This window comes from Macrosteles quadrilineatus, unplaced genomic scaffold, assembly GCF_028750875.1.
Source record: "Macrosteles quadrilineatus isolate MER2022 unplaced genomic scaffold, UCM_ALF_1.0 Scaffold_8__2_contigs__length_117827958, whole genome shotgun sequence".
NCBI classification, from domain to species: Eukaryota; Metazoa; Arthropoda; class Insecta; order Hemiptera; family Cicadellidae; genus Macrosteles; species Macrosteles quadrilineatus.
Genome location: NW_026542601.1, coordinates 77,424,736 through 77,568,914, shown reverse-complemented (window position 1 = coordinate 77,568,914; position 144,179 = coordinate 77,424,736). Strand labels below are relative to the sequence as shown.

Here is a 144,179-nt window from a genome sequence, read left to right as displayed (position 1 = left end):
AAATAATTTAATAAAAGTGCAGCAGCTTGTTTTATTGCCTTCTGGGGGTTTTTACGAGGATTTTTAAGACCGGTAAAGGAGTTTTGCGGAAGGCCAACCTGTGATTAGAGGCCATAGTCAGGTATTAAGTCATCAGCATCGGTGAACTACCAGTGCTATTGTACCCAGATGGCAAGTAAGGCTAAACTTGTCATTGCTTAACTCTCGCCTTCCGCAGAAAGAATAAAAGGTTGATTACATCTGGAATTAACAGTCATACAGTGATGCTTCATGGCTACTAGTCAGCTGTTCTGGAGAAGTCTAAAATGCGGAACTATATTGTAACAAGATTCGATTCGAGAATAAACTTAAGATTTCCGTTATGTTAAACTCTGTAGTTTGAGATAATTGTTATGTTACTCCGTTACGCAACAGGACGGCTGTTTCGTGACGTGTTTTGTAACGTTCGTAATAGGAATTGTGAGTTGATTGTATGTTTTTTAGTAATCAGGATTGTGAGTTGATTGTATGTTTCTTAGTAATCATAATTGTGAGTTGATTGCATGTTTCTTAGTAATCAGAATTGTGAGTCGATTGTATGTTTCTTAGTAATCAGAATTTTGAGTTGATTGTATGTTTCTTAGTTATCAGAATTAATTGTGAGTTGATGTTTCTTAGTTATAAGGATTGCGAGTTGGTAGTATGTTTCATAGAGATCAGAATTGTGAGTTGATTGTATGTTTATTAGTAATCAGAAATGTGAGTTGATTGTATGTTTATTAGTTATAAAAAATGTGAGATCGGTGTATGTTTCTCAGTAATCAGAAATATGAGTTAATGCATGTTTCTTAGTAAACAGAAATGTGACTTGATTGTATGTTTCTTAGTAATCAGAATTGTGAATTGATTGTATGTTTCTTAGTAATCAGAATTGTGAATTGATTGTATGTTTCTTAGTAATCAGAAATGTGAATTGATTGTTTGTTTCTTAGTTATCAGGATTATGTGTTGATTGTATGTTTCTTTATAATCAGAATTGTATGTCAGAATTGTGAGTTAGTTGATTGTATGTATCTTAGTAATCAGAATTGTGAGTTGATTGTATGTTTGTTAGGTATGTTTAGCAAGTGAGTGATTTTACTATCTTCCACAAAAAACTTGCTATGGTTATTGTTCAAAAGTTCAAGTGTTGGTGAAAGTGATTTCGTAGTAAGTTATAACTTTGGCCATTGTATCAAAAGCTAAAGGTTATTTTAAATATTTAAATAAACGTAAGCTTACCTTTAGCTGGATTAAATACAATTTATCAATTAATTCGATCCCTTAGTTCCAGATATTCGCTATACAGTGATTGTGTAGCTTAATCAGAAAGTCAGTGCGTGTGTTGAATATTTCTTAGGAAATACTTTGGTTGATAGGTTGGACTAAAAAGGTCTACCAGTGCAACTGCTATATATAGCCTTGTCATCATAATTCATGTGGAAAAAGTGAAAAGTTTATTTGATCAAGAAAAAGTAACTAGCTAACCAAAGTTGAGCTGCAGTGAATACAATGTAAGAAAATGTAAAAGGTGCTCTTGCGTAGGGTTCAGAGGTTTCACTTTCATAAGTCTTACATGTAAACGTAATCTCAAACTCCAATACTTTGATCAAGTATGGCCGCGCCCATTATCATATCTTTAACATTTCCCTTAACATTGAAGTGGATTTACATCTAGTGATTTATACACATCGGCTGCTAAACAAATTTCCCGAGCTGCCTAATTGGTCAAATTGCGGTTGACACACACACTAGTGTTCATACACACACACACACACACTCAACACTGAGCGGCAAGTATAATTACAGACTTACCTGGTCTACCGTAATCGTCCACACTTTACATTATGGAAATGACTCTTACAGATTTATGTGTTCTGGAATCGTTGAGAAATTATCCCCGTCTGTGTTCATTAACTAATTAATCTCTGGCTGTCAACCAGCCGCTGGCGATGCGGTGTTGCAGTGAGTGTGCGGCGTTGCTCGTTCGTGCACTTTTTGCTCACCATTCCAGTTTTTCACTCGTCCCAACCATAATCATATTGTCAACTGGTCCTCGCGTCGGCTTTATAAATTCATACTCCGGTTTTATTCATGCGGTAAATGTTTGTTAATGAATTTCTTTCGCAATGAATTATTTATGTCTTATTCTGTGATTTCGCAAGGGTAAAATGAGGTAGGAGGGGGTCGAGAGGGTTTGTGAAGAAAACATAAACGCTTGTAAGAGAACGTGTATTGGGTTTTGTTAGGAAATGGAACTGTGGGTTTGCATCAATGGTATAATTTTGTGGAGCTAGCTGGTCTAGTGGTTAGAGCGCGGGACGTCGGTTCCAGAGGTCCCGGGTTCAAATCCCGTCACACCACCAATGGATTTTATCTATGTGATAATGCCGCAACCCCTAGGTCTAGCCTGAAGTAATGTGAAAAACAATTCCGGGCTCGTGCCTAACGTCCTAGGAAAAAATGGTAACATTTTGAGATGGTCGATTAAAATGAGTTAAATTTAAATAGTTTTCAAGACACTTCTCGGTTCCTGATTATTTTGTTTCAAAATTTTCTTCAAACAATGAATGTTTGAGCTATCTTTTTTATTAATTAGTATATTGGAGGATTTCGTTATATTTCGTCGTGTTTAGCCTATACATTGCGTACCTAATTTTTCTAAACTAATGTAAAAATACATTTCTCAAAAACAAATTGTGAAATATAAAATGTAGGGCTTGAAGGCCTAACGAAATTGAAAATAAAAACTTACATCATTTCCTTACACCTTAACTATTTTCCATATATTAGCCTGTTTGTAAAAACTTCATACCCAACCATCCATAAGTCTTAGTACTTACCAACACATCTTTAGATATATTTCAAATCAATTTTACTCAACTGTAAAATAAACATTTACACCTCTACCCCTCCAACTATTTCAATCACTCTCCAAATAAAATACATCGGAAAATCCTAAACCTGGCTATAACTCACCAAGAGGAGGTTAACCAGTAACCCCCCCCCCTCCCCTCCCAGTAACAAGTGTAAGGTAAGCCAGGGTGTCGAGTCGAGCCAGCAAAGCCGGGTTTGATCCGGTGTAACAATTAACTTCTTAAAGTGTCGCAACAAAGTAGATCCAATTTTGCGAAAAGTCCGCCTCGGAGGCTGCCACCTGGGCGCTCGGCGGATAAGGCGGTCGCCTGATGGAGGGATTACAGGCTTAGGAGTTTTCTCGGAGCGGCAAATTGAAGATGAAACTTGTCTGTGGAAAATTAATGTCACCACAGAGTCTTTTACCTGAGTTTTAAACTGCAAGCTGTGTGGCTTACCATTGTAAGTTTGCTGAAGATTTCTGTATTTAGATAATTTGACTCGCCGGTAGAGTGTGTGGTAAGATACATAGAGAACAGATACTTGTTTTTAAGGATGAATTAGATTTGTATTCGAAGAGTGGTAATTTTAGATGTGCAAGACACCAAGATGAGTTGAAAATCCACATTTTATCTCGTCACACTATAGAAAGATTCCTGCAACAGAGTTTAAAATAAATACCAACACCATAATTTATGACGGAAAACATTAAATTATAACTGAAGGTGAAAATATGGCTACACTCCTAGGGGAAACTCCTCTACTAACGCCAAGATATTTATTTATCTTCCTTTACTTTACACAACCAAGAACTTGGCAAATTTTAAAGGAATCGTACATCCCTAGAGTATGATTTCATATACTTGCCTAGTATGGTTGTTATTAGAGTTAAAATAGACGAATAAAAACAATTAAAAGTTTTTTGTGAACACCATTTCTTACAGTTCCAACTCCAGTTTACCTTTGAAAGTAGTATGCTTAATATGTTTCATTTTAAGTTCAGTGCAATCTAATGAATAAGGAAAAAGTCTAATACAGAGTACTGTAAATAGATAAGCTAATAATATAATAGATGTAAATAGATAGATGTAAGCTAAATAGACAGACTTATTTTCGCACGTAATTGTTCTTATTAGGTATAAAATTGAAAAAATATATATTTTCAGTAATAGCACAGACAAGGGAAACAAACTTTTGTTTCCTTAGTCAATGGTAATAGTATATTACATTACTATAACATTACTATACATTACTATATACGGTAAACACATTTTGGACGAGTGACGTACGACATTTTCCCCCATTCTACTCTTAACTATTATAATATTACTACAGACCAAAGGACTTCTCACTTCTCATAACCAATTAGAGAGGTTATGTTTTTGTTTATAACCACTCATCGCCAAATATAATCAGCTGGTGTCCGGTAAAAACTTATTAACGTACACTAGTGGCAGTACGTAATGAAACCTCATTTGATTAGGCGGATGACAAACAGCTGTTTTCCTGACTACTTGCTTGAAAGGTAAGTTAAAACAGTGTAGTGTGACGAAAACACTTATAGAGTACAATTCCAGCTGTAACGTACAGTATCGTACAAGTTCACGTATAATACTTCATTAGATAAATCACTCATTCGAACCCTCCCTGCAAACTCTAAAAGAAGGAATAAAGCTAATGCCTTCCCCGACGGACACCTTATAGGACGTTTATGTCTGGAGATAACGCCTACTAAATTATTGCCACAGTAATGGCTGCCATTCTTTTCACAGAGGGGTATTTGGAGGGTGGTTAAGAAGTCCCTTCATCGGTTCTAAGGGTCGTTTGGATGTACTTAGCTTTGCGAAGGAATACATCGAGGGAGGTAATCCCGATTTAATTCCCGCAATAACCCTGCGCCTAAAACATTGATATTTGTATTGTGCAGGGGTGGACGATGGTGCGACACATGGGGTTTTTATTCCCGCGCAGGGGCGCTAAAACGAGGGAATAAAATTGAAAGAATCTTTGCCGCAGAGTCTTCACGATAATTACCTAAACCCTCCAAATGTCTTATCAACCGTGTTAGACCCTCTTGATGATTCTTCCCCAACAATTTGTAGCTAGTAATTTAGCTCGGTCGTTCTGTCGTGTAGGGTAACAACGCTTTTAGGCAGATTTCTTTCCCCCAGCTGGGAGGAAAAAGTAATCATTGAGATTAAAAATTTTATAGGTTGACGTTAAGTGCGTTTGCACCAGTGTTCATGTTTATCGGGGGGGGGGGGGGGGTTAATTAGAAAAAGTCAAATTTTTGGTAACAATTATCAGTTAAATAACTTCTTTCAAATTTTCCATGATGATTAAACAAATTATACCTTGCTGAAATCAAATAAGTTTTAGTTTATTTGAAATTGTTTACAATTATGTCAAGTAAATAATTATAATATTTAACATTAAGAGTACTTAAATAAAAAATAATCTGAAAGAGCTAGTGCAGACTCACATAGAAAAAAAAAACTCAAAAGAAAAATCAATTGTTCAACAAATTTTAACTGTGGGCCTATACAATCACATTTTTGATAACTATTGCCATTGACAATTGGATACTGAATACTGGCTATTACTTATATGGGTTATGTTTGAAAATCTATAAAATACTTGTATAGAACGGTTTAGGGTTAAAGATGAAAAAAGCTTAGTCTACTCTTGAAAAAAAAGAGTAGACTTCCCATCCGATGTAAAAATGTGAAGCCAAAAAACGTGGAGCAATCTGTTGAGTAGGTCTACCAACTAGTAACAATATTCTGTGTCAAGTCATTAACCAATCAGCTGATTCAACTCAAGACACTAGTACCCTCTGGTGAGATGGTCCTGAACTTAATTTATTTTCTTGGCTTCAAATGTTTACGTTGGATGTTAAGTCTAAAACTTAATCAATCCACTTCATCGACGCCACAGGTTGTCTTGGCAACAAAAGAACATTTATTTTCATCACTGTCACAAGTGTTTGGGTCGGTTTTCCCATTTTTCTGATGACCTGCAAAACCATAACACAATTTGGAGCATCGTCCTACTACGGCTGTCGTCTCAAGGGATGCAATCCCCTGAGCACTGAACTAGGTCCATGGCAAACTAATATTGATGGAACTTTTTACTTTGTCATGTTTACAACAAATATTCCAACACTTGAAGACAAATTGTAGACGACTTCTTGGAACTGTTGGACTTATTGTTGCTTAAAGAATTGCTCGAGGAACGCAAAAGATGATATATTGTTAGGGATTTCAAAAAATTCTTTCACCGTGTTTTTAGAGGTTGGACGGTTGGATAGTGTTTTTTTTTGTGATTGGTACAAAACTATGATTTGTTAGCTCTTAAGTGTCAAGGGATCGAATGTGGATTCAGTAGTATACACAGACGGCTTTCAATATTAATGTATATCAAAGGTCGTAATTACAACGACTTACATATAAACATAAATACTGTTTCAACTAATTAAACTGATAACGTGCAATTATGTTGTATGTACATAATGTAGTTGTGTATTTTGTGAAGTTTTCACGTCTAAATCACACTACTGAAGCAATAACAGAATAAAAGTAGTTAAAACTAAAACTTTAAACAGTAGCAGTAGCATTTTCAACCTCTTTACATATCAGTACACCTTTTAACACATTATGTTGTTTCTATATCGATATCGCTTTAAAATGTCCAAGCCCTATTTGACTTTGAACATACACACGCTACCTAAAAACTGCAATGAACTTTTCCAAATGCAATACAATGAAAAGTGTATAATACTGAGTTAAATTTAATTTGAAAGTAATTGTTACCACCGTTTGCCTTACTTTATGAAGAACGTAAAACTTAAAAGGAAAGTTGGCATAAAACATTCATTTCGTCTCAATTATTTATTTTTGTTCATAATAAAATTCGTATTTACTTATTTCCTCTAATTCATCTACAGATATTTCAGATATTTTTATTTATCTACTAGTAAATTCACATCGACATGGATATTCAGAAACGTTAATAGGAAAAATGAAACTCAATGGTACATCGACTAAAGTGCATAAATCTTCTAAAACTTCCCATCGTGAAATACCCGCAGTACTGCCAGGTTAACGACTTGTCCTATAACCGGGAAAACAATAACAGCTGTTAAACCAATCAGCTGACATATAAAATGGCCACATGAGCGTGAGGTAGCGAAAAAATAATTACTTCCTAATGAATGGCCGCGGTGTAAATTATATTTTATTGGCGTTGCACGGTCCAGCGCTGGGTTGATTACCTACAATATGTGTTCGTGATGTAGGTAGAGGGGCAGATATTTTCCTGAGGGTGGGAAAAGTCAGGGTATGGGAAATGTGAACGTGGAGTTTGCTCGGGATGTGGAGAGTGCAAGGTGTAGGGAGAACGTTTTTGAGTGACACTGGTGAATATTATTTTATTTTGGGTTTTTCAACGTATGCAAAAAGTAAAATGTTTTTTACTTTTTGACACAATGGAACGGTCCACTATCCGGTTTTTCAAACTATAGTAGACCTTTTTTTATAAATTTGTATACAATAACAGCTAGTCGTTTGGATTTATAACGAGCGCTATAAGCGGGCTTTTTGACTTTTTAAGATGGGTAATCGGTCAGTTATACCATAGACTAACCAGCACAAGAAGACTAATAACTACATTGTGTATACCGTATAAGGGAGTATGTTTTATCCATGGTTATGCAATACATGTAGAAATATTTAAAATTTGTATACTCATATGGTTTTTGGTTTGGATTAAAAGGAGGAATAACTAGCTGTAGAGAAATATTAAATCCCTGAAAACTCTTTATGCTATAACATATTTTATATCCTACTGTCAAAAGCTATCACACATGATAGTTAATACCACAAATACTTGAAAAGAACCGGTATGGATCATAAACATATACGTTTTTGGCCCGAAAATAAACATAATTTAACATTGCTTAAATGGTACTGCCAAAACGTATGTTAATGCTATTAGTACAGAATTCGGGCCAACAACGTCATTTGTTTATGTTTATGATCCATACCTGGTGGTTAATACATAGTTGTAAGAAGTATTTTATTATTTGTATTGTTTAAAACATTATCAATCGAACAATACAGATATTTACATTATAACATAAATAGTAAAATAGTCAACAGTTTGTCCAATGCCTTTCGTTATATTCTTACTTTTTACTCACAAATTTGGAGGTGTACTGATCGTAAATCTTCAAATACTTGTAAATTATTAACTCAAGACAATTCATAGATTCAATTTAGTGAGAGTCAAATGTTTCATCAGCTTGAATAGGCAAAACAAGCTTTATTTTTTAATTTAAGATTTTAAAATGGTATTTTCACTAAGCAGTTATAAGTTATGAAATTTTTTTAAAACTCAATTAATGTAAGAAATAAAATATTTTTTACGATGATTGACTCTATACTAGTCGTGCGGATATAAAACTAATTTAACATTTTTAAACAAATTCCTTTCCAGAGAATCAATTTTAACAATTCCCCCCACAACTCACTCCCCAGACACAAGAAGACATCTAAATAACCCGTTACAATTATCTTGTAAGATAATACAACCACGTCCGGCGCAAGACGTTGTAATCTACATTAACTGCAAGACAAAATGGCGACAAATCAAGTCGGAAATGACCGGTGGGATCTGCAAGTTGCAAGAACTTGGACACAAGGGGCAGTAATTACAGGAGCTGAGATAAGACTGGGGAGATAAGCTTGGGTCAGCAGTAGTCCGCAATATGCTGCAGGATGCTGAGGCACAGATGTACAACATCATGATGTTGAATCAGCACCGCACTGTATTACAATATTTGGCTACTTTATGGCACCGATTTGGATGGTAATATTTTCTGGATCGTAAAAGGAATTGGTTTTTGCGCATTTTTGTGGTACTGTATAGGGATCGTTATACAATGTATATCGACGAGTAATAAAATATAATTCGGAAATAGCATGTATAGTTTAAGAATATATGAAAACAAAACATAATGATTCACAAATGAATGTGTTTAGTTTTGTAATCGAGTGCAAGTATATAAAATCTCTTACAAAATGACACCCCTAAGAGTATAAATTACGTTACTCATTTGTAAATTTTTGCAATTTTCTATGTAAAAACGTGAGCTCAGTCTTATGGTTGTAAATTAAACTATCCTATAAATTTACTGGTATCCGGTACTAACAGATATATAGTTTTTTTCGTAATACTGTATATTTATAATATAATACTTTCCAATATAGTTGGAACCAGGGACCGACCTAAAAGGGTCATTACATAAAAAAATGATAAATTGCCATTGTTCTTTGGAGAGATTTAACCCTGGTTTCATGTACAAAACTCCTATGTTTTAACACTGTACCATTACAAGTTTACCATGAAAAATCAATTAAATGTATTTTGCTTAGGAATCAATAATTATCTTATGTCACTACATCAGTCGCACTCTATGATTGTATACGTACACCGTGTTAAATTTTAGTTACGTATGCAATAAATTAGTGCATATTCCTTCTTGCCGCATTGCTGAATATCTGTAGCAGATAGTTAAAGTAGTTTACGCTACCATTTTACGCGTGTTGCGTACACTACTTCCTACAACGGTGTTTTAATTACTAAAAATCACTTCTCATAACTTCTAGAGAGGTTATGTTTTTATTTTATAACCTCTCATTGCCACCGACACAGTGATGCAACGAAACATTGTACCAAACACTAATTGCACCACTCAACAATTAAATTGGCATGAACGGATGATTAGTTGAAGTTCTAATCATTACAATTGTACTTCTTCTCTCTCAATCCTTGAACTTCATTGGTCCGTTACCTATGTTGTTATGAGTAAAACTATGCTGTTATGAGTTATGAGAGTAAACAATGTTGTTATGAGAAACCTTTCTATTCTAAGAACTGAACTGAAACTGCTACTTTAAAATACCCCCGCCGCAGCAAACCTGCAGACTAAGCGAATTTCCATTTGACTGGTTGGATTTACACTGAAATGTCTACTTAAAAATATAACATTTATTCTTGATTTAAATAGAATTAGTTTAAAAAGTACTTAGGTTTGCTGCATCAGGGAGGGTAAAACTGTTTTTTTTTGTAAAATGTGAATAGTTAGTAAGAAATAAAAACATTTTCCAAATTTGATCAAAATATGTTCACAAACAAGCAAACTACAACAGTTTACTTATTCTCCATAAGAATAACATGGGAATTTTAAATTTACAATTTTTTTGGAATTTCCTCCGTAACCATTAGGCGCATAATAACGCTTCAATATACTAAATTATTTGTTTTTTTAAGCTCTACAAAATGGTTTGGAAAGAAATTGCTAAATTTTATGTTTTTTTGGTCAAAAATGGGAAAAACCTATTTTCACCCCATAAAACCCCCCGTAAACCCCCGTTCCCATGGTCCGATCATGCTGGATCGCGAACTCGTTCGAATAAACGTACGTTTACACGTTTGTACCAAATTTCAGCAAAATCGGATCATTTTTGCTCGAGTTATCATGCTGACGGACACACACACACACACACATATATATATATATATATATATATATATATATATATATATATATATATAAATATACATATATATAAATATATATATATATATGAATTTGAACGGATGGTGTTTTTGACCTCTAGGGACCTCAAAACGAAAAAAAAAATTGGTCCCGGGTCCAGGTCTTACCGTGAGTACTACGGTAATAGCTTATTCCCTATATGGGAAATTCGCTAAAACGGTAATCATAACCTACAAAGCCGAAAAATACATATTCGTTGTACACTTGCCTAAAACCATATCAGGTTTTAACCCTTCCTAGCAAGATGGGAAATGTGACTACCAATTTCAAATATAAAATAACTTTTACTTGCTAAAATACTTATCCTACCTTACTGATACTACATTAACATTTACCAATGAAACAGACTATGCATTTTAAAAAAATGCTTGTCAGCGAAACAAAGTTACTCATGAGGATTACACCGAACCGAACATTAATATTTCCAGCAGTTTTCAAAACTCGAAAAGAACAAGGGGAAAAGATCATCACAAACAGTTTAGAGTTTGGCTTCATTGGCATTCTAGCGGCAAGGAGCGCACGAGACGCCCGGCCATTGCAAACATATGGGACAACCGAGACGATTCCCGCCATTATATTCCCGCCACGTCGCAGCGCCCCTGGCGGATAATTGGCAAAACAGTTGCTATCAGCTGGTCAGTGTATCAGTTGTTTTGCGATGGCCGTTGTTTCAGATCGGCTATCAGCTGATGCGAGTTACTTCCGGCCAGTACCACTTCCGGAATCTTAATCTCTTGGGAATATTTTTTTGTTAATGATTATAGTGGATGTTGCAAAACTATATATTATTATTTTAAATTACAGTTGCTATTACAAATTCAAACATGGAATAGGCCTCTGATAAAAAAGCAAGTTAAATTAGGAGAATGCGAGTCTTTAATTATACATGGGATAATATCTAATTTCAAATATCGGGCCTACATTATAAAACATTTTCACGCTATTAAGAACTGGACAAAAGACGAGGGGCCAACAGGTGGTACGCTGCTAAAAACTCATAAAAAGCTGAGTTAAACCTCAGGAAATATAGTTTTCCAAATTTTAGTTCCTAAATAAATAATTGGTTCTTTTAGCAACAATGAATAAAAGATAAACTACGATAGGCAAATAATTTATCAATTTCACTCTACGTTCATGTGTACAACTACAAGGCTACGCTACTAATACACATTGCAGATTTGAAATTCTGTTGATGTGCTTAATCAGCATTACCTTTGATAATTAGTTATCTGTTACCAAATGATTCAAGTCAAGGTTTCGATTGCACATCAAAATGAAATAAAAATATATTCTGCTTTTTGTACCTAGGGTTAACATATTTTATTTGAGGGAAAACTGGTCACTCCTCACGATTAGAGAGGTAAGCGTGGTTTTTATAGATTGTGTTGACTTATTGTTATTCATATTTCAAAACGAAAAGTAAATGTTTACAGGTATTGAATAGTGTATTCCATTACCTCGGCGCGCCTCAGATGTGAAACTTAAACTCGGTCGAAAAGAGACATTTTACCAGTGTGATAGACTACACTTCGTCATAATGCAACATCATAAAAAAATAAAGTTAGAAAAGGAAACAAACATTTCATGTGAAGATTCCATGAATTTTCACGAAAAGATAACCACTCAAATCAAATTCCCCTTGTTTTCAATTTATTTTGTCTATTACGATTGTGTTGGTGGACATTTTACCGATGTGTCCAACTACAAGAATACAACAATACTGATGTAATCAATCACATAATTTCGATACATGTGATTGCTTACAATCGAAGTTTGCAATTATACAACAGCTGACTTTTACTTCCTAGGGACTAAAAAGGCTTTATACTCCCTGTGAAGTAAAAGAACTACTTTAGACAAACAACGCATTAAAATAGTATATTTCATCACTAGGTGATTGTTTCAGCCGAGGTAGAGAAATGAGCGAGGGTAAAAAGTCACTTTTGGCTCGTGTGTTGAACTATATTTTTCGTCATATTGCATCATTATTAACAAACTAAGCTAGAAAACGAATTAATTTGTATGTAAAGATAACCTTTCAAAACAACTTCTAGCTCGTTTTCAATTCTGCTAATGCAAATAAGCAGCCGTTTAGTAAGTGATTCGATAATTTCGTCTATTATAATTGTGTTACAGTACATTATACAATCGATATGTCGAGCAACCGACAACAATAGGCTAAACCTTACCTAATAAATAAATCGATAAATAATTTCGACCGATGCGATTGCCACAATCGAAATTGACAACTGTTTACAACAGCTGACTTTGACTCCCTAGGGACTAAAAAGGTGTTCTATTCCCAGTGAAGTAAAATAACTACTTTTGACCCGCAACGTATTAAAAACAGTTTTTTGCTACAGTATGACAAAAAGTAATTTAATATTTTTCATATTCCATACATGTAATCGAGAACTATTATATCGATATCAAGACATTGTACCAAAATCGGTGACAACCCTTAAACCCTTTCACTACATTCATCCCCTCAAACCTCAGAAGAAAACATTCCGCAAAAACACGATAACTCACCAAAGCCTTATCCGACTTTATTGGCCAAGATTCGCTGGGGGAGCAATAAGATTGCCCTGCGGTATTTTCAATAAGGGCGGATCGGAGATGATTTATTTTTATTCAACCCCGCGTCCGGACAATTATGAGCGTCGCGAAGGGCGCAGCTTGCTCACAAATTGCCCGGGCGGAGCATATTGACTACGTAATCCCGGGGTGACGCAGTTTATGCATACAAAGCATCCGAGGTCTGAGACCCACCTGTCTAAATGTCCGTTTTTTACATTTTTCTCGCGAGGGACGTGAGCGGATCTGTACGCTCCCTTCACGTCCGAAATGACATCCGGATTTATATTTGCCGTGCCCGGTTTTGAGACGGCTAATGATCAGTAATGCCTCCGTGGTCGTTGGAATACTGATTTGTTTTTTGGAATGATTGGTTTTGGATTAAATTTTACTCAGGTGATCGGTGATCCCTTAGGAACGTTTGGGTTTACCTAATGTTTTGGCGATCTTGGATGATTGATTTACAAGTTGGATTCACTACGGAGATTAGTTTGATTAGAGTTATTATTTATTGTAGTTTTGAGTCTTTTAACTGAAAATTTTTGGAAATCTGGATAATTATAATGTAAATTTGATTCCGTTTCTTCCACAAAAATACTTGATATAAATGGTAAAAACGTTTGGTGAAAAATATAATTCCTAAAAACATAAGGTAATTTTGAAAAGGCCTGTACTATATATGTATGTCATTTTCTTCGCTCATCTAATGCCAAAGTAATTTACGTCAAATAGAAAACAAACTCGAAAACATTTGTTCGAAAAAGAGTTATTTTAAAAACATTTTACACCATTTACAGAATTTGATTGGTTAGACTTTTGCAATGTTTTTCCCCGTTCAGAGTATTTTTTTGTTTAATTGACCAATAATTACAATCTATAAATCTAAGATAAATAACATTAACCATTCTTACAACGTGATATATTTGACTACAAAGATTAGGTAGGTATTTCTCCAAATTAGTTTATTTCCTCCAATTAAAATTTAATGTACTTAGGCTTTTATAGGACATTAAAGTTTGGTTGTTTTCAATAATTTACAAATTTGGTGTACACTAAACAATCACTTGTATATTTAAAAAATAAGTTAATTTGGCAAAAAATTAACAAGGAATATTATATTTATATTGTGTTTTTTCTCAGGTCAATATTGTACCTAAACTAAATTTAAATAGTTCAATCAAGTTATTCACAATTAATTAATTACAGATACTAGTACGATATTGTAGAGCCAGCGAGTGCTGCTACCAACGGAGAAGCGTAGAACTAAACAGTTACTAATCCGTTACAGTTGTGATATAAAGAGACGTTAAATAGCAATAAGCATTCAAGTTGGTTGCTTTTACATTTTAAAAGTAATAAATAGTTCACACCTATGTAATACTTAAACTGAATATAAAATTATTCTTAGCAATTTTTTACTTTTTCATTGTGTTTTTAACCTAGTAATAGATTAAAATATTATTTTACTAAACTACTATGAAGATAAACGATTTAGGTATTAAATATATGGGTGTTAAATTATTCGTATAATTTTAACAGAACATGACAATTCTGTAAGATAAATAATTAATTGCTCGATAGTTTTGATTAATTTATACAACATAGAATTTTCTGATAAAACAAACTTAAAAATTTTTCTAAACAATAAACATTATAATATTCGTTAGGACAAAATATAGCAGATAACTTCATTCATTATCAAATGGAAAATACCCCTCTAAAGAGGGGTTGGATTTTATATGGTCAATGGTATAGGCTATACTTGAAGAAACTATAACTATTAGTGTAAACACTCACAACAATAGATCACAATCAATAGATCAATAGATCACGATCAATAGATGACAATAGCGAATAAATATCAATGAAAATTAAAAAAAAAAACATTGGCAATTATTTTAATATCTACAACACCAAAAACGAATTAAAATAAATCCATGACAACAACAAAGTCTGAACAGAGTTGCTACTGCATGAGTAAATGTTACAATCATTTATATTTACATTGCAGTTGACTTACACCGGTCCAAATTTGCAAGAAGTAAACAAACATCCTTTTACTTTTGGTGTCCTACTATTTGCCACCAGTGTCGTTTGCCACCAGTGTCATTTGCCACCAGTAGGGTCAGTTCCTGGAATTCCCGCCGTGGCCGTTCCTATGAGTCATAACCATGTAGATGTACTTATAATTTTTTTGGATATTAAATAAATGTTTATAACTCCAGTTACAACTGTGAATTGTGAAAATTAATTTTACCATCTTGTTCGGCAAAAGAAAACGCATATTTTGAGTCCAAAATCACATAATTGCAAGTTAAACAGTATAGGCCTATCTATGTTTAGGTATTTTAAGCTATTTGAATATTCCTTACATGGCCTAAGATTAGATAAATAATACAAAAATAACATTTGGCACAGTATACAACGCATCAATGAGATTAAATCCCATTAAAATACTTGAAAAGACGCAGTTTCAGTGTTAAGTATTCTGCGAATATACAGAGTGAAGAACTTAAATGTACCACCTTTGCTATCTCAGAAACTATTTGATTTAGAGAAATCATTATATGGGGAATTTCAACTACTATCTTAAGGCATTTAAAAATATGAATTCTCTTCCTTTAAAGTCTGATATTTTCAATATTTAACTTAAAAATTTCTTATCGGACACCTTGTATTTTATGACGATTTTAGACTGTCATTTTAAAAATGTTTTCAGTTTAATTTTTTCTATAAAGCCACGTAAAGGAGTTACAGCGTGTAAAATTTAGATTGAAGTAGCTTTTGGTTACATTCAGCATGATATAGCTCCTAAACGAGTAAGTTTGAAGAAAAAGTGCAAAGAATAAATTATAAATGTTTTAAAATTAACACTGCAATTTATAGGTTTGGAGGGGGTGGGGGGGAAAGCTCAAGGGGTAGAAGTGGGGACTTATGGGAAAATACACCTCTCATGTGGTTCTATCACATATAAAAAATCCAGCTTTCCACCATTTAGTTGCGAAAAAGGGTGTTTTATTGCGTTCATTGACTGGGCTATGATGTTCTTTGGAAAGAATCCTGCATATGTCGGTATTATGTTGTGTAAAATTCTGCCTGATAACTTAATAAGCAACTAAAAACATTTATGTTAACCAAGTCCGTCTATCGTCTAAATTAATTTGTTGATTGAATGTGGTTTTATTTAGTACGTTATTAGTTTACATTTTTATTTAGCCGCTTTAGATATAGTTTGTATTAAAGATTCATTTAACTGTGATGTCACTCTTGTGCAATATGCATCTACTTATATATAATTCAACTTTGAAAATCTTTGTAGAGGTAAATCTAGAGTTCTACTGGACCGATTTATTAATTAGTGGGTCATTGGAAAGCTTAATTCATGTAGATTTGATAATAATTATAAACGTTTTTAGCGAATTAATAAATAAATAAATTAGACTAACACTTTGTAAAACTTGGTGAGAACAGCACTAACTAACACTACAAAACCACAGATAGGAATGAGCGTTTCCGTCATGTATTTCCCTACTCCTGGAGAGAGTGTTGGAATTTTTACCATAAAAATTTTGCAAGAGAGGGTGATAGTGTGAATTATAGGTATTCCTTGGTCCATCGGCCGGTGCCTCGAGGGGTGATGACCCACGGACTAGGGTTGGGGCTGATGACTCACCCAGCCAGGTATAAAGTGGTGGCAAATGACACAAATCCTAGAGTGGTGGCAAATGACACTGGTGGCAAATAACACATATTCTTTACTTTTAGGTAAAAGAGGTATTAACCCTAGATCTGGCGGTCATTTTATTCGCCAGTGGCGGGTATATTTTGGCGCTTTTGTAGTGGTATCATATATTTTGCCACAGAACATTTATTTGTGAATATAAGTACACACATATATATATTTTCTATTTCAGTGATGAATTTAGAATATAATAATATAAAAATATTCTTTTCCTAGCAATGCGTTTAGGCGTAGTAGCAAAAGGTTTGCAAATTTTTGGATTATGAAAATTAGAAATTTCAAAAGCAACCCACAAGAAAACCACAAAATAATTTGTTTACACATTTTATCTAAATGTAAAGTTTGTGTGAAATATGATTCCCTACGTAGAAATATCAATGTTTTTTTAAATACTCATAAAAATAAAATTATAAAAAAATAAATTCTTCATACATATTTTCTTTTTTGAAAAACTACCAAATTTCTTTTTGTCACGTAGGAAATAATAGAATGCATCAACAAAAAATGAAATGATACTGTACAATAGGTAATAAAAAGATCTTTCTGAAAATATATAGTTATATTTAGTTGAATTCTAAAATGTCGAAAAAATTTACGTCGGAATGTAAAATTTTGAAGATTTTTTTTACAAAAACATAATATTTATGAAATTTTAAAAAACAAATAAAATTTTTACAATCAACCTTATAGATTCACAGGGAATTAACTAAAGCGTTAATACAACGACTATTACAAAATATTTAAAATTTTACACACTGTAAATTGGAATCCTTATGTTATGGCGTTTTCGAAAGGGTGGAGGAAGACATTGGCGAAAAGTACAACGGCGCTATAGGCAACCTGCAGAGCGCGGCTGTACCTAAATTGCATCTAGCCTAGAGACATAGGCCGAGGAGGGCTTGAGTCAAATTATTTAATTTGTAGTTTAAAATAATTTCAATTTGTTTATCCATGACTTCCAGATTGACGGCATTTAAATCTTCCCAGGAAAAATGAAAAGAGTTTTGCAAAGTATTTGTGTTTTCGTCACTGTTTTATTACTGTTAATCTCTTGAAAGTTTTTATTTTTTTGGCCGTGACCAATGCATAGGTGTTACCTCAGTCAAATAAATGTATTGAGTGCTCTAGAGTAGTTTTATTGGGTGAGAGAATACTGAAACTGCACGATACCTAACTAGTGTAAATGACAAATATAAGATGATTTTAATAAATTATTTTACAGTACAAGTTGTTATTAGGGAGAAGAAGCTATGAGGTTGGATTTTTTTTATTTTAGTGGTTTATATATATATATTTTTTTTTTAAATTTAAACATGTAATTTCCATAGTTTTCTATCGTTACAAGTAATTTATTTGGCCAGAAGTAACATTCACATACATTGGTTATGCTTACAAAACATATAATGTAAACATGTAAAATATACATTGATTTCCATACTGCTAAAACTGTATGAATCGTGGTTACCTGTAAGTATACTAAATTTATTTAATCTTTAAAAATACCGAGGATTGAGTTTATTTTGCTACGTATTGTAATTTATTCATTTTTTCTTTTTTAAAGGTTTACTATACCGTACATATTCTAGATGTATATGCTAGATTATATTTTCTAGCATAAAAAGACAATAGTTTTCTCTGTACAGTTATATGGTGTTATGTTATTAACTAAATAAAATAGTTTGTAATATTTTTCCAATTAGCAATTTTTCTTTCATTAGTTCGTTCATCTTTTTGTTGTTGTTACGTTATGAGAAACATAATTCAGTTGGTAGGAACGAACACGCTACCTGCCTCTGAAAGCTAATAATTAATGAACTCATAAAAAATCATTATAAATAACTGCAAGAAAAGTTAAGTAGTAGCCATGATAATGTCTAGCTTCAAATATTTTGACACGTAAAATTATGGTTTTAATCAGTATTTCGAAAAAAGGGTTGAGCTGTTTTCCACCCTAGCCATACCGTAAGCTCTGTACAGCGACGCCTATTGCCTCCACTAACCATAATTCCCAACCACAAATTTATGGAACCTTTCCCACCACGGTAGGGAATCCACACAATTGTTTTGTCACTCGACAACAACTGCCTCCATGATCGACCGACGAAAGTGGCCAGACAATGCCACGGAAGACGATGAGTGCTGGTAACGATGTTGATTGTGGAGGCAGTGGGCCCCACAAGTAGTGCTGTTGTATGTTGGGCGATGATGCGAGAAATACAGGTGGCAGTGGTGCCAATCATAGTCGATTGTTGGGGGCCACGCCCCTTCCGCCATCTTGTAGTCGACACTACGTTATAACTTAGCAGCTATTCCTGGAAGTGATGTAAGACGGGCAATTTTATATTGAATGATAGGTGTTTTATGTAAAATCTGTACAAATTTATATATAGTTTATTTCCAAAAAATACACACTGTTTTTATTTGGTCTCCATAGGTAATCTGAGAATACATACAGGTATATAACAAGCTATAGGATTTTTTTTTTCAGTCAAAAAACTGCACAAGGCTGCAAAGGACAAATACGCCAATGCTTTTTTATCACTTTGTTTCGAATAATCAATGATTTAACTTAAAATGTTAGTTTGGTTTCATGACTCGATTTCCCTTTTGTAAAGAGTAGTGTTTGACATTTTATTGCCATTTCTAACCATGAGGTCAATAACGTTTGATTATTATTTACAGACAGAGCATTTTTAGAATGTGTCAAACTCAAAATGACCCCCTTATTGTAGACTATCTATACAGGGTGAATAAAAAGTCAAGTTCCTCCCCCCCCTCTAATATCTTTCTAAGTACATAAACAGGAATATCCTTTTGGTGGTCGTGCAATCTCAGCAGGAAGTTTAATTTTATGATTTTGAAATTTTTTAGGGTCCCCCAAAGGATTTTGGGGGCAACTTAAGATTTTTAAAAGTAAACCCCAATCAAGTGACACCTCATTCTGAAGTGGCTACAAAAACTTATAGAATGGTGAAAACCAAAGTTCGCTATCTCTTCTCTATCCAAAATGGTAGTCCGTCAAATGTTATGGAAATCAGTGGTAATATTGGCTACCATTTTGGAAAGAGAAGAGATAGCAAACTCTGGTTTTCACCATTCTTTAATTTTTGTAAACACTTCAAAATGAGATGTCACTTGAAGGGGATTTACGTTGAAGTATTTTGAGTTGTCCCCGGAATCCCCGCTTTTGGGGGATACTCAAAATTTTAAAATCATAACATGAAACTTCCTGCTAAGATTGCACGACCATTAATAGGATATCTCTATTTATTTACTTAGAAAAATTTTAGAGAGGGGGGGGGTCTTGACTTTTTATTCACCCCCGATTCACAGATTGTGTTCTTCTTAAGGATAGATCAAGATATTCAGCTGAATGCAGGTCCTCTGATCTAAAAGTGATCCATCTCGTATGAACCAGGGGTCATATTGTGGATATTTTTTTTGAGATTTTGAATCTTTACCATACAACTTACATATATCTAAGAACCTTTTTAAAAATTGCAGAAAACCACAATTACAAGTCAAGCTGCTAATCTAATTACATTTTTAATTTCGGAATGTTCCGTTTAATGATTCACACACTAAAGCAGAAGTAGGCTGGGAGAAGTCGTATAAACCTACGTTTCAATAGCTGAGACTTTTCCTCGTTTTAACGATCTTAAGACCTCCAGATGAAGTGAGATTTTCCCTCGTCCACGAGTCGTTTGGTCGTTTCGTCGTTTCCGCTCTAAGTACGTTTACGGTCCTCGAAATAGCTGTTTAATTGTTTAATAAATTATGTCATTAGCCCGTTTCCAAAAAGCTTGACGATTTGGCGTTTCCGGAGAGCAATTCAATCCAGTTGTAAAGTTTGATTTGTGTCTTCTCCTGGTGTCTGGGTTATTTGTGGGCTTTGTGATTTGTGGAAATATAATTTTTAAGTTGACCTTCCTATTTTTGAAAAGCTCGCTCTATTATTAAAATTAATAAACCACTATTTTAGTTTTTCTAGCCTCTTTATGGTCCTTAAAATAATGTTGAATAGTATGTTATTATAGGTTTACACGAAATGGAGGGATGACTATTTACCCAATAGAAAGTTTGAAAAATTTATGAATTAATGTCAACCTCCTTATATTTACGTAGTTATAAGCTTTGATAAGCTATCATAGATTTACGTGACAAGATAATATTGAGATAAATACAAAATTTACTATTCTATAACAAAACGATTTTTCATGAAGAAACGCTTCTCTAAAAACCTTGCTCATTAATAGTAAAATTGAGTATAAGTGAAATTCAAACGTTCTTAAATTTTGTGAACACCAATTTTTATTTATCTGTATACTCTGAGTGTACGGATAAATAAAAGTCAGGTGTTCTAAGTCCAATATTTACCTGTGTACTTTTCAAACCATAACGTGAAACGCAACAATTTGTCCAATTACCAAATACAACGTGAATTTCGCTTGATAATTTTCTAAAGAAAGATCGCATCGGAATTAAGCACTCTTTAAGACTAACAGAAGCAGACAAGCTGTTACGAGCAAAGTTAAATTGGACAAGTGCACGTCGAAAAGTAAATTAAATTTGCATAGATCCAGCCAAAGAGGGGTGGGGTGGGCTAATGAGTTTGAGCTAATTTCTTTTCACACCATTTGGCCCGGAGTCGTTAGCTGAGCTCATTAATGCTGGCGTTCCCCGGTTTGCATTCAGAAGGGCGACTTCTCCAGACTGAAACTTTAAGTTGAGAGGATTCCTTAAGCAGATAAATGTGTTGTTACATCAGTTTTGTCTACATAGACAAAAATAATTAAATATAGACTGTCAGCTGTGCTGCGATTACCATGGTTACTATGGGTTCTGGCGCACACCGCTGGGAGCGCCATGTAGTTATCGCGTACGAGCTACGTAACTACACGGTGCTCCTAGCGGTGGACGCCAGAACCTTTGGTAACTGCAGCACGGCTGGCAGTCTGTATTTGATTATTTTTGTCTATGGTAAACACAGCCTTTCAATCCATTGATTCTTAAATGTTACCATTGGTTAATGAATAGTGTATACTCTTTAATCTATAATGTTACCTATAAAATCATATCACACAGGGATGATTCATGGCAGTAACCAGGTAATTTAAATCTCTGTTAAAAGAGAGCCATGTGGCCCTAACTTTGCCTGTATAAATAAACCATTTTCATTTCATTTCATTTAAGGCCTGGATCTCATAAAATTTATTTCTGTTCACTGGATAGATTGTAAATAGCCTATATAGACACATTGTAAAAAAAAGTTTTTTAGAGTTTTTTTCTCTTAAAATTTAGTGATTGAGTTGAATGTTGTTACAGTTAATTAATTCAGTTCAGTTTTCCGCGAATAAATTCTGCCTAGGGATTATCCTAATCTTAAAAAAATATTGAAACTTCATATTTCTGCGTTAAAGGAACACTATCCCAAAATATTACAGACATTTGCTCAGATGTAGTTACACGTTCACTTTCCTTCAACCAACCTTGATAAAAACAAGTCACTAACTTCATACACACTAACCACACCTAATCCACTACAAAAGCCAACACTCTAAGCCCCCATTGAGTTACCTGGTGTAAGCCACCCCTAATCCCCCTCTCGACTGGCACATCGCGCCAGACCTCCCAGCGAGCCAGTCTATTCAGCACAGTATGGATTTCAGGATACAACCGGGATAATGGAGGGCATTATGGTCCATGAATGGATCCAGGTGAAAAATGAAGGTGGGCCAGCATCTGGCGTGATAAATACCTTGTTTACACTTGGAGCAGATTAATCTTGCGTTGAAAGGCGCGACGGACCTCCGAGTTGGCCTAACCGCATTAGTTAGCGTATTGTGCCACTCTTTCACTCAACATAATTAATAACCGTCATTATTAATCGTTACTCTCGATTCTGATTCAACCGGATCATCGGGGATCGATTAGGCTGAAAGACTTGGTGATTTGGGCTTTCGTGATGAATGTGACAATTGAGAGAATGCGTACTCAGGCATAAAAGATCGGAATGTGAAGATTCGTGGATGATTTGATGTACGTCATGTCAAAGATCCTTATATTCGTTACCATGGACTCAACTTGTAAGTTTCATGGTTACACCACCAAACGTTCTTCGTACGTCATTCATTACGAAAAGCGAACATAAGGAATCTTCACTTAGAAGTAGGTAGGCGGACTAATGTCAATTGGAAATATATGAATTACCAGAATAACCGAAACTGTGGTTACCGATATGGTGCTATAAGAGTTGTTGCCATTGAGGTGCGTAAACATTTTAACGCACAATTCTTGAATAGTCATAACACAAATTAACTATGACGACTTAAAAGATCACTTTACCCAGGACTTTCTTCTTAACTGTTTATTAATAGAAAATCTCCGTTGATAAAATCTATATAGGTAATACACCCCCATTTTTTATATTTTAAAATCATATTGAACCAAGGGCTGCTTATACTTAAGAAGTCCTTAAATAACAACCTTCACGTGCAACGCCAAGTTCAATTAGCAATGGATTAACAATAATCAACGCATCAACCATTCCTAAACTGTTGACATGGATATAACTTCATCGTTTCACTCATTTAAATGAATATTGCTTTAAGCAGATATTCTACCGTCTATCATCAGGTATTTTGATATTATACCAACCACACCTAATGATAACCTAACCTAACCTAAGGGTGGACTTATGTTTAGCATTTACTACACACATAGTCAATGGTTTTCGGTTAGTTTAGGTTAGAAAGTTTTTGTCTTTTAAACTGGTTAAACAATTAACCAATTAGCAATTAACAATTAGACTTGGACGGGTGGCGTCGTCCTGTAATCCAGCTACTAGGAGGTCACGAATTGTAGTTTTTAGGCATGCACTGTGGATGCGATGCTCCCTGGTGTAAATTAACGTCCGCACTAGTAAGTACTACGACTATCCGCAGTACTATCTATCTATATATTAATAGGCAAGCATGTTTCTTTAAAACCTTTTTTCTCAGCTTGTGTGCATCGTGGGGTAAATCTGCGCATACCGTTAGAAAGCAATTTTCCTGTAGGTGTGCAGAATCCCTTTATAAATTTAAATAGGCTCAAAGATAAGCACAAAAAATGAATTAAAAAATTTGAAAAAATTAACATGGATCTTATGCGTTGCCATGCTGGTGACGAAATAACAACGAAATATAAACAGAAAATCAAAACAAATGGAAGAAACTCCAATCACATGTTTTATTTACAGTGTGGGGTGAAAATAGAGAAGTGAGTACATTACATATTTTTGGTCGAGTTTCGACCACTGGACGACCTCTCGTCCTGATAATTAGACCAATTCGTTAATTAAAAGGAACAATTTGGTTCGAATTCCACTATAAACTGTAGGTCCCCTAGTTGCCATTAGCTGTATGGGCTATTAACATTGACTATAACGATTAATAAACAGCTGTGTCTAAGGAAGATGTCGGCCTTAGTCACTAACAAAACTACAAGATCGCGTCACTCATCCTTCACTCATACTTGGGTTAAAATACGCACATAGTGGCGTCCCCATCTTAAATAATTGATTGATTGGAAATCTTATTTGGAAGACGATTTATTGGTGTGGTCGTTATAATCGCATAATAAAGTACCTTATTAAGCTCGAACCGAATTTCATGACACATTGAAATACGAATCCAAAATTAAAATAACGTTCCAAAATGTTCAACAGTACATCATTCGCCATATGTATCAACACGTCAGTATATTCTAGCGAAACCCCAGGACCTCCAGGATGTCAAGAAGCGCAGTAGGCGGAGGATAACAGAACACAGAGCGTTAACGCGCCTACAGACTACGATATGGGGAATGGCGGCACGACACTGTCACTGCTACTTGTTTGGTAACAAACAGAAGGTGTGTGAGTGTGAGAGAGATGGAGACACAATGGCGACCACACGTGAGTACGACCGCCCGTGTAGACACTAGACAGCCACGACCACGACCAGTGACACTCCGGAGTTGTCTTACAGTACCTTCAGAGTCAACTATGGATACAGCATCATACTGCAAAGTCTGAGCGTACCGTACATACTGTTTAGCCGCGTTTAAACCAAAGTATTCCTCTTAATTGTTTCTCTGGTTGCGACAATTAGTTGCTATTCCTACAAAATACAACGACTCTCTGTCTTCCACTGGTGGAGAGACAAGTTTTTCGCGCAGTGTCAGCAAAGATCAAAGAAAGTTGACAACATAAAGTGGAAGACTAGTTGCTACGCTCATTGCCCAAGCAACTTCTAGAAAACTAGTGGAGAACTATGGCCCCTCAAACCCAACGCACGGTTTTAAACAAATAACCGAGACTTGTATACGAATCACCAGTAGCCAAAACACGTAGTGTAACCATCGAAGTATATAAATACTTCGATGAGTGTAACAAGCTAGCTTTTCTTGGAGTTTGTGTCACGTTTCTTGACTTTATGTCCGATCATTGAAATCAAATATTCAAAATCACAACTGGTCATTCTCAGACAGAGTTTCAACATCCTTGACACTACTGACTATTTTGCGTTAATTCTTTGCCACAAGTTTTCCACTAGTTTCCCTAAATTATAGAGGAGCATTTTTTGGATTCCACCAAAATCTTCCACTATCTACTCAAATTTGTTAAGAACAAACATTTAGTTGTAAAGTTTTGGTTTTAAACTTATTTGTCAACTTTGGTGTAAACGCGATTTTTGACTTGTTGTCAAAGCTAGAAATGTTTTGTGATACAATATTTATATTCTTGAACAATTATGTACCTTGGAGGAAACGGTGGCTCTGCCAAGTGATTTTTTGCCATGAATGAAAGATGGATACTTACTGACTAAATAGGGATGAAGTTTCAATGATTGAGGACAAGTACGTTAGAGCAAACTATTTGCTATCACTTTGTTTAAGTCCTGGTCAGTTTTTATAAACATGAAGGACGCAAGCTTTGCCACCTTGAAATACATAGTATACGTAGCTCAACAATTCAAACATTATGGAACCAAACCAAATGGGAAATATAATGGCAACGGGAAAAAATGGTAAGTTTCCAAATTGCACTGGAGAAAGAGATTAATATAATCTTCAGACGAATAACTACTTTCGTATTAACCTGGAATCTGTTTACTCCTGATATCAAAGGTCAATTTGAAACCAAGGACATGCTTTAGAAAATAAATTAGTAACAGATTTATTTAGTATAATTTTGCGAAAAAGCATAAAAATACACTTGGGTTTACCATTACTATTAATTATATTATCACCTACAACAATTCTTTTAAAAGTGCAAACAAATGAGCTCTTATAGTTTCACGTTTTACCAAACAGTGACGAATATCACAAAAAAGTCTTTCATGAAAATTCCACTATTTGAGGCTATCAAAAGACACATAAATGTGAAACAAGTTTGTTTTTAAAAGCCGACTGACGAGGACGAGGGGCTAAAGTCAAGTCTTGGGTTGAGGGGCGCCAAACAAGCGTAGCCCTGTTTGTGTTGGGCCAGGTGGGCTTATAATGGGCTACCACATAAATTGGCCGCGGATGTCGTGAAATGCGCCCTTTTGTTGTGACAGGCGCTTCTAAGCCCTCCGCGAGGCAGCGACTCACAACCTACATACAACCCTTCAGCCTTGATCCGACTGTACGGTGCAGATTATGTAAATAAAATGAATGAAATTCAACATACAAATTAACAATACCTTGAAGAAAAAAAGCAAAACAACTCTAGTACGTAAAAAGGAACCTCGTCTGACTAAAATATGTGGTTTACATGTTTCCAGGCTTAAATGGTCAAGTTTAAGTATGGTTTATCAACGCAAAGTTATCAATACCGTACATGTTTGCAAGCATTTCTTGAACTATTTCTACAACTTTTTTGTCAACGTCATTGGCGTTTAAAGAAAACCTCCTCGGGAACATTACCTTCCATTTCTTCAACAGTTTCTCGGGAAAATATGACTGAACACCTCAAAATGTTTGGCGATGAAGGTTTGATCTCGTTCATATTGCACCGAAGTCCAAGACACCAAGCAACATACAAGGATTTTGGGGCGAAACTTTCAAGACTCAAATGCACAGACAGACATTTTGCACGGCCTTAATAAAGTCCTATAATTGTTCAGTGGTTATTGCCATTTTTGGTGAAATGGATTTTTCTATCATTTGGTCTAGTTATCAGGTCAATCGATATTGACTACCTATTTAGCTTCCATAATGCGGAGAAATTTCTTGTGGTGTGAGTGATCCAGCTCCTGGAATCAAGCAAAATCTATTAGAATACACTCACTCTTTTTCAGTTGATTATACTGATAACGAAGATAGTATGGACGTTTTTGTAATATTGTTGATTCATAAAAACTCCTCACTCAAAAGCTATAAGCTTAAAAACTTTTAAAAAGTTATAAAATCTTATTTTTGGTCTAAACACTGTCCAGTAAATGTATTAGCACCATTATGAATCTAGTTGTAAAATATAGGGTAATAACTTAACTATCATAAAATCCGCAATACAATATTACTTAAATTCTTCCCATTAGATACAGCATCACCTTTTTTCCACGCCAGAGGCATTTTAATTTTAGAAAACGTTAGGCTGATCGCTTTTATGGAAAAGCTGTACAAGCCCATAGTTTTGAGGATGTGCCCACGCAAGTCCGAGACGCTAAGGCTAGCAACACACCTACACAGATTGCTGGTAAATGGAAAATAATGTGTAGAATAGTACATTCTAAATCTGAAACACTAGCTACAAAAGTATGTAAATTCATTATTTCCACAACCATAAAACAATATTATTTACACTTCCAAGCTCTCCAGTCTTGACGCATATTTCATCTGCTTATCCGCTGATCTCCCAACATCCGGTAGTATTCAATTGCGTGTCCGGTAGTTAGGGATGGACCATGGGCAGTCTGGCAGCACCCCAGGAGCCCGACGGGTCGACACCTAGCAGTAATAACCGAGGAGATATACCGAGGACGCACACACTCGCACGCGCGCTGCGGGGCGCCCGTCTCTAGTTAGGGCCATTGTCATCGCATTCCTCCCATAGCGGGATAAACTGGAGGTAACTTATAGCTTGAGGACGGTCCTGGTCTACAGTCTGACGGGACATCAGGGAGTGTTCGTAATGGTTGGCTAAAGTGATTATTGGAACCGAATTGGACGATCTAGGGTTCTTAAATGAATGGTAAGATATCCAAAAGAAATATTCCCATCGATTAAGTAGAATCCTCGGTTGAGGAATAACTTGACCGGATGAAATTAAAATCCTTCAGTTCAAAACGCAAAGTTATCATTATTATCAATTGAGAAGGGAACGTTACCTAGGTACGTATTTTAACCCAAATATAAGTGTAGAATGGTCTGTAGCTTTGGTACTGACTAAGATCAGCTGTTTCATTAGTCAGTATCATTTTATGATCAGGAACAGCTGGGTCCAGTTTTGAATAAAAAAGCTATCGAGTTTTCTCAGGATCGAACCGACGACCTTTCGATTGTTAGATCACATGGCTCTTTACACTTAACATACATGTGTTACAATAATTTCAATAAAGTAAACTTTTGTATTAGGCAAGCTCACGTATTTCAAGTCGGCGCGGCTCAAACTGCAAATATGATTGAAATTAAATATTGTGTGTGTATTTTAAAAATCAATAAATTGTAGCTGGATAACATAAATATATAAAAAAACATACTGAACTGTTTTGTTTATATATTAAAGGAAATATTTTCTTGTATTTTATGTTTACTTCAGAATAAATGCATTATGAAAATAACACACACAAATGTTCTATATGAATAGGAAAATAATTTAGTTTGATATTATGATAGGGAAAAGAAGCTAGTTTAGTATTAAAACGTTACTTTTCCAAGTTAGAAACATTTAAATGCGTTATAATATTTTTAAAGATACTCGTTAATACCACTATAATGCCGATCTCTGATTACGGTAATAAAATAACACTACCGCATAACTATGAAAAAGACAGATTAACACCATTAGTTATAGATAGTCACCTGCAATATGGACACCCTCTTTACATTTTGTATCAACAATCATCATAGAGCCGAGCCGACTTTAAATACGTGAGCTTGCCTAATACAAAAGTTTACTTTATTGAAATTATTTCATTCTTTTTAGAGCGTTTGAAGTCGGTTGTATTTTTTTACAAAAATAAATTATTTGATGATTTTTAGTGACTGTATAATTTTTTATATATTATTTACTTGAGGATTTTTGATAAGCAAAACTGTTTGACACAATCAAAAGTTCTACAGAACAATCATTATTTTAAAACTGCTTGAGTCACCTGTTCAGGTTACATAATCAATGGGTATGAAAATAAACATTTTTAGATATTCCTTAAGAAGGAAAGAGTTGTCCATTACATTAGGCCTAGTGAAAAACTAATTGTCTTTTCTAGATACATTGACATGTCAGACATCATCGTTTCCTGCAATCGGTGTACTTCTACATTATAAAAAGAAATACAGTAACGTCTCAAGCCTTTTGGAATGAAAGTTATTCCTCAGCTACCAGCACTAAAAAATCTCTCAAAAGTGGAAAATTGGTCGTTAACACGTATAGTACCTTTGTAAAATATTATATAAATGATTGGTTCAGCTTAAAGTGGTGTAAGTCATGTAGGGGGTTTTGTTTGCTCAAGATATAGCCTAGTCGAAATTGCAAATCATCTTCCTCTAGGACTTTCCGAAGCAGGCATAATAGTATTGATATGATATAGTAACTGGGTAGAGAATACCAATAAACATTCCACATCTGCAAATGCATGTTTAGTAATTAAAATATTTATCACTTTTAAGACAATTGACGATATTGCACTGTCACACTTCTTCGGTCGTGTAAGGAATAATTGCATTTAATTTATATTTAGACCTGTTTTACGAATGCTTTGGTTTTCACAATACACCTTTATTTGTCAATATCATACAGCTATTCACTGAAACATATATGTTTTTGTAAGTCAGAATATTCAATACTAATAACAGAATTACTGTATACACAAATCAGGTCAAACGTAAAGATACATTTTTTATAGTAACCAAAACAAAATGCATTTTTCTCAATGTAATTCAAAGGCTCCATGGCAAGAAATAGTTTACTGATCAGTATGAAGCAACTGTTTTATGAAGAATTGTCTGTAGCTTCATTTAAATGGTTTCAACTAACAGCTGTAGGAATGTTATTATTATTTATTGCCTTCTCTGCACAAATGTAAACAATCTGCAAAAATGTAAACAAAACAAATGTTGAATATTTAAGTTTTCAGAATATTTCACCGAAACAAATATTATACTTAAACATAATATATAAGGTACCAAATAGAAATTCTCCTGGTTATTTTGGTGGTGGAACCACACTGATCGGTAAAAGAATCACAGAGAAATTAGTGAACATACATAGAAAAAAAAAAACATCGCCACAAACAAATTGAGAACCTCCTCCTTTGTTGGTAGTGGGGAAGTCGGTTAAAAATAGTATTTAGACTATTATATTAAAAGAAATAAAACGTACAAAGTAACCTATGAACCCAGACAGCAATGCAAGCGTAAAACAGGCCTAGAACATACCAGCCAATATTGTAAAATCTCTGTAAATTTCCTTATCTTTTATACTTTACCCTACGATAGTAGTTGTTAAGCTCAAACAATCACTAAAAATTTGGTCCAACCCATCAACAGCGACGGGGAAAACGTTGGATGAATAGTAGCTCATGGTAAGAATCAATCAAAACCAATTAACTGAAACATCTTACTCTTAACAACGTTCATGTAACCTAATACTGTAATTAAAAGAAGTCGTGGTGTAATTATACCCTTAATATGTGGTTCTGGAGAGACAGGTCCAAACTACTGCAATCACAAAAATTTTAGGTTTTAAAATTAAATTGGGAGTGGTAACCCATACAAGATGTTTGCGATTCTTTCACAAGTAATGGCACATTCATGCACTATATGACTAAAGGAAGAAAGATGGCATCAAAAGAAATGTATACATTGTAAATAGTATATATACATTTGTAACTCAGATAAGTTCCAATAAGTTTTATTGCGAAAAGTGGACAAATGTTATACATGCATTTTTTACCATAAAACAAAAACGTTTTCAAATTCTGTCAGTTGGTATCCCTGAACGCGGTCTCGTTTTCCGTTTCCGACGTGTAAATAAATCATACGCGACTGTTACTGTTGCGTGTAGGACACACTGTTTGGAAACATTAAAATGAGCTTTCACCTCTGTGTATCTACCATCAAAAAGATAAATGTTTGTTCGTCACACAAACGGGTATTTCCAGTCTTCATTTAACTTGCATGCTAAACCGAACAGTTCTACTCGTTTGTGGACTAAATAATTTTACCTAAAAACAATAAAAAAATAAGGTATGTATGTAATGTTTGGTCGGATCGTGTAAAAAGTTATTTGAAAGCGCAAAAATACGTCAAATAACACTTATGATGATATATTTACACTTATACTGTTTACTCACAAGACGGCAAATACATATAAAAGATGGTAAGTGGTTATCGATTTCGATTGGAAACTCCTATCATCATCAGACCCAATAGACAAATGATGATGTAGGGTCTGATGAAAATTGGAGTGTCCAGTCGAAATCGATCACCACTTACCATCTTTTATATGTATTTACTCTCTTGTGAGTAAACAGTATAAGTGTAAACTAGTGTCCCTGTTGCTCGAATTCGAGCAATTGCTAAGTATTGCAGGCGTTATTTTAAAACGAATTTCAACCAAGTCATCAAATGTTTGTGGCAAACTGTTAAATTAACTTAAACTTATTGACTGTTTACAATTAATATGCTCTTCTTCTCACTTTTGATTTCTGACAACAGCTGGAGTTTCATAAAAATTTTTGTTTCCAATGTTAATCTTATGGAGGAATACGAAACTTTAAAGGGCTCCAAAGCTTCACTCTCTAATTATTTCCCTAAAAAGAAAGTTTCCTGCACAACTTCACGTTATGTTCTTTCCAATGACACCAAAAACATGACAATCGGTTCAGTAGTTTAGGAGGAGTAATTGTCACAAAAAATCTGCTTGCGTATTAAATAAGTATAGATATAGTATTTTAATTGTTTTTGACGTTTTTTGTGCTTTCAGGTAAATTAATAACACGTACTATGCTGATCAAGAAGTTATTTAAAAAGTTGGCTTTTGTAGAACGGTTTTGAACATAATGTTGGGTTTTTGTACAATCTGAGATCATTTTTGGTATACAGTATGTTATTTTTTCCAATTCGTTGGCAAATGTGTATACAGTAGTAGCAACTAGAGTAAACTGAAATTTCCCAAGTAGATTTTTGCAAGACATTTTTTTATTGAATTTGCAAATTATGCGCAGGCACCCTTGGTAATAAAAAAATTCACTTAGTTGTTAATCATACTTCCTGAACTATTTGTTCTTCACAAGAAAATTTATAAGAGCCATAAGTAAGCATTTTATTAAAACACTTTGTATGCTGTTAGTAATTAAACACAAATGTTTCTTAAAGAAATTATTAACATTTTTCATAAACATGTATTTTTATCTATTTTATTCTAATACAATGCAAATTTAAATATATTTATTCAAGGCATGCATGGCCTCGCCAAGTTTACAGAACTTGCTGGCGAGGACCAATGGATTAAAAACAAACACGATTACTGTATTTTTCTAGTATTCGTAAAAACAAAGTTTACAGTATTTTTCGTTTTGTTTTTTTCTAATAACAAAAAAATATTATATTAGTTCTAATGCAGTTTATGGCAAGCACTAATTGTATAGTACCAAGATTCGTGTAAACAATTAACGAAGTACATTTCATTAAATGGAATTTTATGTTTTAAACATTTCCGAATTATCTTTATGATAATAAACTTTTACTTGTTATTTGGCCATTTGACATATTTAGGTTATGTTTCAGTTTAATACGTTTAAAACAGCTGAACAACCGAAATATAAGGTGACATCCTTTTACATGGACCATCTTCAACTTTGGTTGTAGAACAGTGGTGGTGCAATTTCAACCTGATGAACTAAGGGAATATAGAGGTGCTACAGATTTAACGCTCGGACACTAAACTTCGGTTTTATGAAAAATAAACTAGAGAATGTTGTCGTTAAGGGCTGAATGTGGGTGTAACAAAGAAACTGTTACTTTGACTTCCCTGGTTGACGACTCTCTGTAAATATGTAACACTTTGTCGTCGGGCGTAACTTCGAAATGTGCAGGTTTGTGGTCACTCAACCTTCTAACTTTTGTCCTTTTTCTAGTTCAATCTTACAACCAACCCAACAGTAAAAGCTACGCTCTTAGTTAAAGTTATAGTATTTTGACACACTCTCTATTGAATGAAAAAATGGAAAGTCAATTTAATTGTCCTACAGTCACCTGCCAAAGAGAGCTTCCTTAATTGATTATAGTAAAGAAAGTTGCTAATATCTGCATTTACTTACTTTTGTCCTAGGAGGATTAACATTATTATTATTAATATTCTGTGACTGGTTCACACAACTAAGTTACAAACGAAAGCTAAGCTACTAAGCTAAGCTACGACTAAGCTTTTTTATAAAAAAAATAGCAACAGCTGGTCCATATAGATGACTTCAGTATCCAATATTCAATGGTTATTATATATTCATAGACTTATCTGTCCCTTTCATTTATGTTTTGTCGATCTTCGTAACAGATTTATTCACAAACTCTGTAATTTTGTTTGTCTTTATTGTCAAAAGAAAACAAACCAAACCACGCAAACCTAACGAGGAACATTCACATCCAAAACGTCTAGTTAGCACCCGCACCTCACTGCAAAACACATAAGCTGAACATCTCGGCGTCAAGAACCCAAATCCGAAACGGAAAACAGGATTAGCGTAGGCGACAAGGCGAGAAGGCGACATTCCAGTACAATGAGAGGTGTTACGCGTTATATACGACGGTGAGGACGGGACCAATTCCCCAACCAAATGACAAACGCTGGGGAACCGTAAAGTCAGGGTGTTATGACAGCGCGAAGCGGGCCTCATAAAACTGGGATTTTGACACGGACTCCTGAATGGGGCCCGTTCATTCATTTCGACCCCACAAGAAGCCTGTTTGCATACGTAGTAGGCCGTTGTGATTCAAAACACCTCAGAGCCCCAGACGCCTAATCCGCCAGATCGTGGTGGGAAATTATGACGTAAATAACAGTTCGGATTATCCAAAGTCGGAGTTCGGATTAGTTCTCGAAGGGACTTATTTAAGATATGTGTATAGCCTGAGTGGGAAGTGGGGTCGGATAAATGTGCATATGTAAGTATATATTTTGTTATAAGTTTGTATAAAAGAAAAATTGAAGAGTTGTTCAAACTTGTAAAAATTGTTTAGTAAATGAATATTATAAGTCAGTTAGTAGACCAATTTACTAAAAAAGTTTGTCTTTCAACGCAAACATGGTCGTAAACACGTTTTAAATCTATTTTAAAATATTAACCTTTTACAAATAAAATAATAAATATATATTTTCATTCTTGAGATTCTATATTGTGCAATTTTACTCAGTGACACCTGAAGATTATGCTATTTTGTGAATGTTGACAAAAGTAATATTGCAAGATTGGCCAGAATCATCAGACGATTCCCCAGGGGCTTCATAAACGTACCCGGGCTCCTGCTCAGGTGGGGCGAAACTCAAAATTGGAAAAGCCGGCGCCACCTCGGGAAATAATATGAAGATGGAGTCTTACTGATAGCATTGAATTTCTCGCTTCTTCACCTCCCCCCCACACTCCCTTGAACATCCCCCTTAAGTCGCAAGGCGGTACACTTGCTGCCAAAACTGTCGTCGCCTTAGTGGTGAAAGTTTTGAAGGGATGGTAACAAAATGGTGTTGATAAGGTTATTTGGTTGTCGGTGGACAATTAAACACTGTTCGTTGTTAAGATTATCGAGGATGTTAAATGAATTTCTGTTTCAATTTATTTTATTTTATTTTTTTAAAAGCTAATGAAATAGTGTTTTTTCAACAAATATTTATAATCATTCCCATGTTTCCCCGTATAAAGGATAATTTAATCCGAACCCCTACAATTGTTGTGATTTTGTAAATGGTTGGACGAGTGTTTAGAGCTCTACACTACATTCATACTACCAGATTTCGCCCGCTTGAACAAGTCTCTGACAATTCCCATATAACGAAATAAACGTTTAGTACTGTAGTTAATTTTCTCCAACAAAATAAACACAATTATGTGCATTATACGTATAACAATTATATCAATTATTTAAGATGGGGACGCCACTATGTGCGTATTTCAACCATAATATGAGTGACGGATGAGTGTAGGATGAGTGGCGCAATCTTGTAGTCTTGTTAGTGACTAAGGCCGACTATTCCTTAGACACAGCTGCTGTTAATTAATAGAACAAACAGCTAATGGCAGCTAAGGGACCTACAGTTTATAGTGGAATCAAATAACATTTGATATTACAAATTAGTTTGTTTAGAAATATTCCTAAAATATATCTAGGACTAAATTTACTACAGTTTTTAGTTAAAATGCGAATAAACTGTGCAGGTTCACAGGTCTCAACATGTTTATACCTAAAGAATATGTACCAAATACCTATACCAGTTTGCCAGTAAACATCTAAACCTGGTAGGTCATATTTTCGGTGATTTGTATGGTTTTTAAGAGTGATAATACCATCCCATAAACATCACAATGAAGTTAGGATTCGTCTATATAGAATTTACTAATATTCTCGTAAAATTAACAAGCGTCGTACGATTAAGTAAATAATTTTCCGTATCGATAAATGCTTACTGTTCGATTAAGTTTTCTTGTGTATAGGGACTTAAATGCAGATAAAATTGGATGTCTCTAAGTAAGTTCCGATTGAAAACATTTATTTTATTGAAATTTTCATACATTATAAATAGACACGTATAAATGTAGAAGCACATTCTTTGTTTTTGTTTGGTACTCAAAAACAAGAAAAATTATACAAACAGTAAAAACTTGCTCTAAATAAACACCAAAAGTAACCCTATATTACAATTTTACTTCACAATCGTCAGCTGTTTAGCATATGCAGATTGGCAGTTGGCGGGTGTTGTTTTGACTTGACTGTACGCGAGCAATATCGAAAAGGCTGCTGCTCTCAAGGGAAATAAAGACACCTTTCCAGTAGCTGCGCTCCCTCCATAGCACAATATGTGCGCCTGACATAGAGTAAGAAGTCTCTGCTTACTCCCAAGTGTTTTACACAGAGTATAAAGTTCTGCTTGGCGACAACACTTCTGTATTCTCTCTTGAGAAAACAATTTGTGATTGATTAAAATGATTTATATTGGATATAAAGCTAAATATGTTTGAAAGATTTAAGGATATTAAAATAGTATAATTCCTGTCACCAGCATTAACTATCCACGAATTGTTGCAGATTTGTAAATTTAAGTTTCGATAACTGGTCTCTTGTCTTTTCTAACACCATTGATCATAAAACTAGGGGGTGTATAATCTATGATAACATGTAATTTTCACTGTCTTAAAAAAAATAATTATTTTTTCAAATGAGACCTGATGATGGAAGATTATATTTATCAATATTTTAATAGTCCTGTAGATATTATAAAGCTGAAGATGAATGTAAAACCTATAATAATATACTTTCGAATATTATTTGGAGGCAGAAAAGCTATGGATAAACTAAAAGTATTGATAGTAAACATACTTCAATATAATATTATTATTCTGTATTGATTATTCATAAAAATAAAGTATAAATAAATAAAGTAAAAATTAAATGTTGTGTTTATAGAGAATCTAACCTACTATTAGTTTCAAACATAGTAAACAGTTTTAATAAAATAATAATTAAAATTTCTAACCCAACCTTTTCTCAGTACACTGTTTGATGTTCATATAAAAATATGAATCTTCTACAGAACATATCCATACCCTTTAATTTTAACACAGCTTTCCTTTTTTTTAATAAACGTATCACAATGAAAGAACAGAATAAGAAAAACTTGTTGATCTGTGATAGCACGATTTTTTCTTGCTATAACTCGTTACTCGTCAAATTTCATTTAAAATATACAATTGACAAATCATTTTATACTTAAGTGAAGTAAAATCACCGAGACTATTATCATTTTTGAGAGCTCAATATTTATTTATTTACTAACGGAAAAACCACTACATACATAATAAATTTTTTGTGATTCATCTAGAAGTGAATAGCCTGAATGTGATACTTGTATGATACAGTATTTTCAAACATAGTGTTATGTACACTCAAACGTTATTAGTTGTCAAACATTTTACTAAGATGTTTTAATTTAATCCATGCATTGAGACCAATGTGACAGTTTGCTTACAACATATCAATAAAAGATCCTTTTTACAGGTTCATCTAAATGCATGCCTTTTGCATGATTTAGCAAACACTAATCAGCTGTTTTGTTAGCTGAATGGTTTGTGCAATTATAGGTAAGGCTTTTCTCCATGTACTGTACTCCCATCGTGCTTTAGCTCAAAATACATTTTTGTTCGCTGATTTAGTGTAATTTTGAGTCAAAATAGCAACCATTTACATGTATTTCGAGAAGAGATTCTTTCGCAGTCCGCAAGTAGAGCATGGTCTTACAACAGATTACAGTAGTTAGCAATGATTAGATTAGAAAGCTACTAGTAGTCAGAACCCGGTGTGGGCAGCACAGAAAATTGTCCCGCCCTCGTTAAATTTTAAAGTGCACAGAGCTCGCGGCCAATACGTAACCGAATTTGCACCCGGCAGAAAACATTCCATGAAACCGAAACAAGAATGTTATCATTGATAACCCCTGGCATTAGCAGTTCCTTTACATTATATTATAATCAGATTCTTCAGTCGTTTATTTAAATCAATTAGATCTGTTTCAAAATCTGTTATTTTTGTTTTTCTGAATCGGTTCGTTATTTGCATATTAGTATATCTCACTCTTTATATCCGTCTCTTTATTCTGCAACTATATGAAATAAAGGCCAGATTAGGTATATTTTGAAAGTAATCTTAAGATAAAATATAAGATAATTTGCGCGATATGAATGAGATCTTTGTTCAATACAATTAATTGAGTAAACCACTTTTTCGTGTATTTTTTTATCGTTGTTATGCTGTAATGATTATTAATTTTTTTTAAATAAAAATAAATGACGAATGTACTATTTTTATATTGTTGTCATTGCTTGTTAACTGTATTATGGAAATTTAATATTAATATTAGGATGTTTTCTCCCGTTCTTCTGCATTTACAGGTCGCATACAAATTAATTATACTCAAATTATATTTGCAGTCATGATACAAATTATATTATTACGTAATGGTTTAGAACCGTGGTAAAATAAATGGTGATAATAACTATACATTAAAAGGCTAAAAAAACTCATGTGTTTCTTTATAATACATTTATTTTGCATTGTTCTAGGAGAGGGGTTCTATTTGCGGCGAACGGCTGCAAACAAAGCGTAAGTAGACCTTAATCGTTTCCGACGAGAAACAAAGTCACCGCCAGTCGTACAAGGGGTAGCGGTGTGCCGGGCAAATTGACAAGGTATTATCTACAGTGCGTTAGGCAATTTGAAAAGTAAACAGTCTGAACCGCAGCACCGGGCATAACTCGCATTAGTCTCGTCTTGCACGTGCAAAGGAAATCACTTTCCGAAAACAAACGCGGCCGTGAGGTTCCGGTGTCGCCGTCGATTACCGAATATACTCTATAAACCGCTAATGTATAATTAAATAGAGCGAGAAACGCTCAACACCCGGCGATCGGCTGCGGAACAAAAGGGAGAAGCTGGCGACACGGACCACACAAAGAGGTTCGAGGTTATGTGCGACAGGGGGCGTGGTTACCCCCACCACCGCGGCCACGCCCACCGATGGGCGGGGCGAACAGAGGACTCTAGCGGCCGCCGCGCGCAACTCCCTCCCGCTGCCAGTCGGTGCGTGTGTCCAGGACTGTAGACATCCGATATATCATTTTCGTAGGTATTTGGTAAAATGTGTTGATTACCGGTCGCGATGCTACTGGGTACCATGCAGGAAGACGGGCTCGCTCCCAAACCAAGAGCCACTGACTTCTCCATCGCCGCGATCATGGCCAGGGAACCTCCCAGGCCTGTGGTGCGTTCTCAGCCACTCATCGGTAAGTCCGGTTGTATTTACTTCGAGTAGAAGTAATTAGGTTGGGGTTAAATGTTGTTATAAGTGTAATTTATAATTATATCTGTATACAAGTATGCAAAGGCAGTTAAGGAAGACACGTAAACATGTTTGTTCATATAAGCACAACCTGGGTTCATTGGGGGGGTCGATAAAATTTCTAAATATAAACGTATTAAGTGCAATATTATTACATAGTAACGATATCCCTACGAAGTAATTATTTTCAATTTATTTAGGTTTGCGATTGAAAAAATTCTGTTTAGATGTTAAAATATGGTACGTCGTGTTAGTGGTACAATTGTTAACAATAATATATTTAAAACTAAGAAAAACTAGAAAACAATTTTGTATAACAGGTAAACAAATAGGTTAATGTGTAAATACAATGTGTATAGCCCCTTTTTACATAATTTATACCTTGATATCAATTCGTTATACCTAATACTTAATATCTAATATATTAATTTAAACAGGAAAATGACCGTAAATGAAAAAAGTTATACCATAACGTACCCTTTTAGTATAATTTGATAACCAGTCTTTAACTAACATGCCCATTTAATGTAAGCGATCAACGGCGAATAAACTATTTCATTTTAAAAAAAATCAGTAAATTGTAAGTAGGTATTTAGTAAACAGATAAAACAATGGAATTACAAAATTCGTTTACATTTTATTAAAACACACTCAGATTAGATACTTGTATACATTTAGTGTTTAAATGTTAGTTCCTAACGGATAAATTATTATAATACCGTACGCCAAGAGTTAATTTTGTAAATGTGTTAATTTATGGTGTACCATGTAATAGAAATAGTTTATAAACAAATAGGTAACAATATTAACAAAGTCCGATTTTCCTTTTGGACATTCTTTGGTTGATGTTGTGTATAATTATTGGTTATTTATTTTTCTTAGAAACGTTTATGAGATTATTTTGACCAATTGGGGTGTTTTTTTTCAATTTTTAATACTAAATTATAGAATATATGAAGCAGTTGGTTAAAAATTATAACCGCATTATAACACTGCATAAAATCCAATTGTTTTGCATTTTAAAAAATATTTGTAAATTTGTTTTAAAACTTATGGCATATGTTGAATATTTTACTAATTTACTTATAATATTTTTATGGATCAAATTAAGAAATTTTCTGACCTGAGTTTTCGTGAAATGAAAAAGTTTCATGAACTAAGGGTTGTTACACTGTGAATTACTTTAAATTGAAATTATCCATGATAAAGAATCAAAACTACAATACGGTACTTTTAATTACAGGTTATTAAAAGGTACTATTAAAATGGGTTGATAAAAACAATTTATGTAAGATAATATAAGGGTTGTTTCACTCATATTAGTTTGTGCGTAAACTAGAAAATACATACATTAAGAACTGTATACCATTACACAGGGATAGTGCATAGTGTAATAAAACCGTTGATCAAAGGAATTTATTATTATTTTCGGGAACTCATAATACAAACAAACAATTTAATCTGTTTATGAGACCAATAGTAATTAAAAATATATCTTTTGTATTTTTTACAAGTAGTATAGTAATTATAGTAGTTAAGTAGGTAGTTATTACCTTTATTGTATTTTTATAGCATGGACATTTATTGTATAGTATTAACATAACTGTGCATAAGTAAGTTTATTGTGTCCGATTCTCGTGTCTTCATTGGAAGCGATTGGGCACAACGAAACATGGAAACTCTAATTTCTAAACGATAATAATACGAATTTTACTACAGGATACTTTTAGTAAAACGACCACTACAATATTTATCTACTGTTCGAAATAAGAAGTTTTAATAATATAAATTTGGTTGACAAACTTAGATAGATATTGTTTAGGTAGATTTTTATTTTACGGTCGCGTAACTTGCGGCACTTTTCAATTACAGTTAAATTACAGTTAAATTACATCAATTACAGTTGTAAAAATAGTTTCCAAATTAAAGCGATAATATGTTTAAAGTAAACCACTAAATTAAGTTAATTTTCACACTTGTCGAACAAATAATTACCTCAAGCGACACATATGCACGTTTAATTGAAACAGCAAACTTATTTTAGTATTATTTTTTTATTTGCCAATATAGATGACTCTCTTCTTGTAGATACACTTTAGCTTCATATTTTAGAGAAGACAATACGCCCAATATGTAATAGATTGTAATGCAAAACATGTTAATGCTTTTTAAATTATATATTATATTCATGTATGAAAATAAAATACATATGAATAAGCATAACTCACTCGTCATTCTTTCTTTTCCCTTTATTGCTAGAAATTTACAAAAATAATAGAATTGTTAATAACTAAATCACTGTTAACAACTGCGTAACTTTCTGAACAAAAAACATACTGTAAGCTTTATGAATTGTGATTTTCAAATACACAACCTCGATTATAAAAATAATTATTATCTCTTTAAATAAACCACGGATGTAAATACATAATCTACGGATTTGAATTGATAATTTTGACAGAAAACCTTTTCTATTTAAAGTAAAATATTGTGTAATGTAATTTATATGACGGCTGTTGAAGGCAAATGAAAGGCATGAATGGCAAATGAAGTAATTTGCTTCTAAAGTATACTGTACGAGTAAGTACTTAATGTAAAAATTTCCTACCACAGAATTGGAGTCGCATAACCATTCTTTCAGGTATTGGCGTTTGCGATGAACATTTCGACCAGCACTTGAAGCATTTACAAGCAACTCCATACACCCAGCTATACTCAGGGTTCTAGTCAGTCTGCTGCCCCAGAAACTACAAAATATACTTTACCCTATGGGCATTTAAATGGCTGCATCCAAAGAAGAAGTTTCCTGCCATTAACTGACAGTTCGTGGCCGCTCCCACAAAGGAGGCCGATGGTAATTGCAGGTTGTAGGCCCGCATAAAGCAGCTGCCCTGCTAGTGCATCTCGCTATTTTCTGCACTTATGCGATAATTGTTACTACCAAATGGCGTTGCCCGAACAACATACGGGAATTAAAGAAGGCTTGCAACAAAGCGCCGCACGGAACAATTTTCAAAGAGTGGTTTTGTCGCATTCATAAGCTGTATTAGGTAGACTTGCAATTTCCATTACAAGGGGCAAGTTTTAATAGACTACGCTAAGGAAAGTTTGTAAGCAATATTTTTACTTAATAAATTTAAATGAATTAAAAAGGAATACGAATAAAAATTCAATTATAAATTTAACTTCGTTGAAAATAAAACCAATAGAATAATATATTTTACTTTCTTTAAAACATTTTATTTATTTGTTTGGTAAAACATTTTCGCTTTTGTTTTGGTGGACATTTTCGCTGCTTTGGCATTGAGCATCCAATCCCGTTGCTAGGTTGCAAAGAGGAACTGAATAACATGATACATACCGGGCTTTGCCGAGGAACGCAATAGCTGAAACATGAACAACATACATTTAGAGCAGTCAAAATATAACAGCAAAGATTACAAAAAAATGTTGAACTTTTTTTAATATTGCACTACTAAAACTACGGTAACTAACTACGTTTGTGAACGTGCAGTTTGGAAAAGTGTTGTTGCATATCATTACACATATCAGCAACATTGCAGAAGTGTCTACGAGTAAATCCATGTCGCGCAACACAGGTCTGCAATTCGCAGTCAATAACACATAGGCCAATGTTGCAATTATTCACACGCAAAGCAACAATCATTTCCTCGTCAAGTTCTGTTTCATCAGTTAAAATGAAACAGTGTGCTTAATTGATTATGTACAGTTATTACTAAAGAGCAATTAAAGCCACGTGAAAAATTGTACGTAGTTTTTCAATATACAATGTGGGTGGATTTTAAATCCCAGTGGTATTTACGTTCTAGCATGTTTTGGAATATATAAAACAGTTATTGCATGTTATTTTTTAATTTTCAAAACCGTTGTGTGACTTTAAAACTGTACAAAGCTCACTTACTAAACAGTATACGAGGTGGAAGCTTATGGTGTATTTCGGTCTAGAAATTCTCGATATTTATCACATGCGGGCACTAAAAATAACGTTTAACTTGAATTTGTGAACTAAAAAAACTTGTTAGGCTAATACAAAGAGTAATTTTACTCGATTTTGAGTCAACAATTTGATTTTCAGTTTAAAAAAATATAGTTCCAACTATTAAAAGTTTCAAATATATTTTATATCACGATTTAAATTTTCTTTAACTGAGTAAAAACAATCAATCGCCATAGGACACGCGGGTGTTTCCATTAAAACAAGACTATTTTACAACGCAGACAATTTGGAGTGGAATCGAAATTTAGTTATGGAGTTTTTGTTTTGGGTAAATAACATTTTTTTCTCTACCCTAACGCCAATCGTGTGGGATATATTCTGACAATCCAAAATTCTAACTCTCTCCATATAACTAGATTCTTGAAACCAATATCTTAGTCAGACAAAATCTACCTCCATTCAATAATAAATAAAACCTCCGCTTTTGCCCATACTCATTTCGAAATTCCTATAATATGCCAATCCCAAACATGTTACACTTTTCTAAAAAAAACCATCATCTTTACAACGACATCCAACTTTTTAATAGCATTCCCCTTATTTGAAATTGGAATCAGATGACTCAACATTTAAAATATGCATGTCCTAAATAGCATCTCCTGTTTTAGCATCCAAGAGTTCTTGGACCATAGGAACTGGGCTATTGTAAACCCTGGCGTGTAAATAGTATAAAGTAGTAATTGTTGTAAATTTGTCTATGTGTCCTTTAGCCTAAGAACAAGAAGTAAAACTGTAATATTTTTTATGACCAGCTAAATGTAATTTATTGTCAAATTTAGCTCAATAAATTGTTTTTATTTGATTTCGACAAATTATACTGAAAACAACGTTCAAATTGAATATTGTTTTCGTTATCGTGTGTTTTTTATGGTAACGATTTTTGGTTTTGTTTAGTAAAAATATTTTTTACTACACTATGACGTTTTTAGCTGTTTTACATAGGTTAATTGGTGGCTGAAAGTTACGTTTTGCTGGCTATGCCAGCTGTCATCGTAATTTGGGGACCAAGAAGGTTTTTACATCCCTAGGGCCGCAAAATCAGCTGCCCGCTTACTTTCTTAAAACATGAATGCATAAAATCCACAATCATTATCCATAGCATTGCAATAGAATTGTTTTAACGACACCGCTGCCTAGCGACTATTTACGATTATTATTTTTGCTGATTCCTCAAACTATTTCAACACATAACCTTAAAGTTGTGTTGACTGTCAGTGTGCATTGTTACAGTATTGTGACGAATAGTGGTAAAAGGGTATAGTGTGATGAAAAATACTGTTCGTACGACGGACCGAAATTGTTTTGCAGCTCTCGATAATTTTAAGTTCTCGACTTCGTCTCGAACTTAAAAACTATCTCGAGCCAACAAAACCTCATTTTTGGCCCTATATTTTACTGTACAATTCTTCCCTACGAACCTAATTCATACATTGCAAGAGCGATCTCATATTGTCACAAAGCAGTGAGTAACCCAACCCTCTCACTTCTCTCTCTCTCTCTCTCTCTCTCTCACTCACAGACGTGTATCATAACCACCAGATCGTCCAGATAGTGGTACTAAACATTATTTACTGTAAAGGCGGTGACACACTATCGATCTTTTCCCCGATCAAGACCCCGAACCGAGCAGGGAGAAGGGAGAAGGGAGATAAATATCAGCAAAATTTTACTCCGAACATTTCCCCGAACATGACCAAGACCAGACGAATTCTACCGAGCGCGGCAACAGGAAGTTTGAGAGAGATAGAGAGTGTGTGCGAGTGAGAGCGCGGAACTATCAATGCTAGCACAGGCGGCCGCTCGGTGCGGCGCTCGCGACGATGTACGGGGCAAAAATGTACCGTGACACACTATCGTACATCGGACCGTACATCGGACCGATCTTTTCTTTGATCTTTCGCCAAAAAACCGCCTCCAGAGCGCTCGTCTCCCTGCTCGGCCTGATGTCTTGTTCGGCGTCTTGATCGGTGTACGGACCCGTGACACACTATCGAACATCCTCCCTTCGACCTCCCTTCTCCCTTCTCCCTGCTCGGTTCGGGGTCTTGTTCGGGGAAAAGATCGATAGTGTGTCACCGTCTTTAGTCTCAGGTTCTATTATTTACGCCACTGTCCCTGAGCGCGGGCGGGCCGAGTTGACTCACATTTATAACAGCTGTAGACTAGTATTTTGTCTCTTGTTACCACTGTTAATAAATCATCATTGAAACGACGTCGTTTTGAAACATTTAAACGCCTTTGAGATTTAGTGTTCGACGATTTGGCACAACTGTGTACTGTCGCAACAATGCGAGTGTTTTACTTCAACCAATAATGAGTCACAAAATAAGTTGTTTTCTTTGTAGTAAACCAAACAAGGTAGTCTCTCTGGAAAAGCAATATTCTCCTAGACAGTCTCTAGCAAAATTTTCATGTGCACCTCTTTATCTGAGGAGCTAACTTGCGCCTTGTTTATCAGTCAGTTGCATTACAGTAAACGCTTTGGATTCATCCTCAGTTCAGACACAATGTTTTAACAATTAAACTATAATCATATTCTAGCATACACACGCGCACTCACACACCTGCCTTGTGCCTACCTACAGCGCGCTTAACATACAATTACTAACCTCCACCACATATTTCCACTTCTGCATGCAAGATTTATAACCTTTTAATTCTAAACTCTTGTCTCATGTGGGCATCACCTGCCATAACAGTTTACATAATGCGCCACCTGTTCTTACAGTATATACGAAAACGATCTATGCGCATCGCGGTTAGATCGAAGCTTCTTGTCAATCATTAGTTCGGATAGGTCAGATACTGTAGCTTAAGTCATCCGAACCTTCTACATCGATATATATAAACTAACATTAGTAGGTAACGATGACCTTCTCCTCATCCAAATGCCAACTTCCAAAGCAATATTTGTGAGAGACGAGAATGTTGGTTCTCAAAATGGAAAGGGTTTGGCAAACATATAACTAATAATGAATATAAGTGAATTTAAAATAGATTTTTGAGTCCTATAAACGTTTACACCAGTACTCAGTACACCCAGCAAAAAATGTTCAGGACTACGCCGAATCTAATGACTGCAATATATATTTTGGAAGCAAATGAGGCTGACACAGTCAGATTTTAGAACTTTTAATTTAGATGGTCTAAAATTAGTTTTCATTCACGTCTGCATGACCTTTGACATACAAGCTGAAATAAAATAGGAATATTCAGTGTAGTGAGTATTAGAGCTGTAGTGAAATGTTCTAGAGATGTGTCAAGTTTAATGTTTGCAACGCACAATATTACGTTCATTCGGCAGAACGCTCTGAAAATCTGAATTTGTACATTTCTGACCTAACTTCGGTAAACTATCTATATTATTAGAAGAATCGGATTTTTATATTCAGCAAATCGACTTCTAAATATTTGTACAGGCATATTGGTTATCAATAAGCCCTCATCCTCTAGATGTGCTTTTGCAATTTTGAATGGCATTCCGTAAAAGACCTTCGCCCTATAGGCTTTTAAAATTTCAGAGTTTCTGTTCAATCATCTGGTCTTTTTAGAGTTAACATTTGTTTACATAAAAACAGATGGCCATGATACAATTTTGTTTACATTCTTGAGAAAATCGTGTTATCGTTACAGTTAGTTGGTGATGTTTTAGTGAATTAAAGTATTTGGTATAAAATATAAAGAAGAAAACTACTTACGTTAGATTTTGTGTTTCGATAGGATTTGCAGTAGCAAATTGGAAACTAATTCAAATACATCACTGATTTTGAAGTTACGAAGTGACGCTGGCTGCTAGTCTACACTCATCATTATGTTTTTCATATTTCATCACAGAATGTCTCTTTCCAGGCCGACTCTCCATCGCCCGCCGAGTGGTGCCTGGGGACAGGAGCGGCAGCGACTACGACGAGGAGGAGGAAGACGTGGAGGTAGACGTGGAAGAGTGTTCGGAGAGTGAGGGAGAGGCGAGGACACGGAAGCGGAGAGTCTCTGAGTGTGTGAGTGAGGAGGAGGACAGAGAAAGAGAGAGAGAATCGCCCGGAGTGAGGCTGAAGGTGAAGAGACGTTGCAACTGTCAGGAGCTGCTGACTGCAGAATGTCACCTGGAGACGAAGGAGTTGTGGGACAAGTTCCACGACCTAGGCACTGAGATGATCATCACCAAGACTGGCAGGTGAGGGAATTAGAGATAAACCACCAAATAGGTCATTCCACTCAATTCTGTACCAAAAAGGCTTCCAGTTGTTCATGAGCCCCAAGTTCTTGAACGTTTGTTACCTTGACAAAGCCAAAAAAACTCTGGATCAGCGTTTCCAAGAGGGGGGGGGGGGGGGTTGCGGGAGCTATTGATGTGGGTTCCAGAAAGTGATTGAAACTGAAGATCTTCTAAATTTACCAAAGAGTCATGAAACTGAAGATCTTCTAAATTTACCAAAGAGTCATTAGATTATTTTGTTTCACAAAGACCCAACTTAATACATAGAATATACAGTATTTATTGTTCCCTAAGCTAGAGAACCTTTTTGAATTCGGTTATTTCTCGTTAAAGTGTAATATCTTATAGTGTACATTAGATAAATTATTTGCCTAAACACTGAAACCATATTACCCAAGGATCCAAGGATTGTAGTCTGCGACCGACATTCTTTCATATACATAGTTTTGATTCAGAACGACAATAATAGAAAAGCTATGCACAACTACAAAAATAACTTTTGCCTCGACGGTATGACCAACATACAAATCCACTTAGGCTCCGACCTCGAGGAATGTGTGAGGCATAAATCAAATCGGAAATTGAATACCGCGGCGGTATATTATAACAAACAAGGTTTTAATGAGGTCACAACAGATATTGAAAGTGTATAAGCCGAGTTGATTAAGCAAGACATTAATCAACCGGTTACGGCGAGGATTTATTTACGATGGCCACCACGAGATCTGGGACTGCTGGAAAATTATTGCCGTTTGAATTATTCGCTTCGCCAACAGCCGAGGCAAAGAAACGCACAATTTATAGCGAGAACCAACAAGCCACCGCGACCGCGACGCTTTTCAAAATACGCCGGCTTCGTAATTTATTTGTATTTCATTAGGTACAATAGAGGTCTGAGGTTGTGGTTTCTACCCACAACCTTGTTGGGGACAGCTTAAGTCGGTCGGCCAGTTTACGGAGCTACTTGGGGTCATGCAAGTGAGGGAATTGTTATATATGTTATAAATTGAAGATTGAAAAGTATTTAAACCCATAATGGTATAGTAACAATGATCAAGCTCATCCTACTTAAAGAGTAACCAGAACATGGCGTTATTACGTTTGATGTAATAAAGGACAAGGAAGGACCTTTTCATCGTTATTTTTTTCTGCAACACTTATGATACAGTTTGGTTTCTTTAGTTTAAAGCCTCAAACTCTTCCCTTACCCTTTTCATAACTACAATAAAAAAACAACAATTTCATGTTGAGATTCTTTATTACAGCTTATAAATGTTTCTTTTGTTGTTTTAAAATGAGTGGACCTCGAAAACACAAAGCTAAATCTCCACGAAAAGTTATGAACATTATACGACGATGAAATCCACCTTTGCACAGTGCCCAAACAACCCAAGGTCTTTCAATCGCCATTGACACCTATTCAACACAAGAGACCAAAGTAGGTCTTTAAGTTTCTAGTTTTTTCCAAAGCTGGAAAACAAAAGCTTATTCAGCATGAACCGCAACCCCTGTCGTCAGGGTCGCTCTTCCGAGTAGCCCATTGTTGAGGTACGGGACCGCGTAAAATCTTGTTAGGCTAGGCACAACACTGGCTAATGCAATTAGAAGACTCGTGTGCCTCACGTGTGGTCCTCATTGTCCGCTTGTCAACCCCTGCGACTATCTTCTGGGAATGGCCGTGCAGATGCTGATGCTGACATTATCCACTTAGCTGAAGCTATGGTGTCGGTGAACAGCTACCTGCTTGGACACCGTTGATACGCCTTTTAAACCTAATCCAACCAAACAAACAAAGGCAGAAAAACGTCTTTGAACACCGGTTCTAGAGGGCTGACAATTATCTTGTTGGGACGTTTTAGCTTTGTTGATCTTTTTGGATGTGGGTTGGGAGGGTAGTAGTTGATTGCTGTGGCGGTTGACACTGAAGAATCAATGCGTAGAATATTCAACCAAAATTCATTTACATGTAAAGATTGTTGATCCAGCCTATTCTACAGCATGTACACATGATGAGTTCACATACTCCACGTAACTTGGAATTGAAGACCAATCTTAATACTCACAGTGTCATTCAGTGAGAGTCAAATCGTGTTAATAAAGTTTTGCGAAAATAATAAGTTTTCAATCTAGTGAATAACATTTCTTGACTCGTGGTCCTACTGCGTGTTACCTTTCAAGACGCCAAAGTAAGACGAAGACGTGACAATAATTTACGGACGAGTAGGCCTATTCCAACATTACTTCAGTTGCAAACGAGGTTCAAAATCCATTAATCGCCGAATCACGGCGAGCAGCTGAAGAAGCAGACTCGATCAAGCCACTATCAACGATTACGATCCATCTGGATGACTGTCCACAGCTGATTACAGATGAAGACTGATTGATAAGCCCGTCTACAGCCTGATGTCTCTATCCGTGAACATTCTTCCAACGAGCTCCTGGATGGCCACAGACCCGGTCCACCAATCAGATAACGCTAATTTACCACCTACACCGCCACCCTTTCACAGTTGTTTTTCTACAATACATATGGATGAGGTTTCACCTCCTACTGCACCGATTCCGGTTGTGGTTTCTAATATGATTTTGATTGTGTTTTAATACTATTCAAAATTGATGGTTTGTACTCAAGAAATTGCTGTAAGTTAGTAACTTACAAAAATAGTTACAAAATGCAAATGCTTAAAATGATTGCATTGCTTTAAAGAATATCGTTGGCTATTTCTCCTTCTGTTTCAGTCTTTATGATTTCTAGTAGAATTGATGTTTAACTAATTGATCACGTTTTTGAGTTGGGAACATATTTATGCCTTATTTAAACCCAAAACATCAAGTTTTACTGCTAAGTGTGCGGGTTAGGTGAAAGATTTGGATCAAATGAACATAGCTACGAGAACACTTTCAATTAAATTACCTACACCGAGTAAATCCAAGTGAGCAGAAACAGCAACTTATTTTGAAACAATTCTTTTAACATGTTGTATTAATTTTGTATGTCTATGATATTTATGGAAATCTAATGTTTTTATTTTGCACAATTCATCATACAAGCTCAAAATTAACTATTTAGACTCTTAAAAGTTTGCAATATCAAACTAGGCCTACATTATACTCAAGTTGACGTTACAACCACGCTACCCTCTTTGGGATGGATTTTTAGCCTTCGCGTGAAGAATTTCCTGCAGCCGTCAGGCACATGTTAGCAGCTGATCGATGAATATTTAAAGGATGATGGAAGGTGAAGTAGCTGGATGCCGGACAGCTGATAAGTAGGTTGTCTGTCAAAACCTGTCTAACGTTCTCTGACGACAGCCGTCATCAACTGTGACGTCATGAGTCATGTTGACCTTCCACCGGATGTTGAAGAGTATTCGAGTATCAGAGAATCAAACAATCGAGTTGAGTTTCGACAAATTGAAATGGGTGTTCGTACTGAGAATGGGTAGTCCTACCAAATATAACAGACCTACATTTACCCTGTATAAGTTTGAGGTTTAACCCCCTACTATGTCTATTCTGGTTGTGGTATGAATTTGAATGCGTTTTTTCCTAATGATTTCCTAGGAAACTCACGGCTAGCGAACATTATATGCGTTGTGAACTAGTTCTAAAACACTCGCGTTATAAATAATATGAATTCTGATCAAACCCAATTAAATATTGAATTATTGAGAAATGTGAATATTCTTTATCGGCTTAAACAGTGATATTCTAAGAACATTAAGGATTGGGTTAGGTCTGGTTTAGCTGGTTATGTATCGAATATCATTGCTACCATAGCGTTGGTTTCTTAGATAACCTATTGTAAAAAAAATTATTTATAGGTTAGATGTTTTGAATGACTAATTCACACAACATTTTTCAGATTAATTTTATAATGCGTTAGATTACTTTCATACTGTTTGTGGTTTAATACAATTTAACCATATCAAATATAATCTATAACACAAAACTATGGTGATAATCAAAGCTGTTGATGTGTGGACAGCTGATGCGAGTTGGCGGAAAACGCGGGAGAGTCAAGGCGGCGATAAATCACAGGGCTGCCAACATTGACCATTATAATTACTGAGAATCACCGCGATACTATAATAAGTGCTGAGATAGCGGCTATCATTGAGCAATCGTCACTCACAGCACTCGGTTTGTGGAATGTTAAGTGATGTGCTTTCTATGAAGTTATCAAATTAGCGAGACTTTGTCGTGAATACTCGCCAATAACTGTGCGTTAGCCTAGAATTATAGGTTATTGGTCAATACCAACTGTCTATTCATGGTTTGCAGCTATTATAAGGTTATATTTAGATTTTCTTCTGCGTACAGTACTGTAATAGCTAGATTTTACTGAAGAGGATTTCTTACACGATTATTTTGAGTCCCATTTCGTGCTAGACTTTCCTATCCAAAGGAGTTCACGTTTTTATGTACAATTAACTATTAAAACATTTCGATCAAACTATAATTTGTTTTTCCTTCTGATACATCCTCAATTTTATTTTTGGTGAATACGTCTTAGTGTTTTTAAAATCCTTTATAATCATAGATTTGTTGTAAATCTTCAGACTTGTTCCTTTGTTAGCTCCTCATTTTAAGAGGCTAAGAGGCGTCTACTTTATAATATAATTCTATGAAATACTGGAGAAACAGAAACTATCCTTTACTATCTAAATCATTAATCACTCCAAATTACCAAATCAGTTTTTTGGTGTCAAAAAAGTATCGTACGGTAAAAACTTGTTATGAAATAATCCATTCAACATTTGATTAAATAATTACAAATGAATTTGATTATTTATCGTTTAAATTATCCTCGTATTTATATGAACGTGATATATTAAATTACAGTGTTTCTTTTTGTGCGAAACATCATCCTAGTCCCCTAGTATCAAAGATAGCATATAAAATCCTGAAGAAACAAACCAGATAGCTCTCCAAGTTATCTAACAGTTCCAACTAACCAAAGCAGTTTGGCGATGAGAACTAGAACCGTAAAATTACAATTCCCGACTCCACACCTCGCCGCGCAGCTCCCAACTCTGTTATTATGGAAACCGAGTAATGATTTGGGCGTTAGATTCACATTTGTATTCGAGGTGCGAACTGCCGGCCTTACTGCGGAGGGCCCGCAATTCACGGCCGCTTTGAAATGTAAATTTCAGTTTGAACAGATAAATATGCCTAATTTCGTGTAAACAGATTAAACAATGGCGGTGTTAGATTTATCGTCTGCATTGTCAGTGGAACATCGGGTCCATTTTGGAATGGCGGCTTGTTTCTATTTTAAAGGCTTTGTACATTGGCTGTGCGTCGTTGCATGTTTTCTGACTGTGTGGAATGAGCTGCATAATAGTGAAGATGTATCTTATAAAGTTAACTATCTTCTTGTAGAACAGGGGTTTGACATAAATTAGTAAAGGATTTGTTATTTGAACGTATACATGCAGTACAGTTAAGTTTTAAAACTGTTTTGACGGATTATAATTATTCGTCTTTAAAATGCTTTCTCTAGAACCTACTAAAGGCCTAGGATACATAAAGTATGACATTAATTCCATTTTTATCATGGTTTGTTTTAATTTAAGACACGCTGCTGACATTTTTATTTTGTTGAAAACAAATGTAGGCCTACCGAACAATTTCGAAAACTTAAGTACCTTCTTACACTAAACACTTCGTTTGCTCCTCTTGATAGACGCGTCAAATACTTGGCATTCACCGCCATCTTGGATTCCTGGCGTGCTAAACCATCCAGGCCGATAGTATATTTATCCTTCTCGACTTGAGTCCATTCATCAATACGTCTGGAGACTAGTAAAATACTGAAGGAATTATAATTGCAATCACGTCCGTATATTGTATGACTTTGACTGGGACGGGTGGCGTCGTCCTGTAATCCAGCTACTAGGAGGTCACGAATTGTGGATATTTATAGGCATGCACTGTGGATGCGATACTCCCTAGTGTGGATTAATGTCCGCACGGGTGAGTACTACGACTATCCGCAGTACTATCCTGATAATTAGACCAATTCGTATATACCAAAGGCAAAAATGTGGTTCGGATTCCACTATAAACTGTAGGTCCCTAGTTGCCATTAGCTGTATGGGCTATTAATTAACAGCTGTGTCTAAGGAATATGTCGGCCTTAGTCACTAACAAGGCTACAAGATCGCGCCACTCATCATGCACTCATCTCCATTCATACTTGGCTTAAAATACCTACTTTGTATGGTCGCCATTTCACTAAAAAGTATTAAAAAGGTATTATGAAAATAATTCGATCTTACTTTATTTTAGTAATATTTGTTTACCTTCGTTGAAGGTGTTCTTGTACTATTTTAGACTCTCTTGTTCGGATCGTTAAGACGATCACCGCACAGACTGCGTTTTTGTCACAGTTCATAATCGTCAGCCATCTCTCAGCGTCGACTGTAGACCTCCGTTCTAATGGTTGTTTGCCTAACTGAAATTACTCACTTAATGGATCATCAGTTCCCTGTTAATTTTCTCACTTCAGCGAACACAGTTGGCACAAGTTGTTTCTGGGGGTGGCATTGTACTTCTGGTGTCAACAATGTTATTTTGTAACACCGACAGATTATTCTATAATTGAGCTATATTAATTCTCATTATTATTAACGTCTCGTTTTAATTAAATGTCTACATCGTTGAGGTAAAAATCACGTTTAGACTACTTTGTTTCATAATATTATTCGTACAGACCAGTAGTCTATAGTAACAGGTGTGAGGATAAAGGAGAGAAAAAACATGATTTTGTCGCGTAACTACTATGAACTAGTTTGATCATTGATATTGAACTTGCTTAGACTTTTGGCATACCGAATAACTTTCTAAGTCTTCCTTAGCACATGAAAGTTATCCAAGTTGTACTAATGAAAAGTGTGTTAAATGGAATCAATGTACTGTCTTACTGAAAGAAAACTGAACGCTCGGCAGGAGAGCATTCGCTGTGTAGCGCTAGCTTGCTCATGTGCTATGTCTAGCTAACAGTAGTGCTGCAAAGCGCATGTGTTGTGTGTTGTCCCAGCGCCGCTGCCAGGCGCATGCCTAGTCACCTGATCCCACCGTGCTGAAGTGGCTCACAATAAGCCGATTATCGCTATATTGTGTGTGGTCCGGAGGCTAGAGTTACCTCCGTCGTTTGTAACCCGATATATCCAGCTTTGTCCCTCGCTAGCAAGTGTCAGTCAAGTTGACTTGGACAATCGCACCTGCTAACACATTCCCACCCTTGTCAGCGCTACGTTCCTTGCTAAGATTGTTTTCACACAGTTCAGCCGTTTAACGTACCTTTTATGGTAATAGTTGTTTTTTTTTATTGATTTGAATTAGCCGTGTCAATTTTATCTCATTCTTCACATTAACAGGGTGAAGTCTTATTTTACAAATTTATTGTTGAATCCTTAGATTCTGTTTAAGCAACAGTTGACTGCCACTCATATGAGGACATATTAAACGTAAAATAATTAAATCTCTATTGAGTGAACTGTTTAATGGTTTCAATAACAATGGCACATCGTTATACACCCCTAACAGCCAGAGAGGCTCGGCTGGAGCTCAGAGAATACGAAGTTCACACGCAACACTAGGTTGTAGGTTCGTGTGGACGAGGTGACGATTTTAATTTCCACGTCCACCCAGGCACAAAAAAACTCTTTCCATTTGTTCGCCTACAAATGACCAATGTACTAATGAGCAGTTTATCAAGGTGCGATCTGCGTCTCAATTTCCGGCGATGGCGATGGAGGTGTTCTATATAAATCATCGCGGTGGGCGTACACTGGCTTGTTAGCGGCGGCCATGATCACTGAATCGCGTGCTTCCTCCACTTCCGGCTGTCGTTAGATCTAGGTGGCTCTGACAACTCCCTCGTCGTTTAGATACAGGAGGCAATGACAATCGTTGGTGCAGATAAGGGCGCTGCGGCCCCTCCCAGTCTGCACCATGCTGGGTGAAGAATACTCTGTAAGTCAAGAAAGGTCATCGTAAAACTGTTTGTAGTCGGCGAGCAAAATGAGGAAGGTTGTGTAATGAACATAAGAATAATTAAGATAAATTTTTAAAAACTGACTGAGTTTTGTCACAACCACTTATATGATTACGGGTGGTACAAATATTTAAATACTATGCTGCTGACATTTCACATAAAGATGACAGCTATTGGCTTTGAATTTCAAAAATCTGAGTGAATAGGGAAATTAAAGTACATTCCAAACACATTAAGCTGAATCTCGAGTGAGATCCCCAGCAATTAACCAGTGATGGTTGATAGAGAGTTGGAGAGGAGGGAAGAGAGAAGAGAGCGTGGCAGCGACACAATTATAAAGTCATCACGGCCAGATGTCACTTGACAGATCCTGTAATGATATAAGCGGCGTCGTCTGCATCGTACCACACATACATCAGTCAACAGTCATCATCACACACCACACTCCGCACTCAAACGGGAGCACTTACACGTTATAATGAGTATTAGATTTACACGGCGTGTCTATTACTTTTCATTTGAAGCTTAAAGAGTACCTACATTCAATGGCTGCTTCAACTTTTTTTTCTGGGACGTATTGTGGTGGGTAAACCAGTTAATCTCGATGATCTTGTTTATTTTATGAGTATTACGATTTTTACTCAGCTAATGGGATAGTCTGCAGTGTTATCTTTCATATTATTTATCCTGCCATAGTGATGCATTCCAAATTGATCTAGAATACACCTTTTCTCATCCTCAACATTAATCATGTTGCTGGCGATTAAATAGTTGCAAGACCAATACATGTCCATCTCCTTCTTTAGCGATACAGGAAACCCGATGGCCGATGGTGATGATTGTTAAATACGTCTTTTCTCACCAGTTGCATGCGTCGCCCCATAAAGAACAGCGAGTGCAAGCTGCACCCCTGCGGCACTCCACACACAATAGACCGGTAGCTCTCCCGCCATGCTTGCATCGCCCCGCCCCCTCCCCCCTCGACGGCGCGAATAATTAATAATTCGGTTGTTCCCGACCCGGCCGTGACTCTTATCACATTTCCTGCCTACCCATTGTTCTTCATCACCTTATTCCTTCTTGCATCGCCTACTTTGTCCCTCCAACTGGCAGGGGAGAGCGCACTCTGTCATTATATCGTATAATCTTGAGTAATACAACTGGTCTGCGGGTAGGCGAGTCTTTTCTTCGTCGATTTGTTTAGTGACTTGCTTTCAACTTTGCCAAACACTTAAAATTTTCTTCTTCTACTTTTTTTCGTGAATATGTTTTAAGCTTAGCAAAACCTCTCCCAACATCAACATAGATTTTTTTCTGTTTTTTATTTGTTTTGTTTCATGTTTCTTTTTGTTTTTTAACTGAAACACTAATTTAAACCATACATTTGAACAATTCTTATGTTAAACGTCTCAATTACAAGCACAACCTTTAAAATTGATGTACACAGTATTTATTCCCTGCGTACTCTCTTAAGCTACATCCATATCTCACTTAGTGAGAGGATGCAACTCGCGTGATAAACAACTAAGCCGTATTTACGATACTTCGATACTCGACGTAGCGTGGGGGGGATTTGATGGCTGATATTATGAATTCCAGAGGCATAAAGCTCACGGGCGGCAGGTACGGGCCAGATTTACATCTCACCCAAACATTAACGCCGTAAGATTTGTTGCGGCTTGCTGACCGAACCGCTCCTGAAGTACGTTCCTTCCGTGTTATTTCAGACTCGCTAGCGATGCGGTGATGTACGGATCTACCGAGTGATACATTCCCGGCATTCTGTTTATGGCGCGGTTGATTTCACTCGCACGTATTGAGTGATGCAGGGGATGGTCGGTGACTGAAGCTTGGTACTGTGTGCAGTATAATAGCATTGCAAACACCATAGCAATTTTATTCACTAGAACAGCATCTATTCTTATGAGAATCCCATAAACGGAATTGCGAACTATATTAGACTTACTCTCACTGTAAAGATTTACTGCATTTAATCACAAATATTTACTTTTTAATAATATTTAAGTAAATTTTAAGGATTTGTTTTCTAGAAGGACATTGATGTTACTAATTGGTGTAAAATGTACTGGTTATTTCATTTTGTTACGTGGGCAACAACCAACACTTAACTGGCTTAAACATTACTCTACTATTAATTTTTTACATGTAAAAGTGCTAGGTATGAAGTATGAGGTAAAACTACACCCACACAGCCCAGAGCCGTTACTTTTCATCAACCTTCCACGCCCAAGTGTCAGATGAGTGATAAGCTCAGTTTATTATATTAATTTACTCGGGTTATGTTGATAAGGTGATTACCGCCTCGACCGTTGTCGTATACGACACTTCCTGTCATTTACCGAACCGGAAGTGACGTCATAAATCTAGTCTGGCGTCACTAGGGGCAAAAAAGCGTCGGAATTAGCCGTGTAAGTGGTAGGCGATCAGCTGACGTGAGAATAATGACAGGGTTAGTTTTACAGGGTGTTTTGCGACACCTGTCGTTCTGTTGTGAGATGTCTGTTCAGATGGTCGTGCGTTAATTGCGCCAAGCCCTCAAATGGTCCCAAAAAATGTTTTAGTTGCGCTGAGCCAACCATGTAGGGGTGAGTTGCCAGTAGAAGGTATGCCCTTGTTTACGTGTCATCCTAACATATCCTAATCTAACCTAACGTAACCTAACCTATCCTAACCTACTCAATTTTACAGTCAAAGAGGGCAGCCACTTGGCTTGGTTTAGGAACGTATCGGGTTGCTCCCTGGAGTAGTTGGCGCAATTGGAATACCCGACTAGATGACTCAGGTCAGTTGGCTCAATTGATGCCCATTCGTTCATACACTGTCGTATCTATAAAACTCTTCATACACGTAGTTTGTTACTAAATAAGTTTGTGATGATTATTGCAGTATAATCTTACATGAGTTGTTTTGTATCTGTAGGGATGCCATGATTAGTTTGTTAGTTGTCTCAAAGTCGCCAGTCACTCCACTCCAATCTCAACGAGGGCTGACAGCTCCGTAAACACCCTGACACCGCTAATTCGACCCGGTGTAATCTGTCATGTCCGAGTAGCACGAGTGTATTGCGATTATATGATATACAGGGACAACGTTGGTTTAGTAATTAGAGTGATGGTCTTCTGTATTGGAAAACCCTAGTCCAAGTCCCACCAATTACTAATACTTATGTACGTGAAAATTTCCGGTGAATCGTAGCATATGTTAAGTTTTAGGCCCACATATCAAGTTAAATAAGATATGTTACTTAGTACAAGAGAACTATCTCTGAATTTGAGAGAAATCCCCCCACAAGAGACCAAAAGATACAATTTTAGACACTCCGCATTGAAATATTGCAAGATTTATTTTTATAGTAGTTAGGGGCATTACATTTAAAACTACGAAATGATGGATTACGTTTGAAGGAGATTGTTTGCAACATCTATCAGTATTGACAACAAAACGTGTTATAACTAACTTCGTTAATTTATCAGTGTTTTACTTGCATTTTCAACGCATGAAGCCAAATTATCATTCACACACCCCCAGGTATAATCTAGCCATCTAGTTGATGGTTGTCATTATGTACATTGTAGATGGTGCATTCAACATTGTGGGGTTGTATACGCACGGTGGTTGTAGAAGGGGTGATACTCAGGTTTACCAACTGTATAGAGCCACAGCCAGGTCGATAAGTTGCAGGTTGGCAGTTGGTAACCCTACACAACAACGTGTACGCTGTCCTGGGGCTTATTCTCTTCATTAATGTTTGACTAAACTGTTTTGAAACGTTTTAAAAATATATACAAAATACATCTTTTTGATTAAATTATGGTTTTGAGTTAAAAATAATTACGGTTTTTTAAAATCACCTAATTTAATGTGCAACAATTAAAAAAAAACTAATTTTAAAATGTTATACTCAATTTACGTTTTAACAATTTGGCCAAAGATTTTTTTTGTAACTTTTACTGAATTTGTTTTATAGAGTAGGGATTTTCTATAAGTAAAAATCTACTTATACATAACTTATTTAACTTACGTTCTCATGTTTTAAGTTTATTTTAAACATGAAATGTACACCCTTTTCTAATGTGAAAACAATAATAAAATGTACGAACAAATATAATTTATAGCAGATACAGTTATTGTAGAATATTATTTCTCATCACTCAATCCCAAACTGTTCAATACTTTCACTTTTATTATAATTTATTATAAATCTGACAAAATACAAATAAATGATGGAAACATGTAATCTCAACGCGATTAGTGATGAATGGACAATAAAGCTTTAGCAGACTCTGGTAAATCAATCAACGCTTCATAGCAATCATATGATCCGACGTGAGCCGGCCTCATCATTTGTGTAAAGCATTACACATTGATTATTGGAAATATACAGTGAATATTACTATTGCTCATGTATATTGAAAGCTCAACAGTTAAATGTGGTTCTATAGATGACGACTGTTTTGACATTATAATCGAAAACGTGAGATCAACATTCTAATTTTAACTTTTTTTTTTGTATTGTCGTAAGTAGAGGGGATATGACATGTAGACAAATATGTACAAACAAATATTATTTTAAATATTATCTAGGTAAAATATTCAAACAGATGCAAGACAAGTTTGCGAAAGAAAATTATTAAGTATACGACGTCCAATTTTTGGTAGAAAGGCTATTTAAGTTTTAATTGAGTAAAGAGCTCTGAGATAACCTTGTGTCTATTTTAATATCCTGGACAAGAATATTTTAAATAGAATTAGCTCTACTACTTTGATTTAGGTACAAATAGATCAGCGGAATCTAATCATTGCACCATCAAATAGTTGTCATTCTCATTTAGACTTATGATGTATTCAGCTACTGTAACTCTTTGTCTCAGGAGATATCTGAAGAAATACTGTATGACTGAAATATCGTAACCATATATAGGCAAATAATAAACTTTTCAGCCTTGACAATTGTACACCAACAACTAAAATCCCACACTGGTCAGTACTCCAGTTCGTGCCCACGAGGCGTATCTTATGTAAACTTTACGGTCAAGTCATTTATTTTTGCCATATATCCTACTTATGAGAAGTTCAATCTGATCGGAGTGTTCGTGACAACGTCAGTGTTATGTTTCAAAGTCGCAGTGCGTGGGGAAACTAAGTAAAACACGCTTGTAGATATTCTACGCCACGCAACTATATCTGTGTATGGTCAGGTTTACAAATTGTCTGGGAAATGATTAATTGATTAACAAGTTGAGACCTTTGTAAAAAAGAGATTGAAAAGGAGGGTGGTTATTATTTTTGTTTGGCAGTAATTTGATCTTTCGTGAGGTATTTTTCACAGACATTTGGTAGTCGTGGTTTGTGACATTTCAAATAAACGTAGACCTAGAGAAATCATTTATTAGAAGTTACAATTTCTTTACCTTCCTCTACAAAAAAAAACCTAATAACAATAATCAAAACTGGTTGCTAAGACAACATCAGCTGTCGTTTTCGCTACACCAGCCCCCCAAGGAGAAAAGAAAATACATTTTGAAAAGTAACACGTGGACGGATTTGTCTTCCAGACAGTTTTGTAGGTAAATCTTGACAAAATGACAAGGTGGTGGGTTAGTAGTATCCTCCTCTTTAAGTTCAGGTGGCACCGAAGTTTCGTAAATTCAGGACTACGATTCTCATCTGCGAGAAAAGGACCATATAGGGGTTTGATAGGTTAGCTTGGTAAAAAAAAATTATTTATAAGAAGAGTTACAATTTGTGTACCTTCCTCTAAAAAAACCCAATAACACGAATAATCCAAATTGGTTGCTAAGGCATCAGCTGTCATTTTCGCCACAAACACACGTTCTATAAATTTCTCTTTTAAACATTTCCAATCAACGAATGAACTGTCATAATTTTAGACACACAATGGACAGGATTCTTCTGCAACGACTATTCGGTACTCGTGACTACGGAGCCATTCTTCCATAATCACGAGTTATCCTTATCTCATCCTCTATAAGTCATCGTGAGCCGTTATAAATCTTGCCAAGATTGCACAGCGTTGGATATTAGCGTGCACAATCCCGATGTTGCTAATGTTGCAAGATATTTAGCGATTGCGGCAATCATTTTTCATTTGCCTGATTTATTGCCTGTTTGTGTAATTTTGTTAAAATGATATTGGAGACTTGTGGGGTAAAAACTGTAAATGGTTCATGAGGATCCATTAGGTCCATTAGTACCAGCTTGGTTCAAAGTAGAATACTTTTATACTTCAAGAAACATACTTTCATAAGAAGCAACCAATTCAATCTGGCTAAGTCGCTAAGAGATGTACATCATACCACCTCAATTTCTGATGATATTGAATGATAGTTATGGACACAGTGAATAATGATAATCGAGTATTTTACAACCGCACTATGAAGCCTGATGGTGATCATAAAACAGCATTACACTTTTCACACGCCTGCCATAGCACGAATACAGACATACCTTGTCTGAAACCTATTACTATGCCTGTGACACATCGGTAGCGGTTCCGAGAACCTTCCTGACACGATACAAATCACAGTTGCACCTCACGCGATGCAGGTATGTTGACTGGGTTATCATAATATTGAAACTTTATTTGACGTTCGGTCGAACCTATTCGGACTGCAATATCGATAAATAACTGGCTGCGGGATCGCTTCTCAGAAAGGATATATGCTCTTGGATTTATTCGCCCGATACTTTTCCGGAGCCGTTTATTCGAAGCGGTTCCGACGTAGCTGTGATTTACTGGCCCGCAGTAATCGTTTGATGTTGAACTGCGTCTCTGATGAACGGCGTGAGTAAATTAATTTTGACAACCACACTCGAAACGAATGATGGATGAACGGAGGCGATCCTTACCGTGAGATGGGGGAATTCAGTGGCATTCTTGTTTGGTGCGGGGTTTAGTTGTTGGGAATTTTCATATTGGAGGTATTTTAAGGGGGTTATCATCTATAAAATATGTTTAAATGTTTCATTCAAACATGCTGAATGGCACTTGAGAAACTATTGGTAAATCATTTATCTTGGACCAAAACAATCTTGTTAGTGTATAACTTTATGACAAGAAGTAATATTAATGTCATAGACATTCTAAATTTTCGTGTAAGAATTCCATGAAATCACCGAATAAGTTGATAAACCTCAAAGTATTTCTCCTACACGCTTCATCTCATTCCGTTGAGTACAAGAATTTTCATTTCTATCATTCTTCTAAATAACTCCAAATAGTCTTAGACTCAACACATTATATGCCTAGGAAAAGGTCTTCTTCAGGGCTAAAACATTATAGCAACAATTAGTTTATTTTGTTTTTCGTTACAACAGAAATCCCAAACCATCCAAGATGAGGATAGATTTGTCATGATCTCCAGCATAGCATTCTATAAAATTAGAATGGAAAGATATGAAAAGTGTTGTCCACTATTTCTGTTGAGATATTGTTCAAGTTACTTCTCTAAATTTCCTGAGGAGGAGTGTTGTCTTAACACTATCTTTTCACACTTCCATTGTCAATTCACGGAAAATGTTCAAGACTAAACAAACACACCTGAGGCAAAAGTCTACAGAGATCAAGTCCACTCTCCCATTAGTTCTTGTGGAATGTTTAAGACCGAGGTTAGAAGAACCCTTATATAAATCTCCCACAGATGATCAAAACCCCCTCTTCTATCACTGCCACCCTCAGCTCTCGTGAAATGTGAAATGTTCAACCAGGTAAACACCCCTGATGCATCTACAGAGAGAGTGATCAGATCCGCTCATCTCTTGTTCGCTCTTTTGGAATGTTCAAAACCGAGGTAAGAAGAACCCTTATATAAATCTCCCAGAGATGATCAAACCCTCCTCTTCTATCACTGCCACCCTCAGCTCGCGTGGAATGTTAGGTGCAACACTCCTGATGCAAATATTTACAGAGAGAGAGATCAGATCCGCTCATCTCTTGTTCGCTCTTTTGGAATATTCAAAACCGAGGTAAGAAGAACCCTTATATAAATCTCCCAGAGATGATCAAACCCTCCTCTTCTATCACTGCCACCCTCAGCTCTCGTGGAATGTTCAGGACTAAGGTGCAACACTCCTGATGCAAATATTTACAGAGAGAGTGATCAGATCCGCTCATCTCTTGTTCGCTCTTTTGGAATATTCAAAACCGAGGTAAGAAGAACCCTTATATAAATCTCCCAGAGATGATCAAACCCTCCTCTTCTATCACTGCCACCCTCAGCTCGCGTGGAATGTTAGGTGCAACACTCCTGATGCAAATATTTACAGAGAGAGTGATCAGATCCGCTCATCTCTTGTTCGCTCTTGTGGAATGTACAAGACTGAGGTAAGAAGAACCCTAATATAAATCTCCCAGAGATGATCAAACCCTCCTCTTCTATCACTCTGCCACCCTCAGCTCGCGTGGAATGTTCGGCACTAAGGACGTGTCGCAGGACCACGCCCCGCGGAGGAGGTCGTAGTCAACAAATGTTTGTAAAGCGGGTCTGAAAGTTGGACCCAACAATGAGGTGAAACCACGCCATAAATCTCTTCGACTTGGGAGGTTCCCGGACAAATTATCAGCTGGCAACATGTGTCCACCCCACACACTGGCCTTCTCTTTCTCTCCTTCAGCTAATAGTTCTCTTGGGTGGGTTTTGTTTAGTCAATTCTGTTTTGTCTATTTCTTATTGTTACGAATGAGAATTCCTATGTAGCATTAATGAAATGATTGGATTGAGGGAGTTGCAAAGTCAAATATATTTGGCCGATCAGTTTCAAGTGGATTCTTCAGTAATCAGAATGTTAAAGGATGTGCGTTAAGTTATTTGGTGGCTATTAATTTTCAGGAGGTTGTATACGAGAGGATTTTATTTATATTTATCTAGATTGTTTGATAAACTAGTTTGATAGAACAAAATTTTCTTAGCTTTTCATTCCATTATAATCATCTGAGGACTTGTAATAATTACGATGATGATGATGATACGTAATAATAACAGATGATCAATTATTGTGAGTGTACCTAGGAATAAATTAACACGATGGGCATGACTTTATAAACATTTAATCGGAAATTGATGAAATTATTGTTTTGTGTGCCATAAACTTTACACACGTGTTTGTCTAATTCACACAATGTACATTTCACAAAACAGTTTTGTATCAGCTTGTCTTGGTTATTAATCAGTTTTTATCCCAGAAAACGTAATGAATTTACAGACAACAACAACAAGACTTTACTTGAACTACGTTGAACAAGAACTTTACTTTACATAAGAAATGATTGCTCAATGGAAGTTAGTTTAATTTACGATTATGAGGTAGTATGCACGTTACCATATTGTAATGCTGTTTGGATTTGTGCACTGCTTACTGCGGGTTAAGAAACTACTTGTGAAAGAGTTTACAGGGTCAAAATAATATATCACAATGATCTAATGAGGAAAGGTTGTGATTATTCAATAAAAATCGTAGATATTGCTAGTTAGAGTTCCTTCTAAACAAATTTGAGTCACTACGTCGATGAAATCATTGGTCGATTCAATAATCGTCCAACACTTTCTACTCATTGGGCGATCAAGATGAAAACGTCTCCGGAATTGATAAAGACAGCAGTCAAAAGAGCGAAGAAACACCGGGGATAAATCAAATCGAGGCTTGTTGCCAGAGAAAATGGTCCTTTGATTTAGATTTCAGAGTGTTGGATGGTGGCAGGTGGACTCGCTGGATTTGTCTGGCCTGCAGTTCATCATTCATCCTCCAGCTCGCTTAATGGCCTCGGTCGTGCAGTTTCACACATTCATGAATATGTCACCATGACGTTAATTAGGTCGGTAACGGACGACGTGTGTGGTCGCTGCCAAAACGTCGTGTTCAACACATGTCTGCCCGCCTCTCTGCTACACAATATACCGCGGGAGACGATCTGGCGGGAGTTGTGTTGATGGGTGCTGACTGTCGTAAACAATAACATTCTACCACACAGCTTGTGACAAGATATACTTTTACAATGTGCTGTGGCACGTTTCATATTTTTGTCCTAGGGTGCTGTTTTTCACAATACTTCAGGCTAAACCTAGGGATTACGGCATTATCATTTAGATGAAATCAATTGGTGATTTGGTGGGAGGTGGGATTTGAACCCGGGACCTCAGGGACCGAAGTCACGCGCTCTAATTACTAGACCAGCTTGCTCCCCCAGCGCATTCCATAGTAACGTGAAATTTTAGTTTCAGTAAAAACTGCAGATGATTGATGATAGAAACATCCATATTATTCTCAACCCGTTGATCCTTGTCTTGAAATGGGTGTTTCAATTAAATCTGTGTTTACTAAATCATTGCCTTCCTTAAGTGACATTGTTGGTCGATTCTTGAAGTTGTATATTTAGGTGGTACACTAGCTACAACCACGTAAAGATCCTTTACTGCCTTCCATCCCCAGCCGTATCGTCATTTCTTGCTCTCTAGTTGTATCGTTGTCTGGTTTCACACCCTCGCCACTATAACGTAGTTTCTCGGTTGTTTTTACCGTCCCAAGTTTCACAGAACGTCTATATAGTCGCGTGGTTCCCACGTGCTCTCGTGGCTTGTGCCATTGTAACTGTTACCATCGATAACCCGGTTAGTTTTGGTCTGGGCCGTATATCTTGTCGGGTTCAATATTTTGTAAACAGTGCTTTGAGTGCGATTAGTCGCGCCCGGCCTTTCTTCGGGGAAGTCCTCGTGGTTTATGGCTCCTTTACATAATAGACCCACAGTCCATTGTTTCTAACTATGTTTAATGAGCGCTTGGGTGTTTTTATTGTTATTAATCGAACCATTACGACGATTATCGCGCTGAATATCAATGCGAATCCTTTCTTTGTGGTTCCTATTGCCGTCGTGAGCCATACTTCACCTTTCATTGGGGAGCGTTTTGGCGGTAACCTTTGTAGATTCGGCGGTAAATCTGGTAGGTGATTTGATTCAATCCTGGACCGCTTTTAAAGGTTACATCCGTAATTACTTTCGCAAGCCTTGTTGCGTTAGCATCAACTAGATGTGACTGATACGAAAGAGATGGTCTTACTCCGATAAAATACTTGGTTAGGCCAAAGTACTGTGATTCAGAAATAAACTTGACGAATGTCTCTAAGCTCACAGAAATTACCTAAGGTGCAATAGGAATTTACACCTAGACACTTATTTTACATGAATGTCTTCTAAGGTAAATTGTGTAAACGCCAGGAAAAGTCCTGTACGATGTGCATGGCAATGTTGCAAGTAATCTGTGCAGAAGGCCAGTAACATGCAGAGCTGGTGATTACTCCTACACTAACTATAACCATAATGTTGCTTTGTCCGCCTGTGAACCAGCCTTGCGTGATTGAGACTCGTTCTCAAGAAACTCCTTGAAATTGGCTTCTTTGTAATGCATCTGTTATCTTTATCTCTGACAAATGTAAGGTCACACATTCAATTTTAGAATCTGAAAACATTTAAATCTACTAAGAGCTTATTACATAATTTTAAATAATAAATAATTCATTGGTTGTACAATTTAACAAGGAATCGCATGTTCATCACACCTCAACGTATTGACAAAATATACGTAGCTATAAAAAGTCTTATTATAACCTCAACGTAGCCATCCTCATGGTCCTCACACAGTAGAGACAGATGAAGGAGGCCACCTATTATCACGACCACAATAAGCGTGATGTTAGAGCGTATTAGAGGCCCCAACGTAGCCATCCTCGTGGTCCTAACACAGTAGAGACAGATGAAGGAGGCCCGCTATTATCACGACCACAATAAGCGTGATGTTAGAGCGTATTAGAGGTCACAACGTAGCCATCCTCGTGGTCCTCACACAGTAGAGACAGATGAAGGAGGCCCGCTATTATCACGACCACAATAAGCGTGTTGTTAGAGCGTATTAGAGGTCACAACGTAGCCATCCTCGTGGTCCTCACACAGTAGAGGCAGATGAAGGAGGCCCGCTATTATCACGACCACAATAAGCGTGATGTTAGAGCGTATTAGAGGCCCCAAACGTGTGGTCAGTGTAATGATAGCCTACGTTCCCGACACGCGAACGTCTAACTGATTCTCCCCACTATCGGCACAATTTATCTGCGGCTGCCGATGTAACGTGTACGACACTCAAGATTGAAAACTTAGCTTTGATGGCTACCGAGCCTAATTGCCTGAGACCTAGTGGCTTTTTGATTGACTCGCCACATAGTGCAGGCGGAACGTTTTAATCTATTTTAAATATTCACTAAGCCTAGTTCACTATTATGGAAAGTGAAGATGTTAGTAGATGAAAGAATAATTATTGTATGTTTTTGGTGTTTTCCCTCACATTATATTTAAGAATTTTCAAATCAAATATATGAATTTTTCTTGTAAAGATCGAAATGAGTTTCATAAAGGTTATAAGAATTGTATACCACAGTTTAAGTTTTGCCTAATATATTTTAGTACTATTTACTTGTAAAGTACCTATGTCAAAGTCAACTCAAAGTTACAAGTTTTATAATAAAATGTAACATTAATAATGAAAATATATTTTTTCCTACAATTACCTAACAATGTACATGTTCTCTCACTGATTTGAGAAAGCAAAGTGGCCAATTCGCTCATCAGTGAGACAATGTTAACATTGTCTCACTCTAATTACTTTGTCTCACTCCAGATTTGCAACGTGAAGGAACGAAATAGTGAGCGCGTAACATGCAGGCAAAGTCGTATGCGCGCGAAATACGTTGGCAGCAGTGGCTGTAAATCAGCTGGTCAGCTGTTGTACTGTTGTATTTGTCACTTCGAACATTAAATGTTATATTAAAAGTTCACTTCTGTGTAAAAATAGGTTATGTTTCTTCACAAATTTATTTGTTTAATGGTAACTGTAGGAAAAGTATAATGTGCAACTCGAGTTCAAAGTACAATTGCCTAGCTCGAGAAACCATTCCTCACTCGCCTACGGCTCGTTAGTAAGGATTTCTCTCGAGTGAGTCAATTGCTCACTTTTCTCACTAGTTGCACAAATAACTATTAATTTCTCATTTTTTCTGGTTGAACATCTTTTACGAAATGGGTTGAAACTTTGACCGTGGTTAGTTAAGTTTGCCAACATAACCAAAATTGCCAAACTACTTAAATTCATGTCTGACTTTGAATATCATACTAATATTATAAATGTGAAAGTTTGTGTGTTTGTTTGTTTGTTTGTTTGAAGTTCAATCACGCATTAACTACTGGTCCGATTGTGTTGAAATTTGGTATGATGATAGCTTACATTCCCGATTAACATATAGACATATTCTTACCTCAAAAATCCTTTCGGGCTCCGCCCCAGCGGCTCTAGAGTTTCCCATGTTAACCTTATGAGTATTCATATTTAAAAGGAATTAAACAATTTTGCCAGCTGTTTCAACTACTCAATTTGATTCTATGATATTCAATAGCATTAAAAGGTTATACGGTTTACCAACAGGGCGCAGCACCATTAGTTCTTTATACATTTATGACAACAGCTAATTTGAACCAAGCAGCAACAAAAACCTGAGTGTGAGAACTTTACTACTTTCCATTATTTAGGTGAAGTGGTAGAACATTATGGCTATGGTAGATATTCTATATACTATAGTACCGTAAATAGTCAATGATTATAGTAAACCAAATTTTCTCAAAACGTGTCCTCTCTCATTGCAAATGCAAAGCACGAGTATTTAACTACAATAAGCATTGTATACCAACCCCGTACGAAGGACGGGTACTCAGCTAGTTTTCTATATATTCAACAGCTGCTATACCTCGGTAGGGACATACTTGTAAGTTTCTTTGTCACATATATCTCCCTTCAAGGCGATACCGTCTACATAAGTCAACCTCGGACGTAATTGGTCGAATTAGCACAATTTGAAGCCAATTATACCATAAATACCCGCGGCCGATTACAGGCCACGGCGCCGCCTGCGATAAGCTACTGGTGTTCATAATCCCATTCAAATGAGTTAATTCGGGGCCGCCAAGTTATGGGGTAGCAAATCGTCGTATCAGTGGCATCTCTCCCTGGGACATAATGGTATCGCGACGACACCGACTCCTAGTTGGGTGTAATTTGACAAAGCGGCGAGATATTCATTTGAGGCTTCTCCCTACATTAGCCGCGGCCTTGATGTAGCTTTAATTACCAGATTCGTCGCCGATTGTGAAAGTGTCGTGTCTCGTTAGGATGATTGTGTCATGATCAATTTACTTTTATAATTTGAGTTGGAGAAAATCTACGAGGTGCAATTTGTGGGGACATTGCCTCCTTCGCTACAACCTTAACTGCATCGGTATGTTAAAGTTATTTGATGGTTCGATTACGTCCACAGTCTAAGGAGTCACTTAGAGAGAAAAAAAAAAGTTTTTTAAATTAAAATCTTCAAGTTTTTTATCGATCAATGCACGTTGGACTTCATTAGACATAATCCAGATTTTTTATCTTCCCCAGTTAAATAAAATAATACGAGAATATCGAAAAGATTTACGAGAGTTATTCAAATTATGAAAAAAACTGTATCCTTTAAATTTAGATTAAGAACTATATTGATAAATGGACGATTGTCAGACGTTTTGACGATTTCGACCAGATTTTAAAAATTCGCTTAGATTTACGCACAACCGAATTGGAGAGGAAATTTACAAGAGCTGAATTTTTGACGAATATACCTTTTTAAATTTAATAAATGATGATGTTGATTAATAAGTCATTATGTTTGAAAAATTTTGTGGTTGTTTTGGTTCGCTTATCTAAGCAATCTTGAAAAACGCAAAACTTAACGTGTAAACCCAACTATATCAATCAATTACAAATATAAAGTAACGTAAATATTATTTGTCGTAATTAAAACTACACACCAACATTTTTTAAATTTGATATATTTCAAAAAGCCTTTGGTTGATTGTAAATTCATTTCTGGGGAGCTTATCCACTCTAAATTAAATACAATTCGGTGTTATTTACATAATTGATGTATTAAATTAGATTATAGCGTGGATTATAGTATGCCTACGTTTAAACATTTTATTTTAATTTTTCCTCAGAAAAAAAAAATTAAAATGGAGCTTTTTTTTAATTTTAAGTTTGTATGTTAATATTTTAAAAGAATAAATGGAAACGTAAATTTCTTTTGTGCAGAATTGTGTTTATGGTTCAAAACACCAATTGTATAGACCGTGTGTCTTCTGTTATCAAAGTAAGTTTCATATTTTATCAAGTTAAGGCTACGTAATTTAAAAGCATTATATCAATGTTTTTACATAAAATGTAGCCTATAGCCTGCGAGACAGTTAAGGCGCAGTTATGCAATCTACATACAATCTCCCTGTATCTCGATTGTCTACCATTGCGCCGTGCCATTTTAAACGGAACCGATTTGTGGTTTGTTTACCAGAAAATTCTAGGCATTTTGCTTTTCAGGTACCGAACCAGGTTAGTTGATACAATTTGATATTTTATTCAATATTCTCATTACTCTTGTATAAAATTGTTGTATTTAATATTGCATTGTTGGGTATACTGTGTACTTTACATTTGCTCGTTGGGCTAACTACAAGGTGGATGAACATTGTAGAGGGAATCGGAAGGACTGTTTTACCCCAGTAAACTACACAGGATAATCCCATTTACTGGCAGGTGGATCCTGTAAAGTTAGCAGGACATCGCAGGTGTACCAACATAACGGAACACTTTGTCCCGGGATTAGGGATAAGGGGGTTTTCAGACCGGGTGATTTTCAACTCTTAACTGTTATGGTCTACCAGCCCAGTTCTTGTAGCCTTTCAGTAATCTTCGCTAATTTTAGACTTTTTCTAAGTTTTCATCAAGTCAACGTTTTTGTAACTATTGTCTTAAGGCTACGATGAGTTCACTAATTTCCTTTGATGTTAGTAACGGTAATTTTTTCAATGGAAACCATCCATGACATTATTTATCACCAAACACCTTGATGGACCAATTTAAATTTTTTTGTATAGTATACAAAAAATTTATGTCAATTTTACAAAAATTACAGTACTGTGCCAAAATAAAAATCTATCCTTAGTGTTTTCTTACTACTATGCCAGTACATTAGAGTCGGAAGTAATTTTCCTTATATCAAACTAAGTAATTGTCCAACACTTGAAAATTTTGTTCAAGAAATTTGCAGTAGCTAAAACATTTTGATTGGACACCACAGTAGAGGACTTCCAAACTAGAAGATAGCAGTAGCTTGGCTCCAACGATCCAACAATTACATAACATATCCGCTAAGCCTCTGACAGACTGACAGACAGACGGACGTTGAGGGAAGATCAGATAAAACAGACGTCTTGTCAACATGATATCAACCTGAGAGACCCTGAAAGGATTCCAAGCAGAAATACAAATGAAGGGAATGAGGCTCCTGATTTTACTTCCTTCTTAACTTTTTATCGCCGTTGTCGATCCGTTCAATCTCCATCGGATGGGATTTTATATTCGCTATCTTCTTTTGGAAAGAAGAAATCTGCTGTATCACTTTTGTTCCTCGGAAGGCTAATTTCTTCACATCACTTTTGTTCCTGGGTCAGCAGGTAGATTTCGAGACCGGCCGAAACATCACTTTTGTTCCGTGGACATCTCTCTTGTTCCGCGAGAAAGGGGGCTGTACTCTCCCTCCCCCAAATCCTCTCTTTCCTCCTCCTCCGAATTCTTTCCTTCATGCAGGCTTTAAAACTCGTTAAATTATAGTTTTCTCCTTAACAAAAATATAAATAATTTAATTTAACCAAACCTAACCTAAGCTAACCTGTGAAAGAAAGAATTAGGAGGAGAGCGAAAGAGAGGATTTAGGGGAGGGAGTGCAGCCCCCTCTCTCACGGAACAAGAGAGATGTCCGCAGAACAAAAGTGATGTCTCGGTCGGCCCCGAAATGTACCTGCTGACCCCTGGAAAAAGTGATGCAAGATACCACGGAACAAAAGCGACACATGCAGGAAAGCAATGTAATAAGCAATATGGCATTTTCTCAAGTGAAAAGTGTACTTAAATCTGATTGTATTTCTATTTACGGTTTTAAACCATTCAAAACATCATTTTTGGTGTTTGTAGAGAATTATAAAGGTATTCTACCCTTAAAGAATTTTATAATTTACTATTTTGTTGTAATATTACTAGTCTTTAGGTGAATTTTAACTATATAGTACACCTAGTTTAATCATGCTACTCAAATTACAAAATGTTTAAGTAATTGTGATTGTTGGAACCAAAAAAACATATTTTTGATCCTCGAACGATTCTTGATTGTTGGGCTTATAATAAAAGAGCCGAGCGAACAAAATGGCAGTCTTATAAACTAACAAAGCTACACAGGTCATCTAATTTAATCTTTTCTATACTCCCCCTTTTGTTCGGCTAAAATACGTACACAAAGTACGTCACATTTGATAACCTAAGAGCTATCTGGTACCTAGTTACTCCGTGCAGTAAATTTCAAATTCCCTTTACAAATTCACAGTGCGTATCTTTGAATATTTCTACCAAGTTTCCCACGTAAATTTCTGATTAGCAGCATTACAATATAAACCGCTTGTTATCGTCGAAATATGTTTGGGACGTTAATTTTTCAAATCGCCTTATCCGCCTTGGTGGCCGTGGCCGTGCTGTCAACAGCGTGTTTCTAATCCTAATCTCAAATAACATATTAGACTCGTGTCTGCTCGTTACCTCGTATTGTAAACCCCCCGCGTCCCCCCAACAACAAACAAGGGGGGGAGGTTGTGGGCAAACAATAATTCAACGCATTTGGGATACCCGCAGGTGTAGCCTATGTGATGGTGAATTAGAAGAGTTTTATTGTAAAGAAAATTACCACACATATTCTGGACAGTGTATATAGTTCAAGAGATATATATTTTTTTCGTACTAGTAATTTAAAGTTAAATGGAATAACTAATCCAGACGGAAAGTGACTTAAACGTACCATTGGTGTCATACTTATTTTTTTGTAAATATATTCCTCTGGACACTGATTTAATATTTGATAATCACTTTAGTGGCTTGGTTAGGTGTGTGACTTACAATTCATAGCTTTAAACCACTTTTCAGGAATAGTACTTGAGGTTAAGTTATTTTGGTTATACAGTACTTATTTAGTGCGTAAAACTATATTTCTGAAAAACTGTGTGGTCAACTTTTTTCGGTTAGTTTTTATTTACTAGTTTAATATAGGAAGATATGTTTTATCACTAATACATGCATTTGTGAAATTAATGAAATAGTTTACGATGATTTTTGAAAGAATATCCACAAGTAGGGATCAAAAGTGTGAGTAAACTCTTTTAGTAAACCTAAAAGAGTTCAATAAAACAAACAGATATTAGTAAACCTACCAAATAATCAAAGAAGTTAAACAAAAATATAAGAAATTTATCGGAATCCTACAAAAGAAAAGTGGAACTATTCCAACCCCTTGAGGCATCCCGAGGCTGATGGCGTGGCGACCAATAGTCGAGAATAAATAAACTGTAAGGGTGCGAACCGCCATTGTGCGCCGCGGAGCGTCGGGACGCCGGGATCGATCGCGCACGCACGCACACTACACGCACACTACACGCACACACGCACACGCAGCCTCTCCTCCATCTTGTCTGTCAAGGTGTGAGGATCGATTGTTACGTCCCCCCTGTCGACGGAACCACCCCAGAGTCGTTTAGCGTTCAACCTTTCACGTAGAAATATACCTTGTGTCCCCTGCAGACAGTGGTGTTAAAGTATTGATCTTCCTACACTTGGGTTCTTATCACTTTGGGCTTGATGGTTCAACTCCGACCCAAAACCATCCTTAAATGTTCATTAGGGATGTGAATTTGAATATGGAGGTTCAAGAGACGATTGCTTGACATTTTGATGTAAAATGGTAATAGTGTGCTATTTTTTTTATCATAGTAGATAATGTAATGAAAAACTATATGATTTAAAATAATTATACACTATTATATATTTTTTAACGCCCAAAATTTTAGAAACAATCGTAGTTGTTTTAGAACTTTATGAATAAATAGATATTTAATATTCATAAACTGGCACAGACACTGTTCATCATTAACCTTTTATTAAGTAAATTTCATTAAATTATTTTTTTCCTATCAAATTTTGGCATATTATGTCTACTTAAAGGAGATATTGCATTTTATACAGATTTTTTGTACACATAGGTTTGTCCATTGCTTTAAAGAATATGTAAAGTAACCTTGAATTATAAAGTTTTATAATTTTTTGAAATTTATGTTTAAATTCTAAATAAAGGGTGTTTTGCAACTCTCACCCAAAACTCCGTGGTCATGTTCCTTAAGTTCAATACAAACAAAAAATCTCATACCGTATAAACATATGTCGCTTCGTTTTCCGTCTGTCAGTGTGTATGTATTTTTTACATAACTTCCCATAACTTCAAAACCACTTGAGGTACCAACTTTGAGTATGGAATGTAGACTAATGTCTTTTACATCCATAGTCAAAGATCCTACCCAAAATGAATATTTTATTGTTCTCGTGGTTATTAGTACAAACAGTTGAAATAGGATTAAAAAACAGTCCTCTGAAGTTTTATAATGAAACCAAAACCCATACTCCGCAACTCATACCCGAAACCCCACTCGTGGGTGGGAGACCCAATACGCGTATTTTCAAGAACACTTTTTGTCGAGTAAAATGAATTAAGGCGAGTGCGGCTTAAACAATATTAATGCCTCGTAATTGAGGATGTTGGGCTCTAAATTACAGGCGAGCGCTGGTATCGGTAGCGGTGGGCGATAATAGGCCATCATTACCTATAATAGCTCTGGGTGTGAACACTGAACGCTGAACACTCTGAACACCGCCATGTATATGGTAATGCACACTTTGATCCGCCGACAACCTGCCCCAAATTGTTTCTTTCGCCGATTTCCCGCCAGATTCAAACCGGCGCTCCCGACCAGGGTGTAATTGATAGAACGAACGGTTGGATAAATTATTTGATGGGGGTGAGCTGTGACACGGGTCTATTTGAGCTGCTGCAGTATTGTTTCTAATTATAATAGGTCGTGCGTTAATTGCGCCAAATAGATCCTTAATTGCGCCAAGCCCTCAAAGGGTCCCAAAAATGTTCTTAGTTGCGCCAAGCCGAAGCAAGTTAGAGGTGAGTTGCCAGCAGAAGGAATGTTCTTGTTCACGTGTCATCCTAATCTAACCTAACATAACCCAACCTAACATAACCCAACCTAACCTAACCTAACCTAACATAACCTACTGAATGATACAGTCAAAGAGGGCCGCCACTTGCGCAGTTAAGGAAAGTATCGGGTAACTCCCTGGAGTAGTTGGCGCAATTCAGAAATACCCGACTATCTGACTCAGGTCAGTTGGCGCAATTAATGCACAGGGGAATAATTTACATTGGTTAGATTAATTAGTTGCACATTGATTATTGGTTATTTGTAATTGGTATACAGTATAAAATTATCTATATTATACGTTTTAGTATATACTCACTTTCAGTAATACTATTAACTCGGGGAAAAATGACATTAAACCTTACATAGTAACTTATCACCCTAACAAACAACACATTCGATAAAGTATAAATACTAAAATATTTGTCCTTTTTATCATGACGTGTTTACTAATATACGAACTAAGATGAAGACAGTTTAGTGAATTACAATATTTAATTTACCATAGTAGTAAAAAATTGTTTCTGAACAAGATTTAAAAATTATTGTAAAACCTAACCTATAAAGTGAAGAAGAAAGTCTCCAATAATTCCCATCATTGTTTCCAATATCGCAATTCACCAAACTCGGCTGTTTTGCCAGCAAGTAGACAGGGTAGCGGACAGGTACCCGATAATTATGTATTATCAACACCTCCTTATCGGGGTTCCGGCGGGGGCGGTGGGAAATGGCGGGAGCGGTGGCGCTTGCGCGGGGGGTGGCACACTATCGACCACATGCTCCATTGTTGACACATTCGCCCTCGTAAATTGGTGACATTGTAACCCTTAACATTAACTTCTCCGTTATAATCTAGCAGCTATCGTCGCTCTATTGTAGGGGGTAGGGGGGGGGGTTGTACCCCCTCCCCCGCTACGCTCAACACTACACCCGTGTTTAACATTAGCGGTGATAATGCAATGGTCGTAATTATACATCGGTTAATGATTTTGGGCTTTGGAACTATAGTGATATGGAATATATTGAACGATAGTGGTAATTGGGAATAATCGTTATGGTAATTTTGAACTACGAATTTGATATAATTATAGTATCTTGTTGTACATTAAAGGGAATTTTTGATCGTGTTACAGGTTTAGTTGAAGCAACATCGACAAAAATATGTATGACACCATGGTTCAATTAATTCAAACAGTTTTTAACATAAATATTTTTATATTTCTTCATTTAGTATTTTTCTTTTTAACTATTAATCGTACCAGAGTGTAATGCTTGGCTCTCATTGTTTAGTTATGAAAAATGTGTAAAAACACACTAATTCCAAGATTAATTTTATATACGTTTAACTATCAGCCTGAGTGGTAGAGCGCGGGGCTTTGGAGCCCGAGGTCCCGGGTTCAAGTCCTGCCAATCAACAATGGATTTGATCTATGTGATAATGCCGAAACCCTCTAGGACTAGCCTCAAGTAATGTATAGTTCCTGGATAGAACCTAGCGGGACGAAAAAAGTATCTTTCAAACACTATATTTAAAATCACAGTATTAAAATTCAAAGTCAAAGACCTACAATTTATATCTTGGCTTATATATTTTACTTACAAATTGCTGTACATTATAAAGAACAGTGTTTTTACAATTTAATTCAACTCGATGCAGAATATAAAAACCTGAAGATCAACTTAGCATTGCAAGTAGTCTTGTCACAATGTCCAGCGGAAGTTGACGCCAACAGGCGGAAGTGAATTGCCAACTTGCTGGTGCTAATTTACAAGCGATTATCTGCTAATTGTGCTAATTGTCGGTCGATAAGAAGGTAAAACGTATAGGATAAGAACTGGCACATGGGCTTTGAGCGCCAACAAAAACTGAAGGAGACAGTAGGACACTCGTAGGTCGACCAGTGTAGTAGGGAATTTGTAAATACAGTAAATAAAATAAAAAAAAATGTATATAGCATTGATTTACTCGCACAAATATAGGTTAACACAATTCGTATTACTTATGGGTAAATTTTAATATATTTCAGACTAAATTGCATTTTAAAATAGGAAACAACAGAGTAAAACATTGAAGAAGGAATCCGAAAGAAATTGTTGAATAAAATATATTTCCAGGTGTTTTCTATATGTTAACTTATTTTATTCAGTTGATTTTACTATTGAATAAGATATAAAACAGGTATATCCGTTAATAAAGAATAGTGACTTTAAGACTTTAGAGAAAAGACTTCGTGATACTAATAAAATTATTAAAATTACTATAGATTATATGGAAATGTTTTATTTATTGGTGCCTAACATTTAAAAGATTTAAATCCACAATGCTATATATTTTTTAACATTCCAACACATTTTATTCACATATAAAATTAATTAAGCTTAAGTTATTCATAATCGACTAATATTCATTCACATTCCCAACCAGAATGTCCCAATCCAAACAAATTCATAGATCTAACTATAGACCAATCAATATGAGATTGATTTATTCCAATCGCATACTTTGTTATCCCGTGGGTCAGTTTATCGGAGAATCGTCCATTCGTCACATCTCCAGGTGTGGGGATAAAAAATGTAAACAACCGGACAAAAGGCAATCAAATAAACCGTAATGGTGGACCCGGCCCGTGTCTACTGCACAAAAGACGACATTAATCAAAATACTCGAGTAGGGAAAGTAAAAACGCTTTTGTCCATTTCGGGGAAAACCAGCGTGACGGTGTTGGTATTGGATTGTTGTGGGGTGTTTTGTATTTTAATGGGGTGATGTGTGGGACACGCTTATCTGTTGTCCAAGGGATGGTTGGGATATAAATGGGTTATGTATTTTAACATTTTTGATATTTGATCTTCAAATTTGTAAAGGTATTTTAGGGTGTTAATTCCGTCAACTGACCTGAGGCAGGTAGTTGGGCATTTCTGAATTGCACCAACTACTCCAGGGAGCCGATACGTTCCAAGTGGTGACTCTCTTTGACTGTATAATGTAGGTTGGGTTTGGTTAGGTTAGGTTTGGTTAGTGGTTAGGTTAGGTTAGGTTTAGTTAGGTTAGGTTATGTCAGGTTAGGTTGGATTAGGTTAGGATGACATGTAAACAAGTACAATCTTTCTGCCGGCAACTCACCTCTACCTGGCTTGGACTTGTCGCAACTAAGGAACATTTTTGGGGATCCTTTGAGGGCTTGGCACAATTAAGGAACTCTTTGGCGCAATTAATGCAAGACATTTTTTGAGAGAGTTGAAGATGTTTTAGTTATAATGGTCTTCTAAATATTAATTACCTGTTTAAGAATATTTCCTAAAAAAATGGGAAGTACTACCGCCTGTTTCTTCAGCAAGAAGGTTAAAGTTGCCTTCAAATTTGAGGGCTGCTAGTTCAATTCCATGCATAGTCGTTTTTGGGACTAGATGCTATTCGTAATTTTGCTATCAATCAAAAATACTATCTAATAAAAGGTTATAATTTAACAAGGGCTTACACAGTTTTCCTTGCAAACATTAAAAAATCCCAATGTCGTTGATTAACCCAATAAATAATTAACGAACTCATGTGAAAACTCTTAAAACATTTTCGAAAGAAAGTACTCATTGCACTTTGTTTATATAGTTTAAAAAAAAATATTGCCTTTTAATTTTTTGTGTGAAAACCATAAAAATGACATAGTTTTACAATAAACTTCCAATACAGATTTGATTTTCATCGTTTTCCAGTAACCACTTTGCAAACTTAAACCTGATTTGATATTAATGAGTAAAGTAGAAACGTAAAACACACCGAATATTTCAAAGTAATGTCGATCCGATTATCGGAACCATATCGAACATCGAACATGAAGGCTAGAGTCGTTGGACATGCCAAGGGTTATGTATAGCTTCCTCCCGCCGCATAAATAATAACAGTAATTGTTTTTATTAGCATCCGCTATTGCTAATGAATGCACACACTCGTCACACAGCGGTCTTTGTAATTGGCGCAATCGGTTGTTTACTATCGACTTATCGGGTCATGGAATTATCGAATAACCGCTGTGTCAGTGATATTAAACCGTGTTGCCGGTCTTTGTAAAAATATTAACGTTTTAGTGTTAATATTATTAAGCAGTGCTATTGCTTGCTTAATATTGCTAGTGGTAGTGTGATTGTTTTCTACTCGTATTTTCAGTGTGTATAGCTCCATGACACGTGTACTATACTGTACTATTATATGAGTAACATTCTCTCCAACGAACTTTTCGCTCAAAACATCTTCCTCAAACAAATCTCGCCGAAAGATTTTATTTGCTTAATTCTTCCACAGAATGAAGATAGTCTTTATCCTGAGGTTCTGCATCGTAACTAAGTTTTATACTGTTTTTACAGTTTACATTGCCGTATGGTTATTTATAATCCATCTTAGCTGAAACATAACACCTCAAGCAGTCTCAACCCCAAATAGAGCATTACACCAATAATTTGTAAGAGTATCCATTTAGACACCCGGGTTCAAATCCAGCCAAATACCATTCGGCCACAAGAAATTTTCCTCATCTGGTGGTCCGGGTTCCACTTAATCTGTATATCCACCATTCAAGGAGGAAAAGCTATGGAATTTCCAGTTTGGTAAAACAATTTATGTACAGTACTGTGGATCTATCTCCACGACATGTCATATAGTACATTTTCACCTGGTTTATTTAGTTTTTCAACATGACAGTTGGTAGCCCTGACTACTGTAGGTCTCAGCTGATGCCACGTCACAACAGGTGTGCCAACTGCCAAGACAGGCCATTAGTCATCTGCATCTCGCCGCCAAAACCGTGTTCTGACCCAACTATTAATGTTTCTTTGTTCCCAGATAAACATCATCTTGTCGTCTATCACTGTGATAATTTACGGTTACAATTTCCTATCATGCGATATTTACAAACGAAGCGGGTTTTAAGTGTTTTATAATGTCGAAATTGAATTGAAAATTCCTGGATGCTAATTAAGATGGTAATTAGGCAGGATTCAGAAGGTTTAGTTGAAGAATCAACAGTTTTCACAAATCCGGTGTTCGTATTGAAATACAATTATTAAAATAACGGTTATGTGTTGGCTGAAACCCTTTGTCCAATTTAAATAAAACCACAGACAGAGGAATATAAAGGTAATCGTAAATTTAATTGTATTTATAGCGTAGACCAAGGATAAAGACATTTTAGTAAAGCATATTTATTTCTACAGTTTAGTGGGTTACCATATTGCAAAACAAATTAGATAACAGCATTTTAAAATCTACAAATAGCATATTAATAATGCAATATTCTACGTTGAATAGGAGTCATGGTACTTACGGATTATACCGACAACACATAATTATTATAACCTAACCTAAGGGTGGTTAGATTAGGTTAGGCTAGGTTAGGTTAGGTTAGGTTAGGAAGATTTTGTTATTTAAACTAATTAAAATCTTATTTGGAAGTCGATTTATCGGTGTGTCTGGTATAGTAGGGCCTACGTAAGTTACCTTGTATATAATAATTCATAATCATTGATTTCTTATGCACAGATAACATCTACAATATTATTTACTGCAGTAAAACAAGATAGCACATCAATCATAAGCAAATCGCAACAACTAAATCAACGAATACCCACTCTAATGTAAACAGGCGAAGGTTAATGTTAATGCAGTATTTTGTGACGTTTTCAGTATGCAAGTCGCGTAGAAACAACCGTATGACGCGCTGCCACTGTTAACACTTCATTATCATTTGTCATCATGCTGCTAATTTATTGTGATCTGGGCTTTACCAGCTGGCCTCCACTTATATCTCATTGAATGAGCATAATTTGATATGAAAGCATCGGTCAGTGCTGAACTATTGTTATGTACAAGGTTTTTGAAAGAAATAAACGTGGGTATAGTCTATGCATAAATGTTAGAATACGTTTCTTCTTTTATTTTGAACGAATACCCTAGTGGTTTGTTATAGTGTCGGAAAAAAGAGGGACATAGTAGGAGTAGCTCATTTTCAAAACATTAAGTCGCACAAAGCAAATTTGAATGGTTAATATTCTGGGAGTGTTGCACGACGTCCAAATGTCACGACGTCCAAAAAATAATTTTTGAGTTGTCTTACGACGTCCAATATAAACTATTTAACTGTTGAATGACGTCCAAATCTCATCATGTCAAAACGTAAAGTAACTGCAAGTGCAAGAAGCATCGTCTTTCTACAAGCTTTGGGATTCATGGATTGGTAGTCGTGCAACTGGCAGCGGCTTTGGAGGTGGTGCAACTGCTACTTATTAAATTGGACGTTGTGGTACTTGGACGTCGTGCAATGCATCCATATTCTGCAGCGATTGTCGAAAACTTTGGGATATTCACTGTCTATTTTAGTCCAAATAAGTTATCAGCTACTAAACATTTACTAAGGGTGACAAGATCATAGCTTAGGTTAACGAATAAAAGTTTTTTTGCTTGAAATTCAAAAACGTTCCACACTGGACCCGACCCCCGCGGAGTGTTGTCACTGCCTCCAGCAACAAAACCCTCGGATTCACCACCTATTACGGGGCTCGTAAAGAAGCCGGGAACAATTGTCGAAAACTGAGTAAATTTAACGCGGCCATCACATCGCCTTGACAATGAGAAGAGTAAAGTTTTGGTTTTGTGGAGCCAAACCAGTTGTGTTGGTAGCCGGAACCCCGCTGTGCGCGTTAAACCTGGACCTCGCGCATAAATGTAAATCCTGGGGAATTGAGCGTCGACGTAGGGTGCGAGGTGAGATTTAAAGGTTATCCGACGAAGATCTCACCCAGGCAGTGGGGCGGGGATTGAAGAAGCTTAGATACGGTTTACAATGTATCATCTGTACAAAGGTGATGAGGCTTGGGAAATGAAAAGGTTACAGATCAATGTGATTGGTCAAGAGTTTGTAGCAAGATTATCGTGACGTAATTGCGTGCATAGAGTGAGCAGAAATTAGTTTTACCACAGAGGTAGTTGTTTCATACCTTGTCGTATTCGATCCACTGTATATCGCATATACATTGGAGTTCCACAGTTTGATTTCAAAATCCGATTTCCAAACAAAACACAAGGGCCAATAAAGGCTGAGGCTCAGTTGAGGGGTTTGTGGATTAAGAAATGCGATGTCTAATTTTTGGATGGTTTTTCAAATATTCGACTTCGTCGGATATAGGTTTCTCACAGCTTCAAGTCGTATAGCTGTAAACTATTGCACTGTAGGAAATATCAAGAGCTAAGACAGCAAGGAATAGAATGAAATAGATTAACCTACAAATAGAAATATTATTTAATTTAACAGTTACATTATCTAAGCCAAACATTAGTGCTACCGTTACCCTTGAGGCACCAAGTAAGAACAAATCAATTACAAGCAGTCGGCCGATTACCCATTACACCTGTAGGCAGGTGGTGGCCGAGGAAACGATGATTATCTCATATTAATAATCATCATTCGACCTCGCTAATAACCTATGAGGAATAGTTCTCACTCGTAATTTATTAATTGTCATGTCATTTCCTAAGAACGTTAAGCAGATATGAGTTAGCAGCCCGCATGGACGGACAGGTGTAGGCCCGTCGTAAAGTCCTGGCAGGACCGGACACGTGTAAACACGCTGCCTCGTGCCACCACAGTTTCGCTCGTAGATTGTAATTTAATTACGAGACGACGAGAGCCGACAGTAAACTGCCGAATGGATTGGGCGGCCCTGTGTCAACTAGCTGATTGCGGGGAATTTATCTCCTTGGAGAATCCCGAGTATGATGCGTAGCGTATCCGAAAGCTGTGGAGTAATTTGGAGTTTTTATTAGGTAGTCCAGGGTGAGGTATTTTCATTAATTTTATTTGCCATAATTCTGCCTAGTGGATGTATGGAGACAGCATATTGTGATGCTTACTTCAGCCACTAAAACCTAGAGAGGTTTTTGGTCTGTTACGATGTCCCTTCATTTTTCTTTATAATCTGCTATTTCAGGTGTTGTTCCTAATCTTTCAACTTTTCTAGCACTAGGCTCTTCCTAACATATCCTTATACAGTTTCATCTTAGTTGATATAAAATATATTCATGAATCTATTGCAATATACAACATGACTGTAGGCCTACCTATAATTTATAACAGTTTGCGTTGCTCCATGCTGTTTAACACAAGCGCAGAGTGAAAACTGTTTACCGACAAAACATTATCAGCGAACACGGGTGGAGGGGAGTATTTCAATACAGTTATTGCCATGGTGAGGGGAGGGGGTGTAATGTAGTACGGTCTTTCACCACGAGTCGTGTAAATGACTGTTATCTCGTGCACGGAAAACGCGCATTTCTCACAGTGACAATGTGGCCGACCACCATGTTGATACGTCCCTTCGTGATAGGGTGGCATCACTCACCCCTCATGTCTCTATCTGGGGTAGTGGGGGCGGGTCTACATAACGATCATGAAGCTTCATAGTTTCAAATTGTCTCTTTCGAGGTAACAATGTGTACTTGAAGAACTATAGTGATGGAATAATCTTTTAGAACATATTTTATTTACGAATGCTAGCGAAATATGAAATATGTTGTAATGCAGATATTTTACAGCGAAAGGAGGACTTATTATCTATGCTCTTGACCTACAGACAAAAGCTATTCTGATTTTCTTCATGCTCAAGTATCATTAACTCACTCTCGATTTTCTTTTGCAGACGGATGTTCCCGACGTTGCGGGTATCCTTCACAGGCCTGAGGCCAGACCAAAGGTACGCCGTGCTGATGGACATCGTCCCCGTGGACAACAAGAGGTACCGCTACGCCTACCATCGGTCCTCGTGGCTGGTAGCAGGCAAAGCTGATCCTCCGGCGCCTTCCCGCCTTTACATGCATCCTGACTCTCCCTTCACCGGGGAACAGCTGAGGAAGCAGGTCGTGTCCTTCGAGAAGGTCAAACTCACCAACAACGAGATGGACAAGAACGGCCAGGTCAGTTTGTATTGATAAACCATCTTTTGAAAAAGCTTGAAAGTTCAAATCAAACCTGCAAATTCCAAATTATAAATGACAGAATGTAAAGAAATACAACATTACAATCAGTCTTTCCAGCTTGTATTTGCGTGAAGATTTCCCAGTTATCACTACACACTACTTTAGTGAAACTCATTTCAATCAACTTAAATACAACTTGGGGCTTGGGTAGAAATCCTGGATGAACTTAAATAATTGTACATACATTTTGACCTCGCTTCGAAGACACTTCCATTCTCCTTGCCAAATCTGCAAATTCTTTCCAGTAAATTATCTGTGAAGAACAACAACAGAGCGATGACTTGACGTAGAATGTTGGAAGACAATTCTGGTCTCTCCGGTATCAGTTGACGGTGAATGATTCCATCGCCATTGACACATCCGCTGGCATTGCCACCTGAGCTTCTGGCACTCCTCCGCCAGGAGTCGCTCCAACTGGCACCACTTCTCCGTGGATCTGTCGTCGTCCTCACGGCGCTAAATATGTAATCGTCACTCACCAAGGATCACATGTCCTACAGCTGGTTCACTTAATGACTCACATTTTCACACGTTGACAACCGGATTATTCTTGTCCTGTTGAGAAGTCTTTATGTCACTACTGTCCACAGGGACTTGTATTGTTGACTGGTATTAGTTGAGGATTGATAGTGTAAAACGTTGAATATAGGACATGATGAGTCGTTTGCAGTGTTAAACACTAGGGTTTCCTGTAATGTCTCTAAAATCTACCTTTGCAGCTGATACGCATTTGTCTTGAATGTGCAAAATTAAAATTGTCATAATACTTACAATAATCCAGACTTTCCGTTTTGCAAATTGGCAATAATAGATTGAATTCAGTTTCAACATATTCTCCTAGAAAGGTCGGGTATTTTGAGAGTCTGCATGGGAACCTATCTTATAAGAATCCTTATTGAAATCTGCTAATTTAATACATAGTTTCACTACACGAAGTAATATGTTAAACTATTCTAAGCCTACACTGTTTTCAATTATCTCCCAACGCTTGAATATTTATAAAACTACACCAGTCCACTTTAGATTGTAATCCGCATGCAAGGGACGGCAATGTGGAGAGAACAGAGCGTCGGTGACTACATTACATTACTGTAGGGGATGAGATGAGATGGCGTTGCCCGGCAACAGGGTAAACTACCCTTCAGCAGGGCAATCAGCCGTGTATCGACTGAAGACGTACCCTAACTGTCTGGGCGTGACGACGTTGCCATGGCAACCTAAGGTAAACATCCCTCGCGCCCCGCCCTGACACCTCCACTTGTAATTAATTACCAGATGCACCTGCTGCTCTGCTGATACCATCTTTGCTGATTGCCCTTCCAATTACCTCGCCTCTGGGACCAAATTCACACTTCTATCAACGTCTTTCTTCTGCTCAGAGTCTCACACCACCGCGGGAAACACGTGATTATAGGCTGCAACTTCTTCACTGCAGAGTGCATTGCGGTGTAGTCATTGTAGAGGGGGTTTGATTCCACACATTGTTTCGCCATTAACTTTTATTTATTGTCACTCTTATCAAAAATATCTAAAATTGGGGAAAATTTGTTTTTAGGGGGTTAGGACTTTTATCTGACAATATTGAACACTACTATTTGAGACCCATCTGGTACTGATTTTCGAATGTTCAATGAATATTCTAGTGGAATTTATGTACACTGTACAGTAAATAAAAATTTGATGGGTTTGGACAATTTCCCGAGCGTTTGTGATTCCATAACCTCAAATACTACTGGAATGGTCACAAACATTATATCAACGTTTACGTATGACTTACACACCTATTTTACTCTATAAGATTTAGATAAAATTCTCCACAATTTTACTCCTTGTCTTGACTTACTAGCATCGTTGAACTTTAACCTCACATTAACTTCAACCGATTCAAACTCGATAGATCACACACTTCATCGAAACACTTACGTGTTCCTTTAACGGGTTTTATTAAATATTTAAATCTCTAATTTACGGCCGTGGGGTGAGAATGCTCTTGGAATTCGAATGAAATGTTAGGTGATGGGGGGCCGTTTCTGAGGGGGGGAGCGACCCCCCGGGGTCTCTCAGCTGGTGGCTGACATGCTGATATTTACTGTCACCTGCACGCCCGGTATCAACACTAGAAACAGTACTTTATGTGTTGGAGCTCGGCACAATGGGCTACCACCACGACACTGCGACACCTCGCCCACTCGACGAATTCGGATTTGTCACTTTCAATCAACATTTCGAGAGTCGAATCATTTTATGAGGTGTAAGTCGTTGTTACTGCTTTGGAAAAACATTGTTTTAGGGGAAATGTGAGCGCAACATAGATGGAAATGAGATCCAAACAGTTTTGGCAAGAAAATTTAAATTATTACACAGGCAACTTAATTTCTTTGTATAGCAAATGTTTAATTCGCAGCTTTAATTAACTTGGGGAAACCGTTGTAGCAATAAAACTAATATTCTGTAATGATTCTCAATATTCTCATTAGAAGGTACATTTATATTTACTTAAACTTATTGTCATGGATTCACATTTATTTATTCACCAGTAACCTCTAAATTTATTTTAAATTAGCAAAATGGTGGCTGCCAATAAAATATTATAACGCTAAGTAACCTCAAAAAATTGATAATTAAAGGGGAGTAATTAAATAACGCTTTGACATTATTAGCATTACCAAGGACTGGATTCACTATGAACAGTAAATTACCTTCACAGTTTCCAACTCCAACCAAAATAATTCAAGAATACCTTTATGGCTAAAACAACGGTTCTGGGAGAGTGTGACCTTTTGCACCACTTTACTTACCTTTCTAGCGTCAAATAGACACCAGTTGCATATTTACACACATCGCCGCCAAAGTCAGCCGCCGTCATCCTCTCCCAGAGTGACTCATGACGTTTTAGCTCAACAGCGTTGTGTGCAAAACGCTGGGAGGCGTCACATGATAAATGGCCGACTTTATGTCAGCCGTGTTTTAATTCTCGGCGGCGGTTCTTTGTCCGACCTACCATTATACCGTAAAACAATTATTACAAGGTGCTTTATGGCTGTTGAATGGTGGGCGCTAGAAAATACCGCGGTAAATATCATTCGACACGCGGTGAGGTCTGGAGTGTCGCGAGCGGTGATTTAAGATGAAATATCGACTATTTAATCGGTTTTCTGTATTAACCTAGAGCCTACAGTATTTTTGAAACTCACTACGTAACGGGCTGGGTTGATGCTTAAACGTAGGTAAAGTACGAGTATGAAGTGAATGTTTACCGGGTTTGCTTCAAAGTGGAGGAAAATCTTATTCCTCAGACGCAAGTGCAGACTTCTCCCTCATTTTTTTATTTTCTCCCCCTGTACATAGTATATGGAGAAAGTATTGTTTTAGTCAAAACTTTCGAGTTTGAGTTTTGAGTGGATAGGTCCGTTTTAAAAGTGGTTTCCGAAGTGATGTCTGTGTGTGTGTCCGTCTGTATGTGAGGATGTGTGTAGAGCCACATACCAAACTTGTAGTCATATTGATGAAATTTGGTATTTAGGTACTATTCCATGGTATCTCCAGGCGTTTTTTCATTTTTTGAAATTTGTATTTTTAATGGTGAGTCCCCCACAAATTAACATTAAGTTGAATTTTCTCGAAAATGGTCGGAACGATTTTGATAAAATTTTTGTATTTTGTAGAAGTTCTGAAGAAAGTGGAATCACCCCCTTACACAAAATTCAAAATCCAATGTTCTTATGTTATTTCCCATAACACTTAATAAAATAATTAAAATCAGTTTTTTTTTAAAATCCGGTTTTGGTTTAAAGTAGTATGTTATGGCCCTTATAATTCTAATCAAAATAGTGCGATCCTTCATTGCTGTAAAAATTACAGCTAAAAAGTTATTGCAATTTTTGTATTTTTTTCTATAAAATATCATAGTTACTCCCATCGCTTATGACAAAGGTTGTTGACAAGCTAATAGGAGAATGTATGGGTCAGATTGCTGATACAGTTTTTTTTTTTTTACTATGTATGAACACATATTCGACATTAGGGTATGGCAGCAGTGCTGTAGGTAGCACCCCTGAATACCTCACAGTGTTGCTACAACTACAGACCCGACGTACGGTATAGCCTGCTGTAGGTAGCAGCGCCCACATATGCTAATACCCCACAATGCGACAAACACTTCCAATTCTGCGCTGCCACCGAGCGACCCAACAGGTTTGTAAAATTGAATAATGTGTAATAATTTAGAACAATTTGTTGAGAGGCAGGTGGTTGGTTCGGCGACACCTGGCTAACGACAAGCAAGGCTGATGATGTTCGCGCGGGTTTGTTTACAGCACATCCGTCTACGCTCCGGGAATGGGAATGGGCTGAGTTTTGGAATTTGGGTGTGTGATGGGTATTTTCAAGGCAAAAAACTTTACCTTCCAGAACTTTCATGGCCGTTTCAGTTTTCCAAGACGGCATTACTGCCAGAGTTTACTATGTGCGGGCATTTATTGCGCCAACTGACCTGAGTCAAACGGGTATTCCTGAATTGCGCCAACTACTCCAGGGAGCCAACCGATACGTTGTTGGGTACCGACAAGGGTGGCCTTCTTTGACTGTATAATTGAGTAGGTTAGGTTAGGTTAGGATTGGTAAGGATGACACGTAAACAAGGACTTTCCTTCTGCCGTCAACTCACCCCTACCGTGGGCTTGGCGCAACTGGAACATTTTTGGGACCTTGGTGCAATTATTCACGACCTTTGCCATGACAGTGTTTAAGTTAACTTCAGTACTTACCACCACCTTTTGTTGTAGATCGTCCTCAACTCGATGCACCGCTACCAACCACGAATACATCTGGTGAAGTGGAGAGAACACGGTGGACCAATCCTAGACCTGGACCAGGAGCAGTTCAGGACGTACGTGTTCCCTGAGTCTGTCTTCACAGCTGTCACCGCCTACCAGAATCAGCTGGTTGGTATTTCATTCGTGTTCTGAACTAATAACGTAAAATTGATTGATACAATTGCATATTCTTGTACAGTTAAAGCAATTGTAGTCGTTCTTTGACAATTTGAATCTCTTAAAAATCATCGCCGTAGCTCATAATTGAATATTTGTTATTCTTTATGGTTACCAGAATTCAAATAAAACCAATTTATTTGGTGGTATTGATATCGTATCTTTCAAAGACTAAACTTCCATCAAACACAAACAACGTGCAATAGATGACACCACAGATGTGGGACTGTTTTTTAGTTTTTTAGACTTAGTTTTTTTTTTTTTTTAAAATAGCAAGTGTGTAACTGAAAAAGAGCAGGCTTAATCTGCTTTGAAATAAACACACAACTTTGACAACAATATACAAAAATAAAAATAATATTTTTTAAACATTATTTATATTAATGTTATTGGAGTGTAGCATATTAAGGTCGATGTAAAAAGCCTGTTTGGCTCAATATGGTAAACTATAATATGAGTATAAATAAAATTTAATATTGTATTATTTATTCCAACAATCAAACAACCAATACATAAACTTATGAAAAACGTTATGTCAGTTTAGAGAAAGAACAGTTTAAGAAAGCATTATACAGCCAACTAGAAGGCAAATATACAATAATATAAAAATATTACAAGGAAATAATGTAACAATATATAATAAATGACTATATAAATAGGAAATAAATATAATATAAATAAATATAACACTAGTAGAGTATAACAGGCAAAAGGAATGGAAAATTAAATATAATTAGATGACAATAGTGGCAACGGATTCTGTAAAAATAAATAATAACATAGCAAACCATATACTGTAAATTTACTGTATGTATACTCATTGACAAAACTTATTAAAGTGTATCCACAGTTTCAAATTAGTGTAAACATCCAATCTGAAATGGCAAAAAAGCTCTTCTACAGGGTCCGTAATAATGTCTCCAAATTAAGCCTGGTAAGATAACGAAAGGTCCAGGACCGTGTTTACAAGTGAGTTATGCGGTTTATTCTAAAACCTTGCCTTCTGTTTAGATAGTGGTGAAATATGGTTTTAACAGCGCTAAAGATCTGAGCAAACGTGCAGTGGAGGGCGAGCGGTGAAAAATTACTTTAATCTTCAGCACACTTTCGCCTACCTGCCTCCAGGGAAAGAGTTTAAACTGTTGGTTTAGCTTTTGTCTTAAATATTCTTGTTTAATTTCTAACTCTGGCTGATGTAGTTTAAATTAAAAATATTGTTTTCTATTAATATTTCGTCATTTCGTACCTAGAGCCGAAAATGAGGTTTTGCAGGCTCGAGATAAGTTCGAGACGAACTCGAGAACTTGAAACGATCGAGAGCTGGCAAACCATTTCCGTGGTACGATCGCTATTTTTCACCACACTATACCCTATTCACCACAATAATAATGCATACTAACAGTCAACACGACTACAACTTTAAGGTTATGTGAAGAAGTACATTGAAGAATCAGCAAAAATAATTATAAATAGTTGCTAGGCAGCGGTGGGAATAAAATGATTCTATTGCAATGCTATGGATACTGATTGTTTAATAAAAAATGCATTACTATGTAAGTAAGCGCACAGCTGATTTTCGGCCCTAGGAATGTAAAAACCTGCTCGGTCCCCAAATGACGATGACAGCTGGTATAGACAGCAATACGTAATTTTCATCCTCCAATAAGTTTGTAAAACGGATAAAAACATCGTAGTGTGGTGAAAAAACTATAACTAAAAAAGGTCTAGTAAATTCGCAAATAGAGTGCGGAATCTCTATTCTGCCCGTTCAAACTTCAATGCTTATTAATCAATGGTTTTATCTATTGAGAATTTATAACTTGTTCATGTTTTCTTGTTTGCTTAATCTCAACTATGTTATTTTTTTTATTGGCTAGGTAAATTATGAGATGTATGACAAATATTCGTAGATTGAACGAAAAAGGTATTACCAGAAAGAAAACAGTTGTTACAACGTCGCAGACATTTTTTTATTCAGTCACCAAGTAAAATAATTCATCTAATCTTTTTCTTTCAGATTACGAAGCTGAAAATCGACAGTAATCCTTTCGCCAAGGGCTTCCGAGATTCGTCCAGACTCACGGACTTTGACAGGTGAGATATTCTTTTACTTCTTACTTCCTCTACTTGTAAATTTACTTTTTACGATTTTTAGATCCTAATGGTTTAAATACGCTGACAGAACTGGATTATTTACATGTATTATTAACTCTCGCCGTTGAATTAGATTAAATAATCATTCTAGCGAAACAAATGTTTTTGTTAGTTTTTATTTAAACAAATAGACATTCACGATAAAATAAAATAGTAATTAATTAATTATACGTAAACGTTAACAAATTTAAGTAACAGTAGTTCATTGACAAACAGTAAAGTAACTTATTATAATATTTTATAACGCAATTTTTTACTGTGGAAATTTTTATTTAAAAAATACATTTTTTCGGACATCTTATTCCTTAAAAAAATCTATGGAAACTACGACTAGGATCATTTCTTTTTTTATACATAGAAGTTTAAATTAATCCCCAAATTTAAGAGTACAACCTTATTCTATTTACGCTAAATTGTGGCATAATATAATACAAAAAATAGGTGACTGCAACAATGCTTAAGTATACAGTAAATTTAAATGTCGAGTTAGCGTATATCTGACTGCGTGTACCTTGTACCATGTATACGCCCACACGCAGCGTGTGTGGCGCTCAAAATGGAGTCGTGTGGAGATCCAGCATACATTACCTCTATTGACATCTCCGGCTGTTATCTTTTTATTGATGGGCCAATTCAGTAGTAGCCATTGTATGTTAGTGGGCGAGTGTCCTCGTCGGGCTGAATTTATCTCCATGTGGCCCTAATGTTCCTTCGACAATATGCCTTCATTGTTCACTAATTTTATCAACGTTTGTTTGGATGTGCGATTGTCTGCGATGGTATTCAATTGTTCGAATTGATTTTTAGGTTTTGATTGATTGAGACTCACTTGTCTTGGTGAGAGTTTATATTGGGTAGATTTAAAACGTCGTGTTAATGAATTAACGAAAAGAACCCAATTTTTGGACAAACTTATTATTATAATCCTTCCACAACTTATTAAGCACTCAGTATATTTTATTAGTGTTTTCCTTATCAAACTGTGATACCATCAATTTTTCTTCGCGGGTAATAAGATCATAAAGTAATTTCGTTACCCCAAGATTTAATATATGTATAGCCGTTTAGCCCAACTAAGTAAAAAAAAATAACAAAGGACACTCCTTAGGCTTATTCTGTACATTTAATATTTTTGTTTTACCAATAATGGTTTATATTAATACAGATAAAACAATTCAACTATTTGCTTTCTCACAATTTCTTCTCACAAAGTGATTTTAACTCCCCGAAATGCTGTACGAAGTGCGGACTACTTTGAAGCGAAACGTCTGGACCACTTGGTTAAATAACAGATTCCAACCACTAATAGCCGTTGAAAACGTCCATTTTGATATTTATAGAGGTGTCGAAACCCGACATAACTTAGAATAACGTTCTTTTAATGGGCCGAAAAAACGGTCTGGCTAAAGGCGCCGACTAATGCGACCAAATTGCGGGACACCCTGTAGTCGGGTCGCGTGTACAGCGTTTAATTATGTTTAATATTGTCTCGGCTTTATTATGGAAATCGTGTTCACTCCTAATAAATAATAATAGCCGGTCTAATGATAGTCTAGGTAATTACCGAAATTCTTTTTCGGGACGGAATAAATTTGGCTCGCTTCAATTTGGTAAATTATCGGTAGGTGGCGGTACGTTTAGGCCGAGATTATAGCTTAGAAGTGAAAATGTCATTACAGCGCCATATGGTTAGGAAAAACACGATTTTGGACATATTTCTTGTTTGTTTAGGGGTTAGAATGCGGTGAGCACCAGGGTTTGGTAGAAATATAAACTAAACGTTATAAAACGTTCGGTGAAATACATAGAAAGTGTTTCATTCATGTTTTTGTTTCTTGAGATTACATACTTCTTTCGTATTTTAAATCAAACGTTCTTTAGAAGTTACCTACTAAAATGGCCTTACATTATGGACATGTTTGTTTTCAGCTGGTTATAGGAGTACTATGATACAAATAATTTATGATTGTAAAACACAAATCTAAATGATTTTATGCCATTACAAGTTTTTAGTAGCCAGTGCAAAATTTGTAACATAATAAAAACTTATGGTTTATTCTAATAATTTTACTTTTTAATTATTCATTCGTTATAAAGTGTAAACTTCAAAGGTAAATGGAAATTCAACACGGTTCAAATCCGTTTTTGACAAAAATATATACATTTTCAACCCGTTCAAAAACATAACCCTCCCGTTTCCCCGATCACCGAGGTTCCCCGAAATTTCTTCACGCTCGACTCAATTTCCTATCGGACGTCCAATCTGGTTTAATAACACGAATTTACGCGCGCACTTTCATTTTTCGGCAGCCTCGCAGCTGACCGAGCTAGGCACGGGTGTATCGATATCTGTATTCAATTAGAAGGGGACGACCCTCCTACCCGGTCGCTTTCCAACTGTGATCGATCCAATGGATTTTTTAACAGTCAACTGGGTTTATCGTTCACTATGAGTGTATCGCAGTAAATTAGAGTGCCACGTGCTGCATAGTATGTTGAGTCGAAGGGGTAGACGTCAATAAACATAATTCTTGAGGGATCGGCTCCCTAGATGCACTGTAGTATGGCAATAGTCTACGGGGGGGGGGGGGGGGTGGATTACGTGATCGTTGTAATTCCAAATAATGCGTTGTTGTAACTAAATTGTCAATTAAATTATGTAACACCTATTTTAACAATTAGTATTCATACAATTTAAGGAATAATTAAGGTATCGACTCAATATTTCCTCTGAAATATTTCCTATTTATTTTCTCACACTCCAATTAATTTATTTCCGTCGAAATCACAAAATTTTTACATCAGCAATGTGTAGAAATATGTAAAGTCATATACATAGAGAGTCGACGCATAAAAATGTATGTTGCATGCAAATACATAAATTCTTGGACAACTGTGAACCCTTTACATTTATTTTTATGTAGGTTTTATATTCAAAGTTAACAAGTAGGGATTATACATTGTAAAACTAAAGAGTGGGAAACATCAGGTGCATATGACAAACTTTGGTTGATAAACGCTGGAAATCAATGCAATATACAGAAAGGATGACTCCAAACGCCAATATTCAGTTACATCAAATTGTTGACCACTTTGACAGGTTGCATAATGTTATTGCAAATAAGATAGGGTTTGGGCCATCCCCCCCCCCAAAAAAAAACGTAAAAATTCTAATGGTATATGGTTAAACAAATAAAAGCATGCTGCACGATAATATTCTAAGGAAGATCTAGTGAATCTTGAGAGAATAATGTTCAGTGAATCGGTAAAGGTGAAATAGGAGGTAAAGCAGAAATAGAAGGTAAAGGAGAAATAGAAGGTAAAGCAGAAATAGAAGGTTTAGCAGAAACAGAAGGTAGAGGAGAAATAGAAGGTAAAGGAGAAATAGAAGGTAAAAGAGAAATAGAAAGTAAAGCAGAAATAGAAGGTAAAGGAGAAATAGAAGGTAAAGCAGTAAAAATAGAAGGAAAAGGAGAAATAGAAGGTGAAGCAGGAATAGAAGGAAAAGGAGAAAGAGGAGTTAAATCAGAAACAGAAGGTAAAGCAGAAATAGAAGGTAACACAGAAATAGAAGGTAAAGAAGAAATAGAAGGAAAAGGATAAATAGAAGGTTAAGCAGAAAAAGAAAAGGAAAAGGAGGAATAGAAGGTAAAGGAGAAATGGAAGGTGAATCAGAACTTGAAGAGGAAGCAGAAATAGAAGGTAAAGGAGAAATAGAAGATAAAACAGCAATAGAAGGTAAAGGAGAAATAGATGGTAAAGAAGAAGAAGAATGGGCGAGTAAGAGAGAAGAAGAAGAGTAAGACAGAGGCTGACAAATCCAGCCAGGTTATTGTGGGCCGCTTTTCATAATGTTATGATCCCGTGTTAGCTGCAATTTGGATCGGTAATGACGTAGCTGGATGTGTGGCGGTGCGATGATTACAGGGCACGCCGCTAGTAGCGCTGGCACCTGGCTCATGTGAGGGGGGATGGCAGGGGGCAGGGGGGCCTCACTGGACCGCGGGATATTGAATTCATATTGCCGCCAATACCGCCTGTATCGATACACACTAGGGTCTGTTAATTAGCTCTCGTCGACATCAGCATGTGGGTAAAGATTTTCATAATTGGAGTAATTTTTAAAATAAAAATTACGAAAGGGTTTTTTGTTTGGCTTAGCCTACCTTGTGCATTGTGATACATTATTACGTAACGAAAGAATATCGGTCTTCACACAATACAACAAATACAAAGAATTTCAAAATCCAACTCAACTCATTATCAATTTTTGTAAAATAAATTATCAATAGACTTTTGTTATGACATTGTGTAGATATAGGAATGAAGAAATTGTGTACTAACGCAAAATCAATGACCGAAATGTACACAAATATGGCTCTAACGTACACTAACAAAATGAGATTTGTATACTATATCGATTCATATTTACCTCCATGCATTTACGTGCGAAATCGGCACGGTTCCCCTAGAAAGCTATTAAAAGCCAGTAAATAATGTGCGGAATTTCAGGGTCGTATGAATTACAACCTACTCACTAAAAATGTATCATTTACAATCACAATGCGATAACCAATCAAATATTAACCGTGCCGTTCTTTCGTTTCGCAAAATACCTAAAACATACAGACTTAACACAAAAGCTAGTGTATAAAGCCGCGGAAGATTATCATAAATCTACCAAACCCGACTGCATCCATCACTCCCCCCTCATTCTCTCTCCCCCCCCCCCTTTCAAGAAATGATTAACACGAGGTAATGGCGACTAAAGTACGGAGAAGAGAGCGGCGCGGAGATAATGAAAGGCCACGGCACCGAAACATTTTATTTGCCACAAAAAATCCGCCCGCAGACTAATTGTTAAGCAAAACTAATTCCTATTGACATTTATTTACTGTTCGGCTACTAAAAGTGAGCGGTAAAACGGTAATGAACCGTTCGCGGCGATGGCAGCGCTCCACGCGGTAAACGCCGGTGGAACATCGGAAATGGAACTCAAAAGTGTGGGAATGGGAATTGTGGACTGAAATTATACATGTTGAACATAGGTCGTGTTGTATCGCTGACATCGAAACATCTGATCAGTTGCGATAGTTGCTAGTGATGTCAATTGTTACTAATAATACGTTTTTACTGTATTGTCATAGGGGAAATACAATGTCAATTATCAAAACCATTGAAAAAGTTCAGTGAGAACATTTTCATGTTGAATTAATATAATGGCAAAAATATTGCATGTGAAACATTTTACAAACCAGTTTCTAGCCTAGGTTTTCTTATAGTTTTTTTTTTTCACGAAGCTAAATTTAATCAAGAAATAAACTTATGCACGGTGAATATAATCAAGTGATTGCTATGTATTGTTATGATTTTATTTAATTACATGCGTTAAGTTGAATTACACAACCGGGACTGTAATTTTCTAATACATAATTCTCTTTCTATATTTCTTCACGACACTAAAAATTTTCCACAGTAAAATGTACGTGAATTGAAGTTAGTACTTCTTCGTAATTATAGCTGTGTCTCTGAAGTTTAATTGCCACCATCTTGGAAATATTAATTTGGCCAAACCCTTGCATTGCTGAAGGACAGAATGTCTTGGCATAAAAACAAGCACAGTAAAACACCCAGAGAATAATTGAGGACGTGTTCGTTGGCGGGAGTTGCGCAGGTGAATTGGCGGGAGTTCTAAGGTGTAAATTTGTGGCAATAAACCCACCTTGCCGACAGTGTTGCCTTACGTCTTTATTGGGAAATCTGTTTCTACCAAACTAAAACTTGTGACTTCAATAAGCGTGTTTCAGATTTTCGTAAATTATTGTAAAGTTAGTAAATAGCAAAGAGAAATTTGAAAACTAAATTTTGATTAATTTTATTTTTTTCATTTCGAAAAAATATATATATAAATTAGAAAATAATTAACCATTTTACCAAAAAATATCATTTACGTTTTGATCAATTAAAAAGTTAGCAACGTGCAACAATAAATGTGAAATGTTTTGTTTAACAAACTATTTACAGGATAGTGAAATTCGTGATTTTATTCGATCAAACGTTTCAACCGTATATCACCTAAAACAAATATTGTAAAATACAATCATATTGTTTATTACATGTTTCATTTATTTATAATTTTCAATTAAGTATAAAGGGTGGTCAATAATAATAGCACGTAAAATTTTATAACACGTACAATGCTGATCAAGAAGTTATTTAATAATAATAGGTTAAACTATTAAACTACATTATTCGTAGACAGCGATTCTTTACAAAAGAAAACTGTTTAGATATCCCTTAAAGGACACTCGTTGGATTAAAATTAATAGTTATAGGTCAATTACTACTTTTTAGAGATTGCTAGAGCAAATTTATACTAAAAACACATATTTAGCAAATTTGTCATTATTTACACTATCATTTATCTAAATTAGGTCATGGATTGAGAGTAAACATAATTTACTTAATTAATTGCTATTTTCCGCAAACAAAACGCGAAGCAGAGCGTAGTAAGAGATTGCCATCTTACTTTCGCTTCACTGACATCGCTTATGCTGGTATAACTAGGGTAATAACCGAACTTGGAACTGACGTATTCGAGCGTCTACACGGGAATTATTTTTACTTTACGGCTGGCAGCTTACTTTATAATGTGCATGCAACGTTTAGAATGTGTTGATAAGCTTTGCGGTAAAGGCGAACTAAATAATACCAAACTTTGCTCTCCAATCCGTAAATGCAATGTTGTTTAATTTATTATTTATTTTATTCATGCTTCCAGTTAAAATTAGGTAACTGATTAATGAGTTGTGTGAAACAAATTTTTCGCCATGTATTAAGACACAGAATTGTTTGTCTTGCTTTGCAGAGTTTCAGATGTGTATAACTCTAATAAATAAACATAACTTGCATTTTACGTTTTGGGACAGTCTGTAACAATAATTATTCGACTTTTGGGATAAAAAAATTAAATATAATTTTGGGTGTTACGGGTCCTGAAGTAAATGTCTTATCTAGATGAACCAGATAAATCCAGTTTTTATAAGGGAAAATAGTTTTAAAAATCTTTCATGGAGTGAGAGTGTGCTATTGAAGTTTTTAAAAAATGCATTCAATTCTCAACAGCAGCACACATTATAAATTCTTAATTAAACTAAATATTATTCTTATACTGTACAACGTTGACAAAAAATAAAAGTCTACTTTACGCAGTGTCTTAGTCAAAAGGCTTCTTCTTTAAATCAATGTCTTAAGTCACCAGTTTCATCAAACATACATAATATAATACAAAAATAACCATTACAATTTCCCCCAACCGCACATCAACAGTAACAGCACAAATGCACAAACAATCGAGGCAAAGGAAGTTGCAAATGTGTATAAAGGTAAATTAGCAGGACACAGAGTTAAGCCCCATAAAGTGACAGTGTGGATGTGAAGTTGCACAATTTGCGAGTTGGCGTACCTGTCAGGACTTGTAATCCTGCAGCCAAATTGAAGGATTAGGTCCGGGATTGGCGACGGATTGCAAATTAGCAGTTCTCTGACTCAGAGATTACCGTTCTGTCTCAGTCTCTGCTCTCTAGTCTCTACGGAACGCGTTGACGACAGCTCGTCTCTACGGGCTGCAAATGTCCTATTGATTGCGATTGTATTGGTTTCGCATGTTTTGTTAATTTGTTTGAGATTTAGACAGGGTGAGTCAAAAGTCAAGATCCCCATCTAATATTTTACTAAGTGGATATACACAGATATCCTTTTGGTGGTAGTTCAATCTTAGTTGGAAGTCTTTTTTTATTTTGGAAATTTTGAGTTTCCTCAAAAAATGGGGAATTTGGGGGACAACTTAAAATTTTTAAATGTAAGCCCGCTTCAAGTGACACCTTATTTTGAACTGTTTACATAAACTTGAAGAATGGTTAAAACCAGAGTTCGCTATATCTTCTCTATCCAAAATGATAGCCAATATTACCAAATTGATTTTTCTTATATTTTTAATGTGTAGACTCAATACATTTGACAAGCACCCATTTTGGATAGTGAACTCTGGGTTTCACTATTCTTTAAGTTTTTGTAAACTCTTCAAAATGAGATGTCCCTTTAAGGGGGCTTACATTTTAAAATCTTGAGTTGCTCCAAAAATTCCCCAACTTTGGGGGACACTCAAAATTTCCAAAAATCATAAAATGAAACTTCCTGCTAAGATTGAACGACCACCAAAAGTGGATATGTATATCTACTTTGAAAAATATTATATAGGGGGGGGTCTTGAATAATTCACCTTATATACAATTTTAGTTTTGGCAAGTATGGGAGAAAAATTCTTTTAAATAGGTAAAGTTAGGTAGGATTAAATTTCTCACTAACAATCGACATTTATGAAAATAAGCATTTTGGTAAATGTAGGCTATAATACAAAACTACAAAAACCTAATTTATCATGCTATAAACAAAATTAAATAAAATAGCCTTGGTTCATTTAAAAATAAAATAATGTTCACAAGAAATCAATAGTTCGTTACACAGAATCAGAGACCTACTATTAAAGCTTGCTTCTTCAAGAATTAGTTGAAAAGTGGGAAAACTCGAGTTCAAAGATATTTGTCATTATCAAACCATAAAAATAACTAAAAATGAATTTCTCAAAGGAACATTCAGCAAGCTTATGTGCTTTGACTTAAGTTCTAATAAAAAATTTTGAGTGAAAATATTATCAAACTTTTTAGCGAATTTCCCATATAGGGAATAAGCTATTACCGTAGTACTCATGGTAAGACCTGGACGCGGGACCAATTTTTTTTTCGTTTTGAGGTCCCTAGAGGCCAAAAACACCATCCGTTCAAATTCATATATATATATATATATATATATATATATGTGTGTGTGTCCGTCAGCACGATAACTCGAGCAAAAGTGATCCGATTTTGATGAAATTTGGTACAAACGTGTAAACCTACGTTTATTCGAACGAGTGCGCGATCCAGCATGATCGGACCATGAGAACGGGTGTTTACGGGGGGTTTTATGGGGTAAAAATAGGTTTTTCCCATTTTTGACCCAAAAAACATAAAATTTAGCAATTTATTTCCAAACCATTTTGTAGAGATTAAAAAAACGAATAATTTAGTATATTGAAGCGTTATTATGCGCCTAATGGTTACGGAGAAAATTCCAAAAAATTGTAAATTTAAAATTCCCATGTTATTCTTATGGAGAATGAGTAAACTGTTGTAGTTTGCTTGTTTATGAACATATTTTGATCAAATTTGGAAAATGTTTTTATTTTTTACTAACTATTGACATTTTACAAAAAAAAAACAGTTTTACCCTCCCTGATGCAGCAAACCTAAGTACTTGTTGAACTAATTCTATTTAAATCGGGAATAAATGTTATATTTTTAAGTTGACATTTCAGTGTAAATCCAACCAGTCAAATGGAAATTCGCTTAGTCTGCAGGTTTGCTGCGGCGGGGGTATTTTAATATTTGTAGATATAATATATTAATATATTAATATTTGTAATATTTGGTATCCCTAAAATTATTAAATAAAAATTTTTCAAATTGGAACAATTGAACAACGAATAGAGAATTTTCCAAGCCACATGCATCTACAAAATGTTGTCTTAAAACACAAAAAAATTCGCATGACTAGAATTTTAGTTTTTTGACTATCGTTTTTAAGTCTTTAATCTCAATCACTTTATTTTAACAACCATTTTATGACTTAAAACTGTAATTTCTAATAAGCACAAAGCAATTTTAATTTCATGCCTGTAAATCTTTAGAAGTTACTGGACTGTGACTACTTTCTACTTTACACATAATTAAATTTACTGATAGTATTATCAGAGAAACAACCTTTAATTGGTATCTCATAAGTTATATTTAAGTGTGATAAATACACAGTTTAAAACTAACACAAAACCCAAGGATATTTATTACTAAAAAACTAATTAATCAAGAACAATTGTAGTATCTATGATAAAACAATGCAAGTGGTGCAGAGCAAGTTTTAATTGGTTTGATGGCGTCGTCTGCTCCGGTTCCATATGCAGAATGATAATCAACACAACCAGCCGTATCTCTCTGTCTTAATTGGTTAGGATCTCTAGGCCAGTTTAACCTATCCGAGGGATTATCTATTCAACTCCAGGCCAGAGTCCAGTCTTGATCATTATAATTTTGGTAGCAATATAAATACATGCTCATTTTTTGACATTTATTTATACGCTTTATGTGTATTAGTATACAATAATTAATAACAGATTATGTAAGGTGATTTTGGAGGTTTTTGGGTTTTAAGAAATTAGGTAATCATTGTAAGGAAAGCACTAGTTTTTCTTAAACATATTGTTGGTCACGATGCTGTTGTTTAGATAGTGTTACTAATATTTTGATGACAAAATTTATAATTCGCGTTTTAGGAAAGGTTATGTGTAATAATTCTACAGTATTTTTGTTTGGAAAAGGTATTGTCCCCTCGAACAAATATGTTTTAACAAAATAATATTGCACTTCTTCTCTTGTAAAATAAATGAATAACTTCTTGATCAGCATTGTACGTGTTATCAAATTTACGGAAAGTAAATAAAAGAAACGTCTTATAACACTTAAAACATATATTTACGCTTATACTGGGTCTGATGATGATTGGAGTGTCCAATCGAAATCGATCACCACTTACCATCTTTTTTTTATATTTACCGTCTTGTGAGTAACAGTATAAGCGTAAATATATGTTTTAAGTGTTATAAGACGTTTCTTTTATTTACTTTCCGTAAAATAAATGATCGTGGTCAGTTATACTCAGTAATGATTTGTTCTACAGCTTTTCTAATTATAAAAACACTTTCTATCTTATTTTTCATCGTGGTTATGACGCTTTATTTCATTAGTCCAACAACTACTCTGAACGTAGAGACTTTCTTAGTCAATTTCTTGCTACAGTACTACCATATGCAAAATAACTTCTCTCTGACACAAACGTATTCTGTCTGGCAATAATCACTCCTGTGTCCAACGTCTTGCAACTGTTGCAATAACCACACCCTCTTGTTCCAGAGACCCGATGGACGTCATGTTCATGGAGCAGCACTTCCTACGGTCACCCCTTAGGCTATACTCCGACATGGACTCCGACAACAACTCCAACACACTTTTCTCCGCGGCGATGATGGAGAAGGCCCGGGCCCAGCTGCAGCTGTGGGGGCGAGGCCCCGGTTATCCAGGGGGCGAGGTGATGCTGCCCTACCCCGGCGCCAGGGTGCCCATGGGGCCGGGACTCTGGGGCAGTCAGTACCCGGGACTCCTACTGCCGCCTCCTGTGCCGCCTCCCCAGCAGATCACACCGCCTCCACCCTCCACGTCCGCCGCCTCCACCCCATCAAGTTCCTCGGGCTCGCCCCAGCCGTCCCCCTCGGACAAGCTGCCCAGACCGGCCGCCGTGTTTCCCACTCCCCAACATCGGTTCAGCCCCTACCAACTGGTGGCCAAGGGACGGGAGTCTGTACCTACCAGGAACTAATCCGTTATTGCGTCCTTAGTGGATTTGGAATGGAATTTTGTTTAGGAAATATTATGAATAGCTTTGTAAAAGAGTGATCATCTTATTGAATGCTTCTTTCGAAGCATTTAAAAAATCTTTTATCAAAATTTGAATTTATGTTTAGTTTCGTCCTGATTATTTGGTAAATTAATGTGTGATATTATGAGTTTAAGTGATAATGGATAAATTGCACATGGAATTGTTGATACAAACGTGCAAAATAAAGATCAAATTAAAAATATGAACAAAGTATCATTCAACAGAATAAAATTTAAACACAAACTCAACCTAACGTGTTGGAAAATGTTTTAAAATAAATTACAAGTAAATTATCAACTAAAATGATATTTCGTTTCAAACTTAATTTTAAATTAAGAGTTTCAATTATTATTCTAAACTTAAAAGAATGTAATCCACGTTTCTCGCAAAAAAAAAGCTTTAAACAAGGTAAAATAATTTTAATTTAATTTATAATTTATAAACGGCCTTGTACTTCCTGATTGTGTAAAGTGGTGTAAATATTTAGGATTTTTGTATGTGTATTAAATGTGCATGTATATACTTAATGTCCTATATGTGAACTTGTGTAACCCCTAGCAAACCAAAGACTCGTATGTACATAGTGTATCTATATTGTTTTTGTTGTTTCCTTTGTTAGATTTATTGACTGTAGTAAACTATCTGTATTACAGTTAGAAATTGTCAATAAAAATTGTATCGATCTCTTAAATTGAAAATATGTCATAATTATACGAACAATGTGTAAAATTATTAGTTTAAAATATCTTTTTTTGGACACATCAGGTTGAATTGAAGTAAAAATTTCCATTGGTTCAAAAAATGTATTATTGTATCAATCACTGTAAGTTATAGGTTAAGATTTTTTTCCAAAATGTCCTTATAAAATAATTTTATTTCACCTTGTGACGTACTCTATCCAGACTAATCTTTTGGTTAGTAAAACGTTATTTGTGATACTTTTTTAACAAATTATGACAACCAAAAATATTTTTATAAACTTAATTGTTTCTCCAAAATATAAGAACTAAGCGTTTCTTGTTGAAGTCTTTTAAATGCAGCACTGCAGTGCTAACCATTTTTACCTTTTTGTTATTTGTATACTGTATATATATGTTGTAATGTAAATACGATGTACGTGGTGTATTTATTAAATATATTCGAATTGTGTAAGACGTACCTGGTGTTATTTTTTACCCTGGTAATTAAAAGGTTTATTTGTGGAAGTTGGTATTAATATTATGATGAACCAAGTTTAAGAATTTCCAATATTCTTTAAAAAAAACTACAAAAACACAGTTTTTGTTTACAGATTTTTCCATAATGACATTTGAAAAATTAATATAAAAATGAATAACTTAAAACTTCACACCCTAAAGTTTAAGTCTATAATTCATATAAATTTAAAAATATTTTAAAACCAATACATTATTCAGAATTGTGGTGTAATTGAATTATATCTATCTATATAATACGTGAAGCCGTTTTTTGTTAACGCAACTCCTCCCTTATTTGTAGACCAATTTTAACGTTTAAGGTGTCAAAAGATTCGTCTCAATATGTAGTTTTGCAATAAGGTTTTGGAATTTAAAAATTCCTACTCTTAAGGGCGTGAGACCTTCTCAAAGGTCGGGTTTTCCCCATAAGAAATACATAGAACAAATTTAAAAACAAAAAACAGCTGTTTATAAAAAAGGGAGTAAATATTAATGTTTGTAATTTTCAGTAGGTTAACACACACTGACACTGACAGATCGAGATATTTCAAAAAATTTTGTACAAACTATATTTATGCCTTGACTTTGATAAGTTCAAGTAGTAAGATAATACCAAATCTTGGCGGACCTAATGTTTTTATTGTAAACTTTTGTATTACTCGCTCTACTTCAATTGAGAAAAAAACGCAAAATGGATTGTTTACTTCTAGGTTAGGTTGCCATGCCGGTTGCTTTGACAAACTTATACACAGTTTTTTTTACTGAATTCACCAACACAATCCAGACATTTCAAGTCAAAAATAAGAAGTTTCAAAAACTCATTTACTATTGAAATTTTTAGTGCCAATATTAGACCAAACATAAGTGAAGGAATTATAGTTCGGCCGCTTAGAAAACGACCTGCGCGCTAATGCTAAACCAGTGCTGGAGGAGGTCGCTTTCTAAGCGGCCGAACTATAATGTTTATGTATTCACCGATCGAGTAGTTACGGTCAAAGTTTGCTCATTTTTATGATTCAGGAAAGGCAAATAATATACGCTGTTCAAAAAGAGAAAATGAAAATTGCAATCGAAAACTTATAGCTACAAGAGTTATTGAACCTATTTTGACAAATGAATCCATACTTTCAAAACTTTGGGACAGGTATTAAGAGAAACTAAACTCCACAGAACAACGTGAGAACGTTCTGATGCGGGGCATATACTGTGACTGACAGATTACACGTTAAAATACGTTAACCAACTTTCAATGGTGTTGCTGCTTTAGCTTATTCAAAGCAGATTATGAGCGTGCAATTGGTATTTCAGAATTTGTGGGTAAAAAATGGAGCACATGGAATGGTTGATATCACCCCACTTTTCAGGTTCTCTACGGAGGAAATTTGTTTGATTAGGGGGATGTCTCAAACCAAATAAATAAAATGACCCAGCTCAAATTACTTTACACAGGTTATCAGGAAGGCAACAGTTTTCTTCAATTCTCAATGCTGGATAAACGTTTTTGAAACATGTTAACTCGAATTGTAACGGATCATTTACCATTCATTAGAAGTTATCAGTTAAAACTGAGAGCAGAAATAATGAAGGTGAGCCTTGACGACGCAAATCGAGATATTTAAAATTAGTTTCTAACAAGTGTTTAAATAACTTAAAGATGTAACTAGAATTACTCAAATTTAAGCATAGCGTTTTCCTCGACGGTTTCATACTATGCGGCTCATTGAGCCGCACGGGTTCTCTAGTAGTTTATACTACAGAATATATGGCGGGCTCAAATCAACAAGCAGCTTACATATGTGTAAACAGAAATCGTTTCAGTTTTGTTTAAACTAGCTAACTTTATAGACATAATAGACATTTTTCTCTACACATTTTGTATTTTAATAGAGAATAAAGTGGATTGGTTAAGCATACAATGATTACAAATACATAACAGATTGATTATTGGACTAAGAAAATTACTTAAGGATTCCTTAATGAACTATGGAATTATGGACTATCCACAAGTGTTTCTGAAAAATAAAAAAATAATGTAAAATAGAGACTTGTTCCTTGTCAATCAGGAAGTAAAGATCAATTTGGTTCTTTAGATTAATTTGCAGACGTGAAATAAGTGATTTTTTCAAAATCTGTCTTTCTAGTTAACTGTTTTTAGTCAAGGGGCAGAATTAGAGAGCTTTCCCATTTTGCGAGACAACAGTTTTGCCTGTGTCATAGTTGTTGGTTATGATCCCATAATGACGAGGTGTCACCGGAAGTAACGTCCATGCAGTTTGAAGTCCATAAACCTAGTTTATGTTTCCGGTAGTCGGTGTTACCAACAGCTGTTTCAGTCGTACCAACTTCGATAATTGCACAATTAACTGTCAGGTCAACGTGTGAAGTGGCACTAGTCGTCTGTTGTGTGTCATGTGTCATAGGCTGTATTTACGTGTCAAAAGCTACCTATCATTTTTGGTCAGCCATTTTGACTGTAGTTTCACTATTGATTATTATGGAATAATACATTATATTATCGTGTTTGAACTGTAGAGAGTGAATGAAAATGGACATGTTAAATTGAGCTACTAGTGCCGACAGAATGTGCTGTCAGACAAGACAATCTCCAACAAAAACTGTACATTGTAGCATTTTTTATATACATTAACTATCGTATAAATTATCAATTATTTAATATGGGGGACGTCACCTAGGTGCGTATTTTAACCCAAATATGAGTGAAGGATGAGTGTAGAATGTTCGTTCTCGTAATGTTCCAGTCCAGTGTGCTTAAACCCTACTGGACTGAGGCTGTTTTAGGACTACTTGCATATTAAATAAGTATAGATGTCCTCTTCAGCCAAACTAAGATCAGCTGGTATCAATTATTTGAGATGGGGACACCACCTAGGTGCGTATTTTAACCCAAATATGAGTGAAGGATGAGTGTGGGATGTTGTGAGATGATCTGTGTAGCTTTGTTACTGACTAAGATCAGCTGATTCATTAGTCACGATCATTATTTAAAGCCCAATGATCAGGAACAGCTGGGTTCCAGTTTCGAACCATCAAAAAAAGCTGCAGACTTTTCTCAGGATCGAACCGGGCGACCTTTTGATTGTTAATTGAAACCAATTAGCTACCTAGCCAGATATGTTTAACATAGTATCAACAACTGGGAGACAATAGAATTCTGACTTATTTCTCACGCCGTGAGTGTGTCATTAAAACTTTTACTACTTAAAATAAACATTGGCTACGACCGCTCCATGTAAAAGAAACTACCACCTTGGCAACTAAAAGTAATAGTTTTACCGTTGTTATCTACAAGTTAGTGTAAGTAAAAGTTAACTACAAGTATTTTTCTCTAACTTCAATGAAAATAATTTGCAAATAATGACAGAGTGTTTAAGATCACTCTATCTTATATTCATTCATTGTTAGTATTTTTTCCCGCATTTGTTGCAATCTCAATAGGTTACTAGAAACTCTTTATACAAGTTTTTTCCCCAAAAAGGAGAATCTTGAATCCATAAAATGATCAACTTTAGACTAAAGTAAGTAATTTTATTTTATTTCCAACGGCAGCAGCCAATTTACAAAGACAATCATGATGGTTGAATACAACAAGATAGGTATGAAAAATTTGATAATAAATATAAGTTAACAAAGATATAACAGGCTATAAATATCCAAAGCATAACAACAACAAAAAATAAGATTAACAAACAACAATAATTACTCAAACAAGTATTTTAATGTATGTAGTAATGATTGTTTCTTCTTTTTCTTTCCAAGAACCGATGTTTGTAATTTTTCTATATATAAATTCTAAATGGTTGCATTTAATTAATTACTATTGAATGAAACAAAGGTGCCTTGATGTTCATAGATAATAGGGGGTTAAGGGCTGGTTCAGGGATATCAGAATTACTATGGCCGAAAACCGATTAAACACCGGAAACACCGGACGTCTGTATCATTATTGAAACTTGCTTCATATTTCACTTTTCCTTAAGATCAGACAAATTTTAGGACAGCATTATGTCCTAAAATCGAGATCCTAAAAAGCACAGTTATTAAGATCTGAAAGTGAGACCGAACTATTAACATAAAACAGGAAGAAACAGGATGGTATAGCTTTGTGTAAAATATTCTTGGAGCTGGTATGTGAGAAATCTATCTATGTTTCACAAAAAAGGACATCTACTTGAATGCATAGTGATAAAAAAGGCCTAATCTGTCTACTTTGAAAGATGAAGACTTAAAAAAAAGAGTTTACCATAATAGACACTTCTTCGGTGGGAAAATTGGTTGGTTCCTTCATAAACCTTTGACATAAAATTAAGCGAGAGAAAAATACATATTTAATATGACTAGGTTGTAATAGGGGATAATTACCAAATGTGAACAAGACTAATACTTCCTGTACCTAAGCTTAGCCGGACGCAGTTTATGTAAGTGGGCTAACCGCTTGTCGTATGGAAATTTGTTATGTGGATTAGTTTGCTCGTTTATTTTTTTGTGAAATCTTTTTATAAGTTTTCCTCTCTTATTTTTTCTACAAAAATCAATCGTTGTATTGGCCTTTCAATATTGCAGAGAATACGTCTAGACTCAACTCTCATTCTGCGGTAAAATTCATAGCAAGTGTGTTTGTAACGATTAAACGTGTATCTATTAATTTGATGGTAAATTATAAAACTTATTCTATCACACAAATTACACTTACCTTGTGTAACAGCACAGATTAAAGGGAGGCTCTCTGTAAAGTGACAATGTACTGTCAAATTTGTGGTAATCGTTTAAGGCATTTTACCAAATAAAAATATAAAAATATATCATAATGAAGCTTCTAGATATTGTAGATTTGCCAAAAAGTATTGGTTTGAACGAAGTTCTTGCTGCCCACAGACAGATTTTCAAAGAGCCTTACATAGCTTACATGCTTCTAAATTTTAAATTTTTCAACTAAATGGAACAGCTGGTTGTGCAAGTAACAGGTGTTTGTTTATTTACTTGATAGAATTAATTATAGAAATTTATTTACATTGTATTTTGTTAAGTAGGAAGGTTATGTTTCAATGGTTTTGAAGAGAGATAGTGAAAGTTGTGTAGTATATTGCTCGTGGTATTCTTTTTTATTTTTATGGTAAGCTGCAGCATTGACTATTAAATACAGAAGTAGACATCCCATCTATATGGACCAGCTACAGGTAAAGAGGTTTGACAAAAATTGAAAAATTAAGGTGAAACATATTTTTATGAAGAAACTACATGAAGCAATTGGTGTTATTGCTACACTAAGGTATGTTGTTCGATTATTTTGGATTAATTAACATTAAATATTAGTAAGGTTTTAGAAGTAGTAAGTAAGTCTACAGATATCTTAATGTTTTCATTTTAAATTATAGAGTAAAACACACATTATCACCACTTATCTGAATATAAAGAAAACAATTTTACTTCACAAAATGGTAAAATAAAGTTTATATTTAAAAACAAATAATAGAAGTGTAACTATATTATTCAGCAGATCTAAATAACAGCATAATTCTCTTCTGCGTTCTCCTCCCGTTGTGAAGCACGGAAAGAGCAGCTCGCGATTTACTCATAGTACACTTATTATACATAGATATATCTCTAGTCGCAGTTGATCTAATATTATACATTCACAGTTTTCCATTTTTGGAGCTTACTTTCTACAACGTAAGCATTTTTACAGAACAGTTATATTTGTCAAGACTACTTTAGAATAATTAGCTTCTACAGCGTTGTAAAAGTGTGTCACTATTTTTTGATTCATGAAATTTTATTTTAAGGTAAATCTTTTAAATTAAAATTATGACGTGTGTCATGTACTAGCTATTCAACTTACTCTCCCCACCTCTTTTTATGATGTCACGCTTTTTGGCTCTGTATCAGCTGACAGTCCCAGGTGATTGGTTCCCGCGAGGCTGTTAGTATCAGCTGACTAGTAAACCACAGTCGTACCAATCAGTAAACAGATTCAGACTTGACGCCATCTTGGATTTGATATGAAACGTGTTATATCATTGTGTGGGTCTTGTAGATAATGTAAATGTGAAATAGAATCTCTTGTTAAGTGTGTTCTTTGTCACAATACGTGCCATGTACAATTATTGATTTAATGGGTAAAACTAATCATTCTTTCGTATGCTAAAGTTGTAGCAGGTTTTAGAAAAACTTGAAAGTTGTTGAGGGGCCAATAAAGTGCGTTGTATAGCATGTGGTTTTGATATTATTAACAATATGAAGAAAAGTATAGTACTAATTTTGGCCTAATACGATCATTTTTTACCAAGCAAAGCTGAAAAGTTAACAATAGCAACTAGTGCGTTACTATTGGGTACGGTAAATATTCAATTATTAAAAGACACCCGGTATATTTCTTTACTCTGTTGACAAGACACTGCACTACACTTACACGCGTCTCAGGGGCAGCGCGAGGCGCCAGCCGGCTGACCCTTGCCCTCCACTCCTTTGATGATAATTGAAATTAGGCTCAGAGATTAATTTTGGAGCCGAACTCCGGTAGTAAATAAGTAGGGCAATAAGTTATGAGGGGGCGGCGGACTTCAAAGGGTGGGTTATCGAGAACACTCCTCTTAGGTCAGCGAGGAAATATTGAAGGCGGCGAGGGTGTCTAGGCAAAAATTATAATAACACGAATAACACTTTGGTGTGGTTTAAAACAAGTTGAAACTGAAAATATTGTGAAACGTAAATAAATTTACGTATTTTAGATGTGTGTTTTCTTCATTAAATAAAAAGTTAAAAATCTATTATATGTTTTTAGAAAAATTTTACATAAATAGTGACATAAAAAGTGACATATTTTTTTTAGTTATTAGTGGTGGTTATTCTAAATTACCTATAAGGTTCTTCATGTCAAAAAACTCAGATTTTTGTTTTCCAAGTTTATTTACAGATTGTGTAAAGTCATTGAAGGGTAATGAATTTAGTAGGCATTTTATATATAAACTCAGTCTTAGATTAGTCACTAAAAATTAAACTTGCCCGTTGGAATGTATAAATTGCATTAATTTATACACAGCTAAATAAGAGCGATACAGCAAAGATTAATTTTTATTCAAGAATAAATTTTAAAGTTAATATGCGATTGTATACTCATTACACTCTCAAAAATAAATATATCAAAATGCTAGATTATTAGGAAAAAGAGCTGATGCTTAATCTTGCTGTATCACTGAAAACTCCTTTAAATATTAAGTTTACCTCCTGATTTACTGTCCAAAAGATCAACTGATCTTAGAACAAAATCTTGTTTGTTTTCGTTTTTATTTCAAGGTTTGTAATGTAAATTTTAACTTATTTTGCAGAATATACCACTTTCTAGCGTATAAAGGTATAGTTAGTGTGATATCGGTAACTTTAAGGACCAAGCTTGGCACCATTGCACAGTGGGAAGCATGCTGGGGACCAAGCTTGACACCGATGCACAGTGGTAAGCGTGCTGTGAACCCATCAGCTTGGCACCGTTGCACAGTGGGAAGCGTGCTGGGAACCAAGCTTTGCACCATTGCACAGTGGGAGGCTTGCTGGGGACAAAGCTTGGCACCATTGCACATTGGGAAGTGTGCTGGGGACCAAACTTGGCACCATTGCACAGTGGGAAGCGTGCTGGGAACCAAGCTTTGCACCGTTGTACAGTGGAAGCGTGCTGGGGACTTTTCGCTATAAACCGCGCCACTTATCGCCTTAGTTAGCGAGCGGAAGTGGCCCGCATAAAATGCACTGTTTTATTAAATGAACGCAACAAGTTGTAAATATTATTTATTAGCGCAGGTGTTAGGTGCCCTTGATATAAGACGCTAACAGTTGGTGAAGAAAGTAGCAATTTATATACTTGGAAAATACAATTTTAAAATTCATGAATGTTTTTCTTATAATTGAGAATTTGTTGGGCGGAAAACTTTGATAAAGTTATGGTTGTTGGGAAAGGTTAATATGATCACATATTATTGACGAAACCATTGTTAGTAGGCCATGAATCATTGGAACTCCTAAAGAAATATTATGAAGTCATGTTTAACAATTGTAATGATTTATTTTGAGATACGAGTTTTCATAGAAATCAGGAAACTTTGTCTTGTCTTTAGTCTAATGCGTCAAAACTATCGATTCCTTTACCTATTTTGGTGTAAAATTACTTTGCCTTTGATTTACAGCAGTTTTGTGGCAAATAACGAAATTGTTTTAAGACTGCCATCTTGCTGAAACTGTTTAGTATCCGTTTGTTTTGCTTTCACTAATTTTGAATAACTAATTTTGCATGGATTCACTTAGTTTTTAATATTTACCAACAACGTACGGGCATAAATCAAAGGTAATCTTTAAATTGGGTGATTACATTCAATTACCAAAGAAATACATCGAATCTAGACTATTCTTGAATCTAATGACAATTTTACTCCTGCTTATAATCCAATGATTGGCCAAAACGAAAGGAAGTTGATGAAATTCGTCCATACGCGGTAGAATCAAAGAGTAATGAAGTTTCTAGGCTCGAGGCACATGCGGAGTTGGTAATTGGTAGTTGGTAATCGTACGGTTAACAGTTAAAGGTACAAGGAATCACCCAAGGGAATCAAGTGAACCCATTACTTCCTTATTGAAAGCTTTAAGCTATGTTAGTCATTAGCTTCATAGCTTCCTTTCCGATACAAGTAGCAGAATAGATTCCGCGACTATTTGAGGTTAATTTACGTTTTCCTACACATCTCTACGGTTGTAGAGAATATATAATGTTAAATTAGTAAAATATTATTGTGTTTAAAGTGTTATGAAAGTCGTATTTATTCATACAAATTTTGCATGAACGCTATTACTCGTAATGCAGTTTTCTGACTTTCCTGAAATTTGCGAAGATCTTTGAGGACGACAATTTATTTCACTTATATGATTAGTTAAGATCGGTTAGAGATAAGATTTTGTTCAGTCTGGATATAAATTGAAGTACATCAGTACCAATATTTAATTTAAGATAAATATTTATGCTTTAACTTTCAAAAGACTTGTGTTTTGAGCTGTTTGACGAAGGTAAACCCTACTTTTCAGTTTTAACTATAATATTGGGCTATGAATTAATGACGCTATCTAACAAAAAAATCTACTTTAGTAACAAGAGTTCTGTTCGGTGTACTGTAGATGTCGTGTTTAGTTTACAATTTGTTTATATTATTTTTGGGGTTAGTTTCTCATGATTTGTGCCTCACTGTTTGGTTATATAGCTAGTGGACAAGTTATTGTTTATGTTTAGATAATTTTATTCGGGTAAACGAGGTTTTAAATTACTGAAATAGTAAGAAACTAATTGTAAACAAAACACGACTCTACAGTACACCGGCCAGAACTAACAGTAAAATTGGCTTCAGCTGTTCCATTATGATGGGAAATCTACTAAGGAGTATGTTTTATCTTTGTCAATAGTTAATTGATGAACATTTCCAACAAAAGTAAATTTTTCGGTAATTAAGAGACAAACAGATATGATTAGTGATTACACAACGTAAGACTTATTATATTTTTTTATTGTCGATAATAATTAATCGATCGTTAAGGACAATGTCCCAATGATGGTCCCTCACTCAGTGCTGGTATATCCACTGTGGAGTGTGGACATCCACCTCCTTGGCTCTCTATTGCTCTTTATCTGAGCAAATATTTTCATATTTTATCTTTTAGAAATACAATATTACAGCTTTACTTTAGTGTAGGGCTAATGTAGAAGAGCCTTGGATGGAGGAACTAAGTTGGCATTGGACTCATCCCAGTGGAATCCCGTTAGCTGCTTTGCTTCACCAAATTTGACGATCATGGAGAAATTACTGAGCTTTAGACACAGTAGATCAAATAAGTTCTAGTGAACGAAACAAGTAATTTCGTTACCCATTCGACATGGGCTGGTCAATCAGAAGGCATACGATGCGATGCCTGTGTTATTGAGTTCAAAAACCCAATTAGACCAAATGCCTGTTTGACTTTTCATACAAGGAGATAATGAAAATAGAGACATTTTTGCTTATGATGACTCATATTTTATATACTTTATAGGTAGGTCAACATCTTGAAGTATGCGTTGAACCACCATACATCCAACCAAAGAAGGGATTCCTTTAGGCTTTCAGGACAGACTCCTTCTACTAGGCCAGCAGAGCCACAAGAAGGAACATAAAACGATGGGTAATTTTTATTTTTTGTATAGCTCAGATAATTTTATACTTTTCTAAATTCTGATTTTAAGTTGATGGATTTTATACTCATCGAAATGACCGTGTCTTCTGCGGATGCTCTCGTTTGCTGTTTGCACGTCAGTTGATTCAGTTTCCTCTAGGGGCGGTGCTGCAGACGCCCTTGCATGACCGGAAGCTTTCCTCTGCGACCGGAAACACCCTGTTAGCTGCTACTTCCTTGCGCAGGATTTGTTAACTTCGCACTTTGTGATCCGGCAAGTTATAATTACAGCGGAGTTGCGAACAATCCCACTCGTCTGCAATCAAGAAGAATTTTCTCATTACGTCTCTTTGCCAATTTTACAGCATTCTATTTTCGGAAGTTTTTGCCTGAATGATATGATTTTTTTGGTAAGTCAATATAATGTCTTTTGATTTGATTTACATCAAAGTTCAATTTTGATTAACCTTTTGATGAACCAAGGTTTTTGACTACAGAAAAGTCTTATTGTGACTTTACGTATGAGGCAAATGGACAACAAATTAACAAGAAGGGGGCCGTCATTGAGATTATTTCCTTTGCAACTGAAGGTGATTTAAATTAACAAGGTTAGGTTAGGCTACGTTAGGATAGGAAAGATAGATATAAGTTTATAGTTCTTCTTCTAAAAGAAAGTTATCTTGAATAATTATTCACGTGGAAATCGCGAATTATTCACTTTGGCTGACCTTCCCATAAAAAGAGCGCGGTCGGATATTCAATATGCTGCCCGCACGACGAGGTGCGCTCGCTAACGCTCAGCCCAAGGCGACCAGTGGGTGACATCTGACCGGTATAACTACCGCGCCGGAAATGGGACGGAACGAATTGTTAATTGTTTTGAAACGCTTGCCTAATGCCCCGATAAATCAGCATTATGTACGTCCTTTGGGCTAATTGATACGAGCTTGGCGGTGCCGGTAGCGAGCGAAGCCCGATCAGATCTGTAGTCTGCAGCTAATGGCGGCAAGTTCGCGCCGAAACTCCCGCCAGCCCAGGGCGGCAGTGGCGTGAAAATGCTTTGATTAATGGACTAAGATCGGCCGACCGCCTATGTAGCGCCGTTAAGTGAATTTTAGTGCGGGTTAAGTGAAATCGTCGGATTTTATGAGACGGATTCGCTAAAATATGTAATTTTCTCGATCGGTTCGGAAACGGTCATTATTGAGTAGAGCGGCCAGTTTGCTTCTTGTGTTCTGAAATTGTGAAGCTCGAGTCTACCAAATATTTACCATGTTGTCTTGACACTTCGAAAGACGTTTAACATACAAGGATATCTGATGGCAAATACATCTAACTTGTTCAAAGCACCTGAGTATAAAAAGAGATATCTTCATTCAGTCCCTCAAGTAGGCTAGTGAACTGTATTTACCCTGGTAAAACCATACTGAAGTTAAGGGAGCAGCTCTACCCAATTGTGTTAACAAAATCCTCGAAGTGAAACTTTGCAGTTACGTCACCCACAACCAAAAACAGAGGAACGACGGCGCGCACGACATGGAATCGCTCTCGAATCGAATTTTCAGCCCGCATTCCAAAGAAGATTCGGGAAGTAATGTTTCACGTGCGACTAGTGAATTCGAAATTTCATTACAGCCACCGCAGACCATTACCGTAGGCGGCAATCTCGGACACATGCGCGGGACGATCACGTAGCTCGGTCCGGCGCGGCGCGGTGTCAAAATACCATCGGGGGCAAAGGCTATTACACCCTGATGATGATGAGCCGAAACAAGTTAAAAAGGTGTCCGGGATATTTATGGTCTAATTGGCGGTGGTGAAAGGGGCCCGGGTGGTCCCTAATAGAATCCCGCCACCGATCTTGATTTATCGCCGGGCAAAAACTATTTGCCACGGTAATGCAATCGTAAGTGCGGTTTGATGGTGCGATTTGCAGCACAAGTTTTGCACATTAGTGCTGCATACAGTTTGCTTGGTTGTGTTTAGTGTGTGGGCGTAGGAGGTTAAATAGTTATTTAATAGTTTTAGCGTGCGAATAGGTTAAGTTAACTGTATCAATTAAGTGTTAGTAGAATGAGTGGAAGCATATTCAGCATGAGCGATTAAGGATTCAGTATTGGAAAAACGTATTAGAAAATCATCCAAACTAATAGAGAATCATAAGTTGCAATCCAATTTTGGATTTTTGTGGTCCCTCTTCGCTTATCCTAAAAGCGAGCTATCAAGAGTGTATGTCATTACGGACAGATTACTTAGCAAAGCATGGGCTTACTTTTCCCGTCGCAATGTTCCAACTCCAGATTCCCCAACTCCTCAATGTTGCCTCGGACAGCTGAACTCCCAGCAGCTGCCGCTCATTAGCAACAACATTAATAACTTTATTAATTTCTGGTTCTGCCCACGTTATTATTCCAGCCTGCATTAAATTACTGATGGAAATGAGGAAAGACTTACTACAAAGAGCTCAACTGACAACGTCATTAGCCATATGAATAATCAAAATTGAATGAAGAGTACATTCGGGTCATCTACATTTTGAAAGTGCTTCAGTCATTAACTTACAATTTTAAATTATCCTGAGTGTTCCTCTCGTTTGCGTTATTAATGCCGTTATAGGCGGAACTTTCGTCATTTCGGAATTTCTACTAGAGTTTGACTAGTAACATTATCTAAGCTACCTTTAAAATTAAATGATTGTGCAGTCATGAGCAATTTGGAACAGTATTGACGATTTTGATTGAATCTTACTGCAAACGGCAGCCTAAATACTCTGTTAACTATGGAAATTTGTCCTCAGGCCTAAAACCACGCAGTTCATTCGTTTTGATCGTGAATCCTCCAACCTGTGATGATTATGTCCACTGCAGACCACATTGCTTCATCTCATTACCCAAACGAGGCCAAACCAAAGTCTTATCTACTGATCGATGTTTATTCTTTTATGACAATTATATCTTCTTTATTTATCTGTTTGTCTCCTGTCTTAACGTCATTTTCCTCATCCACCACTCCGTTTCTTTCTGTCTGGTTCAAGAGTCTCTTCGGTGTCTTCGGACTAAGCCGAAGTGTTTCGGGAAATTTTAGTAGTGTCTTGGTCATGTGGGGCTTTTCCAAGGGGTATTATCCTTGCTTCTTGTTAGACTAAACACCAACAAAATTAACCAAGCAAAACATCTAAATTGAAAAAGTTAAGACAACCAATCATAACCAAAGCATCAACGGGATCGATCGACAAATTCACAGCGAAATTGTCACATCGAAAAAGTCTTTGGACTAAAAAAATAAATTAAGGAAAAGATAATTAGAAAAATAGGGGTTTTCCTGGGAAATATTTCAAGGCAGGTGGTAATGCTACCAGCACCAAAAAAAACCTTAAAAACTCTTTATAGTAACTCTTTATGTGAATAGTAAAAGCATTGAATTGGTATGAGAAAACAAAGTATAATGAATTGCCCCCTATAAAATATAAGTTTATCTTACCAAGAAAAGTCCCAAAAAAATTAGTTAGCAATGAAGGAGGCCATGCGATGATACAGTATTTTAAGCTATCATGCTGATCCTTCTTGAAATTATATTGATTCTCCATGAAATCGTACTGAGCTTTCAGAATAACGCTGATTCCTCATTCGCGAGGGCTGTTCACTTACTAAAATAGCTAACCCCTTTATGCGGCTTATGCAATAGTGCCAATCCAATGTTCAATGGTCGATTCTTCATGCTTGGTCCTGATTCTTTATGCTTTGGTACCGATCCTGCATGCCTACAGTCTCAGGCACAGCTGCAGTCGGCAATTCTGTTGCATCGCACCCGTTATGGCTCATAAACGGGCGAGAATTTTAATTACTCACAAATAAAATTCAACAATAGGAATGGCGTGTTATGACTACTTTAATGAGTTCGGCTCCCTGAGCGGCAACTGCAGAGAGCATTCTTGGGGAACTCGGCGCTGCAGTAAATCGTTTGTATATTACCAATATCCGCTCGCATGCCTTAAAACGGTAACGTGAAGAAAATGGACGATTCCTTACTGAATGACTTTTTGGTTTGAAATACGAAGAGAATAAATGCGTTTCACCATGCATTATTCCTACTGTAAGTACTTATAAAGATGCTGAAGATATTACAAAAGACATAATTATATTACGTGCAGGTGTTTTTCAATATTTATATATTGCTATTAATCGTGAAAAGGGCTTTGAAATCATAGTGCTGCCAAGATAGATAGATCTATGTTTAGTCTTGGGAATTGACAGCTTTAGTTCTAAACGATTTCGTATTTAACTTTTAGGTTATTCCAAAGAAGACTACTTTTCCCTCTATGGATAAAAGGAACGACGCTCTGGGCCTAGTCCAAGAAGTCTCTAAGACAGCTCTAAGGTGTTTTAATGTGCTATATACATACCCTAGTATAAATTGGTGTAAATACCTGCTCCTAATCCAACTTGTTGCAAAGACACGCAACTATAGTTCGGCCGCTTAGAAAGCGACCTCCTCCAGCATTGGTTTAGCATTAGCGCGCAGGTCGTTTTCTAAGCGGCCGAACTATAGTTTCGACTTCACCATCAGGCGTCCAGTTTGCTACTCCAGTTGCGAATCCTGGTGGATCCATCTGGTCGTGTCCATCGAAGTATATAGTCACTCCATCCCTAAATTAGAATTTTTATTCATCTTCTACTCTTTGTAACCTTATGTACCTTATTCGTAACTATGTTTTCACCACACTATGATGTTTTTGGCTGTATTACATACGTTAATTAATTGGTGGCTGAAAGTATCGTTTTGCTGACCATGTCAGCTGTGATCGTAATTTGGGGACCGAGCAGGTTTTTACAGCCCGTTGCCAAAAAATCAGCTGTCCGCTTACTTACTTAAAACATGAATCCTATATATAATACGAGTAAAGTTTGAATACTTGTCAACTCGATCTGGGAATCGGCTCTAACAAAAACGATTATATTTACGGAACTAAGTTCTGTGTCAAAAATAAGTTCTAGACCAGTGGTATAGCCAGGAAAAATCTATTTTCGCCATAACATGAGTACAAACTTTTGAAAATTTATCATGGGCCTTATGAGAAAACATTCCGCCATTATTGTCATTTTGTTTACATTTTAAGACGTTCTGTACCCACGGGCACCTCAGCTTGCGCATGCACATATGGCCTATTTACAAAAGACAGTACAAAAGAAAAGGAGTCCGATGAATACCATAAGCGTTGATTAACAATACACCGATTCGCATGGGCCTGTTTCATAAAATTATATAAGCTTGTAATATAAGTATTTACCTGATAATATTAAATTATAATACTAGTATTGTGTTTCATAAAAATATAAGCTTGTAAAACAAGTTATAAGTTTACCACCCCAAAATACCAGTTATAATACTAGTGTTTACACAAATCTTGTTTCAAAAACAATAAAAACTTATATTATAACCTAAAAATTTAGAGTAATATATTATAAGCCTTTTTTTACCCATAGAATTTTTACTTGTGACGTGTATCTTCTAGTAAGATGTAGTTAAGTAAAAATATATTAATAATTTTATCAAAATAGGGATCCAATCAAGCGGATCAAGTGATGAAAGAGGCATAGTGATGGTTAGAAGACCAAGAACATTTACACAAAGGATTTCTTACTTTCTAATTCAATAAACTTATGAGTTTAATGAAAGGTATAGGTTAAGCTATGAATTATATTCATTAAATTTATGCAAATTTCAATATTATATTAAATACAGTCAAACCTGTGTTACAGCACCCAACAAATAGGAACCATTTATTAACAACCAAAGAACAATAATTAATTGTTACAAATTGCACTCATTGGTTTTTTTGGCGCGGCACGCCGTGTCAAAAGGGACAGTTTATGGCGTCATAAAAAATAAAATAAAACTAAATTAAATGCAATTATTAATGAAAACTTATTGATTGACACCGTTTGCTGGCCAGAAGGTGTAGGAGAAACAATCAATGCATTCAGTAATATCGCTGGTATGCCTCTTACTTGTTCAAAAAGTTTTTTAAATTCTTCATTTCAGTTTTGCTTGATATTTTAATCAAGTTAAAGTCAAAATATTGCAGTAAAAATTAAATTAAAAAATTAAACAATTTATAAAATAAACAAGTAAAATAATGCAACAGCTGTCTTATAACTTATATTATCAGTGTCATATTTTATAAGTTTGTACATTTTTTTATGAAACAGAAAATTACCAACTTATAAAATAAAAATGTATAAGCTTATATTACTAGCTTATAATATTAGTACTTTTATGAAACAGGCCCTGGTGGCCTTACTGAATTATTCCAAGCAGATTATTTCGTTTAATTGTTGTTATTAGTTTTGTGGTAAATATTAGTCCGGAGTGTGGTAACTGTTTATGACGATTAGATTAAGGTATCTACAATCCTAAAATGCTATGGGAAGGGAGGGAAACAAGTCCGCAACGTAGGAAATGGTGAAGGAAGTAGTAAAGGTAAGTAGTCCGGAGTGTGGGAAATGTTTATGACGATTAGATTAAGGTATCTACAATCCTAAAATGCTATGGGAAGGGAGGAAAACAGGTCCGCAGCGTAGGAAGTGGTGAAGGAAATAGTAAAGGCGAGTAGTCCGGAGTGTGGGAACTATTAATGACGATTAGATTAAGGTATCTGTTATCCTAAAATGCTATGGGAAGGGAGGGAAACATGGTCCGCGACGAAGGAAGCGGCGCAGGTCCGCGGCGTAGAAAGTGGTGAAGGAAGTAGTAAAGGCGAGTAGTCCGGAGTGTGGGAACTATTAATGACGATTAGATTAAGGTATCTGTTATCCTAAAATGCTATGGGAAGGGAGGGAAACATGGTCCGCGACGAAGGAAGCGGTGAAGGAAGTAGTAAAGGTGAGTAGTCCGGAGTGTGGGAACTGTTAATGACGATTAGATTAAGGTATCTGTTATCCTAAAATGCTATGGGCTGGGAGGGAAACATGGTCCGTGACGAAGGAAGCGGTGAAGGAAGTAGTAAAGGTGAGTAGTCCGGAGTGTGGGAACTGTTTATGACGATTAGATTAAGGTATCTCTTATCCTAAAATGCTATGGGAAGGGAGGGAATCAGGTCCGTGACGTAGGAAGTCGTGATGGAAGCAGTAAAGGTGAGCGGTCCAGAGTGTGGGAACTTTTTATGACGATTAGATTAAGGTATCCACAATCTTAAAATGCTATGGGAAGGGAGGGAAACAGGTCCGTGACGTAGGAAGTCGTGATGGAAGCAGTAAAGGTGAGCGGTCCGGAGTGTGGGAACTGTTTATGACGATTAGATTAAGGTATCCACAATCTTAAAATGCTATGGGAAGGGAGGGAAATAGGTCCGCGGCGTAGGAAGTGGCGAAGGAAGTAGTAAAGGCGAGTAGTCCGGAGTGTGGGAACTGTTAACGACGATTAGATTAAGGTATTTACAATCTTAAAATGCAATGGGAAGGGAGGGAAACAGGTCCGCGACGTAGGAAGTGGCGAAGGAAGTAGTAAAGGCGAGTAGTCCGGAGTGTGGGAACTGTTAACGACGATTAGATTAAGGTATTTACAATCTTAAAATGCAATGGGAAGGGAGGGAAACAGGTCCGCGACGTAGGAAGAGGTGAATGAAGTAGTAAAGGCAAGCACTGTGGAGTCTGGGAACTGGAAACCAATTGTAACAGTTCGATTTCTGTATCTGAAAGTGAAATACTGAAATGCTATGAGATGGGATGGAAAGATGTCCAAGACATAGGAATTAGTAAATGCTAGCAGTGCGGAGTGTGGGAAATGTTGTTGGCAATTAGATTAATGTATTTAAAATACTAAAATGCAATGGAAAGAGATGACAACATGTCCACGACGTAGGAAGTAGTAAAGTTTAGCATCGCAGAGTGTAGGAACCGTTTGTGTCAGTTAGATTAATGCATCTCTAATACTTAAATGCTATGAGAAGGGAGGGAAACAATGACGTAGGAAATGGTGAAGGAAGTAGTAAAGGCTGGCATCGCAGAGTGGGGGAATGATTTTCCCCGAGCAAAGCTCGGTCTCCAGGTACTACATTTTAAATACACAATCAAAATCCATAGCATTGCAATAAAATTGTGTTATTGTCACCGTTGCCTAGCAACTATTTATTTTTATTTCTGCTGATTCCTCAAATTATTTCTTCACATAACCTTAAAGTTGTAGTTGTGTTGACTATCAATGTGCATTATTATAGTGGTGAATAGTGGTAATATGGTATAGTGTGGTGAAAAAAAATCTCGACTTCATCTCGAACTTAAAAACTATCTCGAGCCGGCAAAACCTCATTTTCGGCCCTTGGTACGAAATATAATATTTCGTCCGAGTTAGTGTATAAATGCGGAATATGTGTATCAACCACCTTCTAATGAAGCGATTTAGACATCCCCTGGACGCATGATGATGACTTCGTGAAGTTGAAACTAGTTGCGTGTCTTTGCAGCAATTTGGACTACTGTACTTAGAAGCAGGTATTTTACACCAATTTATACATTCAACGTAATCCGGAGGCTAACATCATAAATGAAATGCCATAGTAGTTATTTACATAATTGAAAGGTGAAAAATGTACTTTTTCCTTCCGTTTGTCTAAAAATATTATTTTGGCTGAGTCGTCAATACAAGTGACGCTGGATTTTTGGCAAAGATTTCCCTGTTTCATCACTGGTGATTGGATTGGAAGTTAAACCATACAACACCCTCCCAGTTTAGCACGGTAGTAGCTATTTTGCACTGTTACGGAAGAGTTTATCAGTTTCTATTCCGGCTCACGTTCTGGCGGCGCGTTTGAAGCCAATCTCTTTACAAGTTTTTTGTATAATTGCTCGTTGTCGACACACACGGCGCTAGCTGCACGCTGCACGCAAACTGGTGTCGTGCCTCGCGATCGTTAGCCCGTGCTCCTAATAGCCGGCTAATCGACTAAGAAATGTCCAAATTGTTTATTAGAATACCTCAGACCCTTACCTGGCCAATCCCTTGGGCAAGGGCCAATCTGCCTAATGCACGAAGAGGGTTGTAGAATGAAGAGTCGTCCAACATGGAGGGATGGAATTGGGAATACTATCTACATCAAATGTTAATTTATTAGAAACAACTTGATTCTTCCGGCTAGAAGATACAAATTAGTTTGTAGTATGGGGTATGTATTCTTTAACGTGTTGAATGTCACATTTATCCCCTAACCCCCTCAGCAAACCAGCACATCAAACTAATTTCAAGCTTCTTCAAAATATAAAAGTTAAATTTGTATCCAGTTCCAGTTAGTAATCAAATAAATTAAGATTCACAGTAAATGTTAATGTACACTTAGATCAATACACAATATATAGCACAACAAATTTGTTTGTCCAACTCTAAAGACTTAAATTATCATAAAGACATTATCAAACATTCTCGAACAGATGTTGCTTAACAAAGCAACCAATGTTAGCCTTGCAACAAAATGAATCTTGGTAACCAATAGGAGTAGAAATATAAATAAAAACTTTTAACAATTACAAAATAAACAAATAGGTTGTTTACAAAATTTCCCTTAACACACTCTTTAAAAATTTACTAGCTACCTATGTACAGATCATATAACATTACAAACATGAACACAACTTCAGCGTGACCAAAAGAAGATTCGTGAAGCCACCAATATGTACTTTCTTTTCCTTCAGATAGCTAATAAACTTTCTTTGATGAAAATATTTGCATTTTCTTATGAAATTTTCCCGAGGTCAAGTACCTACCTACTCTTTTTAATATTTTCAAGGAATGTTCAATTTATATTAAATTTCCAATTCTGTACAACTCAAAAACAGATCTCCAGAAGGATGTCCCTTCCTCACTCTGATCTGTACCGAGTTAACACCACCCAAGGTATTTCTCTGGAGAAGTGGGTCTGCAAATTGTACGATTTATATTCATGAAAACAAGAGTGTATTCGGGCGGGGTGTTGGCTAGTTTCACAGCACATAAACGCCGAATCACCCGCGCCTCGTGCTCACGGCCGTGTCGGGGCGAGTGACTCATGTGGGGAGGATCACATACTGGGGAAATTCGGGAGTGTTCAAAACTATTGCCAAGTCTATTTTTTAGTGTTATTTTGTAGAAAGGATCAAAAACGGCAATGGAAAAGCTTTTCAAACACCTCAGATTCGTGTGGATATCACGGGTATCGAAATCTGATACGCTGTTAGGTTAGCAGCACATAGCACAACCCCTTTAACCTAAGTTAGTCAGTAAAAACCTTAACACCTATCTGTTCAACAGGAATGTGTGCTTTAGTCCGTTCACCAAATGTCGGTGGTTTCAGGGGAAGTTTCACCATTGCTTTTTTTCTCACATTATGTTGCAGTTTGATTGACGTTTTGAGAAGCCTCAGATATAAAGCTATTGTTTTACGGGTATTATCAAGTAGAGGGAATAGATTTCTACCCCTAAAACCACCTAAGTTGTGTATCGTAGTGTATGCGTGTCGCAGTAGTACTTGTAGTAGGCCTAGTACTTTTTGTCGTAGTACTGTTTGTCGTAGTGCAGTGGATGTCGCAGTAGTACTTGTAGTACTGTTTGTCGTAGTAGTATTTGTGGTACTGTAGTACTGTTTGTCATAGTGCAGTGAATGTCGCAGTAGTACTTGTAGTACTGTTTGTCATAGTAGTATTCGTAGTAGTGTTTGTCGTAGTATAGTGAATGTCGCAGTAGTACTTGTAGTACTGTTTGCCATTGTTGTGCTTGTCGCAGTAGTATTTGTCGTAGTAGTGTTTGTCGTCGTGTAGTGAATGTTGCAGTAATACTTGTAGCCCTGTTTGTCGTTGATGTAGTAGTACTTGTAGTACTGTTTGTCGTCGTTCTGCTTGTCGCAGTAGTATTTGTAGCCCTGTTTGTCGTTGATGCAGTAGTACTTGTAGTACTGTTTGTCGTCGTGTAGTGAATGTCGCAGTAGTACTTGTAGCACTGTTTGTCGTGTAGTGAATGTCGCAGTAGTACTTGTAGTACTGTTTGTTGTAGTAGTACTTGTAGTTGTACTGTTTGTCGTCGTTGTGCTTGTCGCAGTAGTATTTGTCGTAGCCCTGTTTGTCGTTGATGCAGTAGTAGTTTTAGTACTGTTTGTCGTCGTGTAGTGAATGTCGCAGTAGTACTTGTAGCACTGTTTGTCGTGTAGTGAATGTCGCAGTAGTACTTGTAGTACTGTTTGTCGTGCCGCCCCCCAGCTCGCGTCGGCGTCCCTCACTTTGTACCGTCACGTAGGCGAGCGCCGTAAAGCTGATTAGTGGGGACAGTAAGACCGGCTACCGACTCCGACATTTTAATTTTTTCTTTGCTCATTACGTCTAGACTCGTGATGTCGCAAGCTTTCAACTCCTCGAGAAGCGAAGCCATGAAAATTGGCTTTGTGAATGTAACGTGGCGCCCGGAGAGAAGTTTTTCCCCTTCTAGTGAATGGAGTGAGCCTGCCTACTCGCACCGTTAGAAGAAGCATAATATTACGGAGGGGTTTTAGGTATTTCCGCAACGGGAACTGCACATAATACAGTCATAAATGGACAGATCTAAAACTTCACATATGGTGAAAGTGTAAAAGATGATTAGTGCTCAACTTGGATTCGTCCATCTTGTGCATATCAGAACTACAACTTGAAATATACCTATGATATATATAGAGAATACTCAAGAAACAACACAAATATGTTTAGTTAATGTCACATAGAAGAAACTAACGTATGGTATACGACAAGAGAAAATTAATTGGGAAACAGTTGCGAAAATAATTTGTTTGTATCTGCACAACATCCACCAAAGACATAATTTATAAGCACTAAGTAGTGTTTGATAGATTAGTATATAAAATTATCTATGAACAATCCACTACTTCTTGACTCATCACTAACATGACGTGACGTGATTTAACATTGATTTTTTAACTTCATTGATTTACTTTTTATAAATGAGGATGATATGTTTACGAGTTAAATGAGGTTAATATAATTTTTGCACATCCTAATGGGCTTCAAAGGCTTTTGCCGACTCAACTACTAAAAAATTTATTTCTGTTGAACGATTGTAACAGATCGTTATAAAAACTTTAGTTGGTCTTATTCCATTCTTTTGAAGCTCGTTTTTTGTGTAATTCATGTTGGTGACACTGATCGCTAGTGTCGACTAAATTTCGTTTCTATCATTTTAAGGTTAATTTCACGATTTGTGCTTTACTGTTTGGTTATATAACTAGGGAACTAGTTATTGTTCGTGATCGTTTTATAGATCGTTTTATTTGGTTAAACGAGGTTTTATATGAAATAACAAGAAACCGATTGTAAACAAAACACGACCTCTACAGTGCACCGGCAGAAATAACGATCAAATTGTCTTCAGCTGTTCCATTAGGATGAGCGTGTACATATCTTTACTAATTTATATAACCTTAACATTTTAAAGAAAAAATCTGGTCAAGACCACATATTACGAATTGTTTTTGTTTTGACAGCATGTAATGTAAACTTAAGCAGTTAAACAGCTGATCGCCAATTAGTGTCGGGTCGGACCACCGAGCAGCGAGGGATGATCCCCAGGGAGATGTCACTATCGGGGGATGTGGAGCACACGTGGGGTTGATTAGCCCTAACAAGCCTCCCTAGCAGTTAGAATGTCGTTTGTTGCCCTACAGAACGATTTCCGATCCGAGTAGCACCTAAGTCTGTCAGGTTCATCTCAGAATGATTGTCAGGAGGAGACAGATTGTGCAAACGATGTGAGGAGGTTTTGTAGAGAGAATTTTCTCACCTTACTGAGAGATTTGCGAAATGTACAAACATGTTTAAGATTTGGACAGTTTTATGATAAAGGAAGAGGATATAAGCTTTGGTAACAACAATGGGGAAACACATAAAAAGTGAGGAAAATATAATGCTTCGTATAGAAAGACGAAAGTTAAAATTATAAACAATCTCCAAGCTCTTGTGAGAAGAATCTAACAGTGTTCCGATAAAATTAGATGTCGTATTTGGTAACCATTTTGCATTAGCCTCTTGGTAATCTTAGTCCATAAATAAATCCATCCATCCATATGTAAATCCTAAAGTACCCATGAACTTTTGAAAAAACTAAAAGTCACACCCCCCATAAACCATATACTTAAAATGTTCGTCATGACGAGAAACCTTAACTAGTGCTAAATTATCCATTATTTCATAAATTGTCCTTCAAGGTCGTAATTCCTTTCTAAAGGGAACTTTTCATATACCTAATGTTGAAAATACCTCAGCTGCACTTATTTGTTTGTCATTCTTTCAATTTTTACCTTACTAGCAGAGTACCCGTTCTTAAAACGCTCATTGCAGTTAACTCTAGCTTTGCATTTGCAATGTGGGAGGAGAAGGCTTTAGATAATTTGGTTCTTTATATTTACGGTATGCTATAGTTATCCATCTACTATAGCCATTCTCTTCTACCACTGAACCTAAACAGTATAAAAAAGTAAACTATAAAAAATTCATACAATATCACAAATGATGTACTAAATTAAAAACATAAAAATTACTGTAAACAGCCCTACTTTGACAGTTCGCATTGTGTATCACAGCTTTTTGATGCTGCTTACTTTAAATTAGCTGTTATCATAATTGTAAAAAATATAATAGTGCTGCACCCTGTTGGTAATCCTCATTAATTTTTAATGCTATTGAATGTCATAGAACCAACTTTTTTTGTCGAATCCGGGATTCTCTTGCACATTACTTCAGGCTAGACCTAGGTCTAGCGGTCTAGTGGCCATTCACCCCAGGGTTTTCGGCACTATCACTTAGAGAAAATCCATCGGTGATTTTGCGAGATTTGAACCCCAAGCCTCAGGGACCGAAGTGTGGCGCTCTACCACTAGACCACCTCGCTCCCCAAATAGTATTGGAAATATCTATCAGTAATTAATCAAATTTTAAAAGAAATTACCTTATGAGTTAATATGTTGTAATAAAATTATCAGAACTATTGTATGTGAACGTCTAAAATCTTACAAACATTTTTAGTTTGTTAGTTTGATCATACTCAAATCGAAATCAATATTGGCTTGGATGGTTGATTTACAATAAAAAATTACATAATATCGTTCACCACAAAACAATAGTTTATCTTCGTCAAAGTATAACCCACAAAAAACGTCCAACTCATACACAGGATTCACAAAATAAATTTGTTTCCAAAACCGTTTCGGACCGGACAGATGGCTATCGCGGAACTAACTCGTTGCAGTCACACTTCCCTTCCCGCCAAAATCAGAATCACTTCCCGCCAACGCCACTAATCACAGCTGATAACGACACCACCCTGCTATAAATCGCGCCACCCTCCCCCCACGACCCGGACAACTCAATAAACTGGTGGATTAGGGAGGATCTCTAATTTTACACCAATTTGGAGTCAATTATTGATGTACACTCGGTGCTCAGTTAGTGGTTGACTAAGTCTCAATATACGAGAAATACGTTGAAGCAAGTTTTGTGAATACACTGATCTATACATTTTATAGCAATGATGAATAATAAGTTTTTCAATAATTGTTGTAGGTTTGGCTGACTTAGAAAATAAGGTTATTAGACTACGTACCTACCCATCAAGTGTTATTAGTCAAAATGCAAAAGTCAAGATAAGGGCTTGACTTTATTCAGTGGTCAATAGTCTTATTGCCAATAATTTGTCAAATAAACTGTTTTTCAATATTAATTTGTTAAGTAACTGAAATATCAATGTGAAACGAAAATGAATTAAAAATACCGCTAAATATTTATAATATTAGGGTTGGGGTTTCCCCCTTATGCATGACTTCGGAAAGTGGACATTTATAATAAAAATCATTACCGGTAAAGTGCACGTGTATTTAGTAACTACACATGTGGCATCACTAGCCTATAGTGTTGTGGAGCTAGTCTAGTGATAGAGTGCTGGGCTTCGGAGACCGAGGTCACGGGTTCAAATCCCGCCAATCCCCAATGGATTTTATCTAGAATTCCGTGACCCTCTAGGACTAGCCTGAAGTCATGTGTAAATAAATCCAGGCTATGCCTAGCGCCCTAGGATGTGAAGCTGGGACACAAAAGAAAAAAAAATTGTTGGGAGTTAAAGCTGAAAAAGGAGATTTAGTTTGGTTTTATATTGATTCAGGCTTGGAATGTCAAGCTTATCTAGGTGTTGTACACAGTATACGCCTCATATTCTCACATTCCCATTTCACAACTGGCTCGGTGGAGTGTGACACCATAATGTCATGTAGGTAGTTAGACTTAGCTCTGGTTATCTCGCTGAGATCGTATCTTGTAAAGGTGTAAGGAGTTACAGTAATATTGGTGTAAAGGTTGCGCACTAAATATAACGGGGTTCAAGGCAGGGCCCCCCATCATTCTGTGTCGACTCTGGTAACGATGCCCACCGCAATGAGATTTGATGAGTTTACCTACGACGTTTTAAATTGGCTTTTCCCATTCAGTTCTTAGAATTAAAAAGATTCACTTTTTAGTATTGTTTACTTACTTTACATTGTTTTGTAACTTTACAGTACAAGTTTGGCCCAATAGGGTTCAATGATTGAGATAAATGTAGTAAAATTGTAATACTTTAAACGTCAACTTATCAGCTGTTAAGATCAATTTGGTTGATTAAACAATGAATGAGTGGTTGGGATAATAAGTTGTCGAATCACAATTTGTGGCTATGCGAAGCTGTAAACAAAAACATAACCTCTCTTACAGACTTAAAATCTTAGACGTTATGAGTAGTGATTGTCAGTAATTAAAAATTGATCGTAGGTAAAGTAGTGTTAGCAATTCGCTTAATTAGCCTTTAAGACATTCGTAGAGGTTTTAATGGCACTCTCCAAGGCTCGTGCCTTAAATCTTTCTACTCGTGTCATAAAGAATATCTTTACACGATCGTTGCGTAAATTACTATTAAACTATTAAAACTTTCAGCATGCTGGAGAAGTCTCTTGCGTAGACGTTGACATTTTTTTTTTTCTGAAAACCTCTTACAGTTTAGCTCACTTTGCTTAGAGATTAAGTTTCGCTCCTAAAAAAGCTAAATAAACCACAGTGAAAAAAAAAAACTCCAACTAGTTTTTGAGTGGGACAAGTCAAACTATGAGTTGAAAATAGTACTCTATTATTTACGATGTTAAATTGTTATGACCAAATTCAGAGAAAACCAGCATAAAGAAAATTATATCGCAAACATAGAAATAATTTAATTATGTTATATGATGAGTCTTCTTGTGTTACGTAAAAAAAATCAGAAAGTCACTCCAAACGCAAAATTTTAAGATCGATAACCAAAAACTACATTACGTTAAAAACCAGAATTTCCCTCCAAAATACGCCAGTTCCCACCAAAACCGTGTCTCCGGAGAGCACGGTTTCCACAGATATACATGTCACCCTGGTTCACAGATGTCTCGTTTCCCATGTACAGCAAACCCGCGGTCCCGCGGGTCCACGACGCGTGTTTTCCCGCCAAATAATAGATTAAAGCGTGAGTCCGCGCCGCCCCGTGCCGCCCCATTGCCTCCAGAAGTCATAAATCCAGACCGATTTCGCCCAGACCACACGCGGTTGACGATTTCCAAATTACGCCGAGAAAAAGCCCGGATATGGCAATTTAATTTGCCAACTGTTAAACTCGGCTAGACGATGTGTTGAGAATGTTTCTGAACCTTGTTAGATTTGTAGAAGAGTTCTTCAGACTTATTTATAGATTGTTGGTTCATAAACATATATTAGGGCTGGGGACAAACTACCCTGATTTTATTGGATGTTATTTTAGCGTGGAAATCGTTTTAAAGGAGAAATCATGGAATAGAACCATAGAGCTCATAGTTTTTATATTAATACTCGTGTCGATTAATATTAATACTGTACTATGTGCTTTACTTATGGAACCGGTAATGTTAGTGAGAGGAGTTCGATCTGTCATTTTTAATGCAGTCAATAAACAAAAAAAATCCATTTACAAAGTCTTGAATATGGATCATTTTGTCTCAGATCCACAAATATTGAAATCCAACATTTTACAGAAAGGTTTGAGAGTATTCCAAAGTTGAGGAATCAATTTAATACTCTTGGTTGTGTAAATAAGAAATCCCAAAGCTGGTAAAATGAATTGTCTAGCAGTCAGTTACAGTTGAAAGAATTAAAAATATTAAGGCTACAACCAAGACGAAAATACATAAAGACTGTTCTTTACTAGAGACAGAAATTTGATACGAGAAAACGCATTCGCTAACTTGATTTTGTTGCATAGGTTCCATTGCACCAACGATCACATGTATTGCACATTGGCTTTGGTCAATGCTTCTACTTATAGAGTAATCTTATTAATATCATTGTTGTATTTCAAAAGAGAAGGAGAAAACAATTAGCTACATTAATTATTATGGCGCAGTAAAAGTTATACTACTTAGCCTTAATAGCTGTTAAAAAGATATAAATACATTTTATTGAGGAAAAGTCAGTGAACTAGAAATTCTTAATTCTGAAGTTCCCTCTTTTTTCGTGAGTTGTAATTTTATCTATTATAGCTATTTCTGAACTTCAAGCCTTTATGAAAAGAAGGCTCAGAAGGTGGTTCAATATTGGTTATACTTTGAGTTGTAAAATATACTTATATACTGTGTATTTCCATAATTTTTAATACCGCCTGGCAAATATACTACTCCGATTTAGTTATAATTTGATAAACTGTTTGATAATATTTAAAATCACTCCAAAAATAAAAGTAAATGCATCTTTATATTTCTCAAATTAATTACAAGCTTGTGTCTGACAGTATATAGTTGTTTTCTTAAAAAGTATGTTATTAGTATATCTTTTTAGTGTATTATAGGCTGCATGAATCTTCGTTAAATAACACAAAATCAACTAATAAATAAAGCATTGCGAGATAGAGATTGAAAATGTTAACGTTTGTAACACAATTGATATTACATTATACACTTAGGCTGTTTTGCATTCAGCTTCGCTCTCCTACAATAATTATTCGCATCTAAAAACCTTCGATATAAAAATAATTGAATCCTGATTGCCAATTTTTAGTTTGAAACGTCCGACATCCACAATAATTCCATTCCGCCATTTAATATAGCAAATGGCTGATATTCTCAACGTCAATCAATCGGTGGAGCAATTAAAAACTAAATAAACGAAAAAAACAAACAATCACAAGCTGAAAGATTAGTTTTACATGTCAACCGACCCATTACACAATTATGGTGACACTTGTTTTTTGACTCGACGTGAAATTCGATTAAACCGCCAGAGTGACGTTCCAGCGAGGGTTGATTATATTGGGGGGGGGGGGGGGGGGCTGGGAGAGTTTGGGGGGGGTGTGACAAAATTCGGAATGATTAGCTTAGAGGGGCAATTATACAGTGTCACACACTCAATTACACGATAGAATTCTTTCCGAATATGGAGATATGGAGATAAGTCAGGGTTAGATTTGAAAAATACTTCCGCCTCAGCAAACCTGCAGACCCAACGGATTTCCATTTACCTAGCTAGATTTCCACTTAAATCTTCCCTTAATCGTCAGATATATTTCCTTTTTAAATAACATCAATTAAGTAACCAGGTTTGCTGCTACAGGGATGGTTATGCGATTTGTTATTGAAAAGTTGATAGCTTAGTATTTTATAAACACAATTTACAAATTCAATTATAATATATCCGTAAACAAGCAAACTACGACGGTTTATTTCGCAATTTACACTTTTTTAATTTTCTCCATAAACGTTAGGCATACAACAATTCTTGAATATACTAAATTATTTCTTTGCGGTCTTCAAAATAGTTTAGAAATAAATTGATGAATTTTACGTTATTAGAGTAAAAAAGTAAGAAAACCCATTTTTACATAAAACTTCAATACAACCCCCATAAACCCCCGTTCCCATTGTCTAATCATGCTTGTTCATGAACTCTTTCCAATAAACGTAGGTTTACACGATTGTACAAAATTTAATCAAAATCAGAAAATCTTTGCTTGAGTTATCGCAAAGCAGGTCTTACAATGGGACCTACAGTAAAAGCTCATTCCATATATGGAAAATTCGCCAAAAACAACGAATATGAAAGCCACTACAACGGTGAGTAAATCATGTTTTCGCAATAGATCTACATATGAAATGCAACAATTAAATCCCTCCAAAGCTATATTTTGAACCATAATATAAATATCTCGGGAATGTGAGAAGGTTTTGTTTATACCCCAGGGAGAAGAAATCCTGAGGTCTTCGTCGGACCTAAAAGATCCGTCGTCCGTCCGGGCCGCTTCTCGCATTAGCACAAACTCCGTATACTTTGACTTTCATTTCAAACCTTATTTTACATTTACATTTCAACCATGTCCAATAGTTTTCTGGCGATTGTTGAAAAAAAAATAATTCTGTACTCTACAATTGAACAATACCTGCACCCCTCAAAATGGCGTGCACTTCCCTTTGGGAGGTATTGCCATACATAATGTTGTAACAGTAAATAAATAAACCCTTGGATTGGAGTTGTCTGATAACATGGATTATCTTTTAACATTTGAAACATGCAAATAATTACCCCTCCCCCCTACGTAAAAAATACTCTAAAAATATACGAGTTATGTGCTCTGTATATGTATGCATTCCTCACAAATAAGAGAAATTACAGTTCATTAATTAATTATGTCCTGTGGAGCCATCTTAATATACATACAAGGCTATAATACGAATTGAAATAGTATATTTCGTACCTAGGGCTGAAAACGACTTTTTGCCGTCTTACGTTCTGCCCGTCTAACGATTGAGAGCTGCAAAGCCTTTTCGGGTACGTACGCTATTTTTCACCACACTATACAAAATTGAGAAAATATCTATAATAAATGCACACTAATAGCCTATTAGTCAACTCAACTAAAACTTTAAGGTTATGTGAATAAATAATTTGAGGAATCAGCAAAAATAATAATAAATAGTTGATAGGCAGCGGTGACAATAAAACTTTTCTATAGCAATGCTATGGATACTGACTGTGTATTTAAATATGCATTATTTTTAAGAAAGTAAGCTAACGGCTGATTTTCGGCTCTAGGGATGTAGAAAGACAGCTAGAATAGACAGCAATACGTAGCTTTCGGCCTCCAATAAACGTTTTGTAAAACGTCTAAACATCCGTATTCTGGGGAAAACATCATAGTGTGGTGAACAAGTTAACCATGCCAATTTTAATTTAACCTTTAATTCAATCAACCTTGCATTCTACACTGCACAATTAAGAGGTCGCTTGCCACTGGGAGGTGGCTCGAGTTATGTAAACTCAGAGAGATAGTAGAGATAACGTCCCCGGTGTAACTATATCCCTCTAGGGTTTTATTGGTGAAGAAGGACTTAACTCATGTGGCGCCACGCCGCGCCTCGGTCGCTCCTACACTGCAACTCCTCTAACTTGGCGGTCCAGGGTGACATACGGCCTTATCAGGTTGCACGACCAAGTAAACATAATGCAACTGTAGAGACAGCGGGAATATGACACTGACGTTGACACAGGATGTGTATATTCTGAGGAAAGGTCGCGCTAGAGGTTTTCTGAATTATATTTGCATCTTGACGAAGGTGATTCATAATTTTGAAGCTTGTTGGGGTTAGCATGGATTCAGTGGGGATTGGAAATAAACAAACGTGGCTTATATTTTTGTGTATGTGTAAAGGAAATTGTAATAGTTGAGGTTGGTAACACTTTAACATTTTTTGGGGGAGTTTTTGAAAGTTTAAGAATGGAAGAATTTAGAGGCGTAATTTCCTAGTTCACAGTTCTAGATATCAAACTTATTTAGGTTATTGCTCTACTAACCTCATAAAGAAGAAAACTATTTTACCATAGAAGAAAACTAGCCTTTTGGTGGTCATCAGTACAAAAAGGCCGAAGGTATTAAACAATTATTAGCTGAAACTTAACTATAATAAAATAGAACAATTTCTTACTAAAAAAATATTTGATGATACAATTTGAAATGACAGACAAACAACCTGAATTACAATTATTGATTTAACTGCATAATATGAAATAAACTTACGAAACAAGATACTGTATAGCAAGATATGCGTATAAAATTTCAGGAATAAGTGTCGTTGGCAAATTATTTTGCTTATTTCCATGTCGAAGATGAGATTAAGGAGACGTAGATTAAAACTTTACGAGAGGTCGTCCAGCGGTCGAAAACTCGACCAAAAATATGTAAATGAAATTAAATGAAAAAATTAAAATTATATATTTATTCAGACAAAGTTAGGGCCACATGGCCGTTTCTTACACTATGTAATGTGCAGTGTAAACCCCACACTGTAAATAAAACATGTGATAGGAATTTGTTTAGATTTTCTGTTTATACTTTGTTGTTATTTCGTCACCAACATGGCAACCCATAACTCCCATGTTATTTTTTTTAAGTTTTCAAATTAATTTGTTGTGCTTATTTTTGAGCCTATTTTAATTTATAAAGGGATTCTGCACATCTACAGGAAAATATCTTTCCAACGGTATGCGTAGATTTTCCCTGCGATGCACACGAGCTGAGAAAAAAGGTTTTAAAGAAACATGCTTGCCTATTAATATATAGATAGATCCTATATATAGATATATAGATGGTATATATAGATATATATAGATATATATGTTATATATAGATGGTATTCGCACTACCTTAGATTGCGAATCTGAGTTTAATGTACTAAAAAAACTAACTGCATTATTTCACGCTAGTCTTGTTGACGAATGAAAAGGTTTAAAATGTTATTTTATTAAATCAAGGCATGGTTTTTAAGAATCACAACGAAGGAACAGAACTAAACTGTATACAAGGTTGCACCGTGTGGTGTACAATGGTAGTTTTCGCGCGGAAGGGGTGGTTTTGGCGGGAAGGTTGAGCATATGCGGACAAGTGTTAGTATTCAGCGCATGGAAGGCCCAAGTTGAGCATTATCTGTTCAACAGCACCGTCATGTCGCTTTCACTACCCCATTCATCCTGTCTGTGTTGTATATTGTGTATACAATACATCTTGGCCTGTCTGTGTTGTATATTGTGTATACAATACATTATGTCCTGTCTGTGTTGTATATTGTGTATACAATACATTATGTCCTGTCTGTGTTGTATATTGTGTATACAATACATTATGTCCTGTCTGTGTTGTATATTGTGTATACAATACATTATGTCCTGTCTGTGTTGTATATTGTGTATACAATACATTCTGTCCTGTTTGTGTTGTATATTGTGTATACAATCACCCTGTCCTGTCTGTGTTGTATATTGTGTATACAATACATCTTGGCCTGTCTGTGTTGTATATTGTGTATACAATACATCTTGGCCTGTCTGTGTTGTATATTGTGTATACAATACATTATGTCCTGTCTGTGTTGTATATTGTGTATACAATACATTCTGTCCTGTTTGTGTTGTATATTGTGTATACAATCACCCTGTCCTGTCTGTGTTGTATATTGTGTATACAATATATCTAATCCTGTCTGTGTTGATACATCCTGTCTGAGTTGTATGTTGTGTATACAATACATCCTGTTCTGTCTGTGTTGTATATTGTGTATACAATACATCATGTCTGTGTTGTGTATTGTGTTTACCATTAGTTTGACTTTGTTGAAAAGTCTGTGTATTTGACACAAATTACTGATTGATAATCATAATCTGTAGGTAGCTTATTTTATACGACGATTTTGATTAAAAGTGGCTAAACATTTTAATTGAGGATTGAATGTCTAGTTGTTTTAATAGTTAAAGATAGTGGGTTATCGAGGACACATGATCTTTAATAAAAAATATTCTGTACTCACGGCTAGTCTAAGAATCTAAAAACAACCCCTCTTTTAATACCCCACTCACTGTCTACATGATAAAGACACAAAAACATGAGCAGCTCAATCACCGACCCTCCGCGGGGAGGTTATCTTCCAATGTATTTAATTATAACAGTTTAACAGTACCAGGACATGTGCCTTGGGTCATCCATCACAGTGTTGTGACGTGTTGGATGTCCTGGATGGATGGATCCTCTCAATCATCTACAACAATGTAAGCCTGCCGCCGGCTTGTTTGAGGTTAGGTTTGCGGCACTATTTTTGTGGTATTGTGAAGAGACGTTTTTGTCGTTTGAGGTTTGGAAACCGAAGCTACTTATGGAGACATTACCGGGGTGCTTACCCGATCTTACTTGAGCTATGTAAGTGGTAAGGGATGATATTTTCAGCAAAGGCTGTTGCCAATGCATGCGTTTGTGGAGCCGAAGTAGATCTTTATCCTAAAATGTAATGACTCTGCTTTAGTATACGATATTATCTTTACATTTTCCTCTAGAAAAATTATGATTTTTACGAAAAAATATACAATCGTATCCATAATCAAATGTAATTAGGTTTATCATCGAGTTAAACAATAGATAATGCATACCTATTTATTGATATTTTGCCTTGAATTAAATTACAAATTGGAGTAATTTAAAAGTTATTGTTATGGCGGAGTAATATTTAAGTAGTCCAAATAACGATGGACAACTGTCCATATTCTATGTTGAAACAAGATAAAAACTCCTCATTAAGTTTATTTACAAGTGTACAAAATTGTCGTTTTGTTCTTTGCTTTAATTATCTTAAATGACTACCTTAAACTAAACTATCTTAAATGCAATATGACTAATAATATAGTAGTTCTTCGGCTAGACCTTGGTAGTTAACTTGTGTGGATTCAACTTCGTCCATTTAAAAAAGGCTGGCCTCTACGAATTGACATAGGAATTGGATGACATATGGTCAAAGATTTTAGGTACAGCGTATTGTCTTTTTTCTATTAGTGAACTGCCTATATAGGGAATAAGCTATTTTTCATTACTCTACACACGAAAGTACACTTTCTAAACGTAAAATGAGATAAGAAAATAGGTAATTCCCGCTACTGCACGGAAAAGTTACATAACGTTAACTTTCCGTGCGTATGTACTGCACGGAAAGTAACCGCTATGGGATTTTGCGGTGCAGTCAGATCAGCTGATTGTATTGTTGTTGAAAACACATTCCTCGCTTATATATTGACATTGTCAGTTAGGTTATGTTTGTTGAGATAGATTCTTTGAACTATGTGTACTAATATGGATAATATTCCTGAAACTTTGATGAACAGAGCGGTAAGTGTAACAAACGAATTATTGCCTGATGTGTCGCGTTTAAGATACGAAAATGAATACGATAAGCTTTGTACTTGGTGTCAAAAAGAAAACATTAAACCTAGCCAGGTTAATGATGACATACTTCTAGTCTATATGTCAGAACTGTCGAAAACTATGAAACCTAGCACCTTGTGGAGCAAGTATTCAATGGTTAAAAATGTCTTAAAAGTAAAAGAAAATCTTGGAAATTTAAAATTTCCAAAAACAGTTGCATTTTTAAAGAAAAAGTCTGTTGGTTTCAAACCTAAAAAAGCGAATGTTTTTACATCTGATCAAATTTCTCAGTTCATGATCAACGCTCCCGACAAAGAATGGTTGTTAAGTAAAGTAATTTTGACGTTTGGCATTTTTGGAGCCCTTAGGCGAGATGATCTATTACGCCTTAGCATAAATGGCGTAAAAGATTATGGCAGTTTCATTAAGGTTACATTGAGAGATGGTAAAACACATGCTAGCAGAAGTTTCATCATTACAGACGATGAATGTACGTATCAACCCTGCCAGCTAGTACGTAAATATTTGTCTTTACGCCCATCAAAAATGACGAGCCCTAGACTTTTTGTTGGCTTCAGTCAAGGCAAGTGCGTAGCACAACATGTCGGGAGTCATACGATTTCGGATGTTCCCAAAAAGGTCGCCCAGTACCTTAAGCTAGAACAGCCTGAATCCTACACAGGTCATGCTATTCGACGCACATCCGCGTCAATGCTGGTGGAAGGGGGAGCGGATTTACTCACACTCAAGAGGCACGGAGGCTGGAAAAGTGCAACCGTTGCTGAAGGTTACATTGAGGAGTCCATAAATAGAAAAATTGATGTGTCTAAAAAACTTTTTTCAAAACCAAGTACTTCAATCTCAAATCAAAACAATTCCTCTTTGAATTTACTTCCAATCAGAGACATTACTAATTCAATTTCAAATTACAACAATTCCTCTTTGGATTCACTGCCACTCAATAACATTTCTAACAATGATGAAGAGGTGAATCTGGTTTCAAAACAATATTTTACAATCGACGATGTAATTTCATCAGAAGAAGATACTGTGCAAAATCGCAATTTCATTCAAGAAAATAATAAAGTTGATGGAACACACTCGGAAGTCAATGTTGCAGAAATGAGAAAAAACCTAAAGCTACCACAAAAAATGTTAAACATAAGTGAAAATCAAAACTGCGACTTTAACATACATTTTCATTTTCATTAATAAAGATTTATCAGCGTGTTGATCCTATGTAATCATCAAAGGTCTCTTTCTTTATTTGTTTATTCATCAGCTTGTTCTGTAGTTAATTTAATAAAGATACTTTTTTTACCCAAAATAGTCTGTTTTTCCTCAAACTATTGGCCATGCAATTATTAATAAGTGCACGGAAAAAACTCATAACGTTAAGTTTCCGTGCTTATGTCGAGGTACATACACACGGAAAGTTAGCGTTATGAGTTTTTTCCGTGCACTTATTAATAATTCAGAGTTGAGTTTTTTTTCATTAGTTCGGTTTTTTCTCTTAATACTAAGTTAAATAAACGAAAATTTTCATGTTTTTATAAGTTTTCGGTATCGTAATGAAAAATAATGTTCAATACTCGCCTCGAAAGTGTCATTGCGGGGCACGATGGCGTTTCCAGCGCTCGGCTTCGCCTCGCGCGAAAATGCCATCTCTCCCCGCAATGAGTCACTTTCCAGTCTAGTAATGAAAACTACTATTGTATTTTTTTAATTTTTCAGGGTGTTTCCCATTCAGTTATTGACTATCTTGCAATATTTGCTTCAAAAATGCGATGATTCATTTCTTGTAATGTGCATGATGTATAAAATATACAGGGTGTCTGGTCATCAGTGTGACAAAATGTTTTTGGTGTAAGCACAAATTGGGAGTGTTATGATGCATATAAGAGGTCCCAAGTCTAAAAATTAGCTTCCCAAAGAGTAAGTTTAATAAAAAAATAACCATTTTTTAAAACACAATGCAGCAATTTCTCAATAACCTGTAAATAGATTTGAGTAGATGATGTCATTTTCGTATTTTCATTAAATTTTTAATAATGAAAGATGATCAATAGTAAAAACTCTATTGCAAATAGTTCAAAAAATTAAAAAAATTAAGTTCTACGATAAATATAAAAAAAAACATTGGTCTATTGCATTTTTCTACATCCTGTGTACAACAAGGTTGCAAAATATGTAAACAAACTGCCCCAACTTATAAGCTTTCAAACCATATGCTACACTATTGAGGTTTAGGTCTGCTTTTGTTTGTTTTAGTGGTTTGAATAATAGAAAACAGGGACCTTTATTACTGTTTTTACTGTTCAAACCGAAACAACAATACAAGTTTTGCTGAATACATGCAGACTATCTATGTTTAAAATGTTAAAAACGCCATGTTTTGGAGTCTTCAAACAACTAAACCTTACAAAAGTAGACATAAATCTCAATAGCGTAGCATATGGTTGGAAAGCTTATAAAATGGAGCAGTTTTTAACATATTTTGCTACCTTCTTGCATACAGGGTGTAGAAAAGTGCAATAGACTAATTTCTTTTTATTTTTATCATATAGCTTAATTTTAATCTTTTGAACTATTTACAATGGAGTTTTTACTATTGAACGTCCATCATTTTATATTATTCTTAGTCAAAATTTAATGTATAGAACACGAAAATGACATTTTCTACTCAAATCGATTTTGAGGTAATTGAGAAATTGCTGGATTGTATTAAAACATGGTAATTTTTGGAAACTTAAAATAACCTTTGGGAAGCTAATTTTTAGACTTGGAACCTCTTATATGCATCATCACACCATTTACTTTGTGCTTACACAAAAAATGTGTAACACTGATGACCACACACCCACACACACACTGTATAAGTGTCGCGTTTATCACGATAAAATCCTTCTGCTCGTACTCAAACATGAAAAGCCGGAAATACAGTTGTGTCGCGGAGGTCAGCGGGTGGTAGTGATAAGAGCTGGACATGCAGACTAGTGATAAGAGCAATGCGTGTCGCCTGCAATGTATGCAAGCTGCAAGCCGTATTAGCTAATTGTAACCTTTGATAAGACAGATTTATTGTTTATGTTGTACAAACTGTCTCGTGGCCCAAGGTGTTTTTATGTGATACATTCTTACGGCTAAATGTGCATATGCTAATTTGATTGATCCGAGTTAGTAGGTGTATTTTGCAGTGAGGGTTGTAAAAGCAGACTGCATGAAGAGATCAAAAGCTTTCAGAACTCTTGTGTTCAAATTGTGGCCCTAATTATTTACACGTCTTTTAATAAATGAACAAACTGGTAAAAATGCAGTTTTAGACTACAAACAGTTGTTTATGTTTTTCTTGTTGTTCTCAATAAACGTTGATATAGAGAATATATTTGCCACTAATATTTGTTTGAAATTATTTCACGTTCGAAATTCATGTTTTCGGCCCCTGGACTATATTGTTAAGACAATAATAGGTTTTTTACATACCTCAGTCAAATAGTCCAAAAATGGCATTGCTCAACAGCACACGAGTTCGTGTTTTAAATGTGTTTTTGACGAGTTGCAAGCTTTGATAATGTTGTCTTCGCAACGAAACATGTAAGCTGTTGAGCAATGTCATTTTTGGACTATTTGACTGAGGTATGTAAAAAACCTATTATTGTCTTATTTCACGTTGTTTTTAAGGGAAAATGAATTATCAGCTCTTTTAAGTGGCAGCGGAAATTTACTTTTGGTTTATGAACGAAGTCCTACAAAGTGTTAAAAATGGCATAAGGAGAATAATCGTTGAGGGATAAAGTACAATGAGCAATATAAACATTAAGTACTAATCATTTATCATAAAATCGAATGTTCACAAATCGAGTTGTGAACTCATTGAACAAGGATATTACAGCTGAAGTGAAGATAGGGCACAAAAAATATCAAATAAATGCCTACTCGTATCAACGTATGTCACAGACTGTATTTGCTGTCTACGATGGAAATTTATTGTGTTTTTCTAACTTTCAATCTTCGTATACATTAATGTACTCTAAATATTTCTCGACTCTCAATATTTACACTGTAACTATAGCACGAATACCTTTAATGTATTTGAAAATACAAGAATGTATGATACCACTTGTAATAACATTTCTACACTAAGGTACTGTTGACTCACAAAACGGAAAGATGGTGAGAAGTGATCGATTTCGATTGGACACTCCAATCATCAGACCCAATAGGCGAATGACTAGAGAATGATGGTGAAACTGTATATTCCAACGTTTCACTCGCAGTGCGGGTAAGTCTATAAAACACTTGAAGCCGTACAAAACCACACAAACTGCATATTTTACCTCCTCTCCCATTAGCGGCGCTCTGACAGCTGCAATGGCGGAGAGATTTACCTGGTGGGGCGAAGAAGCGCATAAATTCAACACGAGGCAGTGTGTGTGTAGTGGTGATACGTCATATACACAAAGCCGTCTGACAACTCACACGAGCAACAGATGTTGGGGTAATGAAAACCCGCGGTCAAATGTGTCACCTTAGCAGACGGTTGAGAAACTACCCTGCTGTACAGTGCCATCGATTGTACAGGGAAATGCATCTACAACCAACAGCTTCTACCAAGAGCTGCTGCCATCTTGGATGATTTCAAACAGCTGCTGAAGAGTTATTTAACGTCCAAAAATACGTTTCACACCAAAGTGATTATAATTTAAATATCTTTGAGATTAGAAATGTTCTTTGAAGTTTTTAATTGTTCTCCAAGGGAGTCCATGAAAGCTAACGGCCATCTTGGATTTGGCCGCCATAACAGCAATGTTAATTTCGTTAATTTCAAACAGCCACTGAAGAGTTATTTACCATCTTAAAATATTTTTCCAAACACCAGAGTGATTGTAATTTAAATATCTTGTATTCTGTAAGATTAGAAATTTTCGTTGTAGTTCTTTATTTGTTTAACGAGTCAGAACGTCTATAGGCTCCAAGGACTCACTACGAAGAACCCTAACAACAAAATCACTAAATGTGCGATTAACGTCCATAAATTTGCCTTCTAAATGCTGTCAAAATATGTGTTGACACTGTTGACAGTTTAAAATGACTACAGTGCCATCAATTATACAGCCAAAATGTATCTACAACCAACAGCTCCGCAACAAAACTACAATAAAGAACGCCAACAACAAAAAATACTGCCAAAAAATGCGCAACTACTACCATTAAAATTGTCTGT

General features: G+C 36.0%; 1 protein-coding gene across 1 annotated transcript; it reads left to right on the top strand.

Annotated features, from left to right (window-relative positions):
• Positions 1–38,838: 38,838 nt before the first annotated feature.
• On the top strand, positions 38,839–104,460 carry LOC128999900 (T-box transcription factor TBX20-like). The gene is made up of 6 exons (XM_054426658.1): positions 38,839–39,025; positions 46,949–47,273; positions 84,243–84,516; positions 89,364–89,522; positions 91,588–91,664; positions 102,788–104,460. Exons 1-6 carry the CDS (start codon positions 38,902–38,904, stop codon positions 103,248–103,250), a joined length of 1,422 nt encoding a protein of 473 aa, XP_054282633.1. The 5' UTR covers positions 38,839–38,901; the 3' UTR covers positions 103,251–104,460.
• The last annotated feature ends 39,719 nt before the right edge of the window (positions 104,461–144,179 follow it).

Excerpts from the sequence above, each read along its gene's own strand:
- LOC128999900 (XM_054426658.1), top strand. The coding sequence starts at position 38,902 with ATGCTACTGGGTACCATGCAGGAAGACGGGCTCGCTCCCAAACCAAGA. Across the intron at positions 89,523-91,587 it reads CCGCCTACCAGAATCAGCTG|ATTACGAAGCTGAAAATCGA; the intron begins GTTGGTATTTCA and ends TTTTTCTTTCAG. Across the intron at positions 91,665-102,787 it reads AGACTCACGGACTTTGACAG|AGACCCGATGGACGTCATGT; the intron begins GTGAGATATTCT and ends CTCTTGTTCCAG.